Source organism: Thalassophryne amazonica, chromosome 22 (assembly GCF_902500255.1).
Source record: "Thalassophryne amazonica chromosome 22, fThaAma1.1, whole genome shotgun sequence".
Taxonomy (NCBI): Eukaryota; Metazoa; Chordata; class Actinopteri; order Batrachoidiformes; family Batrachoididae; genus Thalassophryne; species Thalassophryne amazonica.
In genome coordinates this window covers 14,806,093-14,910,736 of record NC_047124.1, presented here as the reverse complement: position 1 = coordinate 14,910,736, position 104,644 = coordinate 14,806,093, and the positions used below count along the sequence as shown (strand labels likewise).

At 41.2% G+C, this 104,644-nt stretch overlaps 2 protein-coding genes across 3 annotated transcripts; one reads left to right on the top strand and one right to left on the bottom strand.

Moving 5' to 3' along the window:
* The first annotated feature begins 8,161 nt into the window (after positions 1 to 8,161).
* On the top strand, positions 8,162 to 84,324 carry ptprz1b (protein tyrosine phosphatase receptor type Z1b). 2 transcript variants are annotated; one of them, XM_034163188.1, is made up of 32 exons: positions 8,162 to 8,450; positions 37,209 to 37,277; positions 50,791 to 50,970; positions 54,725 to 54,876; positions 56,032 to 56,127; positions 56,383 to 56,449; positions 57,527 to 57,684; positions 59,281 to 59,431; positions 60,473 to 60,657; positions 60,778 to 60,904; positions 60,996 to 61,042; positions 62,312 to 62,806; positions 62,938 to 63,121; positions 63,201 to 63,428; positions 66,751 to 66,895; positions 67,194 to 67,285; positions 67,381 to 67,466; positions 69,872 to 69,892; positions 71,614 to 71,710; positions 71,793 to 71,875; positions 71,978 to 72,112; positions 72,659 to 72,792; positions 72,885 to 73,040; positions 73,141 to 73,276; positions 73,434 to 73,580; positions 73,697 to 73,790; positions 81,322 to 81,395; positions 82,297 to 82,425; positions 82,504 to 82,656; positions 82,743 to 82,885; positions 82,978 to 83,113; positions 84,156 to 84,324. In XM_034163188.1, the coding sequence occupies exons 1-32, from the start codon at positions 8,387 to 8,389 to the stop codon at positions 84,297 to 84,299; spliced, it is 4,308 nt and encodes a 1,435-aa protein (XP_034019079.1). In that variant the 5' UTR covers positions 8,162 to 8,386; the 3' UTR covers positions 84,300 to 84,324. The 2 variants fall into 2 exon arrangements, with proteins under 2 accessions (XP_034019079.1, XP_034019080.1); XM_034163189.1 differs by lacking the exon at positions 69,872 to 69,892.
* Positions 84,325 to 88,275: 3,951 nt separating this feature from the next.
* Positions 88,276 to 100,190, bottom strand: slc38a2 (solute carrier family 38 member 2). Its single transcript, XM_034163230.1, has 16 exons — positions 99,845 to 100,190; positions 98,946 to 99,069; positions 98,622 to 98,706; positions 98,396 to 98,511; positions 96,457 to 96,530; positions 96,250 to 96,342; positions 94,579 to 94,654; positions 93,203 to 93,285; positions 92,930 to 92,988; positions 92,475 to 92,636; positions 92,297 to 92,376; positions 92,105 to 92,205; positions 90,827 to 90,951; positions 90,596 to 90,740; positions 90,412 to 90,509; positions 88,276 to 90,325 (listed from the first exon to the last, which is right to left on the bottom strand). The coding sequence occupies exons 2-16, from the start codon at positions 99,056 to 99,058 to the stop codon at positions 90,209 to 90,211; spliced, it is 1,527 nt and encodes a 508-aa protein (XP_034019121.1). The 5' UTR covers positions 99,059 to 99,069; positions 99,845 to 100,190; the 3' UTR covers positions 88,276 to 90,208.
* Positions 100,191 to 104,644: the final 4,454 nt, after the last annotated feature.

Here is a 104,644-nt window from a genome sequence, read left to right as displayed (position 1 = left end):
AAACATTCCAGTAGATCAGCAGTTTCTGAAATACTCAGACCAGGCTGTCTGGCACCAACAACCAAAAAACTTAAATCCGCTTTCTTTCCCATTCTGGTGCTCGGTTTAAACTTCAAGTTGTCTTCACCACGTCTAGGTACCCAAATGCATTGAGTTGCTGCCATGTGATTGGCTGATTAGTCATTTGTGTTAACAAGCAATTGAATGGGTGTACCTAATAAAGTGGCTGGTGAGTATAGTTATGAAATTTCTTCATGAGCTGGTAATTGTGCTTTAATAAAACACTTTGACAAGACAGCATATGGCCTCAGCATATGGAATAATAACTCAGAATGTCTGTGTAAACCACATAACCGCCGGAGAACAAGGCTCACTGACAGCTACATTTCTCTAAAGTAGAACTCGAACATTAATGTCGTCACTCAGTCACATATATATCGACTAGTCTTGTTGAGCACAATGGTGCTGGGGATAGTGACCTCTTGTTTTCAGCATAGGAAGTCAATATTGCTGTCACTCAGCTCAGCATCCACTGTCATGGTAACGGGTTCAGGCTGTAGGAAAACCGGCAGAACACACTGGTCACCACTTAGCCATAGAACAACGTAGAGTAAAATAAATAAATAGGGAGGAATGGAAGAACTCAGCCACATGGGGTGTGCAGCCAGTACATTCTGAGTGCCGGTCCCAAGCCCGGATAAATGAGGAGGGTTGCATCAGGAAGGGCATCCGGCGTAAAACAAGCCAACCCAACTATGCAGACTCAGAATCGAATTCCCATACCGGCTCGGTCGCGGCCCGGGTTAACAACGTCCGCCACCGGTGCTATTGCCCAACAGGGTGCCGGTGGAAATTGGGCTACTGCTGGGCGAAGATAACGACAAAGAAGAGGAGGAAAACGTTGCCACGAACAGCGGGAGAAGAAGAAAACTAGAAGGGTGGAAATGAGAGTGGGGACTTTGAATGTTGGTAGTATGACTGGTAAAGGGAGAGAGCTGGCTGATATGATGGAGAGGAGAAAGGTAGACATATTGTGTGTGCAAGAGACCAAGTGGAAGGGAAGTAAGAGCAGGAGCATCGGCGGTGGGTACAAGTTGTTGTACCATGGTGAGGACAGGAAGAGAAATGGTGTTGGGGTCATTTTAAAGGAAGAGTATGTTAAAAGTGTGTTGGAGGTTAAGCAAGTGTCTGACAGGGTGATGAGTGTGAAGTTGGAAATTGAAGGGGTGATGATGAATATCATCAGTGCATATGCCCCACAGGTAGGTTGTGAGATGAAGGAGAAAGAAGATTTCTGGAGTGTGTTAGATGAGGTTGTGGAGAGTGTGCCCAAGCATGAAAGAGTGGTGATAGGAGCAGACTTCAATGGGCATGTTGGTGAAGGGAACAGAGGTGATGAGGAAGTAATGGGTAGATATGGTATCAAGGATAGGAATGGGGAAGGACAGATGGTAGTTGATTTTGCAAAAAGGATGGAAATGGCTGTGGTGAATACCTACTTTAATAAAAGGGAGGAGCACAGGGTAACATATAAGAGTGGAGGAAGGTGCACAAAGGTGGACTACATTCTTTATAGGAGATGCAAGCTAAAAGAAATCACAGACTGTAAGGTGGTAGCAGGAGAGAGTGTCACTAGACAGCATAGGATGGTTGGTTGTAGGATGACTTTAGAGGTAAAGAAGAAGAAGAGAGTGAGAGCTCAACAAAGGATCAGATGGTGGAAGCTGAAGGAGGAAGACTGTTGTGTGAAATTTAGCGAGCAGGTGAGAGAAGCACTAGTTGGAGGGGAAGCAGTTTTGGGCAACTGGAAGAGTACTGCAGATGTGGTGAGGGAGACAGCTAGGGCAGTACTGGGTATGACATCTGGACAGTGGAAGGAAGACAAGGAGACTTGGTGGTGGAATGAAGAGGTCCAGGAAAGCATAAGGAGAAAGAGGTTGGCGAAAAAGTTTTGGGATAGTCGGAGAGATGAAGAAAGTAGACAGGAGTACAAGGAGATGCGGCGTAAGGCGAGAAGAGAAGTGGCAAAAGCAAAGGAAAAGGCATATTGCGAGCTGTACAAGAAGTTGAATAGTAAAGAAGGAGAAAAGGACAGAGCTGGAAAGGATGTGCAGCAGGTTAGGGTGGTAAAAGATGCACATGGTAATGTGCTGACAAGTGAGGAGTGTGTGCTGAGAAGGTGGAGGGAATATTTCGAAGAGTTGATGAATAAAGAAAATGAGCGAGAGAAAAGGCTGGATGATGTGGTGAGAGTAAATCAGGAAGTAAAAGAGATTAGCAAGGAAGAAGTGAGGGCTGCTATGAAGAGGATGAAGAGTGGAAAGGCAGTTGGTCCAGATGACATTCCAATGGAGGCATGGAAATGTCTAGGAGAGATGGCAGTAGAGTTTCTAACCAGATTGTTTAATAAAATCTTGGAAAGTGAGAGGATGCCTGAGGAGTGGAGACGAAGTGTGCTGGTTCCTATTTTCAAGAACAAGGTTGATGTGCAGAGCTGCAGTAACTACAGAGGCATAAAGCTGATCAGCCACAGCATGAAGTTATGGGAAAGAGTAGTAGAAGCTAGGCTTAGAAAACAGGTGAAGATCTGTGAGCAGCAATATGGTTTCATGCCGAGAAAGAGCACTACAGATGCAATGTTTGCTCTGAGAATACTGTTGGAAAAGTACAGAGGAGGACAGAAAGAGTTACATTGTGTGTTTGTGGACTTAGAAAAAGCTTATGATAGGGTGCCAAGAGAAGAGTTGTGGCATTGTATGAGGAAGTCTGGAGTGGCAGAGAAGTATGTTAGGGTAGTGCAGGACATGTACAAGAATAGTGTGACAGCGGTGAGATGCGCAGTCGGAATGACAGACTCATTCAAGGTGGAGGTGGGATTACACCAAGGATCAGCTCTGAGTCCTTTCTTGTTTGCAGTGGTGATGGACAGGTTGACAGATGAGATCAGACAGGAGTCCCCATGGACTATGATGTTTGCAGATGACATTGTGATCTGTAGTGAGAGTAGAGAGCAAGTTAAGTCTAGTCTGGAGAAGTGGAGATATGCTTTGGAGAGAAGGGGAATGAAAGTCAGTAGAAGCAAGACTGAGTACATGTGTGTGAATGAGAGGGAGCCCAGTGGAATAGTGCAGTTACAAGGAGTAGAAGTGGTGAAAGTAGATGAGTTTAAATATTTGGGGTCAGCTGTTCAAAGTAATGGAGAGTGTGGTAGAGAGGTGAAGAAGAGAGTGCAGGCAGGGTGGAGTGGGTGGAGAAAGGTGGCAGGAGTGATTTGTGACTGAAGAATATCAGCAAGAGTGAAGGGGAAAGTTTACAAAACAGTAGTGAGACCAGCTATGTTGTATGGTTTAGAGACAGTGGCACTAACAAAAAGACAGGAGGCAGAGCTGAAGATGTTGAGATTCTCTTTGGGAGTGACAAGAATGGACAAGATTAGGAATGAACATATCAGAGGGACAGCTCAGGTGGGACAGTTTGGAGACAAAGTCAGAGAGGCGAGATTGAGATGGTTTGGACATGTGCAGAGGAGGGACCCAGGGTATATAGGGAGAAGGATGCTGAGGATGGAGCCACCAGGCAGGAGGAGAAGAGGGAGACCAAAGAGGAGGTTCATGGATGTGCTGAGAGAGGACATGCAGGTGGTTGGTGTGACAGAGGAAGATACAGAGGACAGGGTGAGATGGAAACGGTTGATCTGCTGAGGCGACCCCTAACGGAACAGCTGAAAGACAAAGAAGAAGAAGGGAGGAATGGAAGAAAATAAAATCCTAACATATATCACCAGGCTGCAACTAACAATTATTTTCATTAACACTTAATCTGTTGATTATTTTTTTGAACTAACCCATCAGTTGTTTGGTCCATAAAATGGTGAAAAACATTGATCAGCATTTTAAAGCCCAGGATGATGTTCTCAAATGTCTTGTATTGTCTACCAGTTTGCTGTCTCAGGGCGGCAAAGAAACCAAAAAAATATTCACATTTAAGAAGCTGATTATATGTTGTGGGAGTGTTTTGTAGTTTTTTTGGAAGTGTGTCATCAGAGTATGTGGAATTTTGGTTCCTGTACATCAGGGGGGTCACAAACCCTGCTGTTCCTGGAGGTCACCTGCCCTGCGTGTTTTCCAACTCTCTCTGCCCCACCCACTACAAATTAACTCAGCCAGTCAAGTGCTTGGAAACATGGGACTTGACTAATCAGCTGTCAGTGCAGCAGGTGCACGTGGGAAAACAGGCAGAGCAGGTGACCTTCACGAGCAGCAGGGTTAGTGACCCCTGTTTTTTTTTTTTGTTTTTTTTTTACGTTTACATTCTTGATTTCATTTGTTTTACAGGTAAATAACATTATTGACTCTTTCCAAGCTTTCTTCTCTTAGTATAGAAAAGCTGCACTCCAGAAATAACATCATAAATTTCCCCAGTGCTTTATTACAACCTGTTCAGTGGCCTTCACAGTAAATAACCAGAACAACCCCCCCCCCCCCAAGCTCCCCTGGTTAACCTGCTGCCCTTCTTCTGCTCTTTGAATTGACAGTCAGACAGTGTGCGGAGAACACACTCTTTAATGCATCACATTTATTGTGTGCAGTGAAAACTGAATTGGCTCTCCACGGTGACGGAATGTAAAAAAGCTCTGGATGCTGCAGGAGGCTTCAGCGCGCTCTGATCATTCATCACACACTTCGTGCCTGTCTGTCTGTCCCTGCACTTGGTAAACGTGTGCATGCGTACATGTATGCGTGCATGTATACATGCATGTTTTTTTTTCCCCTTGTTGCCAACAAGCTTTGAGTTACAACTTCATATCTTGCATCAGTTATTTGCACAAATGTTTGTGTCAGTGTGCAGCAACAAGGACACATCATTGGCTGGAAAGCTCAGTAATTCTGAACAAATTCTGTTTCTCTTCAACACTTTCTGTCATTATTGTTTGGTTCTCTCCTGCTTTTACACATGGATATGCTGCCCACGCTGCCTTATAATTGCTCATCATTACCCTATGTGTTGCTGTGAGAACACAGGGTACTGTAATCGCTCTTGTGTGTGTCTGTAACTAAAAAATGGCTCAAAATTTTTTTGTCCAAACTGGGGGGGAATATAACTTGGGTTAGTGTCTCTAGATTAAGTTTTGGAACAGATTGGTCAAGGTCAACTACATAAACTACTTCTTTGAACTACCCAAGGCACCTGGCAAATTTAATTCTGCTCATGGCGTTATGTTGTAGCTAGTTCTATATGACGCACGGTAGGAGAAGCTGCAAGTACAAGTCAACTCAATCCAACATCAAACTAGAAAGGCACTCAGAGAGCACATACTTCTGCCAACACTTTACTAGGGGAGCTACGACCGCTACCTTTGCACCCCCAGGGACTAAACCAAACCAATTTTAGTAGGTTCCTTAAATGACCCAAAACACAATCAGCATGTTCCCAAAAATAAAAACAGGCCTCAAGCCAGTTATCCAAGATGGCGTCCAAGATGGCCACCAAAATAGGGTTTTTCACTAAAACACCTTTAAACAACATATAAACAACTTAAATATCACAGAGATTCAATGGGAAGACCACTGCAGGTCACAGCAAACTCATTTGTGCCTAAACTAAATTCATTAATGGGTTTAAGTTTCAAAATGGTGTCCAAAATGGCCACCAATAGACCCTTATCATTGACCTCTGTGATATTTAAGTTGTTCATATGTTATTTAAAGGTGTTTTGGTGGAAAAACCCTATTTTGGTGGCCATCTTGGATGCCTTCTTGGATAACTGGCTTGAGGCCAGTTTTTATTTTTGGGAACATCCTGATTGTGTTTTGGGGTCATCTATGGAATCTAAAAAAGTTGGTTTGGTTTAGTCCTGGGGGGGCAATCACATGGCTGAAACTCTGTGCATTTAGGCATCTAGATGTGGTGAAGACGGAGCATCAGAATGGGGAAGAAAAGGGATTTAAGTGAGTTTAAATGTGGCATGGTTGTTGTGCCAGATGAGCTGGTCTCAATATTTTAAGATTTTCACGCACAACCATGTCTAGGATTTACAGAGAATCTTTTACAGAGATGTGAAAATGAGAAGATGTCCAGAGAGTGGCAGTTGTGTGGACAGAAATGCCTTGTTGTTGTCAGAGGAGAATAGTCAGACTGGTTGAATGGGCGACTGCGTGAGGAATGTTTCCAACACCTTGTTGAATCTATGCCATGAAAAAGTAAGGCAGTTCTGGAAAAAAGGGGGGTTCAACCTGGTATAAGCAAGATGTACCTAATAAAGTGGCCAGTGAGTGTAGTTTAAAAAAAATAAAAAATAAATCACCTCAGTGTGCAGGGTGTTTGTACTTTGCTGGAATCAATCAGCAATGGAAGAAGACTCTTAAATCATTGGGGATAAGCTGCATGCTTCAGTGCAGACAGTGGCATCGATTTTAGATACCAGCAGCCTGTTTTACACACATACACACACACACAAAACCTCAATGTTGAATACTAACTCAACAAAATTTCACATAAATTCTAAATGTTGGTGCACTGGCATTTCTAGCGCCACAAGGGGGTGGTGGGGGTGCAGCAACAAGCACCTGGGAAAAAAACAAACTGTTGGTCCACTGTTTGAGCAGAGGGTCCTGGCTGAATTAAAAAAAAAAATTTAATCTTCTCAATTTATGCAAATAAATGCACACTAAGTGACAAGAGCAGCATGTTTTTTCTCAGACTGAACACTGCTCCACACACACACACACACACACACACACACACACACACACACACACACACACACACACACACACACACACACACACACACACACACACACAGTGTAGTGTTGATACGTACAAATACACACAGAGGCTACGTTAAGTAGCTTGTCTTAAATGCACACAGACTTTATTGTGTACTTCATGGGAAATCTGTAGTGCATTTGCTGCCAACTACACACACACACACACACACACACACACACACACACACACACACACACACACACACACACACACACACACACACACACACACACACACACACAGAGTGATCCACATTCCTGTTTCATGAGTTGATCCTTCAGTTCAGTGGACTGAAACTATTTCTCATCTTCAAAGATGCTCAGGCTGACATGATGGCCAGTGTTTCCTCCAGATTGATGCCCCCCCCCCCCCCAAAAAAATGTGTGTGTGTGTGTGTGTGTGTATATCCCTGCTTACACACTGCTAAAATCAGGCATCTTTAATATTTTAGATGTTCTGAGTCTGCCTGATCCCACTTTGGTCTATTTTCTTCTTTCTTTTGGGACTGTCAGAGTGGCCACAGGGCTTGTTTCTATAACCTTAACTCACTGCCACATCGTCATCATCATCACCATTATTATTGACATTTGAATACAGTAATCTTTCAAATGATCACCTTGACCTCTGGCTGACCTCAAATTCCATGACCTTTCCCTTTCCCAGAAATAAATTTCTTAAGGGCCATTTTTGGGTTGCACTCCATCCACTAAATTTAGTGGGAACCCACCAAAGGACCCAGGAGGAGTTGGGGGGGCGAGCACAGACCAACATTAGCAAATTATACTATGATATATTCCCATGTATCTAATTATAAGTTCAAAAAGCAAATCACACATTTTAATCAATATCCAACTAAAAGAAAATAAATTATCCATGTACTCGAAAGTAAATTGCATTTTAAAGTGTGTGTGTGTGTGTGTGTGATTTATGCTGCAGAATTATACTGAACATGAACATTTTCTCAGCCTCCTTGAAAGAATATTGGCTCTGCATTTGAAATTGGAGCTCAAACTGGGAAAATCAGTTCAGCCTCATCAAGCTGAGTTCTAGGGGATCCATTACTCTGACATCAAAGTGGCAGCACTGGACTTTATATGTACATAATCAGCCAAGAGGATATGAGATAATCAGACAGAAACATTCTAAAGACACTCTTAGAGTTAAGGGTCCCAAATGCTATTATGGGCTATTCTGTAATAACTTGCATTTTTCTAATTTCACTCTAATCTCAGCTCCAAACCGCAGATAATTATTTTACAATGCAAAATAGGGAGTTTTAATCATGCAGCACATTTGTAAGTCTTGATAAACTGTGCTGTGCGCTGCAGACTTTATGACAACTATAATGTTATACAGTAATTTCCATTAGGGTCAGTGGGCGGTGCACACACACGCGCGCACAGCCCCTCTGCTGTGTGCGTTGGGTGCTCGTCCGTAATAGGCTGCGAGTGCAAGCCATCACTCCTCATGGCGTGCCACTGAACCGAACCGAACCGATCGGATCACGTCAGTCCACGGAGGAGGCGCGATGACCGGGTAGCGCGTCTTTTACGCACCGCCAAAAAAACAAAAAACGCGCATTCTGCTTCTTTACGTTTCATTTTCTCATCGAGAACATGGAGACGGCAGCGCACAGAACCTCTGTCTGCATTTACCAGCTGATCATTTTCTGCCAAATAGGTAAGAGACGGGATTTAAGTGTGCTGGCTGGATGACACGTGATGCTGATCGGCGGCGCGTCAAATATATTGAACAGTGCGCGCAAAATCTGCGTCAAAGAGAAATGCATTTTACACTATATTTGCTGTTCCTGCAGGCAAACATGCCATGAGCAGACAGTCTGCGTGCAAATATAGTTTCTGCATGGCACACAGTGTAATCTGTGGATGGATTTTCTGCTTCGAATGTGTTAACAGGTTGTTTTGTCCATTTTTTTATTTTTTTTTATTTTTTATTTTTAGGATGCTCTCCTCACCTCTTATGTGATGTTAAAGTTAGCATTCATTAAAGCTGGAATTTTCCTTCCAAAACTTAGTTGCCTTGATTAAAAAAAGTCCTTATCCTATTGTATGGTGTGAATTTTCACTACTAAAATGACTTTAAAAGCTTCTGTTTTAATTTACCAATTTATTAGGTTTATATCATATTAGAATATCCATTAAATTCACATTGGATCAACAAGGCCAACATATAAATTTAATATATCAAACTAAATTTAAATTTAATATAATCTCCAATATAGGCCACAGGTGTCTTTAACCATTTAAAAGTTTGCAGCTAAAATGTGGAAGCTGAGGCGATGCAACCTGTTGCGTTAAACAGCAAGGAGATGCTTATTGCCACGCCCCCTTCTTCCTGGGGATCAACAATACAGTCGGGTCCATAAGTATTTGGACAGGGACAGAATTTTTGTACGTTTATCTCTGTGCACCACCATTGTAATTTAGACTTTCAGCTTTAATTCAAGAGAGCCCAGAAGTAATCAGACTAATGAAATATAAAGACTGCTTTTAATGCAAGTCAGTACATGGACATTTCAAAGTGGGCAAATATGTTTTAATCTTAATTTACATTAATCCTTATGTCAGTGCATCTGATTTATCAGATCTGTCACAATGGGGAAAAAAGTTTGGAATCTTTTCACATGATCTGGATCTGGGACAGAAAGGGTTGTCTTTTCTTTTTGATGGGCCTTTGCACAGTCACAGGTCGGCTGTGATCTGGAGTCACAGCAGCTGACCTCTGTGAGATGGGTTTAATTAAAAAAAAAAAGGATCACATTTATTATTTTAAGACCGTCTCTCCACCTGGATTTGGCTGCAGGTTTACAACCCCTGGCAATAATTATGGAATCACTGGCCTCAGAGGATGTTCATTCAGTTGTTTAATTTTGTAGAAAAAAAGCAGATCAAGACATGACACAAAACTAAAGTCATTTCAAATGGCAACTTTCTGGCTTTAAGAAACACTATAAGTCATGGGGGAGGTGATGGTCTAGTGGCTAAGGTATTGGGCTTGAGTACAGACGATCATGGATTCAAATCCCCACCTGACTGGAAAATCACTAAGGGCCCTTGGGCAAGGCCTTTAATCCCCTATTGCTCCCGGTGTGTAGTGAGCGCCTTGTATGGCAGCACCCTGACATTGGGGTGAATGTGAGGCATAATTGTAAAGCGCTTTGAGCGTCTGATTCAGATGGAAAAGCGCTATATAAATGCAGTCCATTTACCATTTACTATAAGAAATCAGGAAAAATAATTGTGGCAGTCAGTAACGGTTACTTTTTTAGACCAAGCAGAGGGAAAAAAATATGGACTCACTCAATTCTGAGGAATAAATTATGGAATCACCCTGTAAATTTTCATCCCCAAAACTAACACCTGCATCAAATCAGATCTGCTCATTAGTCTACATCTAAAAAGGAGTGATCACACCTTGGAGAGCTGTTGCACCAAGTGGACTGACATGAATCATGGCTCCAACACGAGAGATGTCAATTGAAACAAAGGAGAGGATTATCAAACTCTTAAAAGAGGGTAGATCATCACGCAGTGTTGCAAAAGATGTTGGTTGTTCACAGTCAGCTGTGTCTAAACTCTGGACCAAATACAAACAACATGGGAAGGTTGTTAAAGGCAAACATACTGGTAGACCAAGGAAGACATCAAAGCGTCAAGACAGAAAACTTAAAGTAATATGTCTCAAAAATCGAAAATGCACAACAAAACAAATGAGGAACGAATGGGAGGAAACTGGAGTCAACGTCTGTGATCGAACTGTAAGAAACCGCCTAAAGGAAATGGGATTTACATACAGAAAAGCTAAACGAAAGCCATCATTAACAGCTAAACAGAAAAAAACAAGGTTACAATGGGCTAAGGAAAAGCAATCGTGGACTGTGGATGACTGGATGAAAGTCATATTCAGTGATGAATCTCGAATCTGCATTGGGCAAAGTGATGATGCTGGAACTTTTGTTTGGTGCTGTTCCAATGAGATTTATAAAGATGACTGCCTGAAGAGAACATGTAAATTTCCACAGTCATTGATGATATGGGGCTGCATGTCAGGTAAAGGCACTGGGGAGATGGCTGTCATTACATCATCAATAAATGCACAAGTTTACGTTGATATTTTGGACACTTTTCTTATCCCATCAATTGAAAGGATGTTTGGGGATGATGAAATCATTTTTCAAGATGATAATGCATCTTGCCATAGAGCAAAAACTGTGAAAACATTCCTTGCAAAAAGACACATAGGGTCAATGTCATGGCCTGCAAATAGTCCAGATCTTAATCTAACTGAAAATCTTTGGAAGTTGAAGAAAATGGTCCATGACAAGGCTCCAACCTACAAAGCTGATCTGGCAACAGCAGTCAGAGAAAGTTGGAGCCAGATTGATGAAGAGTACTGTTTGTCACTCATTAAGTCCATGCCTCAGAGACTGCAAGCTGTTATAAAAGCCAGAGGTGGTGCAACAAAATACTAGTGATGTGTTGGAGTGTTCTTTTGTTTTTCATGATTCCATAATTTATTCCTCAGAATTGAGTGATTCCATATTTTTTTCCCTCTGCTTGGTCTAAAAAAGTAACCGTTACTGACTGCCACAATTTTTTTTTCCTGATTTCTTATAGTGTTTCTTAAAGCCAGAAAGTTGCCATTTGAAATGACTTTAGTTTTGTGTCATGTCTGTGATCTGCTTTTTTCTACAAAATTAAACAACTGAATGAACATCCTCCGAGGCCGGTGATTCCATAATTTTTGCCAGGGGTTGTACACGTCTGCAGCACCTGATGCAAATTGCTCCGCTGCTTTTTAAATGTTAATCTTCAGATTTATTTTCACAGCGGATGCAGAGAGTGATACACTGTTTTGTTTAAGGAAACGAAAGAGAGGAGACTCTCGCCATCTGTTTGATTTGCCTGGACTCTAGTCAAAATCACACATCTACAGTGTGTGTGTGTGTGTGTGTGTGTGTGTGTGTGTGTGTGTGTGTGTGTGTGTGTGTGTGTGTGTGTGTGTGTGTGCGCAGTTATCCAGTGATCACAGTGTTTTAGTTGGAGACTTTCATGTGTGCCACATGCTTTTAACCAGCGTGGTTCCTTCTGTATATCAAGCATTTTGACTTCTTGAGTGCTTATAATACCTGCTGGGTGTGTGTGTGTGTTTCCATATGTGCATTTCAGCAGGAAAGTGTAAACGTGCACATGTTGCTAGTATTTCATCATTCTCCTATTGCATACATGCTGATGCAAGAACTTGCACCAACTACAGCAAAAATGAATTTGATGCTTTTAAAGGATCTCTTTGGATGGTCGACAAGTGTTTTGCAGTCGTGAATTATTATAAATTCCAAATGTTTTTTTATTTTTTCCAAATTGATGAATCGACACTGAAGATTGCTGGCAGCAGTGAGTACGAGTACTTTAAAGTTTGAGATCATGCGGCTTCTTCGCTCTGCGCCAGTGTTTAAAATATTCAGGTTGTGGTTCATTGAGGGTGTCTCTGCCCTGACAGGCACTCTGGGTGTGTAGTTGGCGGAGATGTGAGTTACAGTACATTAGCCGTGAGCTCAACGTGTGCTACTGCTCATTAGAGACTTAAATTAAATCTAGTTCCTGCATTCCGTTTTACGCCCTTGATGTGAATACAGTAGTGTTCAGAATAATAGTAGTGCTATGTGACTAAAAAGATTAATCCAGGTTTTGAGCATATTTCTTGTTACATGGGAAACAAGGTACCAGTAGATTCAGTAGATTCTCACAAATCCAACAAGACCAAGCATTCATGATATGCACAATCTTAAGGCTATGAAATTGGGCTATTAGTTAAAAAAAAGTAGAAAAGGGGGTGTTCACAATAATAGTAGCATCTGCTGTTGATGCTACAAACTCAAAACTATTATGTTCAAACTGCTTTTTTAGCAATCCTGTGAATCACTAAACTAGTATTTAGTTGTATAACCACAGTTTTTAATGATTTCTTCACATCTGCGAGGCATTAATTTTGTTGGTTTGGAACCAAGATTTTGCTCATTTACTAGTGTGGTTGGGGTCATTGTCTTGTTGAAACACCCATTTCAAGGGCATGTCCTCTTCAGCATAAGGCAACATGACCTCTTCAAGTATTTTGACATATCCAAACTGATCAATGATACCTGGTATGTGATATATAGGCCCAACACCATAGTAGGAGAAACATGCCCATATCATGATGCTTGCACCACCATGCTTCACTGTCTTCACTGTGAACTGTGGCTTGAATTCAGAGTTTGGGGGTCGTCTCACAAACTGTCTGTGGCCCTTGGACCCAAAAAGAACAATTTTACTCTCATCAGTCCACAAAATATTCCTCTGTTTCTTTTTAGGCCAGATGTGATGATGACCATGATGTGTTCTTTGGCAAATTGTAACCCCTTCTGCACATCAATCAATCAATCAATCAATTTTTTTATATAGCGCCAAATCACAACAAACAGTTGCCCCAAGGCGCTTTATATTGTAAGGCAAGGCCATACAATAATTATGTAAAACCCCAACGGTCAAAACGACCCCCTGTGAGCAAGCACTTGGCTACAGTGGGAAGGAAAAACTCCCTTTTAACAGGAAGAAACCTCCAGCAGAACCAGGCTCAGGGAGGGGCAGTCTTCTGCTGGGACTGGTTGGGGCTGAGGGAGAGAACCAGGAAAAAGACATGCTGTGGAGGGGAGCAGAGATCGATCACTAATGATTAAATGCAGAGTGGTGCATACAGAGCAAAAAGAGAAAGAAACGGTGCATCATGGGAACCCCCCAGCAGTCTACGTCTATAGCAGCATAACTAAGGGATGGTTCAGGGTCACCTGATCCAGCCCTAACTTATAAGCTTTAGCAAAAAGGAAAGTTTTAAGCCTAATCTTAAAAGTAGAGAGGGTGTCTGTCTCCCTGATCTGAATTGGGAGCTGGTTCCACAGGAGAGGAGCCTGAAAGCTGAAGGCTCTGCCTCCCATTCTACTCTTACAAACCCTAGGAACTACAAGTAAGCCTGCAGTCTGAGAGCGAAGCACTCTATTGGGGTGATATGGTACTACGAGGTCCCTAAGATAAGATGGGACCTGATTATTCAAAACCTTATAAGTAAGAAGAAGAATTTTAAATTCTATTCTAGAATTAACAGGAAGCCAATGAAGAGAGGCCAATATGGGTGAGATATGCTCTCTCCTTCATGTCTTTTATTTAACAGAGGGATTTTGCGGGGGATTCTTGCAAATAAATTAGCTTCACACAGGCGTCCTCTAACTGTCACAGCACTTACAGGTAACTCCAGACTGTCTTTGATCATCCTGGAGCTGATCAATGGGTGAGCCTTTGCCATTCTGGTTATTCTTCTATCCATGTTGATGGTTGTTTTCCATTTTCTTTCATGTGTCTCTGTTTTTTTGTTTTTTTTGTCCATTTTAAACCATTGGAGATCATTGTAGATGAACAGCCTATAATTTTTTGCACCTGCGTATAAGTTTTCCCCTCTCCAATCAACTTTTTAATCAAACTACGCTGTTCTTCTGAACAATGTCTTGAACGTCCCATTTTCCTCAGGCTTTCAAAGAGAAAAGCATGTTCAACAGGTGCTGGCTTCATCCTTAAATAGGGGACACCTGATTCACACCTGTTTGTTCCACAAAATTGACAAACTCATTGACTGAATGCCACACTACTGTTATTGTGAACACCCCCTTTTCTACTTTTTCTTACTAGTAGCCCAATTTCATAGCCTTAAGAGTGTGCATATCATGAATGCTTGGTCTTGTCGGATTTGTGAGAATCTACTGAATCTACTGGTACCTTGTTTCCCATGTAACAATAAGAAATATACTCAAAACCTGGATTAATCTTTTTAGTCACATAGCACTACTATTATTCTGAACACTACTGTACATGAAGAATAAAGCAGTCATGCTGAGCATCTGTAACAGTTTGAACATGTGCTTTAGGATTTGGAACAGAGGTACAGAGCTTCTTCTTTCGGCTGTTCCCCTTAGGGTCAATCGTTTCCATCTCATCCTGTCCTCTGTATCTTCCTCTGTCATACAAACACCTGAATGTCTCTCTCAGCACATCCATAAACATCCTCTTTGGTCTTCCTCTTCTCCTCCTGCCTGGTGGCTCCATCCTCAGCATCCTTCTCCCTATATACCCTGGGTCCCTCTGCAATTAATAGACTATAGCATTCCTAACTATTTTGTCATTAGTGTATAAATGCTAGGAAACTAGGAAATTAAAAATTTAAAATTTTTGGCTTAGAAGGAGTCCTTCATGTGTACATGGGAGTGGCCCCCCTCATAGAGCCTGCCATGTTTGTAAAGTAGGCCAAAAGGGGCAAACTTATGTCACCTTTTGAATTTTGTGGCAAATAAAAAAAGAAGAGGAATCAGTACTTGCTGTCCTACACAGATGCTTGTGCAGATTAACAAGTTTAAGAACCCTCATTTTTGTGAATTGGAGGATTATGAATATTGGTCATTATTGCAAGATGAAACAAGGAAATGTGAATTTTCATTACTAAAGAAGACCTTGAAGGGAAACCATAGCATGACCGGTGACTGCTTAATGCACTTTGCAGCCTAACCACTAGATGACCCTAAATCCTGCACACTGGAGCTTTATAATACCTTCAACTCAAAGATATTGCTTTATCTTGCTTCAGGCATCATTATTATTCACAAATGTAACTGAGCTTTGCAGCTCCAGTGCTACAGAAACCATGTATGTAAATTAGCAGCGGGAGCAAAGCAGGTTCTAGTGCTGTATTCATTTATTCACCGAAAATATTCCATAAATCATAAATGATCATTTCTTTTTACTTTATATTTTTCATTTATACTGCTAACAAAAAAGCCAGATAAAGCCTGTTATCATTTGCGTCATTGAATTCTAATATCTGGCAAGTGCGGAAAATCCTGCCCCCCCCCAACCCCTTCCTTTCAGGAGATTTTTTTTTGGGGGGGGGGAACACTGTAGTATCAAAATATGGATCGAATGTAGTAAAAATTGAACATAGCTGGAGATAAAAACATGCTTGAGTGGAGTGGAACTGAGCAGTGCACTGTGGGACTGATAGATCGGTGGAGAAATTCGAGTCATGCTGGACATCCAATGGTCAGCCTGGAACATGGCCACAACTACTGCTGGCATGTTATCGATCACTGAGCAGCTCAGTAGGATCTGCACTGGAGATTATACAACAGCCGTGTGTGTGTGTGTGTGTGTGTGTGTGTGTGTGTGTGTGGTGGGGGTTAAGCCACCTTAAGTATAATTTCTTAGACGTCTCTAATGCACAAATATTCCAGCCTGCAGTCCTTCCTCACTCTGCGTTGAGCAGTTTTATTTATCCGTGGTATCCGACAATTCCAACAAATAACCTTTCATGAGCTGAATGGCAGAGAAATTGAGATTTCTGTTTAATTTGTTGTACAGGCAACTTCTCCTGTCACCAGAAGTGTCAGATAGGAAGGATTTAGACACTCGGAAATGCTCTCAATGTGACATTTGATAGAACACAAATTGAGGCATTGGCACCAGCAGCATCCATCAGGCCCTGTTTCTGGCTCCACGTCACGCTAACGATCCAGTGTTTATTAGCGCTCTGTGCACAGGCTGTGCCAACGTGCTGTTTATTGATACACATCAGCTGCCACTCTGACCTGGATTTCTCTGGAGTTGCAGCTCCTTGGTTTGTGCGAGTGTAAATGGTATATGTGCTATAATTGTGTCTTCCTCCCTCTAGCTTCAACTCAGTCCTTAAAATGAGATGTGTGCACACATGCACACACACAGAGCCCGCTGGAGCTCTGTAAAATCAGCCAAATAAAAATTTTCATAGGGAAATCTTGTTAGAAAGATTTTCCAAAACCTTCTTAACTGTCTGGTTTTTAGTAGAAAAATACAATCAGATTTCTTTCTCTCTTTTTTGGGGGGGTGGTGGGTGGGGCCATGCAAATTTAAGAGATTATTGTATTGGTTGCATTTTCCCCTATATGAATTGCTTCCTAAACTGGACTGAATATTGCCTTGAATATATGCCCAGAATGTGCATTTTTGGGGAATTTTGCACGCAAGAATGATACATATCGTGTGTGATGGAGGTGTTTAGCGGCTGCCACTTTGGTGTCCCTAAGAATGTAACTGTTACATTGAATAAGTGAGTGTTTCTCCTGTATTATGTGCATCAATTTTTCTTTTCCAGCCTTCTGGTTTCTCTTCTAAAACATTATGTTGATGTGGGGTTTTGTTCTTTAATCCACTGATCTGCAGTCTGCACTCACTCTGGCTGCGCACGGTCACAGTTATTTTAAAGCGGGTTCGTGCCATGAGGGCTGCTGCATCTCTTTGATGCTGATGTTCCCGGACAGGAAAGTCAGCTCAGTGAAACACTTCAGTCACTCAAAAGATTTTAAATTGACTTATTATAGCTGCCGCTCTCATTAACAGTCTTCTCATAACTTGAGATAAAAATGGGGGCATCTTGTGGAAGGGTTAGAGATGCATTTAGTGTGGGGTGAAAAATAAGTAGGTCTGAGGGTATCCACGACATGGGTGTGGTGTTTTCCCACCACTGGGGTCTTCAACACTGGGGCACCTGAGTGCTGGGTCGTGCCCAGAGAAACACGCCACGTGACCATTCTACTGGGACTCTGCTCTCCACTTCGTGGTGGCAGATCTTGGATGATGCACTAGTTCTACCTTGCTAACATCCAGGACATCCATGGTCGGCCTAGACCTGTTAACCCATTGTGGGCCCCTTGTCAGTGTGGTTGAGGCAACATTACCCAAAACATGTAGACTCTGGACCTCTAATACAGTTGGAGGAACATGAATGTGTCCAAGAAAACACAAGTCAGTAAGACTAGAGGAGAGACACTCACAAGTGGTGTAGCTGAGATGATCAAGCAGTCCCTCAACCAAGGCAAATGAGATCATTTGTAGCTTGAAATTGAAATTATATACTGGGTGTCTTCAAAATGGTTGATGTCTGAGTTTGCCTTTTCAGAGTGTAAACGGATCTATAGATCCGGACCCTGAGATCATCTGCAAACATTAATGGCAAATCTACGGAGCTGCTTCTCTTGTGAGGAAATATTGGACATTTGGAGTAATCTTTGGTTCACCGTGAAACCAAACTAAAACCAGCTGGTCCTGGAAAAATGACCTTCCTAAGCAGAAGTCATTCATTTAATGTGCTTAAGCAGGTTTAGTAAAGGTTTCTTTGGAGGGAGGCTGAGGAAGTAGAAAAGCACAAGCAACAGATGAATGTGAAAGGACAAGAGGACAGAAGGTGAAATGGTGTAACTGAGAGTTAAAAATGCCAACACACTCTGTGGTCTCCTCAGTGTCTGAAGTTACAGCAGCTGACAATGGCCGTCTGTCTCTGCCGGTGTGCACGTACAGAAGCCACTGTTGTTTTTGTAAGCTGCGTGGAGGCTTGGAGAGAAAGAACCTTACTACTACTACTACCGCTTGGCTACAGTGGAGTTATAAAGATGAGTTTTCATGAGCCTATTAATGTTTTTTTTTTTTTATTATCTTTTGTGGAGTCATGTTTTTCATCCATTTTCTCATCTAGTTACTTTTACAGGATTTGTGAAGGTTTCACCTCATGCATTGAAAAATCAATGGTAGGTTTGACATTTAGGCATCAGTCTTCAGAAATCACTTATGGTACTAAAGAATTTTGCCGTCCTCAGTCATGTGGCCGATGAAAATTTAGAATCTGTAGAGGCTGATATTGATTTATATTGTCTTAGGTGATTAACCGTCCTAGGGTGGGTTTGATTCAGAGACTGAAATGAAAAGTTCATTTTCACCAACAAAGCTATCACCTCCCAACTATCCCGGATTCAAGAGAACTATTAGGGTACAACTAAAGCTGCCTCAAGAAGAGACAGCAGCTGCTGCTACTACTACTACTACTACTACTTCTACAGTTACTAGCAAAAATGAAGAGGTAAAAGGTCACAAGGAAAAGAAGAGAATTGAAAACCAACTTTTTAGCACACTTGCCAATGATGATAGAGCACAAAAATGTCTCTCTCCATAACTACTGCTGCTAAAGTGCTATGTGTGCCAAATTTGGCTCAATTCTAAGGTGCCATTTGGACAGGAGGGGGATCGATCGTTCGATCGATCTATCAGCATTAAATTCATAGTTTCAAACCAGTGAATTAATTGCAAACTGTAAGTTTTCTGATGTACTTACATGATTTTCTGCATCCAACAGGATGTACACACCCATAATATGAATGCATGAGTCAGATAGGTCAGGGATGTTTATTTACACACTAACTTATAAACAAATACACATAAAACCTTGAAAATCAAATGCAGAACAGCTGGATCATGGACTTAAAGTCAAACATGTACTTGTTTTGTCAGTTTACATTTTGTCACATGCAAAGATTTCCTCTGACAATCTGCAGAACTTTGGTTTTGTGGCAGTGATGAATCGAAGTGGTAACTGAAGCTAATTGGTTTGATGGAAGTTAATGAATGCGTGTCTATTCAATTGGCAAGCGTGGAATTTGGAGGCGAGCGGTGTGGAAGTTAAATGGATCTCAACAGAGAGCAAACGTATTGAGAAAATTCAGGAGGGCCCGGCAGTGTGACCAATCGGAATGTTGATTAACTTCCAGCCCCACCAGCTGAAGACCCCCCTCCACACACATACACACACACACACACACACACACACACCCTTTTTGCACACACGTTTCAGGGGAAAGGTTGGGTGGGAAGTTGAATTACTTTGCATTACGTTACGCTCGGACACACTAAGACAGCGTTCTTAATGCTCACGTTGTGTGCATGAGAATACACAAATGTGCACATCCTCATTTTTATGTGCACTGGTATTCAGGTGTGAGTGCAACTTTTCCTTTGTGTAGAATTTGTGTGCATTTGTTGTGTCGGCCCGGCGACTGAAAAATCGGGGGTGTGACACAACTTTGAAAAGTAGAGCGGTGGGGGAATGGCTTTGTATCCATGGCGATAGCGAGAGTCAGAGCAGGAAGCTAACAGGAAGTTGGGGTGTTCCACACACCATCGGGGCCTCTTCTGTTGTCATGACGCTTTAAGCTGTTGTCATGGAAACTTGCTTTATTCACGCACTGCTTGCTGATGGAAATCATGTTGCTTGGATTCTCCATTGAAGATATTCCATTCATAAATGTAAGTGGTTAGATTATGTGCAGAGTTCATGATTTGTTGATAAACCTTCAGAATCATAGCAGTGAATACTTATGCATCTGAACAAGCAATAAATAATGCAATAAATAAGCATGAAAATGTCCGAGGCCTGTTGGACTGGTTGTGCATCTCAGATGTTTTTTGTTTTTTTTTCAGTTCTCCTTCTTCGTTTTCTTATTCTGCTTATTTAAATTGCATCCAACCTCCAACTCGGCTGTCTTTGTTAAAGCAATCAATCTTTCAGATACCAGAAAATCATTATTAATATATATTTTAAATCCTGGCCTGGTGTAGAAGGTTGCGGCTCTGCTATGCTGTGCTTCTACGCGATTACTGATCACATACATGCATGCTCACGCCACGCAGGGTGCACTATTTTCTCACTTTGTACAAAGCAGATGGAAATGGTGCATCTTGCTGCTTTAACTAGACAGGCAGAGTAGTGAGACACACACACACACACACACATACAGAGAGAGTGTTCCCTCGTAACCAAAGGTGGACATGTGCAGCCATATGTACTCAGTAGATAAAACAGAATGTGCTGGCTGCATGTACAGAAAACAGACACGGATCAACAGGGGGCAATTGGGTAGCAACGTGAAACAACACGTGCACCAGCTGGCTAGCAGCGAGTCCCCCGGTCCTCCTTCCTACTTTACACAGTGTATATTTGACCTGCAGGTTTTCATGTGGAGGGGTGGGTGGTGTCATAGTCATCACCGGTGTGATGGTGCGTGCGTGCATTGTGCAATACCATCAATGCTGTGAGAAATTAGCAACCTGATTATACGACAGTTTATGCCCCTTATTTCCACAGATCAAATGGGATCATTTGTTTAACAATAAATTCAATTATTCATACATTAGTATGAACATCTGGTGGTTCAGTTCTGCTATAGTTGATTGCGTCACATTGTCTGGTTACCTGCGTTGTGCAAAAAACAGATGTTTGCATGAGTGTCCATCATGCGTGCCTTTGAGAGATATGATACTTTGTGTGTGTATCACTTACTCATAGATCCTTCATGAGACAAGTCTCACTTGTGTGGTGCGATCTGAGACAAAGATATGAGGCCAGTCCCCAGCAGGCAACTGTAGCGCTCCAAAATATCTCAGCCCTGGGTACAATGTGGAAGGAAATATGCACACTTGACCCTTGTACACTTAACTTTAGCCTCAGTGTGATTGGCTTGTAACTCAAAACATAAAGGTGTTTTTACTGGCTCATTAACACCAATCCTAAAGATGACAACAATTTGCAACAAGACCTATTAAAATGATCAGTCTTATTGAGAGGAAGAACCCATTAAAAACTGGCATTGATGGGTTTTGTTTTGCTTTTTACATAGCAAACTGGTGTGTTTTTTATTTTTGGCATTTTGATAAGTATCTCAAATCCTAATACATTAAGGTTTATGAGACCTGTAAGTCAAACAGATGTATCACACTACAGAAAACCAAGACTCTCTTCTGCTTCATGCTACAGTATCTGGCGATGAGCGTCGGGTTCTATGTTGGACTTAACTACTCTTCTATCTTAGGAGAGGTGAACAGATGGTGAGCAGGTTTTTGTATCACCACGCAAATGTGCAAGCACACAAAATCTTTGGAAGAGCTCCACTTTGTATTTCTCTGTATGTGTGTTCACATTTTCAAAGCTAATATTTTAGATCTTTCAAGAACTTGACTGTCCTATAACTGCCTATGTTTAAGGCACTGTCAGTAGGGCAAATTACACCTGTCAATAACTTTTCTATTTTCTTCATGACCAAGACCTATGTATGAATGACTGTCTAGTTGAAGTTGCTCTTTTCTTTGAACTGTTTTTGTCATTCTGATGTTTTTTGTGAGTTAGAAAACTGTTTCTTCTTATGGTACAGGGTGGTTAATTTTTTTAAACCTACAAGTTTTTTACCTACCTACCTACCTACCTCCCTCATATTTTCTGTACTCTAAAGATGTCCCTGGCTTTATACTGCAGTTGCAGGATGCGCTGAGATCGCAATCCCGAAGCTTAACTCCGGACTTCCATAACTGTCTCCACTCCAGTGGTGGGCACAGCTAACCAAAAAGTTAGCTTCGATAACCATTAATCCAATAACTGAAAAGTTATCTTTTATGACACTAAACCAATAAACTGCTAAAAAATGTATCTTTATTACAGATAACCGATAACTTTTAGTACTGATTCGGACACGGCCACAGCAGATTACACTGTCGGCTTCTGATAAACCAGTTTCACTTTAAGTGCCGCAGGGGCTGCTGGGTAAATTCAAGGATCACAAACAAAAACAACACATGAAAAATTAATGAATAAAAAAATAAAAACCCAAACACTGCCATCATCTTTCAAAAGCAGTAAAACACAGTATTAGAAGTCACAGTTTATCTCAGTATCATTTACAAACTAAAAGCTGCTGCTTTTCCACACGCTTTGAACCCTGCGGCTTAAACAACCAAAATAGAAAATATTCCACATAAGGCATCCTGATTATCCAAAACGGTGTGTAAACAGTGAAAAAATGTCTCCTCTGTTATGTGAGCCGCTGAAGAGGAGGTACTGCTGGCCCACCACCACCAGAGGGCGCCCTGCTTGGAGTGCGGGCTCCAAGCACGAGAGGGCGCCAGACCCAGAAGAAGTGACAGCTGTCACTCATCGCACCAGCTGTCACTCATCTACACCACTATATAAGCCGGACTGCAACTCCACCTCCCCGCCGAGAAATCGACTACCGAAGAGGTAATTTTCTCTGCTGTCTCAAAACGTTGAGTAATATCTGAACTTCTTTTGCAGCCGTTATCCTGTGGTGTTTGTCCTTATCTGTGGGATTGGCGTTTGGTGTGATCAGTGACGGCTTCGCCTCACACCCCAAACCAGATAAGTGGTTAAGCAGGAGCTGCACGAGTGTGTGATTGGAGGTGGAGGTGCTCCCTCCTAACTGAGTGCAGACTGTGGATTACTAAGTGTGCGACTTCACACTCATCCATCCTGTCTTGTTTTCTACCAGCAGTACCAGGGTCGACAGCCGAAGACAGAGGCCACCTGGGGACTCGGGACTTGGCGGCTCCGGTGTTCTTCAGACCGTTGGTGGTGGAAGCCGTGTGGGACGCGGCTCATCTCTCGTCGGGGGTCTTCTATCTTCGAGCCTGCCCACACGTCACCTGGTGTTAATTGACTATATATATTTTGTGTGTTTAGTTGTGTGTTGTCACAACATTAAATTGTTACTTATTGGCTTATTCATTGTCCGTTCCTTTGCGCCCCCTGTTGTGGGTCCGTGCTACGACACCTTCCCAACATCCTCTCTCCCAACGAGTCTTGGCAATTAAATTATCCCATGCCACAAAGAAATAAAATAATATTAAAATTAGTCCGTTTTGTTTGTGTCGAGCGGCTGGTAACAGTGTAACGTCCAAAGTGAACCTGAACCACACTACCCACAATGCTCCCTGCGTCGATCGGCCAATCACGTCTTGAGCTTAATGATGACGTTATCAGCAAGCGACAGGCAGTCTGCTAAAAACTACTCATCTGCACATGACAGGGATTAAAATGTTTGATTTTAGGGTTTACAAATGTTTTTTACTCTTAAACTTTGCTCACTTTACCAGCAAAAAAAAAAAAAAATGTTAGCAGACTGAAAGTTACCGGAACTAAAATTTATCGGAAGATAATTGGTCCGATGATGGTTTTAAAACTTATCTGAAAAGCTAATCCGCTAACAAAAACATTAGCTTTGATAATTAGCGGTTATCGGATTAGCTGAACAGTGTCCACCACTGCTCCACTCCCACTGAATAAAAAAATGGTAGCAAAAACTCATACGTGGTGAAACTTTCTATGACAAACCGTGGCCACTTTTGAAACATCAAAAGAGTCTGGTTTTACCGGGTTGGTGTGGAGCCAGCGGGCTGCAGAAGAATTTGTGGCCTGCCATCTGGCTGGAGGTAGTACGACGTTACCTGACACTGTGATTTTTTTTTTTTTTTTTTTTTTTTTAACCCGTCCAGCTGTTCATCTATATTACCACCTACAACACAGACCCCAGATTTTCATGGTAACACAAACCCTTCTAGAACAAAACACACTTTATACACTGTTGTACAGTTGGAGCCTTATCTGATCGCGTGTTAAGTTGCAGCTTTAATGCCGTGACATGCCCGTGGAACAGTGGATGCTTTGTTTAGCATTTAGTAGAATAATATCCTTAGTTTAATATGGAGCCGAATCTCATTAAGTGATGCCCTGTGCTGCTGGATGCCACTGTCAAGCTCTTCTTGTTTTTCCCCCAGCCTGCCTGTGGAGATGACAGGAAAACCTCCTGTGCTGCAGCTTCACCAGCAGTACTAAAAATTCATACAAAAGGTTCCAACATGCCTATAGGCTCATACAAGCATAAATTAATTTATGTTCCAGGACTTCTTACATGGCTCGGATGAGATGATTGCATAGTGTTTATATGGTATCCGTCTGTGTGCATGCATTTTTATGTCTCGAACAGTGACTAAATTAAATTTTTTTTTCTTTCCTATTGGTGATTACTCAAAAATGTGTAAGAACAAGAAATTTAGATTCTATTTTGGTGGCAAAAATACAATGACATATATGCAAATATGCTAATTACAGTGATAATTTGCATAAATAATTCCAACAGCATACCGTAAAATGCTTGATCACAGGCTTCATCTTCAGCATGCGTACATATACTGTATTTTGTGTTGACATAGATGCATTAACATAAATAGTCAATATCAAATCAAATCAATTTTATTTGTATAGCGCCAAATCACAACAAACAGTTGCCCCAAGGCACTTTATATTGTAAGGCAAAGCCATACAATAATTACGGAAAAACCCCAATGGTCAAAACGACCCCCTGTGAGCAAGCACTTGGCGACAGTGGGAAGGAAAAACTCCCTTTTAACAGGAAGAAACCTCCAGCAGAACCAGGCTCAGGGAGGGGCAGTCTTCTGCTGGGACTGGTTGGGGCTGAGGGAGAGAACCAGGAAAAAGACATGCTGTGGAGGGGAGCAGAGATCAATCACTAATGATTAAATGCAGAGTGGTGCATACAGAGCAAAAAGAGAAAGAAACACTCAGTGCATCATGGGAACCCCCCAGCAGTCTAAGTCTATAGCAGCATAAATAAGGGATGGTTCATGGTCACCTGATCCAGCCCTAACTATAAGCTTTAGCAAAAAGGAAAGTTTTAAGCCTAATCTTAAAAGTAGAGAGGGTGTCTGTCTCCCTGATCCGAATTGGGAGCTGGTTCCACAGGAGAGGAGCCTGAAAGCTGAAGGCTCTGCCTCCCATTCTACTCTTAAAAACCCTAGGAACTACAAGTAAGCCTGCAGTCTGAGAGCGAAGCGCTCTATTGGGTGATATGGTACTACTGTGTATTTTCGGACCTTTTGTCTGACTTAGTGCTTAGCTCAGATAAGATAATTATAGTGGGCGATTTTAACATCCACACAGATGCTGAGAATGACAGCCTCAACACTGCATTTAATCTATTATTAGACTCAATTGGCTTTGCTCAAAATTTGGGTTAATCCAGCTGCATTGTGGGATTCCTATTCAGGTGAAGGACATCAAAGCCGACAGACACACAGGTCAATGTTGTGTGGAGTGGAGGTAGAGCCCCTGACTTACTCCTAGTAAATTCCTGGACTTGTCAGGGATATGTTCTGGTCTTTACTGGGTGTTTGGTGTACTCAAGAGTCAGGACATCTGATGGCTTGGGTGTCTTTGATGGAGGAAAGGTTCACTAGCCTTGACTTTGCAGATGATGCTGTGCTCTTTGTCGAGTCGATTAAGGGACTAGCATTCCATCCAGGGGGAGGCATAGACTCTCATCCGCTTCACGCTCTGGTATCCGGGGATAAGCAGTGGGGCAGTGAGCCTCGTGGCCCGAGTAGGGCTTACTTTTAAAAGAAAAAGCCATCAGCGGTTTATCTGTATGTGGTTACAATTTGAGAGTTCAACCATGTTGGCAGTGATATTCATACCTCTGGATGCTCGTCCTATGAGGTTGACAAGTTCATCATCAACCAACCAAGCAACAGGTTTCACTGCGTGCTTTTTATAGCATGATATAAATAACAAACATTTGTATTTAATTCCTAACAACTTTTCATATTGAGTACAGAATTAAATGTCATAAGCATTGAGGGTTTCTGCCATCTAATTAAATGAATTAAAATGCTTTTAAACTATGGAAAAAATGTGAAGTTTTTATTAATATAGACTGTGTTGGTACCAAACATTATAGTAAAAATGTTTAGTGATATTCCTGCAGATTATACTCTCTCTTTCTTATTATTTTGTCCTTTTTGTATTTTGTCTCCAACAAATCTGAGCCTGAGGAACTGAGATGATCGAAGAGAAGTTAAACGCATTAATTTAACCAGCTGGCTCAGAACACAGCTGAATGCTATATAAGTTATAGTCTGGCGCTTGGAGGTATGTGCCCTTGAATCGGTGTGTGTTTCGTGACCTGAAATCAACAGGTCTCAGGAGTTATATGACACAGATGTGTGTTCATCAGTCCTTTCGCTTGGTAGTAGTTTCCTTTTAACGGCAGGTAATTTTAACCATCTTGAAATCGAGGGGACTTTAGTTGCCATGTGTTCACAGAGAGCTTCTTGCACAGGAAAAACAGTCTTGTGGGGACATTGCGTAACCACCCACATGTTCTTAATTGATGAAGAGGCAGCAGAAGCATGTTAAATGAAACATCCTCAATAATAAATCCGCTATAAACAACCAAAAACATTAAAAATGTCGATGTAATTTCAGTTGGCGATTTCATGCGCAGCCTTGCGTTGTGGTGTGTGCCGTGCAAAGATTAATCTTCTTTTTGTTTTCATGGTTTATGTTAATCCTGATTGAAATTTGAAGGAAGATTTCTGATGAGGAAATTAATCGATGAGCTTTTCTCTTATCCGAGGGAAGAGACTGAGGATTGTATTCCATCATCAGTGGCTGTGTTGGTGTGGTGGAATGAGTCCAGCCTCTGATGAGCAAATTGCCTTGCTGCAGAGATGACAGCTCAGTCCAGGAGGGAGAGAAGACTTGAGCAGAAGGTCTTGGTTTGTTTCAACTCCTGTTGTACTATATTTAGTATATGATCCGCTCCTCTTCTTTAGTCTTACTTTAAGGATGTCCTTGTGTCACTTTTTCAGTCCTCCCCTTGTTTTCTGTACTTAAGCTTCTGTGAAAGATCTTCATCGAAGTTGATTGCCATCCATTTGGAGAATGTCCTACCTTGTAGACTCTTCTTCTTGATGATGACTTTAATACTGTTGGACTGGGCTAGAATCAAGAACCAAGAATCCTGCTCTGGTTTCTGTACCCATTCATTCATTCATTCATTCATTCATTCATTCATTCATTCATTCATTCATTCATTCATTCATTTTCTGTCAGTCTGGATCACTGTGGCAGCAGGTCAAGCAGCTCACCTCACACTTCCTCATCCACGGCCAAGTTATCTAACTCTTCTGGGCTATCCTGATTTGTTCCCAAGACACAATCCCTCCAGAGTATCCTAGGTCTTCCCCGGGGTCTCCTCTCTATTGGATATACCTGGAAGACCTCCCTAGGTCAGCCAGGTGGCATCCTCACCAGATACCCCAAACCATCTCAGCTGGCTCCTATAGATACAAAGAAACAGTTGCTGTACTCCAAGCTCCTCCAGGATATTCAAGCTTCTCACTTTGTCCCTGAGTGTAAACCAAGTTACCTGACAGCAGAACCTCATTTCTGCTGCTTGTATTTGCGACCTTGTTCTTTCAGGCATTAGCGATATACCATGACCATAGGTGATGATAGGAGCATATACTGACTGGTAATTTGAGAGCCTCACCTTCTGGCTCAACCTTTTTTTTTTTTCTCATCACAGTGGTCCGATGCAGCATCTGTAACATCTGTCGAACTCATGCCCCATTTTTTGCCGCTTGTGAACAAGACACAGAGATATTTGAACTCCTCCAATAGGGGGCAATAAATCTTCCCTAACCCAGAGGGATCAATACACTCTTTTCTGACAGAAGACCGTGGTCTTAATTTGGAGGTACTGATCTTCATCCCAGTATTCCTGGCAGCTAATCTTCAAGCTGTTGAGAAAATTTCATTGAAGGAAATCTTCTTGGTGGTTAAAGTTCCTCTTGAACGTGATCCATGCTTGCAGTTGATATAAAAGAGTTGTTCTTCATGTCCTGGTTTTGAAACACTCCAAAAGCAGCTGATGGACATTTCAGAGTATGTTCTGTCTTATTCCCAGGTAGCCAAAGCTGTTAATGATCTTAAGTACTTGGATTTGCAAAATCACTAGCTGATGACTGTTTGTTGTTCATCAGCAATGCAGTTTTTCTTAGTGTGTAGTTGTGGGATACACCAGAGACCATTACAATGCCAGAATGTTTGTTTTAAGCATGGATACAAGTTAAAAACGTAAGTGGCTGGATTTTAACAAAAAATTGTTTGGATTTGATCTGCTTCACCATTTTCTGTTGTATCAATTTTTTAAAAGTTATTTAATAATCATGTTATTTTAAAATGTATCATTCTTTCCTTAAAAGATCACAAAGATCTATGGAAAGAAAAAAGATGTCATGCTCCAGAATAAACTCTGCACAGAGGGTTGAAGCACTTTACAGAAGGGCAGAGCACTATTTAATAAAACAAATGCAATCACCTCAGCTCAGATTATGTTGGTGCAAAAGCAGCTGATGAATGATTCCATTATCTCAGGCTCAGGGGCTGAATCAGACCTCAGAGTCCTGTCCTCCAACGTGATGCTCTATTCATTAACATTCAGCTGGGACCAGTCACTTACTCCAACACTCAGAACACGCCGCCTGCAAATTCTTCACCCCAACAACTGTCACCTTAATGAGGCGAAAACTTAAAATACCTTAAAAAGTCAAGAACCAAACATAAAAAGTATTGTCATTTTCACCATTATCAGTCCTTTAGTGCTTTCAGTATTTTATGTATTTAATGCTGTTTTCACATTAGAAAGATATTTTTAAAATTACTGACATATCATGGTGAGCTAAATGGCTGTCTTTGCCATTTTGGACTGTGATTGCTCCCAGAGGATTGGTTTTCTTGCTGATCAACCTACACAGCCTGTAGGTAAAGAATGTTATGGCCAACAATTAAATTGCCTGACGGAATGTAATGCTGATGTCAGAACGGAAGTTACACATATCGACCTTCTTCCATGTGTCGGGAACTCTTTGGGTTTCATCACTTGGTGGTCTCCAGCGTCATCTTCTACACTGTATTGTACTGAGGCAGCAGGCTGAAGGCAGCTGACATGAACAGACTCAGTAAGCTCATCAGGAGAGCTACCTGTGATGGAGATGTCAGAGACGAGGATGCTGAGGAAAATGCTCAACATCCTGGACAACACCTCCCACTCCCTGCATGCCACACTGATGTCCAGTACCTTCAGCCATAGACTGAGACCACCAAGGTGCACCACAGAGCGCCACAGGAGGTCTTTCCTAACTGTGGCAGTCAGACTGTATAATTCCTCCCTCTTCTGCCAGATGAATACATAATGAACAAAGTTATTCAGCTATTCAGAGTTACGTGCAAATTGTCAAACATCTTGTGCAAATGTCTTCGTCATTTTGCATAAATTTGTTGTACTTACTGTATTTAAAAAACATTGTTTATTGTTTCAGCAAAATAATATCCTTTGGGATAAATAAAGTTTATCTTATATTAACTTCTCTTCAGGAACCAGTTATGCCACCTGAATTCAATAGAGTTAGAGGGAGAGGTTGAGTTTTATGGTATGTATCTGACCCCATATCAACAAGAAGTGGCATAAACTTTTTCCTAGTAATCAAATGTGAACGGTATAATGTGAAACATAAGAAACCAGTGACTAAAGGATAGGTTTACAGGTCAAGAGCAAGTGGATACACCATGGAGAGGAAATTTCACGCTTCATTACAAAATTAACAAAATGGGCTTAACATGATAAGTTGACGTAAAAGGATCTGAGTGTTTATATCAGAATGGTTTGAGTGCGCATCTGAAATATAATCACCCTGTGCTCGGTGGGTTTGGACCACATTTTAGTGTGACTGAACATTAGAATAAAACCACAACATTAGCTCTAGACCTGATTGAAATATGACTAGTAAATTTTATTTATGGTCAAAATTGGTATCTTCAAAATATTGAGAATCTAAATCTTTTATGTTGATATAACAAGACTTGAAATAGCCGCTTCATTATTTAAATTGGGAGATTTCAATGTTTTTGTCACAGTGTCAGTTTTCTGAAGGAGATTTTATTATCCAACTCAGGAGCAGAAACTAACACTCTGACATTTTGCTTTGTTTCAACATGTTTTATCTTCTTTTTTTGTTTACATGATTAGAATTGTACAGTGACTGACACTTTAGTATCCAAGAAGCTTGAAGCAGACTTCCAGGTATCTGGCTTGACATACAACCCCTGGCAAAAATTATGGAATCACTGGCCTCGGAGGATGTTCATTCAGTTGTTTAATTTTGTAGAAAAAAAAGCAGATCACAGACATGACACAAAACTAAAGTCATTTCAAATGGCAACTTTCTGGCTTTAAGAAACACTATAAGAAATCAGGAAAAAAATTGTGGCAGTCAGTAACTGTGACTTTTTTAGACAGTAACGGTTACTTTTTTAGACCAAGCAGAGGGAAAAAAATATGGACTTACTCAATTCTGAGGAAAAAATTATAGAATCACCCTGTAAATTTTCATCCCCAAAACTAACACCTGCATCAAATCAGATCTGCTCGTTAGTCTGCATCTAAAAAGGAGTGATCACACCTTGGAGAGCTGTTGCACCAAGTGGACTGACATGAATCATGGCTCCAACACGAGAGATGTCAATTGAAACAAAGGAGAGGATTATCAAACTCTTAAAAGAGGGTAAATCATCATGCAATGTTGCAAAAGATGTTGGTTGTTCACATTCAGCTGTGTCTAAACTCTGAACCAAATACAAGGCAAACATACTGGTAGACCAAGGAAGACATCAAAGCGTCAAGACAGAAAACTTAAAGCAATATGTCTCAAAAATTGAAAATGCACAACAAACCAAATGAGGAACGAATGGAAGGAAACTGGAGTCAATGTCTGTTATCGAACTGTAAGAAACCGCCTAAAGGAAATGGGACTTACATACAGAAAAGCTAAACGAAAGCCATCATTAACGCCTAAACAGAAAAAAACAAGGTTACAATGGGCTAAGGAAAAGCAATCGTGGACTGTGGATGACTGGATGAAAGTCATATTCAGCGATGAATCTCGAATCTGCATTGCGCAAGGTGATGATGCTGGAACTTTTGTTTGGTGCTGTTCCAATGAGATTTATAAAGATGACTGCCTGAAGAGAACATGTACATTTCCACAGTCATTGATGATATGGGGCTGCATGTCAGGTAAAGGCACTGGGGAGATGGCTGTCATTACATCATCAATAAATGCACAAGTTTACGTTGATATTTTGGACACTTTTCTTATCCCATCAATTGAAAGGATGTTTGGATGATGAAATCATTTTTCAAGATGATAATGCATCTTGCCATAGAGCAAAAACTGTGAAAACATTCCTTGCAAAAAGACACATAGGGTCAATGTCATGGCCTGCAAATAGTCCAGATCTTAATCCAATTGAAAATCTTTGGTGGAAGTTGAAAAAAATGGTCCATGACAAGGCTCCAACCTGCAAAGCTGATCTGGCAACAGCAATCAGAGAAAGTTGGAGCCAGATTGATGAGTACTGTTTGTCACTCATTAAGTCCATGCCTCAGAGACTGCAAGCTATTATAAAAGCCAGAGGTGGTGCAACAAAATACTAGTGATGTGTTGGAGCGTTCTTTTGTTTTTCATGATTCCATAATTTTTTTCCTCAGAATTGAGTGATTCCATATTTTTTCCCTCTGCTTGGTCTAAAAAAGTAACTGTTACTGACTGCCACAATTTTTTTCCTGATTTCTTAGTGTTTCTTAAAGCCAGAAAGTTGCCATTTGAAATGACTTTAGTTTTGTGTCATGTCTGTGATCTGCTTTTTTTCTACAAAATTAAACAACTGAATGAACATCCTCCGAGGCCGGTGATTCCATAATTTTTGCCAGGGGTTGTAAACCCTTGTTGGGTTTGTCCTTGTGCTCATTATTGTGTTTCACTCTGACATCTATGGTCTTGTTCTTTATTGTCCTACTAGACAAGCTGTTGTTGGTGTTGGGGTTTGGAGACAACTACATGAATAACCCTAACCCTGGAAAGATGCTGTTGACCTTTACTTTATATTTGAGCCAGTCATATAGAAGGATCTTTGTTGCTGCTGGAGTCACTTTAGCTGTTCATGTCCATTTTCTGAAGCACCTGGGAAACACAACAATAAAGCGATGGGGAGTGATTTAGTGCAGAGAATCATCCGAGTGGCTCATGCATGGCCACTTTGTAGATATGAAGTCCAGTCACTAATGCACTGAGGTCTGAAAGTTGAGCACCAGTATCTTCTGGCTTCTGCCCTTTACCCTGAGAAATACTCCCTCATTCTCACTGGGTCATTCTAATATCACTAATGACCAACATTTGCTTTACATCTCTCCAGTGCTTCATGTCATTATGGCATGATGTCTGAACCATCTCTTATTGAGTGGACATCTTAAAATAGGTTAGGTGGACTGGTGCTAGGTCTGGGAGGTGGCTCTACAGAGTGTAGCTACATGTGTTGGTCCAGTCTGCTCTATTTCCATGGAACATGTTGTAACCATAGCCACTTACCACGATGTCTGCAGGAACTTTTTATACATTATCACATGATTATGTGATGATATTTCTGGTGCCTTTCTGGTCACAATTGGTCAAATGTCCTTTATGAGATTCTCTGCAATATGCAGATCAGTCAGTACCTCAGTTAGTTGTTTCAATTAATCTTATTTAAAAATCAATGTGTGTAGATGGGTAATGTGGTGGGGGAGTGGTTAGCACTGTCACCTTCTTGCAGGAGGTCCCAGGTTGGAATCTGGCATTGGAAAACAGGAATTGGACAGTATGGATACACACAGTAATACAGTGGCTTTACCATAGAGTGCCATATTGTTTATATTTTTTCATAACTGATGTAAATAAAGTTCAAGACATATTCAGTGACTTGGAAATGTTCATGTATCCATCTCCTGACTTGTCTGAAGAAAACTGGCAGTTACTGGTATTATACCAAAGGGGTTGATTACTTATGCAACCCATCATCTTGGCTTTTATATTTTTAATTACTAGATTTGTTTTCAGTTTGAGGCTAAGGAAGATAATTTTAGAAATTTTTATATTGAGAAGCCTGATTTACTTTTTGCATTTGAAACGCCATAAACAAATTAAAATGCGTGAAATACCAAGGGGCTGAATACTTTTGCAAACCACTGTCTATTCAAGTTTTAGTTGTTTTTACAAGGAAGACAATTAAGTTGTTAATACATTGTTTTGGGTGTGTATGAGTGTGTCTCTCTCTCTGTATATATTTCTTTATTTCTTAATTTGCACTACTGCATACAACCTAAAAATGTCCTTTTTTGTTTGTTGACCACTTACAAATATGATTGTTTGTGCTGTTCTAATTTTCATTAAAAAAAAAAGCCTCAATTGTTTCTCATTTTTTCCACCAATGTTATTGGTACCTGATATTTTCCTGGGTATCAATATTGAGTTTGAAATTCAAGTATTGTGACAACCCAAAATAAGTAGTTGGCCAGTTTTACCTCTGTACATCACCAAAGTGAAGCTGAAATGGTACAACCGAGGTGTGGTTGAAGGGTACACCTCCAGCTTAAATTCGAGGGTTTTGGCAAGATATTGCATTGGCCATTGAGGAATTATAGCCATTTTACACACAATTCCATTTGTGAGAAAACAAGTTATAATCTACAATATCCTTAACCCCTTAACGCCTGTTGTCGCATATATGCTACAATATTTGACTCAAATATGCAACATACCAAATTGACCAGTATGCCTGTTGTCGCAAATTTGCAACATACCATTATTATTATTATTATTATAACATTATAACATAAAGTCATTACCAAAATACCAAAATTACTATTTATTTTTTGTGCAAAAGTGAAATTAATAATCTCAACATTATTTACCATCTACTTAAAGGCAAAAACACACACAAAACATTTTTTTATATACAGCTATATAAATTCAGGCGTTAAGGGGTTAAACTTTAACATTTGTAATTTGAAAACAGGTTTTAAAGGTTCTCTGTGTATACTATTACTGGTGACGTTTTTGTGATATAGAGTGTGTGGATTTTCTACACATTCTTCCAGATTTCTATGCTGTAAGTGTTGTATGGAACAACTTTCTCTCTCCTGTTTTAAATTGCCGTTTGGTTGAAGTCAGTGCATTGTATTACCGCCACACTTGATTTTAACATGTGCAGGCTTTAGTGTTTGCCGTTTTTCCTCTATCATTTGTTTGCCTCTTGTATCGTCTCTTCACAGTATGACCTCCTGTGGCTCAGACATAAGAGGATAGAAGGCTGGAGTCTTTATCATGTGTGTCATGAATTTGTGTTACTGTTTTCAAAAGGAGTTGAACCATACACCAGCAGAAAAAAAAGAAGAAAAAAATTCTCAAAATGTAATTTCTTTCCAGGAAGCAATTATTGTGGATTTTCAAAGTACATAGAGAAGGAAATGGCTTTTTGAGTGATGTGAAAACTAGTAACCACTTCACATTTAACACTGAATGAATTCTGAAGTTCTTTCGCACTTTGAGTCTGTCAGTAAGGACAAAAGGTCTCAAATGGTGATGTTTTTTTTCAAACTTACCTGGGTGTTGAGGAAATGCACAACAAACACACTATGAGAGACACCAGCACTCTGATTTAAGGTCCATTTAAACAAATTAAAGAAATAAGGCTTGAAAAATCAGCACAAATTTTTCACTGAACTTACTCTGAGACTTGAGGACAAGTCCCGATGCATTTAGTGAATACGCTACGGCTCCGATTGTACTTCAAACTGTGTTCTGGGTTCAGCTGTGGGTGAATGTGCTCTCATTGCAGTGCAGTTTACTTCTTTAAGTGGATTTAGGAGTAAGTCCTTGCTCAGACTTGTTCAAAGCTTCAAAAGGTCTGTTTTTATCTGCTTGACCTCCAAATGCAGAAAAGAGATTGTAAAGCGCCACAGGGAAACTGGGGGGGGTCATCTTCAAGTGTGAGGTGCACAACTAAATCTATGGAAGTAAATCTGTGCCATCAGAGTTTGAATTTGAATTTTTAAGGTTGAATTTGTTTAGCATCAAAATATTCAGCCTCAAAAATTCAACCTAAAAAAGTTCAACCTCAGAAAATTCAACCTAAAGAAAAAAATTCAACTTCTAAAAATGAAACCTCAAAAAATAGAAAAGCAGGGAGAAGCAATCGATCCTTGTCTCAATCATCCAACGTTTATGGTAGTAAATCTGTTACGTTGGATGATTGAGATGGATCTATTGCCTCTCCCTGCTTTTCTAATTTTAGAGGTTTCATTTTTTCAATTTTTTTTAGGTTGAATTTTTTTGAGGTTGGATTCTTTTAGGTTGAATTTTTGACGTTGAAATTTTTTTTTTTTTTTTTTTTTTTTTTTTTTTTTTTAGGTTTAAGTTTTTGAGGGTGAATATTTTGATGCTAAACAAATGCAGCCTTAGAAATTCAACTTCAAAGTCTGATTTTGATGCTAAAAAAAATTCAAACTCTGGTGGCACAGATTTACTTCCATATAAATCCCCACGTCGCTGCGGCTGTATTGGAGTTTGCCAAATGAAAAATTTACAGATGATAGATTGTTTTGTGGATTCACTGTACAGCTGCACTGAAACAATATGAATCAGTGGCTCAGAAGTGACTTAGCGGCGTTGTACATACGTGAGTGTTTATGTGATGTTCGCTGTGTGTTCCTTATCTCTTTGTTGTGTACAGCAAACAATAGGATTACAGTTTGCAACAGTGATGCCTCAATATAGCAGCTAGAAGTGCATGACCTTCACCTGGCTTCACGCAGAGCTTTCATCTTCATGTAGGATATTTGTTTCTTTTTGCAGACGGGGGTGGGGGTGGAGTTCTGCTTGGGACAACACCACGTGAAAGATAAAAGATGAGAAATACCTGTTTCTACTTTAGATTTGTGTTTGCTGATAGTCAACAAATACACTTGGTAAGATTTTGGGTTTTTGCAGTGACACAGGCTACTTTTTGGCTCAAAGGTAAAGGGAGGTGTCTTCAGTTCTTTACAGTAACCCTTTGGATTTGGAAACACATTTTAGGTGTTCCACTGGAACAGATTGCTGCCGGTTTGCATGTCCACTGTTACTGTTGCTCATCGTAAAAAACAAAACTAAAAAAAGTTAAATGACATGCATCGTGTTCATCTACCAAAACTATAAATGATCTGGTTTTATTATTAGTTGACGATCACTCTGGGTAGACAAAAGATACTTGGGTAGAGGGAAGCTGAGTTATGTGACTGGATTATTTGGTGTTGTCTGTCCTGAAAAGATGGGTAGATTAGGTGGATTGCTGTAGAAAAACACACAAACAGGCTAATGTTTCAAAAACTAGGCAGGGTCAGAAGTTGGGCTTCGGTAGAGTTTATTTTAAAGGTTGACTTATACGGTTTAACAATTCTGTAAATGCAGCACAATTTGCCAACTCAAAATACATAACCATATGATACCATGAATATTCATGCAGCGGTGGCGGGGAAGCAGTTAAGTGCACTTGTTTTCAGTGTGGAAGGTTCCCAGTTCAAACCCGCCCCTGCCCATTTTTCATGTAATATGATCTACAACTTGGGCCAAATCAATATATAGATCCACCTCAGATTCACCTCAGCTGAAGGGTCTTACTTATACCATAAATATTCATCTATAGGGTATTTTCCCACTCACAAAAAAGTAATCAAAGAGAAGACACTCAAAATTTCATACACATATCGAGGTGGGAGGAATGTAATGAAACAAGTATTTGAAATAGGAAATTAAATGTACAGTACTGTATATTTGCTCTGTGCCAAACACTGCTGTACCTACTCATATTGACATTGACTGTTGCTACTTCCTATACTTTGTACCACAATAACATGTATAACTGTATATTCTCCAAAAAGTCAAAGTATACAAAATGACACAAATTTTCCCTGCTCTCCTTTAGTTGTTGCTGCAGAGCTGCTGGTTCGAGGTCTGAGGAAACTTCCGGAGGATGTTGGCTGGTCATACTCAGGTCAGTACCATTTGGCTGCTTCTAACCCTTTAATAAGGTGAAATGCATTTTACAAGATAAAGGTTTTCTTGGGAACAGATTATTTTAGTGAATAACAAAATACTTATGAGAAAAAAAAACTTAATAACTTTGGAATTTCTATAGAACCACAGTTATTCCCAGGTCAGAATTCCAGCCACTTAGACAGACAATGTCTTGCTGTGGAAGTGGAAATAAGGTTTTCATCAGGTGACAGAACAATATACAGTACTACAATATGTATCATATTGCAGGAGTTCAACTTTATTTACTGAGAGGATTGGTGAGTTTACCAAAATCACATTTGATTGGAATAATTAATGTAAACAGTACATTAGAAGTGTCTGTAGAAATATTTTAGTGAGTATTATTGCAAGAAGTCATTTTATTAATCCGTTTATACATTAATAGTGTATTTCTTGCTCATAAAAGTATTTGACCACAGCTGGAACAGGTTGTCCACTAAATGAAAAGTTGTGGTTTAGACCCCCGATTGCTTTTGAATGTTGAACGGGTCTTGAACCATACACTGACTCCCAAACCTGCTCAATCTGGAGACAACACATGAAGTTTTCACCAAGAATTAAACCCACATTTTCCAATTTACACTCCAAAACTGTGTAAATTTGCACTTTGTATTGACATGTTATAAAGTTCCTGTTGGAGCTTCACGCCATATGGTTAGATGGCATCCATTAGGTGACCACAGAACCCCTGCTGTGTTAATCTGAGGGCCAGCAGAAACAGTAATGGTTTTGGATGAAGAGATTATCTTCTTACTGGTCGGGGGAATCAGGTGGACTGACTGGAGTCAACAGCTTGTCACTGAGCTCATGGACATCAGTCATATTACTCGTTACTGGTCACCAGCGGTGATCCTGTACTTCAGTCAGCAACCTTATCAAGGGAGACTTCAGTTGTTTTAGTCCAACTGTGATGACACAGGAACTGTGTCTACTATAGGTTTCTTCAAAACTGACTGAAAACTGGCTCACTAAAGGTGCTTTCATACCTATCCAGGTTGGATCACTTCAATCAAACCGTGGCACATTTATTTTCCCCCTCTCCCCGGTATGTACTATGGGGAGATATAATGATCAATATGTCCGTCTGTCCATTTTTGCTTCTTAGCACAATATCTCAAGAACCAGTTGACCAATTTCATTCATATTTAACACAAGGGTGTACTTGGGTGATCCCCCCCAAGACCAGTCGATGACAGTGACCTTGGGGTCACTTTCAAGGCCACAGTGAGATATTCAAGATATTTTCATTGCCATCCTTGTTAAAGTAATATTTGAAGAACCAGATGACCAGTTTCCTTCATATTTAGCATAAACATGTACTTGGGTGATCCCCCGACACTTTATATTACTGATTTGTGGGGACTGGAGGGGATGTGTCATCTACTGATGAGTCTTGTTTTGTTTGTCTCATTGGAGAGGTGCGAATGTAACTGAGGCCAGTGGGTGGCGCTGTGGAGAAGTTAAATAGCCCTCATTCCCCAAGACGAAAACACGCTTTAGCAACCGACACTAGAGACCATGGGTTGGGTTAGAGTACCTGCCTTCTATCCCAGGGACTGAGTTTGAGCCCAGAGTGGGGAGAAGCGACGCAAGGTTACATAAATACAAGATTGTGGCCCACCTCAAAAAACAGGAATTGGCCCAGTTCCAAGTGGACTATAGTCCAGTTCTATAGGGAAAATGGTCATTCAACCAGTAGACTAAATATCCAACCCATGTGTGAGTTCCCTTGTGTAGTTTTCCCCCCAAAGTGTCTCAGATTTGGTCAGAATTCTGCACAGATTGAGCAACCACATTTATAGATACATATTTTGTTTTTGTTTTTTTTACCAAACTATGTACAGAGAAGCTCTGATGTCAGCATCTCAGTTTCACATGCTCCCAAAGTTGGTGGATTTTCTTCAAAAGATGATGTGAAATGTCAGCTCCAGTTTGCCAGAAGGTACATGGGAGACTCCAGTTGTGATATGTGTTTTCTTCTGTGATCCACTCCACCATGAAGCTGTGACTGGTTGTGCAACAGACAAAAGTTGCAGTGTTGTGAAAGTGTAGGAACACGGACCCACAACAGGGGGCGCAAATGAACGGACAATGGAGGAAGTCAAATAATAACACTTTACTGTTGTGAATGAGCACAACAAACACGGCAGATCACAATAGAATGCAATGAAGTCAATTCACAGAATGTGTCATGTGGGCAGGCTCGAAGATAAGAGACGTCTGTCCAAAGCAGAACCGGAACCACACGATTTCCTCTGCCACCGAACCCCGGGAATACTGGAGCCGCCAAGTCCCGAACTCCCAGGTGGCCACTGCCTCCGCTTGTCGGATCTGGTACTGCTGGCCAGGAGCAAAGACAGTTAGATGTGGGTGCGTTTACACCCAGTAACACTTATGGTGGGAAATCCACCTCCACCTCTCATCAGAAAACTGGTATGTGCAGGAGTATGAGTACTTATCAAAAAGGTTGGTGAAAAGTCCAACTCAGTCTCCAGCTGCAAGTACTCACTGACTACTGTCAAAACACAAAGCAACAATGTTTACTGTCTGAAAGACAACACAACGGCTGAGTACGTTACCTCCTAAGAAGAGCGATATCTCGGCAAAGAGGTGGAGATGTCGTCTTGCTGATATACAAATGAAGATCAGATGATTGGTGACAGCTGTCATAGATGATAAGTGACAGCTGTCACCCCGGCTGCTCCTGTGAGGCGGCAGCGCCCTCTTGTGCCTGGAGCCCGCACTCCAGGCAGGGTGCCCTCTGGTGGTGGTGGGCCAGCAGTACCTCCTCTTCAGCGGCCCACACAACACTGTGCAGTTATGGCTGCAATTCCAAAATGGGTAATTTTTTTTTTTTTTTTTTGGTAAAATTCTTGAATTAAAGCTGACAGTCTACACTACAAGCACATCTAAAATTTTTATTTATTTATTTACTTTAATTTCAACTTCATTATGGTGTACAGAGACAAAATGATAATGATTGCCACTGTCCATATTGTTATGGGCCTTTCTGTAACACTGTCCTTCTTTCAATCTCATTTCTTCTTTACATTTTCTTTTTCCGTCTTTGTTTATCCCATTTTCCCTTTCCTCCTTTTTTATTCCCTTTTTCCTTCTGTCTTTCTCTCTTTCTTCACATCTTTTTTGTCTTTCCTTCCTTGTTTTTCCTGCACTCCGTGCTTGTCCTGTTCCTCTGTGTTGCGTTTCGTCCATTGTCATTGCTCCTGAGGGCGACACGTTGGAGCTTCATTTGGATTCTCTGGAATTGCGGCGGTCCTTCCACGTGCGAGTTTCTTTTTCTGACCACCCTCTTTTTTTTTTCTGGCCTTGTGCTGTTCACTGGGCCGTGAGTAAAAACATTAACGTGTGAAAGAAACGCACTTCATTGTGAGGCGCAGTGCACAGGAGTAACGGAACAGAAGGAAATTAAGGGAAAGAAAGAGAGAGAGGCTGACGGAGAGATGAGGAAAATGAAGAACTAAGATGGAGGAGAAGCTGAGGGGAAGTTTAAACTCGGGCTACATTGAAATCGCAGCTCTCGGGTTCAAAGCTCTGCATCAAACAGTGTGGCTTTTTTTTCCTTTGATTGTCTAAAGGTGGCGGGAAAAGTAAAGGTAAACACGGAACAACAATGAACATTTTCTTGGAAAACTAGGACATCTGAATGACCTGCAGTGGGACAGTACGTGAAGAAGTGCGTTGTTAGGGATGGAACTTTATGGACTAAGGCAGACTTATGAATATTTAAAATGTGTTTGCGCTCCCTAGACAAAGCACGCACAGGACTGAAGTTTCTGTCACCTCCAGCTATGGTTTAGTTGGATTAAGAAGAAAGAGGAGACAGAGACGAACGTTGGGGAGTGATGAAGAGAAACACAGGCATAGAAATACAATAATGATTTCAGTTATTAAGAGTTAAGTACCGTATAATGTTCCTACAATAACTGAGATTGATAACGGATCAGTAGATTCAGTGATGCATCTGATATCTCGTAGCTGTAGTATTTATGTATCTCATATATTTTAAGATTCTTCACACCACCATTACGTAGCAATAGACTCTCTACTGTATTCCTGTAATGATATTTGACTGTTATCCTGTAGAAAACATAGTCTCCCCGTACATTTTCCCACAAGAGGACACTTGTGGAAATCAGAGCACACAATAACAGACTCACACTGTTAACAGATGGGGCCCCGGAGGGTGTCTTCCAGGCAGAAGGATCCCAAGGACCCCCTGGAGACAAAACAGAGAGGGATGACGAGGACAACATTGGAAGTGGGGATTGTGTCACGCACAAACACAGTCAATGTGCCAGTTTCCTGTACTTTTAATTCCTTCTAAAGCCTGTCAGAATTTTAATTTATCCTGAGTTTAAGAAAAACAAAGTTAAACAAACCAAAATGGCACAAGGTACTTGAAAAAAAAAAGGAATTCAAACTTTAGAATCTCTGTTTTCTTTGTTTTCGTTTGAACATCTTCAACATTTCTGGAACTACTTTTTCTAACAGCTCATAGTTTAGCTCGATTAAAAGTACCCAGACAGCATAGCGATGCCACGCCCACATTTCAAAGTTTCAGGCATGTAAAAAAAAAATCTTAGTGGGTTTTTCAAACTGTCAAGATACCTGAATTGGTTTCCATAAACTTAGCCATTTTCCTACAAGTTAACCTGCAATGGACTAATATGCCAACCATGGAGAGTCAACTGTCAACCGAGTCACACGACGGAATTCAGAAGTAAACACCAGCAGGCTACAGGATTTATGTAGGACCTGCTACTCTAACTTCTAAGATAAGATAAACTTTATTGATCCCACGGCAGGGAAAATCACTTGTTTCAGCAGCAAGAGTCGTACAGTAGTAAAGAAAAATATTTACATAAAGAAAGGTGACTAAAGTACATTGTGATGTTTGCTGGTGGGTGGATAAATACTGATGAGAACAGATTATGTGAAAAATAGAATATAAGTGAGTACAGATATGATAAAATTATTGCACAGGCTAAATTACACAGTTGTGCATGTAATAAAGCACAAAAGGTGTCGGAAGGTGTAGTGCTAAATCAGCAGGTTGTTATGGTGCTAAAAACATTTTGAGGTATTATACAGTCTGACTGCAGTTGGAATAAATGACCTGAGGAGGTGTTCTGTTTTGCACTACTGCTATTACTGCTACTTCATCTTCTTCATCTCCATCTTCATTTTCTTCTTCATCATCATTATCATCATTTTCTTGATCATCATCTTCATTGTCATCTTCATTGTCAACATCTTTCTTCTTCAGGTTGGAAATTTGCCTTGAAGTCTATCTTAGATTGTTGACTGATACTAACCAAAATCAATTCATATCTTCCCATCTATAGGCCCACTGATCCTAGCAGGTTTGATCGAAGTCATATTACCAGTTTTTGCTGAAATTCATCTATTGGGCACTTAATAATAAGATTGACCGCTGCTGTTTTGGTCTTGTTCAAGTCCATCACTTTACTACAGTGGCAAATTCAATCCATCAGCTTCTTTCTGCTTGCAGCAGAGATGGTGTGTTGTTGATTCTGCAGAGATGCACTTCAGGATGTTACAAATCCTCTCTGTTATTGGTTACTGATGATTCTTTTCTCTGCAGTGGATATTGGTGACACACATGGGCAGCAGCAAAGAAATACAAAACAAAACAAAACATGCTTTTAACACTTGACTGCTTATAAAACATTACTCTTGGTTGGTTTTTAAATGCTTGATGTTAAATTGAGAGCGATTGTAGGGCATAAAGTGCATATCTGGAAACATCTGATCCCAATTAGTAGGTCTGTGAAGCAGCTATGAGCTTCATGTTATCCTCCATCTGATTTTTGCAGTGTGTGTGTGTGTGTGTGTGTGTGTGCACGCACTTCACACCGTTCTTACTCACTGAATAACTTTAGGCTGCCTCCTCTTCTGCTCCAATTGTTGGCAGCTTTGGCAGCTTCTTCTGAAGCCTTGTGGGAAATGATGAGGTAATGGTGCAGAGGTGTGTTTGTGTGTGTGTTCCTTTTTTCACAAATACACACGGCCCCTTTCCTCATTTTCATTCTCTCCATTGCTTGTACCAGTATGCGCCAGATTTAATGAGTTTACTGGCCATGTTATCGGCACACTTGTGGCCCCACATGGCCATGAGCAGCAACTGTGAAGACTCAAGCATCCAAATACCTCGTCACCACACTTCACACACACTCAGTCTGCCAATTCTGACATATTGGATACTAAGATCCACAGACATTTGTCTGACACAAGGCTCCTTTGCAGAAAGTAACACCCTCAGTGTTTGAGGTAAATCTCAGTCTTGTGTCACTTTATGTTTTGCTCAAACATCGTGTCAGTTCATGTAAACAATAAATCAGTCTGGGAATCCGGTTCTCCTTGCAATTTGTCCCCCTATATTGATTTGGAAGTTATAGGATTGCTCTACAAGTGAACTAGGCAAAACAATCCAATTCCGTGTTGTATCTGCAATGGTTACCAGAGGATCTGCAAGGAGCACCAATGTGTGAATAGGTGCGGAATGAACTCGGGTTGCATCACATGTGAATGTGTCTACTCTGCACCAGTGATGCCGGTAACGCGTTATTTAAACACATTACTCTAATCTGACCACTTTTTTGGTAATGAACAATCTAACGCATTAATCTTTCCAAATCAGTAATCAGATTAAAGTTACTTCTCCAAGTCACTGTGCGTTACTATTATTTTTGCATTGTGGGTCGATGGCAGCATTAAACTTGGTCCGTGGGCAGGGGGTCGGGGTTCGACTGAACTGCCCACTTTAAGCGAGCTATGAGCTTTTCATCCGCGGTTTTCTGCAGCAGCTACGACTCGTCGTCACCCCTTAAAGCGAGGTGACAACAGCACACCTGCACTGAGCTTTACAAAGACATTTTTATGCTTTTTTTTTTCTCCTTTATTTAGAATTCTAAGCTGAGCCGCTCCGTATCTGCTCGCTAAAAACAGCTGATCCTCCGCAACGTGTCAACAACTAACACTATTTTCCACTCAGATGCACCTATACTTGACTGCATGTGGTTACTTAGCTGGAAAAATATCTATCGCTGCATATTCTGACCGTTCTTTGTTGTGTCTTTCTTCTATTTTGTTGATATGTCCAGAGTAGATGGCCACCACAGTGAGTGTGGTCTGCTTGAGGTTTCTTCCTGTAATTAAAAAAAACATCTGGGGAGTTTTTGCTCTGCACTGTTGCCAATGTGCTTGCTCATGGGGTGGTTAAGGTTTAAACCCTGTTTGTGTGTAACACCTTGGGGCACTTTATGTTGTGATATGCTGCTGTTACAAATAAATATAATTGTAATAGCAATAACATGAGGGACGGTGATGTGCATCGCTTTGCATTGGGTGCAAGAATGCTGATTTAAATCAGAGTCTTCCAGTGGCCACAACTTGGCCGTACATTGGCATCTCTTGCATTCCTACTTGGGGAATTTGGGACCTTAGCAAAGGCATGCACTCGAGTCAGTGCTTTTTTTTTTTTTTCTTAGTGGAAAAATTAATGGAGCAGTTGTGTAAAATGTTTTATCTCTGGCATCTGTGGGTCTGCAGACATTTTCATGTTCACATGTTCTCTGAGCCATCAGAGATCACAGGGGAGAGCATTATGGGGATTATTTTCTTGAATGATCTGACAGTGTTGCTGTATGAGGGATGTACATGTCTGTGTGTAGTGCTTCTCTGCTATGCATAATTGATTCATTCAGTATCTTACATCTTTCCAGCTTTAGAATCTTTCTGCTTCAACTTAGTATTATTTCTGTGCTGTAGCACAAAATGACAAATGTGTCTGTGGCGTTTAAACTCTACATTATGCATGGCAGCATTTGTACGTGGACCCTCATTGAGGAATAATTGGACGTGGTGTAATTAATAACTGTAATTAATGTGGCTATGATTTCAAAATACTCCATCCAGAACTTACAGGCAACAGTAGCAACCCCCAGCAACAATCTCTATGCTGAGAAACTGAGGTTAAATATTTAGCTGCCCCTGCCATACGGCACTGATGCAGCTTCAAAAACCATCGTATACCAAACCTGACAGCTATCTGTTCTGTAATCTTAATATTTCATACATATTCAGATATTTGTCAGCAGCTACATAAACGATCGCTAAAAAACAGTCAGTTCTTATGTTACTCTGTTTAATCATGCTGCCTGTTGGCGCTTTCAGCCTTTGTGCAGCTGTGCCCCGAGCGCCAAGCGAGCATAATTGGTATAAGCGTAGGCTGTAAAAGAGAGATGGAGTGCACATGCATATGTGCACTTCTGAAACATGTATACATGCCGTGTGCATATCCACACTTTGTTTCTTCTGCTCACTCCAAAGAGATGGGGGGAATGCAAAAGATGAGTGTCTAGAGAGAGAAACCTCTTCTAGTCTGCATTATGTCCTTATTTCTTCTCTTGTGTCATCTTTATCACCTCCTTTTTCTTCTCTGCTTCTTTCCTAATAAGTCTTCCCCAAAGATGATGATGATGATCGTGATGATGATTGCGTTGCAGCTACGCCCATTTGTTCAGGGTCACCAAAGCAGATAGAAGTTTTACACCAGACACCCTTTCTAACACAACTTGAGTGTTTCCTGGATGAACACACACAGCCCCTGGTCTTCTCAAGAGGTCTCCCATGCAAATGCTAATCAGGCCTTGCTCTGTTAGCTAACACAGGGCAGATTAGCTGGATGCGTCTTCCCCAAAGATATTTGTAGAAATTTTAAACTGGAAATCAGTGTCAGTGCTTCAGGTTCAATTTGAGCATGCTTGTGTTGTGTTGGACTCGAGAAGCACACGCTACGGGGCGATCACTGCGGCAAGGCGTAATATGTTTTATCACTACACCAGTATACAAATAATGAATGTTTATGAGTTCAATGGTATGAATATTTCATGAGGTGAAAGCTCATACCAAAGCCTTGTTGAATAGAATGTTCCAGCTTTCACCAAATTAAATATTCGTTACATTGAAAGAATGTAAAAACATTCATTATTTGTTTTATATAACGGCTAAAATAGATTCTTGTCATTTGATATTTTATTAAATTATAAACAACAGAAAAGGGACTTATATTTTGGTGTTCCACTGCCGCTAAAGTACAAATTGTGACATGTAGTCCAGTGACGCTGTGCACTGACTTCAGACTTCCATAAAAAAAGACTTTGTGTAGTTCCCCAGTCCAGCCAAAAATCATGTCAGCTTTTCATTTGACCAGTTCTTCATGCATCCAGACGGCTTACAGCGGAGTGGATTTTTTTTTTTTGTGTGTGTGTGTGTGGGTGGGTGGGTGTGTGTGTATCTGTGTGTTACAAGAATTAGCTGTGTCACTTAGCTCAATCAAATCGTCGTCTTGGTAGAGTCGTTGTCATTGTCCCCTGTGCGCAACCGAGATGGCACTTGTGTGCATGTGTACTATAAAAAACTGTGTACAACTGTAAAAAGACTGTGTACATCCTCAGTGCAGCGGAAAAAACTCACGTCAGAAATTAGTCCAACTTTTCATTCTAACTTCCTGCTAACAGCCTCCAGATAGCACAGTGGATTTGTTTTTTTTTTTTTGTTTTTGTGTGTGTGTGTGTGTGTGTGTGTGTGTGTGTGTGTGTGTGTGTGTGTGTGTGTGTGTGTGTGTGTGTGTGTGTGTGTGTGTGTGTGTGTGTGTGTGTGTGTGCAACATGCAATGGTGCCAAACGTATGGAACCACATTTGCACTCTAAATGGAACCAAACTGCAGTCTAAATGCAATGCAACACAAATGTGACAAATAATCCATGTCATGTGACATACAAAGCACCAATCAAATGACAATGAGTTCAGCCGTTATATAATAGCTACTATAAGTTGATGGATGCTAGTGTTACTGGTAATATAGCCCTAATCATAACCTTGAATGAGGCGTAAACAGTGCCGAGGGGTACTTTTGCTGATTGCATGACTCTTTCTCCCAAACAATTAGTTTCCTTGTTGCTTGTTGCTTTCAGGGTTCTTGTGTGTGTGTGTTTCTAGGAAGCCATGAAAAAGGACATTTTTTACAGTGTGATAAGTTCATTATTTCAGTCTTTATTTGCGGCCAAGAAGGTAGATGTGCTTTCTGTATTTAATCAAAACCCCACATGCTTGTAAATTTAGATGCTACTGATATTTTAATCCAGAGTAGTCATCTTTGAACTGTGGACGAAGAGGAAATTTTAGCCTTATTTAGGAGGACATTTGCCTGCATTTGTATGGCCCAACCGTAATATACATAAATTGTGTAAAATACAAGCCAGACACTGTCTATATACAGTAGTCAATTCAGAATAACAATAGTGCTATGTGACTAAAAAGATTAATCCAGGTTTTGAGTATATTTCTTATTGTTACATGGGAAACAAGGTACCAGTAGATTCAGGCTGTTCATCTACAATGATCTCCAATGCTTTTAAATGGACAAAAAAAACAGAGACGCGTGGAAGAAAATGGAAAACAACCATCAAAATGGATAGAAGAATAACCAGAATGGCAAAGGCTCACCCACTGATCAGCTCCAGGATGATCAAAGACAGTCTGGAGTTACCTGTAAGTGCTGTGACAGTTAGAAGACACCTGTGTGAAGCTAATTTATTTGCAAGACTACCCCGCAAAGTCCCTCTGTTAAATAAAAGAGATGTGCAGAAGAGGTTACAATTTGCCAAAGAACACATCAACTGGCCTAAAGGGAAATGGAGGAATATTTTGTGGACTGATGAGAGTAAAATTGATCTTTTTGGGTCCAAGGGCCACAGACAGTTTGTGAGACGACCCCCAAACTCTGAATTCAAGCCACAGTTCACGGTGAAGACAGTGAAGCATGGTGGTGCAAGCATCGTGATATGGGCATGTTTCTCCTACTATGGTGTTGGGCCTATATATCGCATACCAGGTATCATGGATCAGTTTGGATATGTCAAAATACATGAAGAGGTCACGTTGCCTTATGCTGAAGAGGACATGCCCTTGAAATGGGTGTTTCAACAAGACAATGACCCCAAGCACACTAGTAAACGAGCAAAATCTTGATTCCAAACCAACAAAATTAATGTTTTGGAGTGGCCTGCCCAATCCCCGGACCTAAATCCAATTGAGAACTTGTGAGGTGACATCAAAAAAGCTGTTTCTGAAGCAAAACCAAGAAATGTGAATGAATTGTGGAATGTTGTTAAAGAATCTTGGAGTGGAATAACAGCTGAAAGGTGCCACAAGTTGGTTGACTCATGCCTCGCAGATGTGAAGAAATCATGAAAAACTGTGGTTATACAACTAAATACTAGTTTAGTGATTCACAGGATTGCTAAAAAAAAAGCAGTATGAACATAATAGTTTTGAGTTTGTAGCGTCAACAGCAGATGCTACTATTATTGTGAACACCCCCTTTTCTACTTTTTTTACTAATAGCCCAGTTTCATAGCCTTAAGAGTGTGCATATCATGAATGCTTGGTCTTGTTGGATTTGTGAGAATCTACTGAATCTACTGGTACCTTCTTTCCCATGTAACAATAAGAAATATACTCAAAACCTGGATTAATCTTTTTCGTCACATCGCACTACTATTATTCTGAACACTATTGTATCTGTCTGTCATCTGTTTATCTTTTCTTCTGGCCTTTTCATTGCTGTTTCTGCTGTCATCTGCCAACTGTGGTGGTCCTCTGGTTGGTTGGCATCCAATAACTAATCTCTGTTCTATGTCTATCATCTCTTTTAGAGGCACACAGAGACCAGTATTTACTTATTGAAAAGGTGAATAATATAAGTCCAGATAGTGAAGGAGTGGAGCAACATCCTTGTAATTACAACACTGCGCCAAAGGCTCATCTAGCTGAGAAACAACAAAAGAATAACATTAAAAAAAACCCCTCAGAATTACAGTTTCTCTGCTTTAAACGTCTCCCACGTGGATTTGACCACAATAGGAACCCGATTCTCACAGTAGCAGCGGCGGCGTTAGTAGACTTTATTCTGCCAGTGATGTGGAAAACACGTGCAACTCAGAGATATGACATGTAATTTCCATACTTAATGTAAATTTGACTTCTCAGCTGACTGTGACTGGGTTTGTGCACATATGCGTGCGTGTGTGCACATTTAAATGAGAACATTAAAATCATGTAGCTTCAGGTGATTTATGATTCATTTTCCCGCCTCTCAGCCACTTGTTAACATACAGTCTATAAACCATCTAGTGTGTGTGTGTGTGAGAGTGTGTGTGTGTGTGCTTGTTAAGCTGATGGATGAAGCCAGATGTGGTCACTGACACAAGAATAACTGCTTTTCTGTTAGCTGGCGCACATGTGCTGCTGTACTTATGACTGTAAGTAAAAAGGTCAGCTGTGACGTGTTAAGTAATATATACACACACACACACACACACACACACACACACACACACACACTCAAATCTTAACAACTGAAGTGTACTAAAACATGCCAGGCCACACACAGCACATGCTGCCAAGCTGATTGATCGTAGAAGTTTGCTTTGTGATGATGCTGAAACGGTTCTATTTAAATGATGATTTGTTTTTTTGTTGTTGTTTAACTTGAAATATCTGAAACATTTAAAATATGGATGTTTAGCAGTGCTGATATTCACCCTTTTTTTTTGTCAGTTGATGTGCACGTAGCTGACTGGTGTCAGTAAACTGTTTAGCAGAACATTGAGTATAAATATGATAAATGTAATGTTTTTTTTTTGTTGTTGTTTTTAACTTTTATGCACTTGTTTTAAAATTGGATGTATTGTGTTGTGGCAAAAGTCTGTCATTTCTGGGTCATATCTTTTTTTTTTGTTTTTTTTTTTTGGTGTAAATCTCGTAACCACTGTGGTGAATTTGAATGAGACTTTGTCCAGTACTCTGCGTAATTATGCATAATCCGTTGTTGTGACCTTGACCTTATTGTTAAGGTCGCAAGTGGCCATCGTGTGCTTTGCATCATGTGTTGTTATAAATTTGATTGTATGAAAACTTAATTTATGTTCATGCTAGTCAGATTCTTTTTCATTATCATTTTGAAACGTATGGCCTTGTTAAAGCACACATACGCTGCATTACGCAGCATGGCATGCACTCATGAATTAATGAGCGCACACACTGAGCGAGAGTAATGTGTGACCTACAGTTTACATCCGCACCCGGCGTTAACAAATCGCACCCATTGCAAACGCCAAATTATGTTCTTTTTTAAAAGCAATAATGTATTTTATAGTTACTATTAAGATAGTATGTGTAGTATTTTGGCATCTGTAAATAAAGGCCACATTGCACTCATTGTCCCACACTGGATGAACCTTTTTTCTTCAGGTTTGAGCATTTTTCAGTGTGGTGTTAATCTGCTCACAGATTGTCGAAGAAATGAAAATGTGGTTTTGATTGACGCTTTAATCTCATTTACTCGATGTCTGTGTGTACAGGTAGTGTGAACCAGCATAACTGGGGTAAGAAGTTCCCGTCCTGCAACAGTGCCAAGCAATCTCCTGTGGACATCGACGACACCTTCATCCAGGTCAGCCTGCAGTTCCAAAACCTACAGCTAGAGGGCTGGGACAAACTGACAGGAAAGTCCAGCACCATCCACAACAATGGGAAGACGGGTACGTCCATGTTTGGCTGTCCTGAATGGGCAGTGTGTTTTTGCAGTTTTTGGAACTTTTAGTGGAAATTGATGGGAGAAAAATATAAAATATCTTCTAGAAATAATGTCATGCACAATAGAACACTACCCTTATCTGTTTCCTCATTGGCCATAGTAGATAACAGACTGAATGTCATTTGGTAGTGTGTCAGATTTTGTTCACACTGGCTGTATTTGCTCATATGGACGCTGATCCAACAACAGTGGCGAGTAGAGTACAGTGATGTCTGTCATCTCAGTGCTTGTTAATCCTTTAAAAAAAACTCATTTTTATCAGGAAAAACATCACGTCTGAATCTAAAATGCTTTGTTTTCTTTCTGTTTGTTTGTTTGTTTTGATTAATCTATTTTTGTGACTTTTTAAAAATACCCTGCCAGCTGTAAGGTCAGACACTTATCTGATTTTTACCAAATTTGAGTGGACCTCCCATATTAATGTATCTTGGGCAAGTTGAACTTGAGTTGAATATAATACATTGTATTTGTACTCACAAACTACCATACCATCAACAACTGCTACCTGTGGCAATATTGTGATGAGGTTGTCATCATGCATTTCATATAAACTGTCACCTCATTTTTTGCACATGTGATCCATTTGTGATGTCATCCTGTAGGAAATCACAATGATGCTTAGAATTATAGGATTGGTATATGTTATATTTACAGTCTGAATATAATTTTGACAGTATTTTGGTACCCTAAAGATATCAGAGTACATCATCTTCATCCCCAGTTGTGCTAAGTGGTTTAACTTTTCAGATGTAGAGGGAAAAACAATTTAGAGACTCAAAGAAAGATGAGTAGGAGAGAAGAGAAGCCAGAGGGTCAGCAGTATATCTCATCGAGAAACAAGATAGATGTCGAGATGTGCAGATGAAAGTGAGGAAGAGCAGTAAAAGAGCAAGTGGGGAGAAAGTGACGTGAAGAGACAGTGAGACGACAGGCGCTGCGTGGAGGGAAACAAGTCGAAGCTGTTGCAACTACAGTGTCTTGCAAAAGTATTCAGCCCCTTGGTATTTCACGCATTTTAATTTGTTTATGGCGTTTCAAATACAAAAGGTAAATCAGGCCTCTCAATACAAACATTTCTAAAATTATCTTCCTTAGACTCAAACTGAAAACAAATCTCTACAACTTGATATAAATTAATTAAAAATATAAAAGCCAAGATCATGGGTTGCATAAGTATTCAGCCCTTTTCGTATAATACCTGTAAATAATCAGTTTAATTGCCAGTTTTCTTCAGACAAGTCAGGAGATGGATACATGAACATTTCCAAGTTACTGAATGTCTTGAAATTTATTTACATCAGTTATGAAGAAATACAAACAGTATTGCACTCTATGGTAAATCTGTGTGGAGAAGACAGTTCTGAAAAACTGAGCGACTGTGCAAGAAGGAGAAGAGTGAGGAAAGCCACCAAGACACCCAGACAACCCAGAAAACGTTTTAGGCTTCTGTGGCTGTGATTGGAGAAATTATGCACAGTGCAAATTCTGCATTTTGTATCTCCAGTTATACAGCTTCATGATGAAGTGGTATAGATGGGGGTCTTCATTCACTAAAACATCAAATCTAGGCTTGCATCTCAGATGTGCCTTCTGGCAAATTGTAGGTGAACTTTCAGGTCTTCTTTTTAAGAAAACCCTCCTCTGCTCCACTTCATCATGAAGCTGTACAACTGGAGATACAAAATGCAAAATATGCACTGTGCACAATTTCTCCAGTCACAGCCACAGAAGCCTATAACTTCTTCTGGGTTGTCTCGGTGTTTTGGTGGCTTTCCTCACTCTTCTCCTTCTTGCATAGTCACTTAGTTTTTCAGAACTGTCTACTCCACACAGATTTACCATAGAGTGCCATACTGTTTGTATTTCTTCATAACTGATGTAAATAAAGTCTAAGACATATTCAGTGACTTGGAAATGTTTATGTATCCATCCCCTGACTTGTGTGAAGAAAACGGGCAATAAAAGTGATTATTTACATGTATTATACCAAAGGGGCCTATTACTTATGCAACCCATCATCTTGGCTTTTATATTTTTAATTAATTTATACCAAGTTGTAGAGATTTACTTTCAGTTTGAGTCTAAGGAAGATAATTTTAGAAATTTTTATATTGAGAAGCCTGGTTTACTTTTTGTATTTTAAATGTCATAAACAAATTAAAATGTGTGAAATACCAAGGGGCTGAATACTTTTGCAAGGCACTGTATCATCATCATCTTTTTGGTCCGTCTCTGTGGGAACACTTTCAGTGCCTGGGGGTTAAGATGTGGTTTAAGGTTAGGTTTGGCCATGTTTCGGGGTGAGGGCATGATTATGTGAACGAGGACAATCTGCGCCATGTCTGTTTATGGACGATTCTGCTTGGCATTGTTGGCACACATGATAATTTAAAATATGTTCAGGAATAAATGCAAAAAATGATCCAGTTGTGTGCAATCATAATTAATTAATAAAATGTCCAAAGCTACAGAATAACAAAACATGCTTTTATGTAGTGAAATAAAGAAAATATATACATATGAAAACATCGCTGTAGAATTAATGCCACATTTTGTCGAGTTGACAGTAAATCATCACTTTCACAACCATCTCAAGGGATGAATACATGAACATTTCCAAGGTACTGAATATGTCTTAGCGATTGTTTACATCAGTCATTAAGAAATGCAAACAGTATGGTACAATAAATCCTCCTTGGGTAGACAATTCTCAAAAAATGATTGACTGTGCAAGAAGGAGAGTAGTGGGGGAAGCCACCAAGATACCTTGACAGCTGCAAAGAAGTTACAGGTTTCTGTGGCTGTGACTGAAGAGACTAAAATGTTTATCTGTTGCATCATTCGTTACACGGCTTCCTGGCGGAGTGGAAGAGCTAGACTTTACGGCGTGCCGTGTCAGTTTTATAGTTTATGTGCTGCTGTTCAGCATCACGACCACAGCACAGCTCCCTCATACACAGCAGCAGTTTCTGAACTGTCTCCCTTATTTTTCATTGCTGTTATTACAACAATATTTCTGGCCTGGCAGCTCACCTAGTCTGTACTATTATAAGGGAAACCCTGACCTCTGTAAAAGCTGCACCGTGTAAATGGTTACACAATGCCCATATATACCCCTTATTTGGCTAGGGTTTTTCTTTCTAAAGAAAAAGAATGAATTCTCCAAGTTGCCATTCCCGTACATACTCTGAGACTGATTTTATTCGCTGCAGATCCCTGGATTCTGTCGCGTAATGCAGATGAGAGTCTATGACTCACTCCTGATGGGGCTGCAGTCCAATGTAGGTTATTCCCCAGCTAAGGCTGACACCCATTTACAGCTGGGGCGACTGGGACAATGCAGATAATGTGTCTTTTCCAAGAATACAAGGAGGTAGCATGACCAGGAATTGAACCCAGATCTACATATTAGTAGATCACAATCTTCTTGTCCAACCATGCAATTATTTGACTTGTAATTTTATTTATATGTACACAGTATACGATGACCATTGCATCGTGAGATATTTCCACATTAGCATCAACAGTAGGGTAGCCGGCTCTGTCTTGACTACTCCTCAGTTGTTTTAGGTCTAAATTAAAATCTTCATTGGCATTATATCACTGTTGTTGCGCTGTACCCTGTGAAGCGGGTGAATCCTGCCACATGAGCTCTCTCTGTGTTAACCGTTGGTTTGCATACATAATGTGTACTGCAGTGGCCATCAGTGTGGACGGGAACTTCTTTGTGAGTGGAGGAGGACTGAGCTCCAGGTTTCGTGTTGGCAGCATCACTTTCCACTGGGGACGCTGCAATACCTCTTCAGATGGATCTGAACACAGCGTAAACGGGATGAAATATCCTCTGGAGGTACACAAACACGTAGCATCTGCTTATTAACCCATCTGTTATGCTGTCTGTCTCCAGATCGTCAGTTAATTCCCAGGACTTTTCTTTAACACACTTTCTTTTCCATCAATGCAGATGCCATTTTTTAAAGGAGTAAAATGGGGAGTCATTTTGACTTGATTTGAGTGTGGATTTTTTTTTTTTTTTTTTTTGGAACCCCATTACCTGGATTTTGGTTAAACATCTAGGAATATGTGTGCCTACAGAAAACACACCCTACACCAACAATATATTGCCTTGATTGTTTTAGTTTACAGCATACTTGAAAAGCCTGTTGAGACAGTTTCACAACTTCCGTTTAGTCAATTTTAATTGGGCTGTGATCCATTTTGTAGAGGTAGACCTGTTTGCTTGGGGAACCAAATAAGACACATTCAAACTCTTGTCCAGGCCAAACAAGGAGATCATGGTTCACATGAAAAGATGGGATACCATCCAGGTTCAGGTTGACCCTGGTATGGTTCAGTTGAGAGGTGAGAGGGCATTATTGGGATAAAACCAGTCCCAACAATTGCAACTTGATGTCTTTGGTACCAGCTCTCTCTGGAGACTCTTTGGCACTGGAACATCTTTCTGTCAAAGTGGTTAATTAGGGAGACCAGGCATACTACTTATAGACCTATGGCCATGGACCACATTTTCTTAAGAATGGGCTAGCACCAGGTGCCTCAGTGCTGAGTGCCCCCATCAATGGAAAAAAAAAAAAGCCAATGAGACATATAGATGACTGGTATATAGATGACAACTTTCAGAAGATAGGGATGGACCACTGGTCTGTCTAGATGGTTTTCAGTCAGGACTCAGTCAATGCCAACAATACCTCTGATAAATCCTCAGTTTAACAGGAATTTGATGTTGCTGATATTAAAACCCTGAACATAAACTCAGCACTTCTGACCAATGAAGGGACATTGTGATCCCACGTGGGTTTTTCTTGCATGGTTTGGTCCACTTAGAACTAACGGTGTAAAGTCACCTGTAGAATTTCAATCAAATTCACTTCAAAGTTATACAAAAATAAATATTTTTGCTCATTTCTGACTGCTCTGAAGCTCTTTGTACTTTTCATTGTGCATTGTATATTTATGCGTGCATCTGTGTACTCATTTTGTTCAGATGCAGATCTACTGTTACAATGCAGATGACTTCCAAACTCTGGACGACGCTGTCAGGGAGGGAGGGAGGATCGCTGCTCTGGCTGTGCTCTTTGAGGTGGGACTATACCTGTTGGCTTGTAGCTCACTTTTGCAGGTAGTTTTCTTCTATTTCAATTAATGGAAGTCCAAGTAATTAAAGTTAAATTATAAAGAGATATAGTAAGATTTACAAAAGGTTGTGTAGTCTTTACCCATGTGTTTCTGAGTTGGGGTTGTATGGAAACAACAATATGCCAATGGGTAGTAATTATCTATATGAAATCTGACTGAATATGAAATCCAAAATAGAAGGCTATGTTCTCACCTACAGACCAGCCTGGATGACAACGAAAACTTCAGCCCTGTTGTAGAAGCTGTCAACACTGTCAGCAGGTTTGGTATGTCACTGTTATCTATCATCCAACAATATACTGAAAGTAAAGAAACACTGTTCCAAAACATTGTTCCATTAGTGATACAATGAGCCTTTAATTAAATACCCCGTGGTTAAAATCTCTCTTTTGAACACAAAGATTCACTTTGCAGGGTTTATTTATTTTAACCATGTCCTTCATGTACATGAGATTCTTACATATTTCGTTTAATTTGGCACATTTAATTGCAAATTGCATTGCACAGATCACAAAATCTGCAGATGTTTTTGGTACAAAAACAAAAATCTTAAAGTTTTTTCAAAATATATTTAAGGCATAATGATCCAAAGTCAATATAGTGTGTAACTCTTTGCTGATATTTTGGAAGTAGTGGATATGGTTCTGCCATTCCAAAGCAAAGGTTCAGTTGGCCCAAACGCTTCCTGCTATCAAATAAAGGCAAAAAACATCCCAAAACAAAAAGGTTAATTATGGAGTGCGAACTTCTGCCATGGCCCAGAACACCGCATCTTACAATGCAAAATAAGTAAAATAAAAACGGCCTCCAAATGTTATGGACTTCGCCACACAATCACAAAACAAAAAGGTTTCTGTTCCTCATTAGACCCAGGCTCTTCACCAGTTTTTTTGCAAAAAAAGAAAAAAAAGAAATGTTTTTGGAGTAATCCTGGTCAACAGGCATTAAACTGATGCAGCTAATAACCAACAAATGTACAGTGTCCTTGGTGGAGGCGAAACACTTAATATGTAGGCAAAAAATTTAATAAAGCATGAATTCTGTGATTTGCATGACGTTACGCATTATTCCGTATGTTGAATATCTATAACTGGTTTTAGTGTCAAAGGTCCATTCCTATCAACATGATTAGTAAATTAACTTTTTGAAGGAAAAATTTATTTTAATTGTGTCGCTCGAAGCACCATTGTGTCAACGACGCTACAGTCAACACTGATGCTTTTTCCTCTCAACTACTGAAATGTTACCAAGAATGCCAGTTGGCTTTGTCATTGTTTAGACTTTTGTTTCATGTTGTCTGAATTATGTATATGAATATGTATCTAGTTTTTTTCTTCAATCAGGTAAAATTGAGCCAATGGATGCATTCTCTTTGTGGCCCTTGCTGCCTAATAACACAGACAAGTATTACATCTACAACGGCTCTCTGACGGTGCCACCGTGCTCTGAGACGGTGGAATGGGTTGTGTTTAAACAGCCTGTGACCATATCGGAGACACAGGTCAGTAGTCACTGTGACACATGCACTTATTCACACACTAGTTAGCTTGACTCACACATTTTGGGAAAACTACCTGAAATTGTTTAAGTTTGGAGAACTTGAACAGACCATCAAAATGTAGTTTAAGTGAGGAAAAAATGGGTTCATTTGTGTTAAATCAACTTAAAAGGGCATGATAATGGAATGTCATAAATGTGTTTTTGCGTTTTACACTATTAGATAGAAGCAGTCAGGTATTGATCCAGCAATCTTCTGGTTTGGGGAAGGTCCTTACATGTTGTTTTTAGTGGTTTTGGTTTGCTGAGGCAGACTCAGGTGGTGAATAATAAAACGGAAACAGCATTTGTGTGCGGACAAAAAAAGTCCACTGATATGGGTCAGGTCAGAGAGCATGGGTTTGCGCCACGCATTGCTGCATGCACCACGCCATGAAACTGCCTTGGATGGCAAGCACACAGGCAGACAACCATTCCATTCCTACCGAACCAAAGTGACAATCAAACTGCTGGAGCCAGATTAATCATGGGTGTCCTCTTGACCTTCTACAGCCACTGAGGTCTGCAACACTGAGGTATGTGCACGCTGGATCATGCACAGAGAAACTTTTGCATGTTGCCAAAACGTTGTAGCTTATGTTCTTTCACAATGCATGTGATACTGCTCATCTTAGTCTCTTTAAGACCCAGTTCATTTGTTATGGGCTTTTGAGTGATACTCCAGAGAGACTTAGTATGCCTGAGCTCACTACTGGTTAGCATTCAAGTCTAACAACCATACGAGAAGACAGAGACCACCAGGAAACCTAAAGACTTATACACAGTTGTATGCAAAAGAAAAACACTTGCTACCTACAGTAAAATTTGGAGGTGGTTCCATCATGCTGTGTGCCTGTGTGGCTATGTGGCCAGTGCAGGTACTGGGAATCTTGTTAAAGTTGAGGGTCACATGGATTCCAGTCAATATCAGCAGATTCTTGGGAACAATGTTCATGAATTAGTGACAAAGTTGAAGTTTGTATGGTTTATATGGTTTCCTCAAACTGTTTGATTGGGTTCATTTATCAGATTTTACAGTGTCACAAAATGAATAATGGGCGACATTAGCTGTAGCGTTTGAGTTAGAAGGCTTTTAGAATACTGAGTGACATTTGTGCTCCAATTGAAAGCAGGAAAACACATCACAGTGCTGCAATATGACAGCTTTAATCATAAAAGTTTATACAGTATTGTTTGTGTGGTGGCATCATGTGTGTGGATGTTACAGCAGCAACACAACGTGACACTGTTAGCAGTTTGAGTAAAGGATCTCTGACATCAGCTGTGTAATAACCATGAATTATGGAGCAGAATAATGGAAAGTGGATGAGGTCAGGACATGCTGTGGATTTTCACCTTGTGTGTGTGTTTGTTAGTGATTGTACAACTGCAGAAAGGCGTAGCAGGGCATGACATTGTGGACACGTTTTAGCGAACCAAAAATAGAAGGGCACCATTGCAAGCTTCATGCACACATGCATCAGCGGTTTGCAGCTACACAGAGATGAGACGAGGTGATCTGCCCTTTCTTTCTTTAACTTGCTCTCATCCCGACCCCCAGTTAGAGGTGTTCTGTGAGGTGTTGACCGTGGAGCAGGCCGGATACGTGATGCTGACTGATTACCTGCAGAACAACTTCAGGGAGCAGCAGCAGCAGTTCATGGGCCTGGTGTTCTCCTCCTACACCGGCGTGGAAGACGTGCAGACACCCAGTACGGTTTCACCATCATTTGGTTTATGACCAACTTTAAATCATTTTATAGCAGTTAGTTCTCTCCATTTCTGTCTGTATGTGTATAATAATATTGGATCTGCAACAACACATCCAATATGAATCTGAATATTGATCTAGCACCAGTTTTGTAAAATCACTGTGCTGATGATGAGCCATGTACTAATCACACAGAACACCTTCAACAACCAGTCATTTGAATAGTCCACTATGTTTTCTAAGTCATTTTAGCCCACTTGCTTTCCTACATACTTCCGTTATTCTCCTTTAATTACTGTTTTGTGTGCACTTGTGTCCCAGCTCAGGATAAATAATTTCATAATCTGCACATAAGAGTCAATTAAACAACTGCATTAAAGTAACATTAACTGAATAGTGTCAGCTTCTAGAAGCAGCCTGGATCAGATTTCAGAATAATCTTATAATGGTAAAGGCATTCAATAATAGAACCTTATATTAGTAATTGATCATGTGTTGGTATAAATATTACATTATTATTATTTTTTGACTGGAAATGCATTATAACTTGTGTTTCTTCTGCAGCTGTAATTCTGCCTTTTAGTCAGCCCGGTCATGATCATCAAAGACATATTTTTTACGACGCTCTCCTCTTCAGAAAGGCGACCCTCCAGTAAAGTGGGTCTTTTGGGTTGCCAGGGAGCCCGACTTTGTAGTTCAGCTCCTCTTCTCCTTCCCTGCGCAGCCAATTTATTTTTTAGCGCTTTTTGAAATTGAAGAAAGTATTCAGAAATTCAGCAGGGATTTTTTTTCCTTCCTTTTTTTTTTGCCTGTAATGAATTCATGCATTCAGGCACACATTGTGCACACACCATGTGCACCTCCTCCATGGGTATTTTTATTATTAATTTTTTTATGTCTTATATATTATAGTAAATTACCACATAGTCTGCTCTCCACATTTAAATGATCAGTTTCCCTGTTAATTTTTTTTTTCTTATTATTTTATTGCAGATATTCACTATCTAATTGTATTTGTCACATTTCTTTCTGTCATCTCCAGCCTGTACCTTGGAGCCAGAAAATCTTCAGGCCGACGCCCAAAACGATACAACTATCATGGTGACATGGGAGCGTCCTCGCGTGGTTTACGACACAACCATTGACTGGTACACCGTCACCTACCAGCGGCTGCAGGGCCACGAGCAGAGCAAGCAGGAGTACCGGACTGACGGGGACCAGGACGTGGTACGGAGAACAGAGCTTAACAAAATTTAGTTTTGGATAGATGCTGTCAGTCTGTTTAGTTTGCCAGTCTTTTCAGTCATGGGGTTATGAAGTATAAAGGGAAGTGTTTGCTTGCTTCAGGGTGCCATCATCACCGGCCTGCTGGCCAACAGCAGCTACGTGTTTCAGGTAGTCGCCGTTTGCGCCAACAGCCTGAGGGGACGATGGAGCGACCAGGTTATCGTGGACATGCCGTTACAAGACCTCGGTACAAACATACTCACAAACCATTACCCACGTCTATTTTATGTAACCGATGCGTTCGCTACTGCAATATTTCTTTCTGTCCATCTCTTCAGAGAGTGACTCTGACAGCAGCTCACCAGAGCTGGAAGGAAACAAGGAGGTAATAACTTCAGCCGGTTCCACTCAGTCTGCTGGTGCTCATTTTCTACATTTATTTTGCAGTACGAACAAAATGCCCTGTACTCAGTCATATCAGAAAGCCTAATTATTATGCAGATTATTATAATTATGTCGGTCAAAGCGTGTGGAGGGATGCTAAGAAGGATGTTCCAGCATTTATTTATTTATTTATTTTGGCGGTAATTCAAATCTTCTCCTCAAAGATAAGAAAGAAAGAAGAATATAATGTGTCTAGCATGTTGCTGTTTTTCATAGTTTAAATAATGAATTCCTGGCATTCGCTGTCCATTTTACTAACAGGTGAATTGATTATGGCCACAGCACTTATTTGGCAATATGAAGCAAAATGATGCATAATTATGAGTAAAGACGCATGAAAAATCAAATATAATTTCAAAGAGATAGATAAGAGGTGGCGGGGAGGGAGGGATCCTAGATTTAGCAAGAAGTTAATATGAAAATAAACCCTTTGACTGGAATTCTAGATATTGCAGAAAAGCAGTTACTGGCTTTTGTTTATAATTATGAAAAATACTTTATTTTTTTTAAGGTCAGGCTTCTTCATACAACAACTTTAAAATGTGTTTCAATGCCAAAGCTGAAAACACAAATGAAAACATGAAACAGAAACTAATGGATCATACAAGTCCGAGTATTTCCCTCACTGAATGTGTCTGAGCTCAGTCAAATCAAACAGAAAATATGAAAAAAAAAAAGATTTGAGTTTTTATTTAGACTAAACATGCTAATTAAAAAATTAGTTTAGCCATAACAAGAAAATGGCTTCAGGCCCACCTAGACAAAAAGAATGGTGCACAGGAAATATGTGTGATGGAAAAAAATGACTTATTGTTTAAGACTAAAAAAAGATGATTATAATAGGAAATTGTGCAAATGGATAAGTTATATAAACAAAGACATTAACATTTAAATGAAATTTATTCATTTGATTTTAGTTTTTCTTCACTTATATGAATGAAAATGTGATCTGAAGCTGTAATCCCCCCTGTTCTTTGTGAGCTGATCCCATACTGTTTGATTACTGTTCTGTATGCATACATGTGAGAAATAAAATAAAAAGTAAAAAAAAAAAATTTGTTTAAAGAAGCCTGATTTTATTTATTTACTTTATTTATTTGTTGACTTACAATAATAATTTTTAAAACATCCCCCCCACCCCTTTTTTTTAATTAGTCCTCTAACACGGGCACATGTCACTTATGATAAGAAAACTTCCTCTTTGTGTTAGATTTTGTCTAAAACCAGATGGAAGAAGCCAGAAAACCCCAATCAGGTGGACGTGGCACCTGAGGACCACAGCCCAGTGGAGGAGGTCCCTTTGGAACAGACCAGAGTTTACCAGAACCATCCTATACACTCCCAGAACCAGAGCAGAGAGCGAACCCAAGCAAACACTGACCTTCCATCCCAAGTCCGCTCGACTCCGAAGAGTCCATCTGAGTCTGCGGTTCAGCACAAACCTGAACTCGGCCACACCGGGATAACGGAGTCCCATGGAAACGAGCCTGAACCCGATGAGACTGACGTGGATCAGAACTGGATTGACGAGGAGCAGGCAATCCCAAAACACTGGCCCTTCACCCATAACAGCAACAGTGCACTCTGGGTAACCCGGGAAAGTGAGCAGCCGGGCTTCCTGTTTCCGTTCCTTCAGACCACCACTGTGCCAACAGTCCACCGACAAATCACAGAAGAAGCATCGCTGTCGGTGTTGCTGTACCAGGTAGATGACTATAAAACATTTATATTACTCACATGACTTTTAATGTTGTTCCTCAAACCTGATTATTATAATCCACAATGTTGAAGTGAACGTTTTCACGAAATTCAGGAATCGTCTGTTTTTACCTGTAGACAAAGGCTCCTGGTCCCACAGACCAAACCAGTGAACGGAGCTTCCAGTCTCCACAGTCAAGCCTGTACACCCCCTCTGCAGGGGACATTCAAGTCACTGACGTCTTCTATGAAGACGTTTTTAGCAGCTCCCCACTTGAAACAACAACCTCCCCTGTAAAAGCCTCCATCCCTGCTGTGCTAGGTCAGATTTATTCACCAAACTAAGAAGAGATGTTAAGTTACGTGGTAACGTGTCACATTAAAGTATGTTTTGTTGACAGGTACAGACGTAGACCAAGATTCCCCGCTGTCTTCTGAAGGCCGCGGCATCCCTGTGGACAAACCTGTCACACAATCAGTCTCCCCAGTTCCCTCCACCTCCTCAACATTGTGGATCACCACAAGGACAGCGAGTGCCAGCAACACCATCACCGACCCGGGTTACAAATCCTTCATCACCTCTTCCTTCCTCAGAGAGCTGATACACACCACCCAGCCCATTTTTACCGGTAAGATAAAGCAGCCAACAAGACCTTGGTGACTGTACAATCTACGTACTGTGCTCTCTTTGAGATATGTGATATTTTAGATACAGTGTTTGGAGCAATGAGGACAAGGCGCTTTAAATTTTAATGTTGTGAGAAACATAGAAGTACTGTATAGCACCTATCAGCAAAAATAGCTGAAATTACAATGTGAGCGATTTGCATTAACCATATAGTAGTAGAAATGGTGATTGTGGGTAAATAACTGTGCAAATTTGCACGTTTGTTTTTGTTTTCCCCCCTTCATGCCCCCCTGGTGTTCAGTTAATCATTACTGTGCTCTGTAATTATGGTGTTGTACTCAGAGGTCGGAATTCTAAGTTATGGTCTCCAGGAATGCTCCCTGAAGTCAGAATTCCAATGCATAAACTTGTTCGAACCCCACATACCCCAAGTTCACGGTCCAAGATGGCTGCTCCGAGAGTCAACCATAGTGAAAGTTGCAATTTTTGATCAAATTGAATAAATTAAATAAATCATACACACAGTACTGCAGTACTGTCCTACCGCTGTCTGTGGATAGGTCGCTATGGTGTTTTATGTATGAAATATGGCATAATGTGTTGTTTGATTAATACTAGCTAACCCTGCTACACCGCTACAAACTAATGTAACTTCTGCACATCTGTCCTCTTCTATGAAGTCTCTTTGATGGACCAAATATTTTTCTGGCACTCTTTACTTCAAAATCTTGGAGTTGTCCGTGTTATATTCCGACTTGTGTTGTTGTGTGTATAACTCGGGTTTGACATCACTGGTAGTCACAATTTACAACCTCCGAGCGAAATGGAATGCGCCATTAGTTTGGTATGTGGTGCAATGAATTGGTGGTGATGTAAATGATTTAATGGTAATTCTCAACATCCTCATGCTTTTAGCTTGTTTGATTTGCCCTGTAGTCATGAAATGTTCTTCACACTTCTTCCAATCTTTTGACATTTTCCCGGTCTTCATCAGGGCATAGGTTCCTATCCTTTCATTAATCAACTTGAACCTAATCAACGCTGTGATTTGCATCTTCTTCTGGATCTTTTCTTCCTTCAATCTTTGTGTGCATTACGTGGCTAAAGGCTGCACTCTGGTGGTTGAATTTGCAACATTTTTTGTTGGGAAGCTGTCAACAAATAGCTTTTGCTTCTTGCTTTTCTTTCTTGCACTGTTCTTACTGTCTGGGCATGATGAGCGTGTGTCAATCTTTCACATACTGATCTCGGTAAACTTTTCCTTTGATCTGACATTAGAGCCACGTGTTTAATGAACACCTTCGAACTCTTTGGAGATCTTAAAAATGTAACACCAGACTTTCACTTTGGCTTTTCTTTCAGCAGTTACCACCACTCCAAAGTTTGAAGAGTCTTCTGGCTTACTGAATACGTTGCCTATTGGATCTGTAGTCAACCATTTTGTACCTTCTATGCCAATACAGGAGTTATCTACTGAGGAAGGTTCATATACAACCGCACTTCCATCACTCACCTTGTTTAATGAATATACCAACAGCCTGGGATCTTCTGCTGGCCTTCCTGATGACAGGAGTGACATTATCCTTCATCATAATGACAGGTTCTCCAAGGAGCACTCTGCTCCACATCTACAAACCAGTTTCAAATATCCTCAAATCTCAACTCCTTTGCTTCCCAGGACCCAGTATCCTTTTTCACAGCTACCCAACTATGACTCGAGTATCATAAATACATTAAAACATAGTCCTGTTACAAGAAATACCGTAAATTCAAGTCAGAATACTCATGACCATAATGATGGTGGAATTCAACATGTTCTGAAGAACTTTCCATATCTTCACAACAAAGAGGACACCAAGCGGGATAGACAAAGAGGACACATTGCAACCTCAGTCAAATATTTCATTTTCTCACAACATTTGGCCCCCTTTGCTGGTTTGACCACTGAAGAAACCAATGAAGACAGTCCAGCAGAAGACAGTGGGTCAGGCTTTGGCCTTCATAGCAAGAGACTTGATCTGAAATGGGATGGTGATCTTACTATGAGTCCAAGCTCAACTGCTGTTGTTAAAGTGGATAATATTGGGGAAATGTGGAGAACAACAAGAACCCAAATGGACACTGAAGTAGGTAAATATACAGATGAAAATGGAACTAAAATTGGTGGTAAGAAAATGGATGCAGCAAAAGCGAATGAGGAGAGAAGTGACAGTGGGAAAAGACTTGAATCTGAGACTGTTTTTGGAGTTTTTAACTGGCCTGAGGACATTAGTGGTTCAGGAGAGGGCAGTGGAACTGGATTGGAAGATCAGTATGTTGAAAGACACCTAAAGAATGAAAGCAATGGGCTACAGCCCTTTAATGGTGTTGAAGAGAGAAAAGGAAACAAAGTCAGCGATGATAAAGAAAATCACAAAAATGTGAACAAAGTGGTTAGTGATAATGGAGATGATGGAAAGGACAGCAATCAAGAAGTTCTCACTGCTGGTGGTGGCCCTGTTCTCAGTGACATCAGAGAATGGGTTGGTGATGGTGAAGAAAGTCGAGATCCTGGGCACAAGGAACATGTTTTCAGAGGTGAAAGTGTAGATGAGGATGGAGGTGGTGATGGACTTGCAGATGGAGAGACCACACAGCAGTTCAATAAGGTAGAGGGGCTGTTAAATGCAGCAAGGAATCCTGTGCTAGGGCGCCTCAGAGTTACAGATGCGTTCATGAAAGGGGAAACAGAAGGTAAGTTTACACAGTGCCCACATTTTCTTCAACACCTTCTCTATATTGTGCTTGTGGTCAAAATGTGGTAATAAGATTAATAAGTGGAACAGTTCTGACTGTGTTGAATGGTTGGTCTCCAAAGTAATGGTCAAGCAAGGCCAACGTCTGTTGGGTTCCTGGACGTGTTACCCTGTCATATGCTAACTAGTCATAATAGATGGTGCAAAACCTGTTAACTTAACTAATCACTTTTTTACCAAAATTGGATGACTTTTGACCCTGATACAAACTAATATTGATATATATCACATTTTTGCTTTCTTTAAACCATAACTTTTTGGCATCTTCATGGTCAGACAAATAATATGGTGTAATTTTCAATATGATTGGAGCATTTTTAAAACTTGGCCCCTGTGTAATCCCTCTTTGACCCCATACCTGGCTATGGCTACCATTCTGGGGTGGCTTTCATACGCAGCCATTAACTATTGATATATATGTAGTAAATTATGGGTCAAAGTTTTACCACCCTACTGTCTGTCTATGTAACGCTTTCCCTTACATTCTGTCTCTCACCCCATCCTTCCTTGTGTTGTCTTCCCTCCCAGAAGGTAGCAACAGCAGCCACGATTCTCAAGTTGGGCTGGTCGCAGGTATAGAGAGAGAAAAGAGAACGGTCATCCCTCTGGCTGTTGTCTCCACTCTCACAATCTTCTGTTTGCTGGTACTGGTTGGCATCCTCATCTACTGGAGGTACACAAACACACAAGCACTCATCGTCTGTTTCTTTCTCTGCACAACTTTAATTCACTTAGTTATACCAAATCAAAACACAAGTTACCTTCAAGTATTATACAAGAGTAAGGTCTAGACCTTACCTACCCCATGAGCTAGGATATTGATGGTGGTGGTAAGGGGGAAACTCCGTGACCATCTGCGACAGCTGTTCTAATAAGACAAAACATATATAATTTCAAGAGTGAACCCAGCCCGTTAACGGCCTGTGGAAATTACTGTCTGCTGTTCTGATTTTGACGCCTTTATGAAACAGAAGCTGTTTCCAGATGGCAAATTTCTACCCAGATGACAATGCATCACCTAAAGTCATATCTGCTCCATCTACACCCCTGCTGTTCACCACAGGTACGATAGCTAACGGACACAAATACACTGAAAGGAGTTACTTCTTTCATTAGCAGCATCAATCACACGCAGCTGATTGTTCACTCGTGTTTCAGACGGTCACGACTCACTGACAGTGAAGCAGTTTGTGAAGCACGTCTTGGAGCTGCACACCACAAATTCCTTCTCCAAGGAGTTTGAGGTGAGTAGTCCCCATGAGTCATGGCTTTTTGCACACAAGTCTGCAGGATGACATCCCCAAATGTCATACTTATCTTAATAGAAAATGGTGTGGATATGAAAAGTTATAAGGTGTCAGGATTAGGAAACGTACAAAAGAAGCAGAGGAACAAGGGTTGAGTGGAATGACACAATCTGGCAAAAAATGCTGAAGGTACGATTGCTTGAGGTGTGTTCAGATTACATGGATTAATGGGAAAGAACATTTCCTAGTATGAACTAGAGTGCAGTAACATATCGATGAGTTATTCAAAAACCATTGAACCAATTTTCATGTAACTTGATGAAAAGGTTGCTTCATACTTGCAACAAAAACCTTTACGTTCCGGGATGGATCTAGAAACGGATGAAGTCAGGAACTTACTCAGTTTTTATGAATATGCTTTAGGTTTACTCTGTCAGACTTTGTGTAGCTGTGAATATCACAGTGACTTTCTTTATGTCAAATAAATCAACCTACTGATGTCTTGAGGTTTATTCTGCAACATCTTTTCATTATCTCCTTTTCACTCTTTAAGATGTTTTGTCTTAATTTGGATGAGTGGTAATGCATCTTCAAGACCAAGAAGAAGTCCAGTTGCTGTAGAGTAAACCTCTTTATCTCCTACCTGGATGACTGGGATTCTTTATTGACAAACCTTCTAATAAATAGATTAATTATGTATTTTGCTGCTGATAATCAAACACAACATCCTGTAGGATTAACAGGCATGAAATTAAAAGGTAATTTAGGCTGTAACAATCCTCACTCATCTCTCCTCACTGCTTGTTCATGCATTCATTAACATCACATCCCATTTGAATCTTTAGCTTATAGTTAGATCATCTTTGCACGAGCATGTGTGAGGTTGTTGAAGATATTGAAATCCACATTTCTAGTGCCGAACATTTCACAAAAATTTTCAGCAGTGTCCCATTTTAAGCATCGTCACGTCTGAATGTTTGGTTGCCTGTATGAATATTAGGTGCATCTGCATGATACGAGTCACCTCCGGTTCGCAGCATGAACCACCTACTGAGCAACACACAGACAGGAATGCAAAATGCATTTAACGAAAATCAGTTTGTTTTTACCTCTGCCAACGAAGTTGGGCAAAGGTTATGTTTTTGCACCTGTTTCTTTGTGAACAGTCTGGAGCCCACAATTTTTCATATATCATTATGAAATTTTTACAGAGGATTCATATCCTGATAGGCAGGAACAGATTAAATTTTCAAGGTTAACGGTCAAAGTCAGGAAAAATCTTGGAAATTGCAAAAATCCCTATCCTTTAACATTGAATGAATTTGAATAAAAATCATAACTCTGTCAAAAAAGATAAAATTTCTTTCATATTTGAGAGCATTATGTAGGATAGAATCCTTTATCCTGACAAAGTTTGTTCCGGATCTGATCCAGATTACAGATTTTGTGGCCATTTAAATTTAACATTGAAATCCCCATTTAATGTATATTTTACATTATATCTTAATCAGACGTGCCCCAATCACTCTCATATTTGAAAGTGAGGTGCAGTCTGACACTCACAATGAACAGACTAAGTTTGATCCGCTTGTGATCCGTATTGCGGATTTAGCGGATATTTGATTTTAACATTGAAAAGCCCTTTTGATCTATATTTTATGTTATATTTTATTTTCTGAAAAGCCACTTCTAATTTTACTTTTACCTTGAAAATTTTTTCCAAGGTAAAAATTTGCAGAATTGGAAACTAGTGTTGGCGGAGGTTTGCGTCCTACGAGGGTGTGGCTCTAATTTGTTTTGTTTTTATTCAACGTGTGGTTAACATCAATATGGAACTCACTGGAAGTAAAGATAATTTTCAATATATAATTGTGTTTATACAGTCCTTGCAGAATGTTAAACTTTTACAGAAGAGCATCAGCAGAGATTAAACCCACCACCTGCTGACGTCACACAGTCAAATGAACAGCCACATGGTACTGATCGATTTTTCTTAAGGTCTGGTATATAAATGGATGTAATTCCTGAACCTTGAACTACATTTAGATACTAGTAGTTAAAGCTGAAACTGTATTTGGTTACTTGCTCTTAAGGGTTTTTATGTCTAATCCTTCAGATGAACTATTGTGTGTTTGGTGGTAGATTTTGACCCCATGTGGCACTTGTAAAGACAAAATAACTTTTTATTAGCTTTTTAAAAGTATAATACCGTAAGGGACACATACATGTCTGCATTGGGAAAACCACTTTAATTCTCATTCAGCATTGCCTCTCTGTGTGTAACTGAACCTCATGTTTGTGTACCTGCACTGACTCCCTGTCTGTCTGTCTGTCTATTTTGCCCTCCCCACTCTCACCACCACCATCGTCGTGCTTTCTGCATCCACACCACCCTCCATTAGATTGTCAGAGAGTCCTATGAGGTAAGACACCTGCACTTCCACCTCACTTCAGTGGCAGCGCCTGTTTTTCCCACTCAGTATAATTTCTTTTTAATCCAAGATGAAATTTCTTATTTGTTACTCATGTTAACGAAGCTGGACTCCACCTCCTCCAGAAAGTGAGTGATGGAAAAAAAATTAAATAAAAATGAATTTATGCACGGTAGGACTTATTTGATTTGATTTAACCTGAACTTCAAGCAAATGCTGTGCAAAAAGCTGCAGGTGTGTTTGATGTGAAGTTGATTACAATAATAATAATAATGACTTAAATAAAGTTGAAGATGATGATGAACATGATGAGCTCCGTGGTATAACATACAAACTCGCAGCTTAAATGCGAGTGATGCTGAAAAACTAATTCATGCATTTATTTCCTCTAGGCTGGACTATTGTAATTCATTATTATCAGGTTGTCCTAAAAGTTCCCTGAAAAGCCTTCAGTTAATTCAAAATGCTGCAGCTAGAGTACTAACGGGGACTAGAAGGAGAGAGCATATCTCACCCATATTGGCCTCTCTTCATTGGCTTCCTGTTAATTCTAGAATAGAATTTAAAATTCTTCTTCTTACTTATAAGGTTTTGAATAATCAGGTCCTATCTTATCTTAGGGACCTCATAGTACCATATCACCCCAATAGAGCACTTCGCTCCCAGACTGCAGGCTTACTTGTAGTTCCTAGGGTTTGTAAGAGTAGAATGGGAGGCAGAGCCTTCAGCTTTCAGGCTCCTCTCCTGTGGAACCAGCTCCCAATTCAGATCAGGGAGACAGACACCCTCTCTACTTTTAAGATTACGCTTAAAACTTTCCTTTTTGCTAAAGCTTATAGTTAGGGCTGGATCAGGTGACCCTGAACCATCCCTTAGTTATGTTGCTATAGACTTAGACTGCTGGGGGGTTCCCATGATGCACTGAGTGTTTCTTTCTCTTTTTGCTCTGTATGCACCACTCTGCATTTAATCATTAGTGATTGATCTCTGCTCCCCTCCACAGCATGTCTTTTTCCCGGTTCTCTCCCTCAGCCCCAACCAGTCCCAGCAGAAGACTGCCCCTCCCTGAGCCTGGTTCTGCTGGAGGTTTCTTCCTGTTAAAAGGGAGTTTTTCCTTCCCACTGTCGCCAAGTGCTTGCTCACAGGGGGTCGTTTTGACTGTTGGGGTTTTTACGTAATTATTGTATGGCCTTGCCTTACAATATAAAGTGCCTTGGGGCAACTGTTTGTTGTGATTTGGCGCTATATAAATAAAATTGATTGAGTTAAGGATAGTGAAGACACACCAACCAACTAACTGGCCGACTGACATGGGTGATAGGATTTCAGCACATGTAACCCCCGACACTCTCATTCTGCTGACAGCTTCATTCATTTACTTCATTTACTTTGAGATTATTATTTCTGCATTTTCCTGTTGACACATAGCAACATCCATCCATCCATCCTCTATACCCGCTGACTCCAATTAAGGGTCACGGGGTGACCGGAGCCTATCCCAGCAGTCATAGGGCCTGAGGCGGGGTGCACCCCGGACAGGATGCCAGTCTGTTGCAGGTCCACATATAGACAGACAAACATTCACAACATCGTAACGTATCAAATAAAATATTACCTGACAGTTCATAAATGAGCTTAATGTTTCTGTTTGTGTTACTGCCTGTTGCTTAGGTGTGAATTTCAGATGTAGAATGTTTCTGTTGATGTTTCAGGAGGTACAGGCATGCACAGTGGACATGGACATCACCTCCGACACCTCAAACCATCCCGACAACAAAAGCAAAAACCGATACATCAACATACTGGCCTGTACGTCTCAGCGCGTTTAGACTTGACATTTCTTGGTCGAAGCAGATGGTGATGAAACTGGTTAATCTTCTTCTTCTTCCAGATGACCACAGTCGAGTGAAGCTCTCCAACAGTTTGGACAGTGAAGGAAAATGCGGGGATTACATCAATGCTAACTTTGTTGACGTAAGTATGTGTTTGTCGGCGATGTCTGTTATTACATGAACTAATAAAGGGATTACACATTAGGTGTCATATCTAGGGTCTTACTAGCTTTTTGGCCTACAGGGCTACGAGCGAACAAGGGCTTACATTGCTGCTCAGGGGCCTCTCAGAGCGAGCAGAGAGGACTTCTGGAGAATGATCTGCCAGCAGAATGTAGGCATTGTCGTCATGATCACGAACCTGAAGGAGAAAGGACGGGTAGGTGATCCCAGACCAACACCAGATCTCATTAATGCACATCAAGTTATTTATCTGTCAGGCTTCCAACCGTGCATGTGACCGAGGAATGCACAGTGCATGGTAGAAATCCAACTCAACTTCCATTAAAACTGGTTGTTTTAGCCAAGATTGTGCTGCAAGATGTTTTTTTTTCCCAACTATTTTGCAGATTTTCAGTTTATTCCTGTTAATTTTTATGGCAGGTTTCCAACTTTGAAATTTTCTGGAATTTTGCAACCCTGGCTAATTAGTAGACGCAAACTAAATTTGTGTGTATATATATATATATATATATATATATATATAAATAATAAAATATTGTCAAGGTTTTTCTGTGAACATTCTGCTGGTAACTAACTTCCTGGTAAGATGGATTGTGGAGTTCAGGATCATTCCCATCAGGATACAATATCTAGAAGTGCATGTGTGAACGCCTGAGTACAATGTCTCATGAAGTTAGCAGAGATGGTTCCAAACATAGTATTGTCATTGTTGTTGCTACTCGTGCCTCTTGTGTTTCTGCAGACAAAATGTGACCAATACTGGCCAGAGGCGGACCAGCAGAATTATGGTCCATACCAGGTGACCCTGAAAAGCAGCCAGGGTTTTGCTTACTACACACTGAGGACGTTTACCGTCAGAGATGCAACCAATAAGGTTCTTCACACACCTGGAGCTGTTTTTAAAAATAATTTGGACAGTGTCCTGCTGTAGATCCACAAACTGTAACTCCTCCTCTGATCGTTCAGACACCTCAGAAGCAAGTGGACCACACGGTGCTTCATTACCACTACACCCAGTGGCCAGATATGGGCGTCCCAGAATACACTCTGCCTGTCCTGTCCTTCATCAGAACATCCTCGAAGGCCCGGACACAGGAGATGGGACCGGTTCTGGTGCACTGCAGGTAAACTGTGTGATTCCGCTTCAGTGTTGCCACCAATCATAAACAACGCATCAAACTCTGTGTGTGTAATTTGATGTGTGTGTGTGTGTGTGTGTCACAGTGCTGGTGTGGGACGTACAGGCACTTACATTGTGATTGACAGCATGCTGCAGCAGATCCAGGATCAGGGGACGGTGAATGTTCTCGGCTTCCTCAAACACGTCCGGACTCAGAGGAACTTCTTGGTTCAGACGGAGGTAAACACACACACACACACACACACACACACACACACACACACACACACACACACACACACACACACACACACACACACACACACACACACACACACACACACACACGCCACAGGAGTCCAGTCTCAGTGAATACAGTGTGTCCTTCATCCCACAGGAGCAGTACGTTTTCATCCACGATGCTCTGGTGGAAGCCATCTTGAGCCGTAACACTTCTGTGACCTCTGATCTCCTCCACGTCTATGTGTCTGACCTCTTGACCCCCGGGACGTCAGGCAGGACGCGTATGGACAGACAGTTTAAGGTGTGCAGATTGGTTGTTCTGTGTTCTATACCTTGAAAATCTTTCAAGAATAAATGTTATTTGTGTTATAAATGTTGTCTCCCTGAATATAACGTGCTGATTTGTTCCCTTTTCAGCTGATCAGTCAGCGTCAAGCGAAGCACGCGGACTACAGCACGGCGCTAAGAGAAGGAAACGCAGAGAGGAACAGGGCCAGAGCTCTGATGCCCGGTGAGAAACCATCACTGTGGAACAAAAAGCTGCAAACAGCCAAATATGTTGTGTGGGCCGCTGAAGAGGAGGTACTGCTGGCCCACCACCAGAGGGCGTCCTGCCTGAAGTGCGGGCTTCAGGCACGTGAGGGCGCCAGAGCACCGGGAGTGGCAGCTGTCACTCATCAACAACACCAGCTGTCACTCATCATCATCATCCACACCTCCATAAGAGCCGGGCAGCATCTTCACCTCACTGCCGAGAAATCGTCTACCGTTAAGTAAACGTCTCAGCCTTTGATTACATACAGTAGTAACGTTTTTACTTCTGTACTTACTGACATTATTCTGAGTTTGCAGACTGTTAATTGTTACTTCAGGATCTGTACAAACTCCGTGATTGAGAGGTGGAGGTGCTTTCCACCTTTGTGTTGAACTGTTTGCTGGGTGTTCATACACCCACCATCACCTGTCTGTTCTTCCTGCCAGCAGTACCCGATCTGACAGCCGGAGGCAGTGGCCACCTGGGGACCCAGTGCTTGGCAGCTCCAGGATTGCTTCAGGTCCGGTGGAGTGGAAGGCGTGTGGGATCCGGCTCTTTTCTGGACGGGCGTCTCCTATGCTCGAGCCTGCTCACACACCACCGTAACTTATTTGACTGGTGATCTCAATTGTGTTGTCTGTTACTCTGCTGTGCACATTCACATTAAATTGTTATATTTGGCTTATTCCATTGTCCGTTCATTTGCGCCCCCTGTTGTGGGTCCGTGTTCCTACACTTTTCACAACAGGATTTCTCGGGCAGCGTCATGGATCCCGAGGGGCGTCAACCATCGCTTGAACCGCCAATGGAAACACAGGGTGCAGAGGCGTCGGCAGGAGGCGTGTTAGGAGAGCTGCAGCAAATCTTAACCGCCTTCACTGCTCGGTTGGATTTAGTAATCGAGCAGAACGTCATACTCAATCGGTGGTGCACTCCAAGCGCTGCTGCAGTGCCTCCTCCAGCCGACCGAGCACAAAATACAGACTTTCCAGTGGTGATTCAACGAACCCCCCCCGAAGCATACATAAGCCCACCGGAACCGTACGGAGGTTGTGTCGAGACGTGCGCGGACTTCTTAATGCAGTGCTCACTCGTCTTTGCACAACGTCCCGTCATGTACGCGTCAGATGCCAGCCGGGTGGCTTATGTCATCAATTTGCTTCGAGGAGAGGCACGCACCTGGGCTACGGCGCTCTGGGAGCAAAACTCATGGCTCCTAACAACATATACTGGGTTTGTGAGGGAGTTTAAACAAGTGTTTGATCATCCCAATAGAGGTGAGACCGCTTCGACTGTGCTGCTGTCTATGAGACAGGGACGTCGGAGTGCAGCCGAGTACGCCGTCGACTTCCGCATCGCGGCTGCGAGGTCCGGCTGGAATAACGTTGTACTCCGCGCCGCCTTCGTAAACGGACTGTCTCCGGTCCTGAAGGAGCACCTGCTGGCTAAGGATGAGCCGTGGGATTTTGACGGGCTTGTTGACCTGGTTATACGGTTAGACAACCGGTTAGAAGAACACCGTCGGGAGCGGGGCGAAGGGCGTGGCCGGGCATGAGCCGTCCCTCTTCCTTCCGGGTCCGAAAGGGTGCCGCCGTCTCCACGCTCCACAGTCAGAGAGCCCCGTGGAACCACAGCTCCCCCTGCTGACAAAGCTATGGACACGAGCAGGGCCAAAGTAAAATCACATGACAGACAACGGAGGCTGGTTCGCGGGGACTGTTTTTTCTGTGGCTCTGATGAGCACATACAAAGAAACTGCCCCAAACGGTTAAACTTCACCGCCTGCCCTTAGAGACTGGGTTAAGGGTGGGTCATAACATCCACGTGGGAAAAGCCCGTAGATCAGCACGCATCCCAGTAACGATCCTTTGTGGGGATCTTACCCTTCACGCCCCAGCACTGGTGGACACGGGGTCTGAAGGGAATCTGCTGGACAGCAGATGGGCTAGGGAGGTAGGGCTCCCTCTAGTGGCACTACCTTCCCCATTGAAGGTACGGGCACTAGATGGCACCCTTCTCCCATTAATCACACATCAAACACAACCAGTGACATTGGTGGTGTCTGGAAATCACAGGGAGGAGATTGTGTTTTATGTAACACCTTCTACCTCCCGAGTGATTTTGGGGTTTCCATGGATATTAAAGCACAATCCCCGGATTGATTGGCCGTCTGGGGTAGTGATGCAGTGGAGCGACACCTTCCACCGGGAATGTTTAGGATCCTCGGTTCCACCCGGTGTGACAGCTAATGAGGAGGTTAAAGTCGCCCCCAATCTGTCAGCGGTGCCTGAGGAGTACCATGATCTTGCTGACGTTTTCAGCAAAGATCTGGCACTCACTCTTCCCCCGCACCGTCCGTACGATTGTGCCATTGATTTGATCCCAGGCGCTGAGTACCCGTCCAGCAGGCTGTACAACCTCTCTCGTCCTGAGCGCGAATCATTGGAGACCTACATCCGGGACTCCTTAGCTGCCGGGTTGATCCGGAACTCCACCTCCCCGATGGGTGCAGGTTTCTTTTTTGTGGGCAAGAAAGACGGCGGACTCCGTCCATGCATTGACTACAGGGGACTGAATGAAGTCACGGTTCGTAATCGATACCCGCTGCCTCTGTTAGATTCTGTGTTCACGCCCCTGCATGGAGCCCAAATTTTTACCAAATTGGATCTTAGAAATGCGTACCACCTGGTTCGGATCCAGAAGGGAGACGAGTGGAAGACGGCATTCAACACCCCGTTAGGTCACTTTGAGTACCTGGTCATGCCGTTCGGCCTCACCAATGCGCCCGCGACGTTCCAGGCATTGGTTAATGACATCTTGTGGGACTTCCTGCACCGGTTCGTCTTCGTATACCTGGACGACATCCTCATCTTCTCCCCGGATCCTGAGACCCATGTCCAGCATGTACGTCAGGTCCTGCAGCGGTTGTTGGAGAACCAGCTGTTTGTGAAAGGCGAGAAGTGCGAGTTCCACCGTACTTCTTTGTCCTTCCTGGGGTTCATCATCTCCTCCAACTCCGTCGCACCCGATCCGGCCAAGGTTGCGGCGGTGAGGGATTGGCCTCAACCGACGAGCCGTAGGAAGCTGCAACAGTTCCTCGGCTTTGCTAATTTCTACCGGAGGTTTATTAAGGGTTATAGCCAGGTAGTTGGCCCCCTGACGGCCCTGACCTCCACTAAAGTCCCCTTCACCTGGTCGGATCGGTGCGAAGCCGCGTTTATGGAGTTGAAACATCTGTTCTCGTCTGCACCCGTTCTGGTGCAGCCCGAGCCCAATCGCCAGTTTGTTGTTGAAGTGGATGCCTCTGACTCAGGGATAGGAGCTGTGCTGTCCCAGAGTGGGGAGTCCGACAAGGTTCTCCATCCATGTAACTATTTTTCCCGCAGGTTGACCCCGGCGGAGCGGAACTATGACGTCGGCAATTGGGAACTTCTTGCGGGGAAAGAGGCTCTTGAGGAGTGGACACACCTGTTGGAGGGAGCTGCGGTACCATTTACGGTTTTCACGGACCATCGGAACCTGGAGTACATTCGGACCGCCAAGCATCTGAACCCCAGGCAAGCCCGCTGGTCACTGTTCTTCGGGCGATTTGACTTCCGGATTACCGACCGTCCCGGGACTAAGAACCAGCGATCTGACGCCCTGTACCGGGTCCATGAAGAGGAGGTCAAGGTCGAGCTGTCAGATCCACCAGAACCTATCATCCCCGAGTCCACTATCGTGGCAGCCCTCACCTGGGACGTGGAGAAGACCGTCCGGGAGGCCCTGACATGGAACCCGGACCCGGGGACCGGCCCTAGGAACAGACTCTACATCCCACCAGAGGCCAGAGCTGCTGTCCTGGACTTCTGTCACGGGTCCAAGCTCTCCTGTCACCCAGGGGTGCGAAGAACCGTGGCAGTGGTCAGGCAGCGCTTCTGGTGGGCGTCCATGGAAGCCGATGTCCGGGAGTATGTCCAGGCCTGCACCACCTGTGCCAGGGGAAAGGCAGACCACCAACGGCCGCAGGGTCTCCTCCAACCGTTACCTGTGCCCCACCGCCCCTGGTCCCATATCGGCCTGGACTTCGTCACGACCTCCCGCCGTCCCAGGGCATGACCACCATCCTCACGATAGTGGACCGGTTCTCCAAGGCGGCCCACTTCGTGGCCCTCTCGAAGCTCCCGACGGCCCAGGAGACTGCAGACCTCCTGGTCCACCACGTCGTGCGTCTGCATGGGATTCCATCCGATGTCGTCTCTGACCGTGGTCCCCAGTTCTCCTCGCAGGTCTGGAGGAGTTTCTGTAGAGAGCTGGGGGCCTCCGTGAGCCTCTCGTCCGGGTACCATCCCCAGACCAACGGACAGGTAAAGCGGGCCAACCAGGAGTTGGAACAGGCCCTTCGCTGTGACCTCGGAGCACCCGACGGCCTGGATCTGGCCTGGATCGAGTACGCACACAACAGTCAAGTCTCGTCTGCCACCGGCCTCTCCCCGTTTGAGGTGTGTTTGGGGTACCAGCCCCCATTGTTCCTGCTAGTGGAGGGAGAGGTCGGGGTGCCCTCGGTCCAGGCCCATCTGAGGCGGTGCCGTCGGGTGTGGCGCTCTGCCCTGCTCAAAGCCCGGACGAGGGCCAAGGCCCATGCAGACCGCCGGTGGTTCCCGGCCCCTGCATACCAGCCCGGGCAGGAGGTTTGGCTGTCAACAAAGGATATCCCATTACAGGTGGAATCTCACAAGCTGAAGGATCGGTAAATTGGCCCTTTCCCCATCATCAAGGTCCTCAGTCCTGCCGCGGTGAAGCTGAGGCTGCCAGCTTCACTGCGGATCCATCCAGTATTCCATGTCTCCCGGGTCAAGCCTCACCACACCTCTTCCCTCTGTGCCCCCGGACCGGCGCCGCCTCCTGCCCGGATCATCGGCGGGGAGCCTGCGTGGACAATTCGCCGGCTCCTGGATATCCGTCATAAGGGCCGGGGATTCCAGTATCTGGTGGACTGGGAGGGTTATGGACCCGAAGAGCGCTCCTGGTGAAGAGGAGCTTCATCCTGGACCCGGCCCTCCTGGCCGATTTCTACCGCCAACATCCGGACAAACCTGGTCGGGCGCCAGGAGGCGCCCGTTGAGGGGGGGGGTCCTGTTGTGTGGGCCGCTGAAGAGGAGGTACTGCTGGCCCACCACCAGAGGGCGTCCTGCCTGAAGTGCGGGCTTCAGGCACATGAGGGCGCCGGAGCACCGGGAGTGGCAGCTGTAACTCATCAACAACACCAGCTGTCATGCATCATCATCATCCACACCTCCATAAGAGCCGGGCAGCATCTTCACCTCACTGCCGAGAAATCGTCTACCGTTAAGTAAACGTCTCAGCCTTTGATTACATACAGTAGTAACGTTTTTACTTCTGTACTTACTGACATTATTCTGAGTTTGCAGACTGTTAGTTGTTACTTCAGGATCTGTACAAACTCCGTAATTGAGAGGTGGAGGTGCTTTCCACCTTTGTGTTGAACTGTTTGCTGGGTGTTCATACACCCACCATCACCTGTCTGTTCTTCTTTCCAGCAGTACCCGATCTGACAGCCGGAGGCAGTGGCCACCTGGGGACCCAGTGCTTGGCAGCTCCAGGATTGCTTCAGGTCCGGTGGAGTGGAAGGCGTGTGGGATCTGGCTCTTTTCTGGACGGGCGTCTCCTATCCTCGAGCCTGCTCACACACCACCGTAACTTATTTGACTGGTGATCTCAATTGTGTTGTCTGTTGCTCTGTTGTGCACATTCACAACATTAAATTGTTATATTTGGCTTATTCCATTGTCCGTTCATTTGTGCCCCCTGTTGTGGGTCCGTGTTCCTACACTTTTCACAACAAAATATATGTTTCATCTTATTATTTTCTGCTGCACCAAAGACTAGCATTGCACTCGTATTATGTTTTGTCGATTAGAAACAGCTGGCTGGAATATTGTCACGGTGACAGTTACATTTATCAATGAATTTGTTGCAAATGCTAGTGACGGGCCGAAAGAGCTTCTGTGCCAGAAGGTGTTTAACTAGTATAAGAGGTCCTGTGAAGCAGGGGTTGGAGGCCAAGTGGTTAGTGGGCTTGGTTTCAGTGTAGAAGGTTCCAGGTTCAAATCCCCACCCCTGCCAGATTCCTCCATGCATTGTGGAGTTGCATCCGGAAGGGCGTCTGGCGTAAACCTGTGCCACTTCAACATGCAGATCCACCTTAGAATGAAAACAAGGGAGCAGCTGAAGGGACTTAAATTTCAGTTAGGGCCACAAGATGATGCAATCTAAACTTGTGACAAGCTGAATGAATGATTTATTCATTAACTTCTTATCAAAAATAGAAAAGATTTATAGTAGCACATGTGGCCGAACAAAAGCTTATATACACCCACCCCTATTACCATTTAAAAAAAAAAATAATAATAATATATATATATACACACACATACCTAATACATACTCATAACAACAAATACAAAAGGAACAAAGCACAGACATTTGAGATGAATCAATGAATGGAATTTTCTCATCACTACAAAATAAATAATAGTGCACAATCCAAAAGAAATAATACCAAATCAATAAACTTAATTGTCCATACTGTAAGGAGAGATTATATAATTTTTATAAAGTCTTTTAAAGCTGTCTAGAGTACCGCATAATTTCATATGTTCAGGACAGATATTCCAAATGTTTACATCTTTTACAGAAATACAGTGACTTTTTACAGTAGTTTGTCTTTAATTTATCAAATAATAACGTTCCTCTCAAATTATAACTGGAGTCCTTCATTTTAACCAGATTTTGGACATGTTGAAGTAGTTTTTGCTTTATACATGGTTTGTATTGTAATATAATCAACTAAGTCCTTAAATTTCAGGATATTTAAACAAATAGTGGGTTTGTTGGCTCATGGTAAGGTTTAATACTGATAATTGTTATGGCTTTCTTTTGCAATAAAAATACTGAATTAGTGTTTGTTTTAGTGTTTCCCCAAACCTCAATACACTAGGTCATATATGGAGCTGTTAATGAATAATATAAAGTGATTAGAGAATATCAAGGGAGGAAATCTTGGGTTTTATACAGAATTGCAATGGTTTTTGACATTTTGGATTTAACCATTTGTGTGTTTTCCAGCTTAATTTATCATCAACGATAACTCCAAGAAATTTTGTTTGTTACAATTTCAATTTCAGCATCATGTAATAATAAATTTCTACTTAAAATCCTGAGCTTATTTCCAAATATAATACACTTTGTTTTACCAAGATGAAGTGATAATTTATTTAAATCAAACCATTGTTTAAATTTCTGCAAAAGCTGCTCCTTTAGTGGAGTCGATGTCACTCATTATGTGGGGCGTCTTGCAGTGACAGGTTTTAATTTTGCCCCTTCATCGTTTTAATTTCAGCCAGTCTGACTGTGGTTTCATTTCTGCTGTTTTAAGGTGTTTATTGATTCTCTTTTATTTTATTTTGTTATTTCGCTTTAATTTTTTTTTTTTTTTGTCTTTTAGTCGAGAGATCAAGAGTCTGTCTGTCATCTTCAGAAACAAACTCCACGGGTTACGTGAACGCTTCCTACGTCATGGTAAGATGGTTAGAGGACGAGCAGACAAATAACGTTCCACAGAGTCAGTTTTAGACAAAAATTACTTCAAAGTCATTTACTGGATGAAACGTTCTAAACATTTAGGGCAGCACCACATATTCACACATTTATTACATATTAGTATGAACACTTATATATAAATATAGTTTTTTTTTTTCCTGTTTTTAGCCTGCTTTGAATCACAGAGATGATGAGTCTCAAGTCGCAAGGAACCTGAACAAGATCTGGAACGCAAAATGCAAAACATAGTGACGTTACAGTCTTGTCACCAAGCATTCCAATAATCTGTTTGAAATGAAGCCATGATCCCACCATCTGTCAAATGCTTGCAAATAAATTACTAATTCCTCTAATTTATCTCTAAAATTTAAAGTTATTGTCTGACTCATAATGCTCAGACAGTGGCTAAATGAAAAGTTACAGACGTACTACGAGTATTCCTTTTTTGCTATTAAGAATTTTTTGGACATCCAATGGATTCTTGATACAGTTTATCAGTTTGCTATTTGGGCCCAAGTCATCAGTTACTTCTGTGTTTACTCGTGTGTTTTCTTTTGGAACATACGTCATACAGATCAATACATCACATAAATATAATATACACTCTATAATATACACTCCCTTTGATAATAATCCAGCACAAGCAGAAGCATGCAGATGTTTAAAAAGGAAGACGTCCAACGGTCAACCCTTGTGGAACGCCAGTACTGATTTTAGTTTCAGATCACTTAAGTGAAGAATCTGAATTTTGTTTTTAAAATAAAAAAATTGTGTAATTATTGTATATTGTGTATTTATGGCAAATGTAAAGCATATTTTTGATCCAGGCTGTTTGTTAAAAGCTGAGCTGCTATTTTTCCGCTGCTTACCATTTTCCCAGGGTCACCACGACTGTAAAGAGTTCATAGTGAGCCAGACGCCACTGAGCAGTACGGTAACAGATTTCTGGAGGATGATCTGGGAACACAAAACACGTACTGTCGTGCATTTAGTAGACACACACACTCAGGTATAACACACACTGACTGTGTATGTGGAACATCACTTAAATACACACACTTTAACATGACCTTCTTGTTCACGTCAGAGCAATGAAAGGGAGTCTTATGTCTACTGGCCCAGTAAAGACCAGCCGCTCAGTGCTGAGGGTTTCACTGTGTCGTATTCGGGTGAACACTTCGTTCTTCTGGCCAATGACGAGCGACTTTTGATGCATGACTTCACCGTGGAGTCACTCCAGGTAACACAACAACGTTCTATGTTCCAATTCTGTTAGAATTAAAGTGCACAATGTGTCCGGACACTTTCACCATCTCACCCCTCCAGGATGGTCACGTGCTAAACGTGCGACAGTACAGTGCCCCCTGCTGGCCCAATCCTGACAGTCCCATCAGGAACAGCTTTGATCTGGTCAATGCTGTCAGAGAACACAGCAGACACACAGACACGCCCACAGTCATACACGATCCGTGAGTATAACAGAAACCGGAATCTGGCACGTGATACTTTAGTTAGATTGTTTTTACTCATTCACTCCGGTGATGTTTTTGTGTGCGCGCAGGCTGGGAGGCGCCATGTCAGGGCTGTTCTGCGCCCTCAGCACCCTGTGCAGCCAGCTGGAGGAGGAAAGAGCCGTGGACGTCTACTACGTGGCACGGATGACCAACCTCATGAGACCTGGAGTGTTCAATGATATGGTGAGTGTTTTACACACACACACACACACACACACACACACACACACACACACACACACACACACACACACACACACACACACACACACACACACACACACACACACACACACACACACACACACACTGTATCCTGAATTAATGGCAGATGTAGGACAAAGTCACCATCAAGTCACTTTCAAGTCATCAATCTGCAAGTCCCAAGTCAAGTCTCAAGTCAGCTTGCAAACAATTGGTGGTCATTATGACTTGAGACTTGACTTGGGACTTGCAGATTGATGACTTGAGAATGACTTGACAGTGATTTGTCCCACTTTATCACTGTCGTGTTACATCAGTCATATTCACGTTTATGAATCTGTTCACGTTGAAAAGTTTACAGGGAAGAGATACTGAATAAGACCTTTGATAAAGTTTATAACTTTTGAAAAATTTCTCTCAAACATATCAACTGACAAAAGGCGAGTGCATCTCAGGGATGCTGCAAGTAACCTTACTGAGAGGGCCGCAGCACCCTCTACTGGTAAGGGGCTGTAGTTGCAAGGCAAAAAACTACTAAATAATGCATTTTTTTCTACAGTGTGAAGGAAGTTACACTAGTAAACCATTAGAGCAGGAAAATTCAAATTAATGCAAAAATAATCAAGGCTGCACTGCTGCAAAACATTTATTATGACATCACCAATGGCTTTCTCACAGCGCCCCAACTCAGACGGACCAGAACCCCTGAAAAAGCTTGACTTCTAAAGTAGCTCTTGCACCCAGCTGAGCTCAGAAGCACAAGCTGGGTGACGGTTAAAATTTTCAGGGGATCGACTAAATCTTGGCATCCAATTTTCTTGCCAACCAGGTAAGAAGAACTGAAAGATATCAAGAGCTGAGGATGGAGTGTAAACCAAGTTCACCCGTTCTCAGGTTGTCCTGAGCCGAGTGGAACCGTGGAGCCGTGATGGCTGAAAGTTCACTGAGTTCAACGACATGTTAATATGACCAGAGCAGTACAATAAATAAATAAAATGACAGCATGTTTTGGTGCCTACAGGAGCAGTACCAGTATCTGTACCGAGCCGTGCTGAGTCTGGTGAGCAGCCAGGAGGACCAGAGAGCCCTGCAGAATCCAGAGACCAACGGGTCCGTGCCCCTGGGGCAGAGCAACGTTGCCGAGAGCCTGGAGTCCCTCATGTAGACACACAAGTGTAACGCACAGCAAGCAGCCACGTAACACACACACATGCGCGTGCGCCAGTGGCCTGACACATGACAAGAGGATGAACTCCATCACAGCCGTGTGAATTAATACGTTAACGTGCAAGACGATCAATAATCATTATTTTAAATTCTGTTTAAGACAAATAACTATGTAACAAATTTTTATTTTTGTTTTGTTTCTGGGCACACAGTGTGTTTTCCTAACCTGTTATGCCTTAAATAAATAGAAAATAGCTGTTATTCCACAGAAACTTTGCTTCTGTGATCAGGACAATGATATTTTGAAATTTGTCTGTTTTCAAGAATATGCTTGATTCACCTTTACTACTGAGTAGTTTTCTAGAATATTCTTTAACTGCTAGAACTGTCCAGAATTTTCTAGAAGTTTCCAGAATTATCTAGAAATTTCAAGAAACTTTTAGAACTTTCTAGAACGTTAAAAAAATAAAATTAAAGTTTGTGCTGAATGTAGTCATTTTTCCATAGACTTTAGACATAAGCAGTTGAAATATAACACTTAGAAGCCAGGAACAAAAATTGTGTTACATAGTGTAATCAAACAGGGTAAAAAAACAAAACAAAAAACATTGTTTCGTACTGTAAAAGTCACTCTTTTTATTATTGTAAACATGCACGTCCATGTTTTGGTGTTTATCCTCTTGTCAATTAAAACGACTAACAAATGACCATCAAAGACAGGACACACTTCACTGCCTTTCAGACTAAAATTTACAACTTTAAAAAAATAAAAAAATAAAAAAAAATTTTAATGTCACCACGGAGCCTGATCACATTGTAAGTAAGACATTAAGTCATGATTATTTTCAGTATCTGTCTGATTTTTTTTTTTTTTTTTTTTTTTTTTTTTTTTACAATTAATGGTTTGGTTGTAAAAGCCAGACATCATGTTAAAATGCTCAAAACGCCAGCAAATATTGTCAAATTGTTTTAACCAACAAAAGCACTAAAAGTATATTTAGAGTCTATGTTTTGCTTTGCAAGTTTTGAAAAAACATACAAACTACAAAATAATGCATTATCTGTAAATTATTATTAGAGGTTTAGAGAGGTTGAAAATTAGTTTTAATAACATTATCTTAAATGGAGTGAAATTAAATTTAAAAAGCGCCAAAGGCCCAAATTTAGCTTCACTTTTTCTTGATAAATGAATTCTGATTAATCAATTATCACAACACATGACAACAATTTTTTTTCCTCTGATAATTAAATTTATTTCTCAGCAGGTCATATCAACTCAATTCGTAAAATGGAATCAAATACTTTAAAAAAGGTTTTATATGAGGACGCGATCAATATGAAACCATGATAAATTGTTGAAATATAAAATAAATATGGATATATGTCAGATATTGAAAGCAAAATAAACTACAGGAAATTGCATTATATACACTTAAAAGCAGGTATGTGGGATAACTTAAGTTACTTTCTCTACAAAAAGCTGACACTTAAAATTATTTAGCGTAATAATATTTGTTTTTTAAATAGTGGAAATGTTATTAGCCTCAGTACTGATTTTGAGACTCACTACTGTTGGATTTCTTTGTTCGTGTCTCGTTGCTACGCTTTCTGATAACCTGTGCCTTTTTTAATTGTTGGACTTTAAACCTGTTTTGATATGAAAGCTGTGACTAACGAGCCAAAAATAACAATCTGAAATTTCCCTCTATTTTTCTGAATCACTGTCTTGTTGCACGTCTTTGATTCTGTCTTTACCCGGAATTTAACAGTTTTGTCAAAGATGTTTTATGAAAAACGCCTGAGATTCGTTCAAAAATAACGTTTTGTTGCATTTAATTATGTCACTTAAATGATTCCAGTCATACAGCTTAATAAAAAATATTCAACTTGTGTTTTTGTATAGAAAAGACTTTTATCAGAAGGTCTTCATCAGTCAGTTGATGTACTTTTGTAAACTATGCTTTGCAGAGATGAAAGTTTTCCAAGAATTGCGAGATTTCCAGATAAGGCATTTTGACATGTGCGTTTGACTAGTGATTAAATCTGTTAAAGAACATGCTAAATGCAGATGATGCTAACCGTAAGTACATGATAACACTTTGCTGTTAGTGGCTGATGTTGACGGTTGACGCTAAGACTAGCGGTGGATCATACAGATTAGAGTTGACACAAACTGTTGATGCTAATGTCAAGTGCTTAGTTTCATTCACTAATCTCCACGGTCAACCGCTAACTGTTAGCATCAACCGCTGCTCAAAAATACAACCTATGAATAGTCAAACGTGACATGTTGATGTCAGTCTCCAGCATAAATAGCAGTTGCTCTCTACCATCTGGAAATCTGGTCATTCCCAGAAGATGTTAGTTTTTAATGTTTAAATATTGAAACAAAGCAGCTTAAAGAACCTCAGTGAAGCACACTGAATCTAAAATTCAGATAGTTTTACTTTGATGGTACTGTTGTAACCGCAGGATCCACATTGGCGGCTCGTCTTGTAACAGCCAATAACTCACTCTACCTTCTCTGTAGCTCCTCCCACACATTTGTGCGACAGGCTGAGTGATCCTCTCTCCTCATATTACCACTGCTCACTCTTCATTGCAGTGCATTGTATGATTTACTGTAACCTTTGTATCACATGACGGCGGTTAGCTAACCATGATGGAAGTGATCCATAAAAGATGTGCTGCCTTTGTGGATTTGCTTTTATGTGTGTCTGTTTCACTTTTTGGTTGAATTTTTATTCATGTCCAGATGTTTCCGGTGTGTCACTTCTGAACAGCTTCTGTCTGTGCCTGTTTTGTTTGTTTTCAGTCTTTGTGGACTATTTGAGTTTAGCTCATGTGGATGTAACAGGGGTCTGTTGTCTATATGTAACTGACAAGATCCAAGATCAATGGGCTGATAATGCTGTTACCTCAGTAATAATCCTGCTTTGGCTGAAATCAGAGTACAGCATAAACCGTGTCCAAGAAAATCAAAGTGAAGGACATAAAAGCCTGTTCCTTGGTGTGCTAATCCAGGATATGTTGATCCTGGATCAGCCTGTAGATTTTAGATTTTTTTTTTAAGTGACTTGGAGAGAACTGGTCTGAGAAAGCTGAGCGACATCTTTATTTCTGTGTAAATATCTCTAAACACATTAAAAGGCCAAAATACTGTATGTTTATACTGTATCTCTATATATTTTGTATTTTACTATAAAGGTGATTTTCTAGTCATTTACACACATAACTGTGCAAATTCTATTTGAATACTTTTAGTTGGAAACATTTTGATCATGTTTATAGTTTTAATGGCAGGTGACCTGTTTTCATCTTGATTTCATTAGGATCTCATACAGCCGCAGAATTAAACATTTGTTTCAAATCTCACTGCAGGATTTTTTTTTTTACATTTTCTACCAGTGTAGTATATGAAACTTAATGTCATCATGCTTGCACTTGTGTATTTATTCTTGTGATTATGGGAATTCTTTTAACAGTGCATGGTTAAGGAGTGTGCACATGCCCAGTCTGAGTGAGATCACTTTTTATCCCCCTGGTTTGAGCGATCAGCATGTCCGTCTGTTTTTCCTTATTGGCGCGATATCTCAAGAACCAGTTGACCAATTTCATTCATATTTAGCACAAGGGTGCACTCGGGTCATCCCCTGACACCAGTCAATTATGGTGACCTTGGGGTCAATTTCAAAGTCACAGCAAGATATTCAAAATATTGTCATTGCCACCCTTGTTAGCACAGTATCTTTTAGCTGCTCAGTCCTGATTACAAACTTGTTTTTAATCCTGCTCTTAAATTTATCACTGATGCTTTCAAAAAGGACCAAGATCATGGGTATTTACTGACCTCAAGCAGGCATTCAAAGGTAATACTTGTTTGATTTTCTGAAAGATTTCACTTGTAAAATGTGATTCAGATCCACCTGAGCGTGACTCTTTACCCCCCAACAGCACTGAGACCAACGACACTATAATAGATGATCTGACTTTAATAAGACATTAATTACAGGATATACAGTGTTTCATTGAAACAAGAGTGTAACGCTGGCGGGCAAAGCCCCATTTTACTCCTGAGGGTCCAGAGATAGTTGACGTACTTTCCAACCAAACGTGCGTTTGAACTTTTGTGTTCCTGGGTTGAAAGCAAAACAACTGCTGCTGGGTCAGCGGCAGAAAGACATCACGTGTAACAGAACAGACACCGTATGATAATTCAGCCAGTCTACAGAGGAACCGTGCATCAGTGCACATTCATGAATTCAACAGTTAGGGTTTTTTGTTTTCCAGCTCTAATGCATTGTAGAAAAAAGCTCAAAACAAAGCATATATATACATTAAACTCAATAGATATATATATATATATACATATGACTATATACACATACGCCATTATATAAATATAGCAAAATAGATAAAATGACGCTGATTTAACGGTGTTCCATAAACCAATGCTGCACAGTAACATTTTGGATGAAGTGTTAAAGTTGGAAGCACAGTGTACCGTCACCACTCGACGTGACACGAGTCCACAACGGGCTTTCAAGTTCTTCGTTACAAAACGTTTCAAAAAGCACAAACCTTGCAACCGTATGTAAAAACACTCAAAAAATACTGTGTGCAACATTCTCCAAAAGCTTTTTCCATTGAAATATTTGGTTGTCTGTGTTTTAAAGGGGTCATATTATGCAACTTATCAGCAGGTCACCAGGGGTTTGGAAAGATTGGAGTTTGTTGCTAAACATACTACAGAAATACTGACATTTTATTACATCCCACAGGCTGTGTGGGTGTGTCTCATAGACCAAGCAGTAATGTGTGTGTGAGACATATGTCACATGCGTCTAAAATGAGTAATTTCAAGCTTAAATTTTCTTTGCTGGAGGAGAAATTGTACATGTGCGTCTATAGAATTGTGCAACTTAAACAAAAAATGACTTTGCACGATGTGACCCCTTTAAAAGCACACAATTCCAGTTTTTACAACGTTTTAAACACAAGTTTGACAGGTACATTACAACCACAAGATGTGGTCATATTCCAAGTATTTTTCATTTTCTGCCCCGCCGTTACGCTGAGGCTTGGCAGGCCTTGAAGCAGTAGTTGGTGTGCACATCGTTCCAGCAAAATTGGCAGTAAACTATAAATTAACGGTTATAAAGAGTCCTCATTTGAGATAATCTGCAGTTCCCAGTGTTGGGCTCGAGAAGGCAGGTTGACCTACATGGTACATTTTACAAGGAAAGCGGAGACAATATAGGATGAAAGAGCCTCGTGTTGGAATACTGCGTAGGTGGCGTAGAAGGCCGAGCCTGTGATTCTGACTTTTAACGAGTGTGCTGAACATTAAGTGGTTTTCAATATACAAACTTCTCTTCCAAATACATTTTTCTTGGCAAAATAAAAAAACAAAAAACAAAACAAAACAGAAGACAAATGTCAGAAGGAACTTAACTGTCCTTGAGCAGGATTAACGTTCAAGAGTATTGTCTCTTGTCTTTCTCAGAGAGGTTCGCGGTTGTTTTCGTGCGGGTTCTTCTCTTTGCCGAGCTCGGAGATTGCAGCCAAGCTCGTGCCGATATTCCATCGTACCGGAACAGTGATTTTTGCTCGTCCACATTTGAGATATCTTCAAATATTTGTTTTATACTGTACACAAAGGAAAGCAAACAAACAACAAAAAAAAGCACACAAAAAAGTTACAATAAAAAGATAAAAGAAGTAAAACACCATCTTTGTGGTCTAACAGCGTACTGTAGCAAGTTCGGATACATTCTCTTAGAATGGTGTGATCTATTGCTCAGGGCTCACAGCCGAGCATCAAGGGTTTTTTTTTTCCTTCTTCCTTCGCGATAACTTCGGTGTCTTCATTGGTTGTGCAGTCAAAGCAGTCCGGTGATGAGGCGCTTAGTGTCCATCTTTGTGCGCGGCTGGGCTGGCCACCGCGTCGTGGTACCAGTCGAGGATGATGAGGCTCATGCTGGTAATCATGACCAGGAAGCCACATATGAAGAAGGCAATGGCCTGGAAAGGACAGCAACATTACGAAAATGCTCCAGAGCGGCTTTTAACAAGCTAGCTAGCAAACCCCTGCCTTAACGGGAACTTACCCCAATCTTCTGAATAGACTTTATGGACTCCTTCTTGACCAGTTTGATGTAGAAAGCCGAGGGGAGGATGAAGATGAGCATAGCAGCAGCCGAAGAACCTGAATGAGGAAAGAAAGTCAACGTTTATCGATCTGCAGCACGTTTTTATGTCGGTACGCCGCCACCACACGTCGTCACTACTCACCGATGAAGCCGAAGATGTCCCTGATGGTGGGCACAAAGATGACCAGAGTGGCGGTGCCGGCCAGCAGAGCAATCGTGACAAAGGTGTGGCGCACCCAGCTGAACTCCTTGGAGGCCCATATCAGTTGGTTAACTGAAGTTCGAATCTACAGAGAGAGAGACAGAAGTTATCTGACGAGGTCGCAGTACCTCCGCTGGCGCTAACGAGGTCTAACGTCTCTCGGACACCTACAGGAAAGAGCATCACGGGGACAGTGAGGGTGACGGCAGTCAGCACGGCCAGACGCACGATTAGGAGGACAGCATCAAACGTGTAGACCCTGGAGTAGGTGTGCAACAGCTCATGCTCCACGTGCACTGTGCGGAAAGACGACAGAGACGAGTGAGCAACAGGTGGCAAACACAGACGGACAAGTTAGTTAAGACTGGAACCTGGCTGAGTGTTAATACTCTGTTCCATTACACATTACATGTTCCCGAAGACGTGAGCTGTTTTGGAGGAGGTTCTATTTGATGGTCAGATGATCTTCAGGAAATTTGGGGAAATGGTCAGTTCTGTCAGAAGGAAGAATCCAGATCCATATCTGGATTCTTTGCCATTTCAATCATTTTTTTTTTAAAGATTCTTCATCCAATCTTCTCAAATCTAACTTCTATCAAGACCACTTAAATATTTGTGCTGTGATATCACAGAATTGCTCTGTTCTGCTCCGCGTACTTTCTTCTTTTGCCTGTCCTTGAATCGTTGCGTCACTCACATATGTGCTCAAACAACTGCAGCACATTTTCTAGATTTCCCAAACTTCAGGGCTGCAAAACATTCCACTAAAAGGCTGCAAACCAAAACAAATAGGAGTGAACGCACAAATGCTCATCGTGACACTTTGTGCTTGTATGCCAAATATTTGCTCGCTCTTCCTCTTGTACTCTTGTATAACCAGTTTGATGTTCCAGGAACGGTATGTCACAAATGTAAACAAACGTCAGTGTTCCAGCTGCTGTCCCAATCTTGGAGTTTTATGTGGATCTAAACATATGAACCTGGAGTAACTGATGTATTTTATTGATTTTTGACCGTCGTTTGACCGTTGGGGTTTTACATAATTATTGTATGGCCTTGCCTTACAATATAAAGCGCCTTGGGGCAACTGTTTGTTGTGATTTGGCGCTATATAAAAAAAAATTGATTGATTGATTGATTGATTGATTTTGTGCTTGTTTTAATACTGGGAACACATGATCAGGTTGGTGAAGGACCTAGATGTCGATTCCAGAATTAATTTTCTACACTGAGCTGGTTGTTTGTTTGTACCCTTTTTTGCCACTAGGCGACACTGTTGCACAGTTAAGACATGGTTCTTTTTTCCAAGGAGTCACATAAGGACACGTTTTCACTTTAATAACACGTAGGAGGCCGATGTTGGCACTTGTCTGGACTGTGCGCCCCTCGACGTTCCCTTTTACTCATGAAACAACACTTTTTTTCCCACTGTCCATTATGGAGACTCACCATTAAAGGTCAGATATCCAAAGAGGGCGGCCAGCAGGTACATGATGAACATGGCCAGAAAGGAAACGTTGGCCACGCTCTGCATCTTCCTGCGGGAACGGCTGTCAGGGAGAGAGGCGGCGGTTAACAGAGACGCTAAGAGAGAAGCGCGGTGATGTGTTTGTGTTAAAACAACGAGATGAGGTGACTCACTCTTTCAGCTCCTCGTACATGGGCAGGATGGCCGGGTGGCACACGAAGGCAAACGTCACGATGGGAACGGCGTAAATGGTCTGAAAGTGGGAGGGAAAAAAAAAGGTTTCATCCTGGATCTAAACACCAGCTGTATGAGGACTTCAGGATTTACGCTCTGCCTCTTGGAGACGCTCACCTGGGAGTTGAAGACAAAGTATTTGGGCGCGCACGTGTCTTCGCTGTAGTCCACGGCCGTGCTGTTGAGGTGTGACAGGGTTATGTTGTACTTGCTCAGGGTCTCGTTGTGAGCACTGAGCCTGGGCAGAGGACACGGGATCTGGAACTTCTTGATTATCACCTGCAGGAGACATGATGAAGCAACTCGTGAGACGAGATGCGGCTGCAGCTCATATTTTCAGCTTCTTGCAACTTCAGACGGTCACTGTGTGTGTGTGTGTGTGTGTGTGTGTGTGTGCTCCGAAACAGTTTTACTTGGATTCATTCCACACAGTTTGAATTTTCTCAAAGACGTGTCTGAATCATCACAGATTTTGTGGAAAAACTGATACCTGTTCCCTTAAACTCATCTGGAAAACCAGGCGAGCTTCCAAAAATACACAAAACTGTGTGTGTGTGTATGTGTATACTCACCACAATCAGGAAGAACACCATACACAGCAGCGACAACCCACTGGTGTAACCAAGGTAACCTGACAACCAAACACAACACTTTTATGAGGCTTTTACTTTGAAACTGTGAAATCCTGGTTTTATTTTTTTTTAACTTTGAAACTGTGAAATCCTGGTTTTATTTTTTTTAAGCATCTTTTATTACTTTCTTTTCTTCCTGGAATTTAACATCTGACGTACGTCAACAACCCAAGACCAAACCCTCCAGAAGAATGTAGAAATGCGTCCACACACCTAAGTTCCTGAGAAGGGAAAGCGGCAGGATGATAACGACCGTCACCAGCACCATCAAGTAATCGCCGTTTGTGTACCATTCTCTGAAACACAGCGACAAAAAGAAAAATCATTATTTCCTTAAACAAAAGAAACAATTCAGGTTTCCACATTCTCAAATAATTGCTTGTCAATTGTTTATGAGTATTTAAGGATGTGTGCATTTGTGAAAGCCGATAAATTTGTAATTCAATAAATGTAAATTTATGAGAAAAAAAAGTTTGATCTTTGGACTTGACCTAAACACCTTCAACTGTAATATATAATCTCTACATGTAACCTTCTTACACTGAGGTCAAGGTCAAATGTAGTGAAATGAATTTAACCCTCTGCAGTCCAGGGTATACTTTTCTGTTTTTGACTACTTCTGGTTTTGCCTTAATAATATACCTTTAAAAAACTGTTTACTTTGCCTTGTTTGGTGTCATTTTTTCAGCACAACCTCACCTGTGTGACTTTACAGTTTTTCTTTCATTCTAACATACTGTATGAACACAGTGACTCTAAATTCACACAAAAACATAAAATCTGAATAGAAAAAGTTTTTTTTACTGTGAAAACCACAAACATGTTTAACAAACCGTTTTTATAACTTAGAATGTAAATATAAATTGTAAATTTCAAAAAACATATGTACAAATGTAGCAAACAAGAAAGTTATGTACAACTATTTACATTAAAATGCAGGAAATGCTTCAGGCATTTTTTTTGTACAGTCATTTAAAACAGTAAGATGCCACACAAATTATTTGTCCCACTCAAAAAAAAAAAACATTCCTGTCCAAAACAAGATAGTGGACACAGGCCTCACGCACAGGAGTGATACGCCTCCTGTTGTCCACCTGGAGGCAGTGTTTATACTTTAGTCGAATCCCACATGGGTTGGTCATCAACCCACATGGGGGGGTTGGTGTTTTTGACTGCTTTAGGTTGTGCGTTTTTCCACCAGTGATAAAGGGATCCTTTCTTCACCTTTCTATGCAACCTGATGGAGCTCACTCATCAAGGACTCATCACCAGGCACCAAAACTGACCATAATATTCAGGAAAAAGCTGTGCATTATTATTATTCATGATTAAAGTTAAACTAGGACTATCAACAGAATTTCAAAACTGGTGTATAGTTTGAAGTCTGCACTTTCAACACACATTCAAATGGAGATTCAGACTGAGGTAGCTTGGATGTTACATGTGCTTAATTCGGTCACGATGACTTTCCGGATGTTACCAGACTGACCACAGAAGTCTGACTGCTGTGGAGCCAACTTTTCTAGACCCCAATCTGCATTTAATGATTGATTCTTAAACTTAATAATAATAATAATCTGTGCACGTACCCATTGCTGGTTCCCATAAAGGCTTGAATGACGATGGGTAGTTCATACTTCACAATGTAGAGGTAGCTTGACATGGCTGCAAAGATAATACAACATAGTTTGAATACCATAGGCACACACACACCAGGAAATAAATGCATGTTTTTTTCCTCCTCCAGGAAGTTGCATTCCAAAAATATGCTGCTGTGAAACAGCCAACATTTGGTTTCAAACATTTGTTCTCTTCCCGTTTAGGGGTGATTCTTTAACTACGGGCACTATTGGCCTTGTAAATGTAATTTCCACCACACCATTGCCTTACAATATAAAGCGCCTTGGGGCAACTGTTTGTTGTGATTTGGCGCTATATACATGTGCTCTGATGTCACTGTTTATTTCCACAGAAACTACCCAAACAATCTTTCATACAAACTGTTTAGGGACATTACAGTGTTGTGGTGGAAATTACGGCAATAGTGTGGGACAACTACATTTTGTTGAAAAATAATCACAACAGTTGTATGACACTGAATACCCCAATTATGTTTTGATTATTTTACTGATATTTTATTCAGAGATATTTTAAAACATTAGAAAAAACATTTCTTTACCATTCATTTTTATCATTGAAGATCAAAAGTCTGGGTGTGGGACAAGCACAAAATGGCAATATTTCAATCAATCAATCAATCAATCAATCAACATTTCTTTATAAAGCGCTTTACAGCACCGACTGGTGTCCAAAGTGCTTAACATTAAAAACACAAATTTACAAAATAAAACACATATAAAATAAAATTTTAAAACAACACATAAAAAAAAAGAACATAAAAATAACAGAACATGTCACCTCCCCACTAAGTGTTAAAAGCCAGTTTAAATAAATAAGTCTTTAACTTAGATTTAAAAAGTGCTAGGTCAGGAATAGTACGTAACTCAAGAGGTAGCTCATTCCACAGTCTGGGGCCAGCTACCGCGAAAGCATGATCACCCCAGCGTTTATATCTTGACCTTGGAACATCTAAGTAAAGCTGGCCAGTCGCCCTTAACGTCCTACTGTAGGTGCGCAAAGTTAAAATTTCAGACAAGTAGGGAGGTGCAAGGCCATAAATAGCTTTAAAAACAAACATTAAAATTTTAAAATCAATTCTAAAACGAACTGGAAGCCAGTGGAGTGAGTATAGGATGGGCGCAATATGCTCACGTCTAGAAGTGTTTGTCAAAAGACGAGCAGCAGCATTCTGCACCAACTGGAGACGCACAAGAGACGACTGATTAATGCCCGCATAAAGTGCATTACAATAATCAAGTCTGGAGCTGATGAAAGCATGAATGGCCGTCTCAAGATCACGTCTACTGAGAAAGTGCTTTATTTTAGCCAAGAGGCGAAGTTGGAAAAAACTAGCTTTGACATATAATGATGCTGAAAAAAGGTGAAAAAGTCATCATAGACTACTAGAACAAATTTCTTAACACACTTTCATTGTAAAGATAATTATAAAAGTGTGAAATTTCCCCTTTTTTCTGTTTTTCATACAATATGATCAAAGGACATAATAAGTGCCCGTAGTCTAAGAATCACCCTTAGACACAATCAGCAGGGTTTTTTTTTGCTCCCGGAACAAACAATTTGATACGTACTGAAAATGATCCTTAAAATTATACAATTCTTCCAAAAAAAAAAGAAGTTACCTCCGATGTTCTGCACGGTGATGGAGCAGGACGCGGCGAGTTTTCCAGGCATTCCAAATGCTTTGTAACCAAGCTGCTCATAAACCAGTGCACCTTTAAAGAGCAAAACCCCCCAAAGACAGGAAGATTTAACTTCCAAAAAAATAACTAAATAAAAATTTTCAGTCTCAAGTGGGAAAACTGTGGAAACATGACTCTGCAGCTCACCTCCTTCATTGGCCGTCTTCAGCAGCAAGTGGACAGAATACAAGGAGAAGATGGCGACAGCCACGAGGAGAATCCTGGAAAAGACACCATAGAAATTTGTGATGCAAAGTGACAGGAATCTGGAAAATGTTCTCCTGATTGAAGGTAAAGAAAGACCTTTTGGTGTTAGAAAACAATCAGATTCTTAAAAGTGCTACAGCAACATGGCTGTGGTTTGATATCAGATGTTCTGAAATTCCAACAGTTCCAGAAACCTGCACAGTTTTTGCTGCAGGACCCGTTTTGACATCCTGCTCACTGTACCTTTGATTAAAAACACGCTGGTGAATCACCTGCTGGAAATGAGGCGAAAACCTGCTTTTTCCTCACATTTGCTGCTGCAAACACCTTGACACGAGCGTCAGCCTCCAGTTCTGACGGCTGTGAGTTATCAGGACAAAACGTGACAGGTTCGGCTGTACCGGATCGTCTGTCGCCCTTGGAGCCTGCACAGCATGTGCCGGTGTATTAAGTGTCTGTGAAATTTAATCTCTGTCAGACTGTTTGCTGCATGTGACGTCCAGCCGCACTGATCGGTCACCTGGATGGAGGCGCGTTTGTCCTCCTTATATCATATCGCAAAACACGCCTTGACTCATCAAAGTCAAGCTTTGGACGACCTTTTACAGGAAATTCAGCAGTTTTCTACAGAGCGGCTCGTCAACATTCACGGTTTCCTGTGTGGGCGTAAAACCTTAAGCCGCTTTACAAAGAATGATCGTCCCCCCACTGAGGGAAACGAGACGTCACACGGGAGCAGCACACTGACAAAATACTCCATCCTCAGGTGGTTAAATGTTAAAAAAAAATGGTGTAAATGTAGCAATGAGAGCTGCAAGTTTTAGGAAATTTTGTAAAACCTTTTAAGTGCAAAAGGGCAACAATGCACTGGACTACCAGCAGGGGGTGATCTGCTAATATTATGGTGATGATCGGATCCGGATCTGGTGATCCAGAATATGCAAAAATATAGGGAAAATGGAAAATGTGTCAGTGTGAGGTGACAAATGAAGCTAGAGATGCACAACTAACACCAAATTGTAGCTGAATCTGTACTGATTCAGTAAGGTGTCATCAGATTTGATGTAGCTTCAAATGTTATGGAGCTAGATCCAGAAGAAAATCGCCATTACCGAAAAATTGTTTTTATACAATAACTTTTGAACTAATAAAGACATAAAAGTGATTCCAAGTTCTAGTGGTATGTTTTCATGGTCAAGGATGTCAAATATACAGGTAAGAAAAGTGTATGTATCATAGTTTTGGTTGTAACACTGCACTGTTGAATAGATCACTGTGCCAAGGAGGGAATCTCTTTAGGGTCAGTGACCCTATGGCCTTGTTTAGAGAAGTGTTTCATAAATGTTAAAAAAATTCATATATTTGCAGTTTAGTTGAATAATAAACTGAATTTTGTCTCTTATTTGTTTTTGTCTATAAGCACATGCAATATCAATATCAGTGCTCAGATGACAGTAGCTTCTGGGAAAGGTGCAAGTTGCAATAAACTGTGATGCCAAGCGCTAAGGATACATGCTATCCAGTCACAGCAGAAGAAACTTTTTTTTACTACTTAGCAAACAACATTGTTAGACTTTTTTAGGTTCAATGATTCCACGGCGTGTAGATGTTATGGCGTCAGTGACCCCATGGCCTTGGCGGAGGTTTGCACTCTCTGAGTGCTTCTAGTGTTTAATTTTATAATTTAGTATTTTCTATATTTTATTGACTGTGTGACTATTTTATTTAATATATTATTTTGTTAACATTTTAAATATTTTATTTAAACATTTATATATTTATAATAAGCGATGGCTGCTGAGATGTTTGATAAGGAGTTGAAACGTTGACTTTTATAAACCATTTATTTAATACAATAAAGAGCTTCATATTGACTTACACAAACAGGGCGATGCCCGTGTTGGCCATGGCGTAGGAGAGACCCAGGATGCCGCTACCCATGATGGCATTACCCAGGTTGAAGACGGACATGCCAAAGGAAGAGCTGCCCTGATGCTGTGGAGAGAAAAAAGTGTGACGTTAGAAAATAAGGTTTCAAAAACAAAAACAACAACAAAAACCTATTCCAAAGGTTTGTAAGAAAGAAAGGTGAAGGCGGCTCTTACATATTCGGTCTCATACTTTTTCTTCTTGCTCGTCCCACCTTCAGGAAGAAAGTTCTGACTCTCTACATCCATCTCGGTGTACGGACTACAAAATAAAACCCACCAGAGAGCAAACGTCAAACATTATTATTCTGATTCAGGGGCAGGTTTTCCCTCTGCACACCCAGAAAAAAACAACACAACACAAATTAACAAATACAATCAAGGAACTAACAACACATACCAATGACAGCTCATGGGTCACTGCCCCATTGCATGATGGGAAGTGAATATCTTATATTAATATTAAAGCAGTTTTTTTTTTTTTTTTGGAGCTTCCCTCACCTGCCCAGGGGGACTTTCTTGCAGGTGTAGTCGTTGCTATTGCAGCTACTGCTGTCATCATCTAGAGGAACACCTAAATGTTTCATCTCAGTTCTGCTGACCGGCTGCTCCATATTGTAAATTTCTGGAATAAGAAAACACCATTTGTTATTTATTTATTTCCTTTTTGCTTCCTGCATCACTCCATGTAGCCACAGGCCTCTTATTGTTGTGATGCGCGTTCACGACCTTGAGAATAATCAATATAGTAGTGAGCAGCGCGCGCCGCCGCCGCCCAACTCGGATCGGAAACGATCACGTGACTTCATCTTCGGAGAGGAGGAGGAAGAGGGGGGTAGGAGGAGGAGTGACGCACCGGCAGTGGAAAAATACCAGACCGGCATCAAGTCAGAATGACCGGGGAAAAAAAGGCGCAGTCGGCGCCGCTCACTTTTGCGCCAGTTTTCTCAGCAGATTATCAGAAAAGACTTATTTATATGATAAGAGAAGATCCGCGCGGAAAATCTAACCGTCAAAGACCATAAGGTTTGAGCGCACACGTGCGCCTCCATGATAGAGGCGCGCGGGCGGCGCGCATTCGGTAAGTGGCTTTATTCCCACGGCGGCCTCCGGTGGAAACAATGGCACGTGTCCGCACCTTTAAGGCGCACGACTCCCCGTTTTGCGCAACGATCCAAACCGAAGCCTTTGTGCGTTTGTGCGCCTCAGTCTGACTCTCCAGCATCACTCACTCACACATCAAAAGAACCTTCAAGGACATTTTTGGCGGAAAGAGTTTTTCCACCATCAGCCGTTCTCCAAATAGCACTAAAGTAAAAAACTGAACTAAAGCCACATTAAAGCTGAAAATTATTTCCACACTAATTGTATTTTTGACAGATACCCAACAGTCTTCTTACCTTATGAAGAAATTCAAGGAAGGATGGGAAATCCCTTCTAGTGTAAAAATAAAACACACACACACAAAAAAATCAAGTATATCCGGACGATTTGTCTTGAAAAACTGCTCTTTTCCACCAGGATGTTAAATATACATATAAATTTAAATACAGATATCAATATAGTGACACGTATTTTAATACAGACTGAGATTCAAAAGCGGATTCAAGTCATAAAAGAGAGAAAAAGCCCTCTGAAAGTAAACACAGCGATGCCTCAAACAAAAGAATTTCGATTTATTTGTAATGTGAAGAATTTCCAGAGATGTGCTTGGTCCGGATGGTACACCCTGATCTGCCGGAGGAGGGGCGAGGCTCAGCCTTTATAGGCATTGCATCAGCTCCGAGGACAGGAGAGGAGGAGACTATTACGCACGGTGGTGTGTGTACAAACACAGAGCAAACACTGACCCACAAATACTCCCTTGGAAAAAAAACCCCACAGGAATCCTCAGTACACACACCAAGTACAGACCAAGCATTTTACTTTTCAGATATATTATCAGGCTGGAAAAAGAACTGCATACACCGAATTACAACACTATTATGGAAATCTCATCTTCACAGCGCATTAAATTTAGATTCCAGACACTAAAATCGGAGTGTTTTTCCCCTTTGATGAGACTGAGGAATTCGGACTGAGGAACACCTACCAACCATCAAGAATTCTGGCTCACACAGACCTGTTAATTTCTCTTTAAGAAGCCCTCTTATTCTGCACTCTTTAACTGTATTAATTGCACCTGTTTGAACTTGTTACCTGTATAAAAGACACGGCACTCCAGCTCTGTGGAATGATCTGCCTGCACAAATATGACAGTTGGACTCTGTGGAGACTTTTAAAGCCAGGTAGAAGACACATCTCCCTGTTTTATCATTAGTATTTTATTGTGTGTCTTTTTTTATACGTTGATATACTCGTGATTTGGCGCTATATAAATTAATAAATTATTATTATTGTATTATGAACAACCAAGTTTTATGGAAATCAGATTAATAATTATTAGAATATTGATCAACCCAAAGATATTTAATTTACCGTCAGAGAAGAGTAAACTAGTGTCATCACAATTTACAGAAAACTATTTGGAAAAAGTCATCCATCTGCCCATCCTGCATCCTTATTTGTTTTAACAAAGGAAAAAAAAATGAATCCATATTAAAATCTAACAGCTTCAACCTTTTGGTGAAATTAAATTGCTCAACCACCCTCCACGAAAGCTCTCAATATTGTTTGAGAAATTGTTCATTTTAATTGTGTGTCTGTGTGTGAGTGTGGAAGGGGGGTACAGCTAGATATGGACCAACATCAAAATTTAATGGGTGTGGATAATTCACTATTTCACCAGGTTTTATTGGAATCAGCAAAAAAATTAAATAAATAAATTCCCCTCAATCCATCTCGGCCAGATTTTGGAGACAATACCCAAAATAATAAACATTATAATTTTAGCCTTGTTCACATTACCACTAAAATTGGACTTTTAGCATATCCAGATTGTATCTACAGTGATTCAGCTGGGAACACGTCCCGGATCAATAACACATTAAACATACAAACTAACACATTATTCTGACCTTTAACGCGTCCAAAAGCCGCATCAACAATTTATGTTTTACTTGGGCACAGCCTCTTACCATAGCAACCAATATGGATAAGACTATGTATGTCAATGCGGACACACAGATCAGATCTGGTCACTTGCTATATGTAATGTCGACATCGAACCAGTGAGATCTACAGTGAGGAAAATAAGTATTTGAACACCCTGCGATTTTGCAAGTTCTCCCACTTAGAAATCATGGAGGGGTCTGAAATTTTCATCTTAGGTGCATGTCCACTGTGAGAAACATAATATAAAAAAAAAAAAAAAATCCGGAAATCACAATGTATGATTTTTTAATAATTTATTTGTATGTTACTGCTGCAAATAAGTATTTGAACACCTACCAACCATCAAGAATTCTGGCTCGCACAGACCTGTTAATTTTTCTTTAAGAAGCCCTCTTATTCTTCACTCTTTACCTGTATTAATTGCACCTGTTTGAACTTGTTACCTGTATAAAAGACACCTGTTCACACACTCAATCAATCACACTCCAATCTGTCCACCATAGCCAAGACCAAAGAGCTGTCTAAGGACACCAGGGACAAAACTGTAGACCTGCAAAAAGCTGGGATGGACTACAGGACAACAGGCAAGCAGCTTGGTAGAAGACAACAACTGTTATGATTATTTATTAGAAAGTGGAAGAAACACAAGATGACTGTCAATCTCCCTCGGTCTAGGATTCCATGCAAGATCTCACTTTGTGGGGTAAGGATGATTCTGAGAAAGCTCAGAACTACACAGGAGGACCTGGTCAATGCCCTGAAGAGAGCTGGGAGAACAGTCACAAAGATTACATTAGTAACACATGATGCTGTCATGGTTTAAAATCCTGCAGGGCAGCAAGGTCCCCCTGCTCAAGCCAGCACATGTCCAGGCCCATTTGAAGTTCACCAGTGACCATCTGGATGATCCAGAGGAGGCATGTGAGAAGGTCATGTAGTCAGATGAGACCAGAACAGAGCTTTTTGGAATCAACTCCACTAACCATGTTTAGAAGATGAGAACAACCCCAAGAAAATCATCCCAACCGTGAAGCATGGGGGTGGAAACATCATACTCCGGGGGTGCTCTTCTGCAAAAGGGACAGGACGACTGCACCGTATTGAAGGGAGGATGGATGGGGTCGTGTATTGCAAGATTCTGGCAAACAACCTCCTTCCCTCGGTAAGAGCATTGAAGATGGGTCATGGCTGGGTCTTCCAGCATGACAATGACTCCAAACACACAGCCAGGGCAACTAAGGAGGGACTCCATAAGAAGCATTTCAAGGTCCTGGAGTGTCCTGGCCAGTCTCCAGACCTGAACTCAATAGAAAATCTTTGGAGGGAGCTGAAACTCCAAACCTGAAAGATCTAGAGAAGATCTATATGGAGGAGTGGACCAAAATCCCTGCTGCAGTGTGTGAAAACCTGGTGAAAAACTACAGGAAAAGTTTGGCCTCTGTAACTGCAAACAAAGGCTACTGTACCAAATATTAACATTGATTTTCACAGGTGTTCAAATACTTATTTGCAGCAGTAACATACAAATAAATTATTAAAAAAATCATACATTGTGATTTCCGGATTTTTTTTTTTTTTTTTTTTTTAGATTATGTCTCTCACAGTGGACATGCACCTAAGATGAAAATTTCAGACCCCTCCATGATTTCTAAGTGGGAGAACTTGCAAAATCGCAGGGTGTTCAAATACTTATTTTCCCCACTGTAATTTGAACCAGATTTGCAATGAATCTGATTTGAACTGGCAGTGTAAACAAGGCCTTTATAACTCACCAAATTCAAAGGGCGCATAATGAGGATGAAGTGTTTAGTTGGTGGTCCGTTCATATCAGGGTGTGAGCGTCGCTTCAAAGTAGACCTCCCTGTTTGAAGGAGATTACACTCAAACACCGTCATGTGACAGCGGCCGACCTGATTCTCAGCCGGGTCAGGTGTGTGTGTGTGTGTATGTGTGTGTACTTGTATCTTTCTGAGGATCTGCTTGAATGTGACACTTTTAAGAGAGCACATTTTAACTAGCCACCATTTCAAAGGTCTAGTTGATGTTTGACACTTGGTTTTACGTTTACTGTAGTGACGCATTAGTTGGTTCATGGTTAACATTGTAAAAGAGGCCTCGCGCACGCACATGTGCATGTTTATGTTTACATTATGTGTATGAGGGAAAGTTTCCACAGCTCTGGTTTCCTTTTATTACAAGTATTAACAACGTGTGACATCTAAGAACAGAATAGTAATCCACTCCAAGCGGGTTTATAGACCGGCCTTTAACCCCACACAAACATGTGATCACACTGCTGTTAATACTATAGCTGCATTTATGACACCAGTACTAGGACACCATTACGGGCAAAAGTACACGACTAGTAGTACTACTGGACATTTTTACACACATTTTAACTAACCACCATTTTGAAGGTTTAGTTGATGTTTGGCACTTGGTTTTACGTTTACTGTAGTGACGCATTACTTGGTTCATGGTTCACATTGTAACAGAGGCCTCGCGCATGCACATGTGCATGTTTATGTTTACATTGTGTGTATGAGGGAAAGTTTCCACAGCTCTGGTTTCCTTTTATTATTAACAACGTGTGACATCTAAGAACAGAATAGTAATCCACTCCAGGCAGCCCTTACCAAAAAATAGTACTGATAAGTATATAAAAAGTAAACTAGAAGTATACTTGAAACATACTTGCATATACTACTTTTGGTAAGGGGGGTTTATAGACCGACCTTTAACCCCACACAAACATGTGATCACACTGCTGTTAATACTACAGCTGCATTTATGATACCAGTACTAGGACACCATTATGGGCAAAAGTACACCACTAGTAGTACTACTGGACATTTTTACGATTACAACAACCAGTTCTGACGCCACAGCTGCTATGATGCAACTGTGCATCCAGAGAAAATACAGAAGCCTCAAATACACACATGCAAAGACATGAGCTGAAGTTATATTTATAAAACAACCAATTTAAAGGGTCTCATAAGATTTTATATGAAAAAAGTCCCTATAAGAAATTATTCCTACAGAATATTTGTGCAAAACAGGTCCGAATCATTTTGTAAATGCCAGCTCATATTTGGAATAAAGAGTTGCATTAAGAAGTGACTGTAATGTCTTTATTTCACTTT

Excerpts from the sequence above, each read along its gene's own strand:
- ptprz1b (XM_034163188.1), top strand. The coding sequence starts at position 8,387 with ATGGAGACGGCAGCGCACAGAACCTCTGTCTGCATTTACCAGCTGATC. Across the intron at positions 60,905-60,995 it reads CATGCCGTTACAAGACCTCG|AGAGTGACTCTGACAGCAGC; the intron begins GTACAAACATAC and ends CCATCTCTTCAG. Across the intron at positions 82,426-82,503 it reads TAGTAGACACACACACTCAG|AGCAATGAAAGGGAGTCTTA; the intron begins GTATAACACACA and ends TGTTCACGTCAG.
- slc38a2 (XM_034163230.1), bottom strand. The coding sequence starts at position 99,058 with ATGGAGCAGCCGGTCAGCAGAACTGAGATGAAACATTTAGGTGTTCCT. Across the intron at positions 96,531-98,395 it reads ACGGGCATCGCCCTGTTTGT|GATTCTCCTCGTGGCTGTCG; the intron begins GTAAGTCAATAT and ends TGTCTTTTCCAG. Across the intron at positions 92,206-92,296 it reads ATGTACGAGGAGCTGAAAGA|CCGTTCCCGCAGGAAGATGC; the intron begins GTGAGTCACCTC and ends TCTCCCTGACAG.